The sequence below is a fragment of the Anarhichas minor genome, unplaced genomic scaffold (genome assembly GCF_050575085.1).
Source record: "Anarhichas minor isolate MPS153535 unplaced genomic scaffold, ASM5057508v1 ptg000026l, whole genome shotgun sequence".
In the NCBI taxonomy this organism is placed as follows: Eukaryota; Metazoa; Chordata; class Actinopteri; order Perciformes; family Anarhichadidae; genus Anarhichas; species Anarhichas minor.
In genome coordinates, this window is record NW_027466472.1 from 17,956,847 (window position 1) to 18,101,025 (window position 144,179).

The 144,179-nt window shown below is 44.1% G+C and overlaps 1 protein-coding gene across 1 annotated transcript; it reads left to right on the forward strand.

Moving 5' to 3' along the window:
* The first annotated feature begins 18,641 nt into the window (after nt 1-18,641).
* On the forward strand, nt 18,642-98,091 carry nectin1b (nectin cell adhesion molecule 1b). Its single transcript, XM_076100016.1, has 6 exons — nt 18,642-19,698; nt 70,168-70,539; nt 72,169-72,468; nt 73,396-73,513; nt 77,951-78,105; nt 91,313-98,091. The coding sequence occupies exons 1-6, from the start codon at nt 19,647-19,649 to the stop codon at nt 91,816-91,818; spliced, it is 1,503 nt and encodes a 500-aa protein (XP_075956131.1). The 5' UTR covers nt 18,642-19,646; the 3' UTR covers nt 91,819-98,091.
* Nucleotides 98,092-144,179: the final 46,088 nt, after the last annotated feature.

Genomic DNA, 144,179 nt, shown 5'->3' on the forward strand with positions numbered 1-144,179 from the left:
ACATGTAAGTGTCTAAGTAAAACTAATGATACCAGTTTGTCTCATAGGGCGCGGTGGGTGTCCATCTTTATTCTTTACGTATCTTCCACTCACTGGCGCACATCGGTGACATCATCACAACGTGACGGTTACATGAACCGGAAGTATCCAAGATACTACATTGTCTTCACCAATAAATCATGTTGCTGATCAGAAAATGGTTCAGATTGGAAACGAAGCGCAAAGACCTCCAGTGACCACTCTGGCTGGAGATAATACAGTATATAGTGTGTGTGCACCAAGGATGAGTGTAGCTCGGAGGATCCTGAGAAGCATTACTTATTCAGGCAGTCCTGACATCGCTCGAAAAAAAGGACAATGACACACTTAGTTCAGAGCTACTCCTGAAAACAAGCCACGTCGCGTCTGCATCATTTCATTCACAACAAGCAGCAATCACAATGGCAACGACAACATGCTGATGTGCTAAGAATACAGGTTATAAAGGTAACAATAAGATAATGTGCTTCCTCCAGCTGTGCCGGTGACAAAAAATAACCAACCTAATTCATTTTCTAAATAAAGGATGAAACTCTGCTCGCTGTCAGTTCAATGCACATTTAATGGCGTTGTGTTTTGTAACCTTTCTTCAAACCAGACGAGCTAAATGAGGACGCTAACCTCTTCAGTGCGATGACCCACTGGGGGTAACAGTTGAAGGGAGATGCATCTGCACAGACAGACCCACCGAGCCACACGTACGTATACAACCACACACGTACAGCATACGCACAGTGTGCAATGACAGCCTTATATTCGCTATGACAAGAGATACATTTTGCTGGCTGACGCGCTGTAGCCCCGTATACCCCTTAATCTCGCTCTTTCAGACTTCTTTAATGTCAGGAGACAGGGCTGCAGCTGGCACACTGCGCAGGGCGTACTGAGGAATGAAGCCTTTACTATGAATACAGGAGGAAAATAAACGAGGTTGGGGATTTCTGAGAGCAACGGTGATGCTGCATACACACACAGTCATGCTCACAAGCAAGGTATTGCATACATTATGCCGCTTATATGTTAAAAAGTAGAGCAAATTGGCATTGACCTCCTCAAGAGGAGTCACTTCTGAGCCTCTAGAGGTTCTCTGGCCCAATCTAGCAGCAGCATAACAGAATGTAAAACATGCATGAGTAGCTCGTAGCATCATGGGGGAGTGTTAGCCAAGCCAGCCTTGACATCTCTTATATAATGCTAATAGGGAATGCAACGGCGGGGTCTTTCGCCGTCTCGTGACGATTCCACCGCAGCTATTTCAACAACAAAAAAAAAACGATTCCATTTCCCCTCCCCCGTGAATCTGCCTCGTCTGTAATTCGTTTTATTATTCTTCTTCTTCTCTTTTTTTGCATAAATAAAATGAACGACCCGTGTGCCGCAAATGGACTTAAATGCACCGCCTCGCTCACACCAGATGCACATAGTGCTCATTACTCAGTCAGTCATTTCAAATGTAGAAAATTCATTACACATGCATCATTGATTTTAAGCTGCATTTGCATTGTGCAGAGCCTTGGGTCTGTTGGGGAGAGAACTGTTTTTTTTACTGGCAAACAAAACTCCAGCTAAAGCAGACACTAAGCACTTTGTTTTCTAGCTTCCTTTGTAGGCTCCCATTATAATATCTTTCATGAGTTAATAAAAGCGGGAACAGATGAAAAATGACATTTCACACTACACAGAGGTTTTTAAATTTCTCTGTGCCGGAGATGATTTGGTTTAGCTGCACAGCCGGAACGTTACTGGCACAGAGATTATGATTTCTAAAACTTTAAAGAAACGGAGCAAATCTTTGTCAGCTTCACAAATCAGAGGTCTAACACAGGGTTTTTCTTTTTCAGCACTGCAGTGTCTGTTTGTGTGCATGCGCTGCTGGATCGACGCTGATCACAGCGTCAAGTTGTGGGGTGTAATGCATTCATTTAGATTAAGTCACATGTGGCACAGCCTACAGCAGCACTTCTCAACCTGTCTGGCTGGAGCCCTCCAAAATCAAAGCGACAGGCAGCACTTCGGCGCTGTGGAATGAATTCATTTTCTCCAACCGAACTGCTGCATTGAAAGAACATCAGAGAGGAAAGCTAAGGAGTTGATTTATTTAACAACAACAAAAAGATTTTTTTATCACAGAGGGGTGAGACACACAATTAGAAATGTGTATTAAAAAAAGTGTAGCGCTGTCGGGCTTACCCAGTAGAGCTATTATCATGAGTCCCAGTTTGAAACATTACATTAATCAACACCTGGAAATTAGTTTAAAAATAAGCAATCAAACAACTTCAAATCCAAAAGTTACACTCTGCTCAACGGCTGGAATCAATACGGAACAAGAAGGAGCCTTAAATCATATTTAAAGGGGACACACCGCCGGCAAAAACATTGTTTTTCAGGCACTGGTCATTTTAGATAGTTTGGTCTTTTTTGCTGTCATTACACGTCTTCTTTCAGACTAGTGAGAAAACAACCAAAACACACATTTAGGAGTTTACTTTACTACTTTGTCTATTTGCATCTGTAGATTTCTCTTATTATTTCATCAGACTCTAAGCCAGAAATCTCCACTTTAGTAGCACCTATACGCTATAAACTTTCCAATCGAACATGGATTTGTCATGGCCGTTGACAGTATTCTTTTGATTTATGGAGTGATTCAAAGAGATATCCAAAATTCCCTCATTCCTTCATCCAATGTTCAGATTTCTGCTCTGGAAATCATTTGCATATTTATTAAACATACAATTTCAGAAAACTTGTATAATATATATGTATAATATAAAAAAATGATTCTATTCAGTGATAACTGGGGAGGTTCCATGGTGATCTCTATTAATCTTTTTAGCCTATTCATCTCGTCTGTCTCCCTTGAAGTGTTTTTATTCTGCTGATTGACCCTCTGCTGTTGCTCTCCATTCAGACTGTAGTGCCATTTCTTGATTGCAGCCACATTAGATTTATTTGCATTTTGTTTGCAGCAGGCATTGAAGACGAGACTGCAGTGACCATGACGTTGCCTCCCTGCATATTAGCATGGCAGTAAGTTTGGGAGACATGTCCCTGAAATATTTGGCAGAGGTCACAGCAAGCATGCAAGCTGCTGGAGTGCCCTTGAGCACGACACTGCAGCAGCTCCAGGCATGCTGTTCTGTAAGCGGGAACAACACTGTGACCTCTGTGGAAAAAAAAAACTATTTCTCATTCAGGAATGTGTAGTGTCTCACGCATGAAGGAAACTCAGACTGTAACAGATTTCCTCTTTGAGCACATAAATAAGATACGAAATATCCAGAAAGCTTTGCGACTGAGTTCAATTCATGGAAAAAATAATCTTTTATTTTTTTAAGATAACTGAAGGTTCTCAGAAAGAATTGCACTCGACTGTTGCACTGATTAGTCGAAGCGCTAATCAATGTCAGCCATGATTACTGAATGTTGTAATGTCTGTGGCTTCGTGGCTTGATAAACTGTTTTCCCATCACATTTTATTTTGTCTGTAGCTTTGGAGGACGTAACACAACAAAAACAAAACTGGGCTGTTCCCCACCAGAGGGAGAGGAGGAAGGTTCTCCAGGGACAGTTTGCGACAGACGTGATTATCATCCATCTGTTCAATTAACCGTCCGCTTTCTGAGAAAATGAATGAAAAGGGCGCGAAAAGAAAGCACATTGATAGAGACAGAAGACAAATTGAAACAGTGGTCTCATGCATTTGTAAGCGTGAAATATGAAAAATGGACATATTAAATGCAAACTGGAAGGCTTTGCCTAATTTCCGAGAAGGGGCCTCGCAAAATATGCATACTATCGATATCTTGCCTCTCTGACAAGTGATAAGGATAATGAGCTTTTCTTCCTCCTCTGCCGGGGTTCAAGGAAATCACATTCTCTATGTTACAGATGTAAGTCTCATTATCTGACCTGAGTTCCTTCACTTCAATTCCCACAGTCTTTGCTCACTAAGCGCATCAGGCTGATTAAAGAACTTTTCTAGGAGACTAAGCCTGTTTTATGCGTGGGTCTCGCGTTATCACACCACAAGCACAGCCTTGTGCTTTGGCGGCGAAACAGATAGTGTAGCCTACGCATCCCAAAGCCGGCTTTCACTCAGACAGCAGCACATCACCTTCCTGGATTCCTCAGGTTCCCTCTCTTTTCGAACGGCATCACACACACACACACACACACACAAAGCGTGGTGGCCATCAAAGCGTCCATGCAGTGAACTGTACAGCACTTTTGCAAAGCTATACCAAACAGAATCACCAAGCATCTTTGGGAATCTTTGGGGGACTTTTGCCCATATTTCCATTCTTATATTTAAATATACTCTCCTGAGAAGCAATATGTTTTGTGATGAATCCACAATCGATTTTTCTTTAGTTGATTAACAGAAAATTAACCGTTGACGACAATTGATAATCGATCAGTGATATTATATTGGTTTAAACTTCTCAAATATGAGGATTTTATCACTTAAATGTCATCATAAATGTATTATTTTGGGCTTGTTGGTCAAAACTAAACATAATTGTAATGTTGACAGGGCACTGGGAACTTGTGATGAATGCGTTTCACTATTTAATGGAAAATCCATTAATCAATTTATAATAATAATAATGTGTTGCATTAAACAAATACTGTATACTGGGCTTTACATGCTGGTTATTCTATAAAGTGAGTCCATTCATCACCTCAGGAACATTTACCTCAGAGGTACATTCTGAGGGCATCGATACTGATGCATTTTTAACATTCATTCATCCAATGAATACATTGACAATCTTCATATACTCCCAGCACATGCTGGATGAGTCTTTGAGGCCTTTTTTCACATTATCCTTTATTTATAAGGGGAAGAAAATCTGACTTGTTGATATGCATCTCAAATGTTACCTCAGTGTTCATGCTGGAAACACATGCATTTTCAGTTCAACCACTGCATTATTTAAAGTTTTGCTATGACATGAACACCAACTATATATATATTCTATATATTACTTGTTCAATTATGAACATTAAATAAGTAAAACAATTCATTTGTATAGGATGTTGTGAATAAAAATCAATTAATTGGAGTTATCCAAAAAGTAACAGGATATGGTAAAAGTGTAACACCACCCATGTCCCTTTACAGCGGCCTCTGTGGCTGGAAAGGTCATTATGCAAATGTCAGTCTGACTTCCAAAGAGGACTCTCTGAAACGCTGTTCGAGATCCTGTTTGATCGAGCCAGTGTGATGGCTCCTTCCTACTTCCACGGGGATGGAGAAAATATTGTCAGGTCGGCTTATCATCAAAAAGAGCCTCAGACCATCAGCGTCTGGATGCCTCGTGGGACTGGCCATTTGGCTATGTTTCCATGACAACCAAAATAGTATGAATATTTTACACGTTGTTTAGTTAAGGGTGCCTCGCTTTGTGATCATTTTTTATGTTGCATCTTTCTGTGACATAACTGCCATCGCTTGGTATACAGGCCGCAAAGAGTAATGTTCAGACAACGCATTGATTTCGAGCCCATTAGTTCAGCCAGTTTCAAAGGCTGAGAGTCGTCTGCACTGAAATACCGCCTTTAAAAGTGAAAATGAACTTTTTTGGAACTCAGTTTTATGTGGTAAATCGCATCAGATCTATTCCAATACACGTCATAGTATCTTAAAAGGATACAAAATTGCAATAAATTTCCATCAAAGACAATATGTTCACCTTACTTCCATCAGGAGACCTAGTTATGTGTGTTTACAGCAAAATGACCCAGTTTGCTTTTATCATACCAACACCAGCCATTCACATTTCTTTCCAACAAATTGGGAACACAGCATGATGCTTTGCAAATTATCAAATCGAGGATTGCTGCAGTGGTGGCAGGATGCCTGACAGCCCAAAATCGTTACCGTAGCTCACCACTACAGTGTATGTTTTCTGTCCTTTACAGCCTCTCTAGGGGCTTCAAAGGTTTGAGTCATTCAACTCTGCATCCGTGTACATTGAAAACTGCATATACATACTCTGTTTATCAAGATAATCAACATTACTATTATCTCTTGGCTGGCTGGAACCATAGAGTGACGGAGTCACCGTGACGTCACCCATTGGTTTGTGGTCTACGGTTGTGAAGTCTTGAGTTCGGCATTTCGGCTGTATCTAATTTGTTTTTTTGTCGTCGCCACCTTGGTTTTTCCTACAACCGGAAGTGACATAAGAGGGTGGAGCTAAGTACAACCCAATATTGAATAAGACATTGTTAGGCGACCAAAATGTTACAATTAACTTTCATGAACTGAAAACACACTGTGAAAGGGTTAAAGTTGTCGGACAACAACAACGCCCAAACCAAACAATGCCGTGGTAGCATAACCTGCTTCATCGTGTTTATTATTTCAAATGGGAACATGATGTACAAACTGAACATCAAACTGTATTGAAGAAGACTTAAAACAAGTGATTGAGACAAAAAAACTCAGGTTTACATTGTTTACTGATGGACCTCAATCAGACTTCTTTTTGCAACCAGAGGAGTCGCCCTCTGATGGCCATTAGAAAGAATGCAGGTTTAAGACACTTCCGCTGAAATAGTGTAACTATAGTGCCACTTTTTAAACAACTAATCTCGAAGGACGTTAAAGGGAAATGCTGCTTTATTTCAACCTACAAACACAGCTGTTGTGACTCTACTGGTATGGCTAACTTTGAAGTTTGCAGAGATTTGGGCAAATGACAAACAACATATATCGGGGGGAGCATCCTTCAGGTTTCCAAATAAACAGGATTTTTACATGAATTATTTCAAATGCTCGTCCCTAAATCTGACTGAAAGTCAACACAGAAACTATGTAACCACCTGAAACTGCCTAGGGATCTACATCCTAAACACCCTATGCACGTCTGTGAGGCTGACTTTCACTGTGGTTATACTGTCTTCTAAGAAAAACAAACTAAATGCAATGGTTACGATGGTATCCAATAAACTATTATGACGACTTTACTGAGCCATTTCACTTTAATGTCTCGAGGGCATGATGCTCTGATGTAGTTCTTAGGCCATTCTGTCCAGAGATGCACATCTTAACCTGCAGACACTGCAAGCAGTTTATTTGGATCGGCTGCCAGATCTTGTGAGCCTCGGGGGCTGAGGAGCACCATATGTACCGATCATCACTGGAGTGTATGCTCCTCCTAGGAGGTTAGAAGCCTGGGGGGGACTTGCAGGGAGCAGCAGGGGATCATGCTTCACTTCTTCCACTCCATATATGTCAGACACATGCAAGAAGGGGAATGCAATAGAGGGAAAACATCACCGCTCTCCTGGTCCTGCACCAAAACCTGCAGAGCCCTTTAGCGGCCTCCTCCTGTGATCATAGAACTTGAGTTACGAAAGTGTAACGATCTTGTTTGTTTGCAGCAATTTAAAATGAATGCTGAAAGGCTTGCTGTGATAACTGAGTTTTGTCAACTGGCCCTCAGCTCACATCACGTCCCCAAAAGTGGCCCTTGAACTGAGTTATTTGATTATCACAGATACAGGATGTTATGAGTCAAAAAACATTCCTTTCCACTGTATTGTTCGGCAGATTTTTAGTTAGATCAGCAACATGCACAAGCTGAGGGAAACGGGCTGTAATCAATTTCACCATCCTGAAGTCTTATCAGCTCTGGCAGATCCTCTTTTCTTTATTTATTTCAGCTATCTCCGTATTCCCAAATGTTGCTACCTCTGCTGAAAAAAAAACAACACTTTTTCACAACAACTTCATAAGACAGCTTGTTACCGGGAGGTGAATGCTGATAACCCCCTGGCATGCTCACGGGTATTATTCAAACTCATGCGGGCGGAAAGAAGTCATAGATAGGCTGATGGACTGTGGAGGTTTCAAACGGGAACATGAGACCAACATGACAGGATTTCTATTTTTCTGATTGAGGGCGTGGATTTATTAATGTGTGGCTGTTGACTGGGTTTTATTTTCTGCCAGATGACTTATATTCCTGCAGCATGCTCACCCCTTTGAATCAGATTGCACCTTATCAGAAGAAACAGACTGCGCAGAGCTATCTTAAGATACTGCGGCAGGCTGAGCTCTCGATCCGTGTGTCGCTCGATAGGCACATTAGCCACATCATTATTGCAGGCCCAGTGACACCACCGCTACTTTGAGGTAACCCCCTGTTGTCGGGCTCGCTAAAGATCTAATTGAAAAGCAGATGTTTCTCTCACATAAGCATTAAAGAGGATTGATCTGGAGCTGATTCCGGAGCCCCCACTGTGATAATACGAAAATAAACAAGATACGCTGGAGTACTCCAGATACAAACAGCTTCCCATCTCTCTGTCAAACTGAATTTTTATTCATTTTTTCGAAACTTCTACAAAACCATAAAAATGTGTTACATCTCTCTGCGGTATAACCACAGAAAATAAATGATAATCCCATAAATTCCATGACATATTTTGCAGCCTTAATGAAATATGATGATGGAGCCGGCTGTTGCCCACAGCCAGAACAGACAGAACAGACAGAGTCATTTTGTCTTGTGTGCACCTTCAGAATGGACCCTGTGATGAGCCCTGTGTCACTGCCCACCCATTTGCTGATAGCCCACTGGTCACTCACCAGCTCTCTCATCTCTGCAGGCCTTTGAAGCCCAAGACTGAAATTAAAGATCTCCAGATATAATCCTTTCCTTGCAGCTCTTGGGTCTTCCTTCTCCATCTTGCTCAGCGGTTTAACTCTGCAGACTTTGCTATGCCCAGTAGCATGTGTTTTTTATAAAGTACTATGTCTTTAATTGTATTGTATGAGATACATGGAGATGATGATGATACATGAAGAATGAATCTGCCACACCACATGGTTAATTGTTTTTGAGGGGAACTTTTTTACCTTTTCTCAACCAGCTAAATAGCCTAACGTTTCAAATAAAGAACTTTACACAAGGGCGACAAATAAACCGAAGTTTTAAAACAAAAACGATCACACGGGCGTTTCAGCATCGTTTTCAAAATGATTTCCGTCCAGACTAACACGCCCGAAAACGAATATCACATGACTATTCACGTAAACCGGGCATGCGGGTGCCGGTATAAACAGGAAGTAGATTGGTTGCTTAGTTTAAAAAAATACGACAAATATTAAATAGCAGCCTTACATAATGAAAGGCCACGCTTTATACTTAAGATCTTCCTCTAAAATTTTCCTCTATAAACATAAACAAAGTTTTAGAAGTTTCAGTCTGCAGTCTTGCTCTATCTTTCTCTCTGACACAACTAATTTACTTTTAAATGAACACTTGCAAATCAAAGTTTACTAGATTATGGGTCAATAAATGTGGTTAACACACGTCTCTCACTCGTTTCCTCTCGGTTTGATGTTGTTTGATGTCGTCTGTTCTTACACGCGTAGCTCTGCTGGTGGCTGAAGTCGTCGTACTGGAGAGCACTTACTGCCTTTGTTCCTTTACAGTTTCTGTGTGGACTTCACAATAGTTGAGCAGAACAAAATAAGCGTAAATAAGGAAAGGAAAGTCTTCCGTTTAACGTCTGCTCCGTAGGTCTGATAACGCTGCTGGACACGCCGCTCACTAATCGCTCAAAAACAGCTGCTTCCTTCGCAAAAATGCAGACTTTAACTGCACAACAGCTGCTAGTAAAGGCAACAAGATCAGCAACACCTGTAATCAGTTGTCCTGTAATCAAAGGTAACCCCGGAGTTTTCAAACGTATCCGTTTTCGGTGCTCCAAATGTGTTTTAAAATGGAAACGTAGTAGTGTGGACATGGCCTACGTGCACTTGCTCTATGGGCCCCATGGATGCAGAGTGATTTAATACTCAGAGGTTGAACTTTTCTTTGCTTCATGCACCACTGAGCGACTTTCCCTGCCTTTAGCGCTGTATCAATTCAATTTTCAATTCAATTTATTTATGTGGCGTAAAATCATGACAGAAGTTATCTCGATACACTTTTTATACAGAGATGGTTGAAGCCGTGCTCTATAATTTACAGAGACCCAACATTCCCCGAGCGAGCACTGGGCTGACAGTGGCAATAAAAACAACCCTTTAACGGGTAGAGGGTGTGCTCTTTTTACATTCATGGTCTGTGTTGCTTTCGTCAAGGCTGAAAGAAGAAATAAAGTTTACCGTCTTGGTTCGGACTAAGGAGCCTGTATTTTGTTGTTTAATAATCCTCATAAATATAGGCCTCTGTTCAACTGGCTCCGCACAACGTGATTGGTCAGTGCCTTTGTTGGTGAAAAGCTCAGGAACGTCGTTCAGGAAACAAAATGACGCAGCTTTTTTTGCCCCGCAATATTTGCGTTCTGTGTGAAAGTTCGAAAAAAATGTTTTGACGTGCAAATTAATTGCAACAAAAAAGAAATGCTATATGTGTTTAAAGGCTTTTAAACTTCAAATAATGTAATTGCAATATGAATCATGCTACATATCGTTTTTGCGTTTTAAATGAATACAGGGTGGGCTGACATGTTTTTGTTTTCTATGTTTTTTTACAGGTAGTTTACCTTAAAAGTTACTTCAAGTTACATTCTGATGCCAAAACTTTTTCATGTGCTGAGTTTGTGACCGTCAACTACAGATAATAATTCCACTCAAATGACAGAATAAAACATATCTCCTGCCTGCAGTGCATTAGAGCTTAACATAAGAGCTATTGATTGAATTTGGATGCACATCTGATGGCTTTTATAATTGTTAATATTGATGGCAGTGCAGAACAGCAGAATGAAATTTGCAAGAACACGAGCAGTGAAATCACGTTCCGTCTGCTGCCATGCTGTTAAAAGCATTAAAGTGTATTTATGGAGTGCAGACATTGTCTGTCTTCCTTATTATGTCCATGAACCAGCAGACAGTCTCCTCTAAAAAGTCAAATCGTGTCTTTCTCTAATATTCTACTCTGATTGATTAACCTCTTCCTCCTCTGATTATTGTATTGTTGTAAAATGAGACGAATTGGAGGAGATTGTACTTTGTTCTGATGAGCAGCTATAGGAAATGCTCATCATCAAATGACATCAAATCTAAGTGCAATCCAACTTAATCACATCAACAAACTTTGAACACAAAATGCAGGTAAACAGTGAGTCAGCACTGTGACATCTGTGACTTGATCCCTACTTAATCTTGGAGCATGATGTCAACCAGCTTTAAAGTATATTTTCATATTTGAAGCGCCAGCTTAGTTTACTGTTTTTTTTTTCAATGTGAAACCAAGAGTGGCCTTTCGTGTCACTCCTTCCTGATACATTTATGCTAATATCCCGCCAGTAAGTAAATCATGAAATATAAATAGCAGTTAATATAGGCACCAACAGAAAGCATGTGTCTCTCTGCGAACACTCTTAATGATGTGTTCCTTTGAAATAAAGAAATGCAATCCCCCGCCTCGGGCAGCGGTCTGGAATAGCCTGAGCATGATACAGTCAGCATTTCAACATGTCCAATCGTTCTTATACATTTACTTTGCATTCAGTTACACAGTCCACGGAAAATAGCGTTTCCCATGAATCCATTGCTTTTTCTGTCATCACCCAATTTCTGTTTTGTTTGCCCAATTTCTGTTTTGTTTGCCCCCCCCCCCCCCCCCCCCCCCCCCCCGGTGCAGTGTTCTGGAAACATTCGCTCAACAAGGAGCTGGCTCTAACGATCCCATCGTAGGTGACACAGCGGATGACAGACAATATAATTAGAAACAAGCAATTTGGTTAACTTAATGCTGAGTCATTAAGCATCCCAACTGGAGGGTTGAGACTGATAGGAACGCAGTGGCGGAGCAGCTGCGTCACCTTCAGGTGTCCTCCTTGTATTCTGACAGAAGGAGATTTTTTTTTTCTCGCGTTACTTCTTTGTGGAATTGCTGATGCAGTCTATGTTGACAACATTCTGGGAGCTTCAGAGGTCCAGAGGTGTGGTTTGTGGGCGAAGCTTGTTTTAAAAATGATCCTTGAATACCCCTGTGGTGTCCCGGAGCCGAGGTAACGGAGGGTCTTTATTCTCTACAATGAGCCTTCGCGGCACCACTGGGGGGTTGTTTTTCCCAGCATGCTAAATCCTTGTTGTATGGGACCAGGAAGGATGTCAATTAGAATAGGCGTTTTATCAGACAGGACAGGCCTGCAACATTCTCCACAAATTTGTGAAGCTCAACCGGGGCTTTTCAGCGCCGGCAACAAAAGCTGGATTCAATTCGTTCTCCATTCAGCAATCAATTCCGCAAAGTGGATATTCTTCAAAAATTCAAAACGGTGAAAAGCATTTGGCATTAAAAGGTTGTCATACCGAAACCGGGAGATATCAGAGGGAATACTCGACCATTAGCAAATGAGACAGTTTCTATTTACAATTTGAATTGATTGGATTGAAAGCGAATCAACCCCGGCTGGCACACGTGGACAGCAGTGACAGTAACCTTGCACAGCGTCAGAACGAATGCTAAGCCTCGTCTATTTTTAGCACTGATGTGTGAAATAAATGTGGCTCATTGCCATCAGGAAAGGTACTGTGATTATGGAGCCGGGAGTGATTTAGGGACGGCTGATAGCACCCTCAGAATAATCATTTCTTTTTCAGAGTCTTGTTGCTCCTGCGTGAGAGCGGGAGCATCCACATTCTAACAAGGCAGCCAGTCAAAGTGGAGACAGCCTACAGCACGGCTCTTGGACACTGAAGTGGCTAGTTTTAAAAAACGAGCCACTTGATGGATAGTTATAACCGTGTAACTTAGCAAGTGCTGCCATGCATGTGATCCATCTCATTATCCTCAGAGCGGAGATCTTTATCCTGCTGCAGCTGCAAAAGAGCCTCCGTGCTGAGATGTAGCTGCTGGATCCAAAGCCTGCAAAGATTGCAACCGCAAACACTTCTGCACAGTTTCAACCGGAGGCGCAGAAATCGACGCATTAGAGTGGCTTTAAATACGGGTGAACGTGAACAATCGGACAAGGCGGATTCTGTACAGCGGTGGAAATCCATCGTTAGGTTTTGAATACTAAAGATGAAGCTATTAATTCAGAAACTCCAATCAAAAATAACCATTTTAATCCCAACTTCATTTGTGTGACATAATGTCAAGATATAGGCTACTGTTGTCGAGACGCTTTTCTGTCCACTCAGCATTCTGTCACAATAGCTCTCTCTTTACTAGCACATAATGTTTACTTATTAGCGGCAGCCAGCAAGCAGACAGAGGTCACTTGTGTCCCTGCAGATAGAACGGTGGCAGTATACCGTGAGTTGTTATTCACTCATTTACCAGCTCCCTGGTTAACTTGTCTCCTGAAGAAGGTGAGTAACAGCATGTGACTTTGGCTACTTTATTAGAGATTGATTTCCTCTTTCAGTTGGGAACTGGCATTTTCCTAAATGTTCCCTGAGGGAAGGAATTATCCAAACGTCTGTCTCTCACATTCACGTATGCACGTTAGCTACACACACACAAACACACGCACACGCACACACACACTCACACACGTGCACAAGCAAATCATCCCTCCTTGTCTTGTAAGTGAAACACAAACAAGACTCATACATTAAAGGCTGAATACCTGCTCCGTACACACAGTTTGAAATGCTGCAGGCTACAGAGCGTCACCTGTATTTCCTTGCCTAGCCATCGTTTTTGTTTTTAAAAATAAATAATAAAAACAGAACTGAGCTATGGAGGCATGTTGCATTTGGCTTGACAGAGAAAAATCACCCGGCTTTCTTGCCGTAACAAGGTCTTTTGTTATGATTAGGAGGTATTTTCTTTTTTATTACACAATCTGTTTCCATTCTCATGAAAAAGGATCGAGTATTTTCCATTTTTTTCCTCATTATTAAGCACCTATTTGGATCCTTGTCTTACCCATAAAACATATCTCTGCACATGTCAGATTTAACCCCGTGATTCAGTGAAATCTTTTGATTATCAGTGACTGTGAAAGCAGTAAGTAATCGCTGCTGTTAAAGACCTGAATACAGTCAAATGATCAGTTCTTAAGTTGTATTAGATCTCTGAATTGTTTGAAAACTACAGGCTAATGCAGTGCATTCAGTAGATTCCGGCTTCCTTAGAGGGACTTTAGACAGAAACAGTAGTCCAGTACGTGTGTAAGTATTTGTACCACGTTGACTGCAGTATTTACACTGAAATGTCAAGGATTCATGTGGGAGACCACTGATGCCCTATAAAGATGTTAAATACCAGCTCCACTCTTAAATGCTAACAAACACCAACACACGTTAAAGGTGAAATGTATTTCACTTTATCACAGCATTATTTATAATATATAGAACAGTTCAAAGGGTTCCATCAAATATGCTACACATATAACATATTGTACATTTCCAGATCTTACCATTTGCATATGTGTCCCACTGAATTTCAGGTGTCAAATGCTAGAGTACCACATCGTTGTCCACTATGAGAAACCTCATAAACAATTCATGTTTGGCCACTGAGGTATTTTCCCTTCAATTTGTCCGACACCGAGGCACCAGAGGTGAGAGGAGTTCGGGTGACCTGTTTTCCCTCTTCTCTCGGCTTTTCTCAGAACCTACTGGGAGAATTAAACTCTCTGCGACTTCCTCTTTTCTTCTTCCAGTGATTTCTTGGAGCACATGCTGCTAATGCCGGAGAGACAATTTCTGTCCCTCTATCAATAGAAACACTGTAAAAGGTTGATAAGGCCTGCCTGGTTCGCTCTGATGGAGATTAGCTGCATCAAACGGGGCTTTTTTTTCCTCTTCGACGCTGCGTTTGTGTGTTTTTGGGGAACGTGAACGTGTCACCAAAGATCTTTATGGTGTGCCCATCGTAGTCCTGCAGAAATTATGTCTACAAATTACCTGTAATTATCTGCGTTCCTGTTCATCGACGGCTAAAATAATCACTCGGTAATTCAAGTTTTTGCTTCCACAGGATCGAAGTCTGAGGTGAAACAATTATGTATTAAATGCTGAGGCGAATCACTTAACAGCAGTGTTTGTTGTTTCCAGATGTTTATATTACGAGGTTTGGTAACACACAAGATGTAATGTAAGAATGTGAGAGATCAAATTTTACATTGCAGATCTGTCTTTGTTCAGAACACACAGCACATGGGTTTTCTCTAGCACATGTTTTTTCAGGCGAGGGCTTTTGGATCAAAAGTGTTGTCTGCTCTCCAGGGAGGCAGACTTGGGTTGGGCCCAATGCAGATTTCATGCCATTCTGGACAGCGAAAAAACCTGGATTGTGTCTCGCACATCAGCACCGTGCCAAACTTCTGCCATCACTTTCGAGCTCACAATTGCAAGTTTGTGACAGCTTACTTCAGGTCACCAATGCGACACGCCGTGTTTTATGAATCAGTGTTTGCATCGCTGACAGAGGTGATGACACAATGTGGGACTGAAGCAGATTTAAACTCATACCTGATGTCACAGTTGTTGATATATGACATCGCACAATTCCATTGGGCTGTATTTCATGGCTTTTCTTTAGAAAATGTGCCATTTGAGTTTCATGGGGTTGGAACGAATTAGGTATCAATGTTTCCCCTACGTGGTGAACAGGAAGCCGTAAATCAGCTTTGAGGTCATTTTTTTAAATAATAAGAAATCAACAATTATTAAATAAGATTACAAAGTTCCCAAATCTGATCAAATGATAAATATAATGATATATCACATGATAAATGTGATAATTTTCACAGGTAATACAATGTTGGAAGTCTACAACATGTAGGCTACGACTGTATTTGTTGTGGAACCTCAAATTCAAGTGACGTTTGAATACGTCTACATTTCTTAAGTTACTGTGAGGAACTTTTAACTAGTTTTGAAACAGTCTCAATGTAATACTGACGCCTCTATTTGACCTAAATTAGCAAACGAGACCTCAACGAGGATATTGGCTATTTCTATATGGCTATTCGCAATGTCCGTCATCCCTGTGATATCAGACAAAATGGTTTATGGCACACATGTTCAAAATAAACTCCTTCAGCTCAGATTCCAGCGCCTCCGGAGCACCCGCAAAAGGTGGGGAGCTCTGTGCCGTGCAGCAGCGTCTCCTCCTCCGGCATGGAGCAGAGCTTTGCCTCACTGCTCGGCTGGTCCCCCGCTGGGAGCCAACACCGACATCACGCTGTTGGAGGCCGAGGCCGTATTGCTGGGCCCGCCGGAGGGAAGGGAGGCACGGGGGAACCAGAACCAGGACTGCGCGGGGCGGACTGTCAGACCCTGCTGCAGTAAAATTAGAGGTTCTCTAAAGGGATGCTGGTGCTTGGAGACACGAGCGCTATTGTCCACAGAGACCGCTAAAATCATCACAAAAAGAAAGTTCCTCGTAGTAGCTTTAAATAATACTGTCATCAGCAAAATACTCAATCGTCAATTCCCCCTGCAGTGAGAAGCATCATCACCGTTTATTTGACATTGATGTATTAATCCAAAAACCCTTCATCTGTTACCTTTCTTGAGCCTCCCCCTTTAATTTAGCCATCGCCTCTTTTTCACATGCAACAGTTCCCTAAATCTCCACATTGGCAGAGACCCAGCCCCGAGCTCTTGGCAAAACCTGTAGTTCAGAACGAGTGAATCAGATTTCATCAGCTCGCCTGTAAATCAATCATAACCTCGACCGATCAATGGAGGAGGCATCGGAGTTAATGCACCAAGGCAAGGGGCAAACCCAGAGTATTTTTCACCATTATTCGTCACGGGAAGTTTGGCCGACCATGGAAGATTTCGACTCACTCTCTTGATGTGTGAAACCAGTGCTGACCAGTGAGCTCCTGGAGCAGCTACCGGTAAAAGTGCCTTGCTCAAGGACACATTCAAGGTAGTCGGCGCTGAAGGAAAGGATTTTGTGTTCCCTTGCTCCTGTCTATCTTATCTATTTAGCCTGCTACCCATCGCATATACCTCCAGGCTGCTGCTGCTGCTGCTGCACTGACATTTCAAGGTTTATGAAGTAAAGTGATTATCTTCTGAATGGTACAGCGTGGTGTACAATTGACATTGTTAATTCATACTCTATTCAACCCTGGAAATTCCCCTGCAATATTGCGTGATACCCATGGATTTCCTCCTTCCACGTATCCCTTGTCAATAGACAGTAATACATTTCAGCTGCAATGCATTCAGTTTAAATGATTCCATTTCTCTAAAAACACTACTTTGGAGGAAGCATCCAGAATTTCAAGTGGCAGCCGCTTTGTATTCCCTTTGCGGCTTTGTGTTTCACAAGATGAAATGTCAAGTCCTACGGAGTTTATCTGTATGATCCCAGTACAGACGCACTAGTCTGTTTTTCACTGCGTTTAACAGGATTGTAGGCATGTTGATTAACTGCACAGCCTTTCACATAGAAAAGATACTGTGTGACGCATGCGTTTTTTCCACTTTATCCAGCATGATTTATGTTTCCGTACCCCGAAACGCGACACTGACCATAATACCCAATTGTCCCAGTGCTGTTTTGTCATGCCAGGTAATTTCTCTTGTTGTTCAGCAGATCATTCTGTGGCGCTGATAGTGGATCGTGACCATGGACCGGATTTTGACCACGTGCGAGCCTGCAGACCCCAAAATGCACAATCGACTCTGCGTTATTAAGCATGATGGACTTGGTCTGTTTCAATTATCAGAAGAATACTGTCCACAAGAGGGAAGTGTTATCACATTCACCCTCCCGTACATTTACAGGCCGTACCTTCACAGACCTGATCCTGTTTGGTCGCTTCTGGAGACACAGGATGGACTGCCTCAGGGGTGAGGAGGAAAGAGGGAAGGAAGGAAAAGGGGGGCTGGGGGTACTGTGGGGTAGTGTTTGTCAGTTCCACCACCTCCCATGCACATACATATATAATTAAAGATATAAGGAAAATGTTTCCCATCTAAGATCATCATCCAGTGTTGCTTCCCCTAGTTTTAATCGCCGAAACGTCACCTCACCATAAAACCACATGGGTCATATTTCAGCTTTCACGGCCCCGCCCTGACATGTTTGTTAGACTTGTGGTTCACGTGAGGTTTTGGGGTGCCGCAGGGGTCGTTGACACTTTCTCACTTATTAAACTCATTTAGTGCTGTAATAATCCAAAAAAATGTGTTTTATTATGGGTTTTCTGCCTGAACGGTGGTGCTCAACATGTATGTATCATAGTTCCATTTCATGCTTGTTTAATTTGATTTATTTCATTTTCTATTTGGGTGAAAATGGGTGGTGCGGATGTAATTGAAGAAACATGTAGAATATCAAATCAAAGTGGTTAATGCAGCTCCTCCACATGTTAGGAGGGGGAGGGGGCTCTGCATTTGTTTCATTCCCCTTCCGTCTCAAAGGTTTCGGTGGCTGTGGGATTTCAACACATCAGCGGTAGTCTATTTCACAATGCATTATTTCACTCCGGCATGACTGCACACGCTGCATTAATGTCCTCTTCCCACATCCACACCATGTCTCTTCGATGGATCTCTCTCTATCCTCATGAAATAATATATGTATTGCTTTGCGCACAACTGTATCACCTTCTGCTCTAAACGAGTCACGTCAGAGACCCTGAACGCGCAGGAAAAAGTTTGAGAGTCGCTGCACTTCCTAGGTGGCCACCACCAGGCTGCTGTGAGTGTGCGCGCGCGCGTGTGTGAGAGTGTGTGTGTGTGTGTTTTCCAGGCAATGCATTTGCCTTTTGCAGGACAATCCAGGCTCCTCCCTTTTGCACAACGTCACCCGATCCCGATCTCTCCCAAAGCGTCAGCGGTATCGAGCAGCACACTGTAGTGGCAGATCAGCGGGGCGGTGCGCATAGCTGGACAACGCTACACTGTATTTCATCCACACAAAAAAGAGACAATAAGGAGGAAAGGGTTGGTTACGCATCCCACCATTTCCAGAGTTACAACAACTTCACCGGCCTGGTGTGCTGATCTCTCCGGCTGGCCGTGGGCTGCGGACCGGGAGCATCGGGAACTTAAGGAACTAAAACAGGGACGGTGCCAGCAGATTATATCTGGTAGGTGCTGTGTCCAATTTTTTTGCGAAAAGGTGACATTTCTTCCCGGAGGAACTCTGCGAGTGTTGGAAACTTCCCCAGCGCAGCATCGATCGAAGACCTCCCGCCCACTTTACCTCTGATCCACAACGCTGGAAAAGGAGGGAGCGAGTCCTGCAGCCGCTGCGGTGGATGGAGGGAGCGACAACGGCTAGATGGTTCAACTAGAAGCGCTGTTTTGATACGAACACAACTCTCTGTCTCTCCTCGCCTGCTGTATACCTAACAAGAACAACTGCAAATATACAGCCGCTTGGATCTCTTCTTTTTTTTTTTTTTTTTAAACCCCTGCTTCTACTTCGTGCAAACTCTCCGCCAGCTAAAGGAATCGCCGCAGGCGTAAACATTGATGCTTTGGCACGGAGCAGCGCAACACCGATCCTCTAGTTTTGCGAAAGTCTCCTAAACTGCGCAGCGAGGGAGGAAGACTAGCTCGGGATTTCCGAAGTAGGATTTTGCAGAAGTTGCATGCTCGGTCTTTGTCGTCTCGAGTGAGCCCCCCTCCCTCCCCTCCTCTCCGTTCATCCACTCTCAGGTTATCAGACGAGATCCGGATAGTTTGAGGAGGCGCCATGGCGATGTGTGCGGGGATATGGATACTCCTAGTAGCGCTGCACGTCCAAGGTAAGCCGCAGACTTCATCTGAGACACGACGCACCTTCTTTTGTCATCACCTCCCTGCTCCATAATGTGTGTGTGTGTGTGTGTGTGTGTGAGCGCACGCGTGTGTGTACGTGCTGTGCGGCGTGGTGGGTTTTGCAGTGACACACACTTGGTTGATGCATGCATGGGTGGATCGATATGATGGCGCGGTTTCTGTGTGTGTTTCTGTTTTGCAGCAAGATGTGCAAATGAGTGAAAGAAAACTGGAAAGTGTTTTTTTTTTTTCTTTCTTCTCAATCTTAAAATCAAATCCCCATCGAAGCGGCTGCGGAATACTTATTTGGCTGCAAAATAGCGCAGTTACCCGCGCTGCAGGCAGATGGCGGTGTGTGCAAAAAACTGTATAGGCCAGAAGTTGTCCCAGGGTCTCATTGTAAAGTGCTCCTGGGTGATAATTGAAACCAGCGGCCTGCTAATCCGCATCTCCTGTGTGTTAGTTGAATCTTGTAAATTATTTTAAAAAATCTCAAGGATCCATTAGGTGCAAATCCCTCATATTTTACTGGCCATGAAATGATATTTTCTGAGTGACTCAGTCCGGAAGAGTGATTCAGGATGTGTTGACATTTGTCCTCGATCTCCTGTCCTACTTTGATAAATTGTCCTGAATACTTTATAGATTTTAGCAGAGGGATTGTGTGTGTGTGTGTGTGTGTGTGTGTGTGTGTGTGTGTGTGTGTTTTGAGGCGGAGGATGATGTGTTGAGGGAAGCACTGGTGGTTTGATAAACGCAGGGATTATTTGACATTGATCATCCTGAGCTTCCTCAAGTGGGCCTAATTATTTAAACATTTAAGTCTCTTAATACGAGTGTTTGGCTCTAATCGGAAGGAGCATCATTATTTAGGTTGTATTGACAACCTTTTAATTGGCGAACAAAGCAATGGCAACAATGAGACGTCACGTTATGTGTGTGTGTGTGTGTGTGTGTACGCCTGATTGTGTGTTTGTGTGTGTCTTTGTGATCCATTACCCAGTGGGGGGGCTGTTGTTTTGTTTGAGGCTTAGTTGAAAGTTTGCTGGTTTGTTTACGTGTTGGGCAAGTAAAGTCTGTCTTGCTCCCCTATTTTAAGAAAGGAATGGAAGAGGGTCAAGTGTGGGCAAGAAATGTCAGATCATGTTTTGAATGACAATGGAATCCTCGTTCTCTCCGACAGACTCTCCCGGTCTGAAAATTATTTTCTAGGGCAGATATGTTTCTAAAATCTCTGGTGTTTTTTTGTTTTTTTCACGTCCTTCGAGCTCGAGAAGCACCGAGACGTTGACCTTGCTCGCGGCCAGGCTCCTTGTGGCGTCACGTGTTTTGAGGCCGATTGAATACTTTGATCAAAAGCCCCTGTCTGATTTACATTGAGATGATCCCTTTGCTTGTGGAGAAGATCAGGATTAACTGGTTCCCTTGGGATTCTCGGTGGAAAAGCTTTTGAAGCTGTTCAATCAAGAGGGCGGAACATGTCTCAAAAATTGCACTTAAAAAGCCTCCTGGAAAACGTCTTATTTGAGCAGAAGCGGGAGGTGTTTTTCCCCCCTAAGCCTAATTAGACGTCATGCGAATAACTTTGCTCTTGTTTCTTTCTTTTGTTCATCGCTGTAGTTTATTTGAAACCAAAGTGACGGCACAGTTCGTGGTCTCTACATGCAGGGAAGCGTTTGGAAAAACAGCAGTTTGTTTGGACCCATTTATTTTGACATGCAAAAACAAGGATCTGGTCTTTCACCCCGAGGTTAAAGGGCGTTACCATAAATGCCCACCGTCTTTGATGGCTTAATTGATATACAACGTGTTCCAGACTCTCCCCTCATTACAGAAGCACAAACAAGTGGCAGAATGGCCCTAACAAATGCAAGTAGCAGCAGAGCCTGTTGCAGTCATGCATCGGGGGAAGGCCATTTTGTGCCTGTCACGGTAATAACCATTTGTGGAAAGCACAAATCATTCAAATTCATAAACTGAAAATATTCCGAGCTGCTCGCCAAATAGATTATGAAATAAAAGGAACATTGAGAATAATGGATCTGTGAATAATAATAATAGCAGCTCTGCTCCTGCTTTCTTATATTAGCACTCCGTCTCTCCAGTATTCCAGTCTGATATTTAATTGAGTGTGAACTGAGTTAGCAACCAGGTGGTTGTTTATGGCTTGGCTCCGTCCCCCTGGTCCTGGTGCTGTACGAGCCCATATAGATATCACTCTCAGCGGTGGGATAAAGAGATTTTCCAGCTCTAATTCCTCATCTTAGTTGGATTAAACATTTGGGAAATGAGGGCTGAATGGTGGACGAGCATCTACTTTGAATGTGTTATTATTCAGGAAGGGAAATTGTGTAGTTGTGAATTCTAATCTTTGTAATGACTTGGCAGCTGGATCCTTCTGCTGGAGACCCCTGTTGTTCAGTTCTGTCAGTCATGCCATGCGACTCATTGAATGTTTCCTCCAGAATGTTTGGTAGTAGGGCTGGGCGATTAATCCGATTTTATTCCTAATTAGGATTTTGGCTTCCTGCGATTATGAAAACAAGATAATCGAAACGATTATTGTGCCCCAATCCGTTTCGCGATGTTGCTCTTTGTATATTGTGTTAGGCTGTAAATCGAACGCACCCCTTTCTTTTACAGTAGCCCGGCCGCTGACTGGCCCTCGCCGGGTGCATTTTCTTCCGTGGCGGTGCGCCACAACCGGCTCTGGGCCGGTTAGGAAAGGCCTGGCGTGAAGGTGGCACGCGGCTCCGTCAGTGAGATTTACACCACCCCTCGCCTGGACCTCGCTGCTTCCCATTTTTCCCAGGGAGTGGTGGACTCCCTGGGAAAACTGCTCCCGGCGCCTCCGCCATTCGGGGCGGACTGACCAGTGCATGACGCCGTCTCTTTAACCGTGCTTTGTCGTCACTATTCATATCATTACCACCAATGTGTTTATGATTTCACTGTTTACAAGAACACAAAGTTCTTGATAGATCTAGCCACTTAATCTTGCTCTCAAAGCGCAGCAGATAACTTTAAATTGCACGATGTTTGCAAAGTCGAAGCCATGGCCCTACTTGGTAGGAAGTTTCTCTACTATTATAGCCCCTTTAACTGTCATAGTTTGATTCTGAGAGATGTGAACCACGTGATGTTTCCTGTTGTTCCCTCCTAGTTGTTTGACTCTGCAGGGTTAATTGCGCAGCTAGCCGCCTGATTTCTATGCACAAGCTTTTTGACTCGTGACAACCATTCACGTGTGCTAATGGACCGTGTATTTACTGTTCAGACTCAGTTCAAGCACACCGAAGTCCACCTTTTGTGTGTATGAAATGTGGCGTACTTCAGCTGGATTGATTGATCGATCAGTCGGTGGTGGTCACAAGGACAATTGCAGGCATATTCATGAATAGTGTTGATATGGACGTTTAATGTTGAGCACCGAAACGGGGAAGGGGAATGTTTCCCTCAGACGGCTCGCGGAAGGAACCCCGCCGGAACATTGCAATTAGCATTTTGACTTTTTCTCTTCTGATGCAACGGCTGTGCTGTGGCATTTTACATTTCATTTCGGATGACAGTTTGCGATATCGTGAAACGGAGAGAGAGCCACCACGGGATTGTTGGGGCCTTGATGGTTTGAGTGCGAATGCAAATTGCTCTGATCCCCGTTCCTTTGGAGAGTCTCCCTTTGGTCCCTGCTGAGGTGATGGATGGGAGAGGGAGAGAGAGCGCAGAGTCCTGGGAGACTAGCTTGAGGGGAGCTGACAGGAGATTAAGCTTCCCTGTTCGCCGTAGAAACTAATGGAGGTACTTGGGCCACTCAAACTTCATCTCTTTGAGCTTTTAGCTCATTGTGGTGCAGCTCTTTAGCAAATCCTTCTCCTAACCCTGCGTGAAATGTCTCTGAAGAGCCTTTTTTTCCTTGTGTCTGTTATGATTCTGGAAAATAGAGTTGCCTTTCATCAATTTATTTTCTTCTGCAAAATGTTTGAATTAGCTCGAGTTTTTGTTCTGTACACCAACAGCACATTCTCCGTTGTCTTTGTGAGCTCACGATGCGCATTTCCAGTCCCGGTGGTCTCCGCAGAAAGGCTGCATTTCACAAACTCGATTAATAAAACATGACGATAAGCACTGAACCTAAATAATGGAAAGGTTAGGAGTGTTCTTCGCATGCAGGAGCCTGCACAAATGGCATTAAAGACTGAATAGATGTCGGAGTCCGCCCCTCCATTGTTTGGAGGCTGTAGTTTACGTTCAGGATTTAAGGTAACGACGAGGAGTAAATGCATGCGTCAAGGCCTCGAGTGAGGAGGGCCTCACCGCTCGTCTCTGTGATGGCGAAATTATTTGGATTGCTGAGTGAAGCTGTTTTAGGGCATACGGAAGAATAGTCAAATATCACAAGTATTGTTTGTCCCAGACACTGGCTGTCTAATGTTACCAGACAGCTTGTTCTGTCAGAACACGCAGTTCGGCATCATGTCCCGTGTTTCCTTGTGGTTGTTATTTTGTGGTGTTTAGTGTCGGCTGGGTGTCCTCCCCCTGCTCCATTTGCTTTCTTCACACTAGATAGTCAACCATGTTGGATCAGGATGGAAAACACGTTTATCAGGAAGCCGCAGCTGCAATTCTCTGCTTTAAATCCTTGATATGTGTCTCTGTTTCAACTCAAATCGCAGCATCAGCAACGCATCGAAGACAGGAATCAATAAAGGGGATCAAATCTCGCCCTGAGTTTTTCCTGATTTGGCATTAATCTGTCGAGGCCGTTTTCTTTCTATTCAGCCGATCCTTGTCGAGGGATTAAATGGTTAAATTCCCCGCTCTGCTCTTGAGAATGAGAATGCCATTGACTGACTACTCTTGTACCACATTTTCCTCGCAGTTTGTCAGATGTGTGTTTCCAGCATCTGAGGACAGGCTTATTATGGTTTCCCTGAGTCGATGTAAATCTCCTCCGAAGAAAAAAGTAAATAATCTCACATGTTGGAGGGATTCTCACAATCTGCTCTGTTTTTTTTCTGTGACTGCGCCTCGGCTTGCCAATAAGCTTGTTGAGTTTCTTTGCACTATGTCTCCATTCAGAGCTCACTTACTATAGTTACCACCTGTAATTAGTCATTTCAGTGAGAGGCCAATCATATTTATTTCTTTACAGGAACTGCATTTATGTTTTCTTTTCCGAGCTGCTGTGCGAAGGGAACCCCGCTGTTTAATGCATCAGTTCATTTTTTATTTTTTTTATGCAGTCGTAATGTATTTTCTGCTTCAATAGTTTAAAAACAAGAAGTCTTATGGGAATACCATGCTTTGTGTCCGGGTTTACGACTGGGCCGTTTAGTCACAGGCTGATCTGGGATTGAGGGAGTGGATAATTCCGGGTATTCGGCTGCACATCTTTAAAATAAAGCAGGTCTGATCGGTGCAGCTCCCGCCCCCACCGCCTGAACAAGTCAATTTACAACAGGCAGCTGGGCTGATGGGTCTCCATTAAGGAGCAAAGGATCCTGATAACCAGTCTGTAGCCGGATGTTGGCCTGAAAAACCATGATGTAGTGTTTTCTGTCACCTGATTGGCTCGATTAACGTTTGAGGTTGTGTTAAACTGGCTGCGTGCTCGTCTCGGTCCAAACTTCTGCTTTTCGCATCCCGGCTCTACTTTGTGAACTAGTTTGAAAAAAAAAAAAAAAAGCTTGATGGACCGGTTGTTGTTGCCATGTTTTCTGCTGTTCGACTCTGCTGTTGAATTTTGTGCTGACTTTGCGGTCTGCTGACAAGAGCATGGCTCTTTACCGTCCCGGGTCGGACCGATACATCAGCAGACTCAAGTGCTGGGCCAATAAAGGCTTTCAATTAAATATTCAATCTCCCTGACAACAATGTCGATCTGATGTTGGTCTTTGCCACTATTTTATCATCCGGCTGTTAAGATGAGATATTTATTAAGTATAGCACATTTTTCAAAGTCGATAATATCCCCCAGAGGGTCTTCCCTCTCGCCCTAAGCATTGGAGAGAGCTGTTTCCTACTGGTTTCATCGGAGCTCTCTCGTGCTTTTGACACCCGGCTGCTGAATAAAGTGGCTTTTCCATCCTGCGAAAAACACCAACAGTTTTCTGAATGTGTGACCTCAAAAAAGTTCAACTTATGAGACATTGAATATCTCCACAAACTGCCCTCCAACATCTGACTGAAAACATCCGGCGTTGCCTTCAAGAACCACATCTGTCAATCCCATTACAAGCCTCCCAGCTCACCCACTGCACATGGCATCCACTGCTAAATACCCTCCGGGGCTGAAGCCGGAGCGCAGTATCAGCTTCCAGAGCACATTCGAATGAAAATATCGGGCGTTTCTGAAATTTAGCGGTGGTACCAATCTTTCGACGCGGATAGGTGTGAAATCAAAGTCGAACCGGAATTTCCACCATTGTTACACAAGACTCTGAGCTGATCTCCTGCCAGAACTTTACATTCACCCCCCCCCCCCCGCCCCCTATCTCATCTCCCCTTTCCCTCTCTCTCCTGTCTCCCCGCTCTGCCTTTGAGGACGGTGCTCGCTGAGAGAGTCGACTTGGTTAGCACTTGATACAAAAGGGGGTCTGTTTTCATGAAATGTTTCCCTTTTTAATGAGTGATGGTGTTCGCTCATTTAATATTCCGCACTGATATCTCGCCGGGACCCGGCTGCGCTTCAAAGCAACAGCGTGGTTGTAAATGGGAGTGTGGGTGAAGAGGGGGGTGGTGGTGGTGTTGTTATAAGGTAGGGGGTGAGGCGGGGTGGGGGGGCCAGATTTATTTATTCTCCCTGACATAGAGCTAAGCTGTACTGCAGCTTGGTGCAAAGCTCCTTAGTAACCCCGTCCTGTGCAGACAGACGAGCAGAATATGACTGATAACGGGTCAGCACGGTGCCCGTCATATTTCTCAACCGTGCGCGTCTTCCATTCTGGTCTGCACCTCTCCTTGCTGTGATCGACTCTGAAGATAATTGCCCGATTCAGAGGGATTTCAATTTCTTCTGTGTGAACATTTCTGAGAGTATTTTGGCTATTATTCCTGCGCCCCAACCCTCGGCCACAGCTGACACCCAGTGCTCGTCACAAACTGAGATTGGGGTCAACCATACGTGGGTGGTAGAAATTCTTCTTTTTTGCCCGTTTGTTTGGTTCAAACTTTGCAAAAAGAGATGGAGATAAACACAGCCATGGGCTGCCCTGCCGTTTGGCATTGATCCTTCCATTTTTGCTAGTAGGGTCTATTCCAAAGCAACTAATGTAGTCTGCTATTGATTCTCCAGTTTCAAGCCTGGCTGAATTTGACTTCAATGTTACATTGTTTTCAGAAAGTCAGGTGTGCCAAATGGGTTCCGCCCTCCTTCCTGTATGCCCTGTTTGTTTTTTTTAACTGGCAATTTAAACATGCTAATTATATGTGGCAATCAGTAGATTTCTTGATGTAAATATGTGTAAAACAAAGAGGTGGGTGAGTGACAAATGGAACCACTAGTCCCACCTCCGAGCAGGGAAAGGGGTTGTGTTTATCTCTTTATTCCGAGTCTACTATTTTCACTAATGACTTGTGTGCATAACACAAAGCTGTAGGGTATGGCCGTGCTGTGTTCAACTGTATTTACTCAACTAAATGCAGTAAAAACAAAAAACAGGAAGATGCCTTAAGTTGCAGAATAATATTATATGATGAGTTTCTTTCATGGTATAACATCTGACATTTGTTGCTTTTTTATAAACAAATGACATAAGCAAGCATTTTGGCATCAAATTAGATGAAGTTGTAGTAAAGATATGTATGAATGATACACTTTAGTTATGAATGATGACAGCAAGTATAGTAGATCTTGAACAGTAAAAGGAATTTTTCATGCGCAATAAACTTAAATTACTAAACACGAGGGTCAACTATGAATAAAAATGAATCCCATAAAACTTTATTGCTGTAATTTATCGCACTTCAGTTTCTTATAGTCTGCCAACATACATTATATGGTGACACCATTCATTTGCAGCTGGTTTGCATTTTCCCGATTTATAGTTTTTGGAAAGAAAAGTAATGCCTCCTGGGAAACTTTGTTCACAGGGAATGATAATGTCTTTCAGTTGATGTTGTAGCAGCTCATGGCAACTAAAGCCCAGTGTTTATGTTCGGAGAATGCCATGGTAACCAACGTAGGGTTGAGCTATGCTTAAGTTTAGAAAACAAAAAGTCTTTGCTTAAGGTCATAGAATGATCAAGGTCATATTTGACCTCGACCTGACTTCTAGAGGGCATTGACTTTTTGTCTGTTACTTTTTCCTGTTTCCCCTGGAGGTAGTCCTTTCTCATGCAGAATGGTTGCATATAAAATGCCTGCTGTTCCTCCCCCACCCACCCAACTCTCTCCTCCTCCTCCTCCTCCTCACTTATTCTCGCCTCTTCCAGCTCAATAACTTTGCCAGGGGTTTCCACATGGGAGCTTCCACTCTGGCAGCGCACGTCTTGCTTGGCTGCGGGTTTTCGCAAGTGGAATTAACCAGTCAGGAATCTGGAGAGGGCTTTGATACCAGCAAAGGAATCACGCGGGGCCATTTTGTAGTTCACAGCAATTGTTTGTCGAGCCATGGAGATGCCAAATGTCACCTCAGGCCAGAGAAACAGAAGGCTGGTGGGGTCAAGAGTCCCCCCCCCCCCCCCCTTCTTCTGCCACCCACGTGTCAAACATATGAGCTACAACATTTACATGATGATAAGTTATGCAGATGTAAGTGGCCACAAGAACTCCCACTCACTGAACTTGCGCCCACGTAGCTCATAGCCCAATAGAGCGAGACTGAACAGTGCAGTTCCCTACCTTTATTGATGTTGAATTTCGTCTCGCGCTTCAGCCTTATGGTCAGTTCACGAAGTGTGCGACAATCGCGATCAGTTATGTGGATACGGAGGGGTTGCAATTGTTCCCCGGTACTGTGTACCGTCATTATGGAAATGAAGACAAATGTTGGAATGACAAACTTGATATAGGCCTTTTTATACGGCAGCAAATCCCTTAAAATACCTCCATTCTTCTGGCCAGCAGATCCGTACGTCTCCGGGCGCCACGGTTCATAATGTACTGCAGAGCGGGTTTAAGAATCGTACCTTCCTTCTTTCATTCGCTGAGTCGTGGAAGAGAATTTACAAGGGAAAATAACAGCCTAGATGTAAAGAGAAAGAGGGGGAATGGAGATTTACATGTAGAGCCTGCGGGGGATGGGAGTTTGCAGAGGGTCATGGTGTTGCTGAATGACGCTACGTTCCAAGAGTGATTTTAGTTTGCCTTGAAATAGTGTTCTTGGCTAAAGTTCTTTTAGCCAAGTTAATTAAATTTTTTTCCAGTTCATTAAGCCTTTATTCCAGACGACCCCCCCCCACGCACACACACGCACACACCAACAGCAACCAACATATTCTCCATTAAAGCTATCTTCAAACAAACGCGTTGCCTGTTGCATAATTATACAATTGTTATGACACATAAAACAGTCAATTAAATTAAAAGCTCTAATGTGCTCAAGATCATGATTGTCCTCTGAATTAGCTTAATTAAAGCCTCTCTTCATTTGAGTAATGAGCGATTCAGAAGCTCAATCAGATCTTTCGAAACAAGTGGGTTCAAGTCGAGATTAAATTGGCGCCCCATGTTTCAATAGACTGCTCAATGTGCAATGGAAGCAGTTTGGGGGATGAAACTGATTGGATTTGCTCTGCATCGAGTGTTTCATCCTTGCTGTTTGGGAAATTTTGGTGAAGCTGAAAAAAGAAGAAGAAGAAGAAGAAGAAGAAGAAGAAGAAGAAGCAATTCCTGCCGGGAGTGGGTGGCGCTCCAGCGGAAGTAATCAAAATAACAGGGGGGGGGGGGGGGGGCTGATTCTGTATGTTGTTGTATGATATTTAAAAGGTTAATCCTATTGATTTGGTTGTGGGATTTGCTCCATGGAGTTATGGTGGAAGTTTTTCCCTGACTTCTCAACGTTCCGGCCCCACGTCGCCCTAACACCCCTCTTGTCGAGCTCGCAGTGCTGACGCGTCATGTCCGGCGCGGGGCGGGTGTCTGTTTATCCTGGAAAGACCCGGGAAGGAGTTCACCGAGGCGTGAGCAAACGGGCGCATGCGCGTGGTCGCGGTGGGCTCTTAACGCATACGTGCATACGTGCATACGTGCATACGTGCGCCGGCCCGAGGCAGAGGCAGCTTCACGTTGCCAGGCCCTGCTGCCCCCACCCCCACCCCCCTCCTGATCCTGACCCACTTTCCTTTCCCCCGCTCGGCGCTCCCTCTTTAATTGCCGCGCGGCACACTGAGGCCATCTGCTCGAATGAGGCCCGTCGCCATGGAGATGCTGGGAGGCTTTTCGGATTTGCTGCGGACTGACCAACAGGGAAATAGAGGTCAGGGACTGGGGGTAGGGTGTTGGACACTCGCAGGGGCACCAGAACTGTGTTATGAGATGCCGAAGCTGCAACAGCACACCTGTATGATACATCTGAAGCAGATGCAGACAGGGCCTCTCATGTCTAATGACAAAATCAGCTTTTCAGGGTGTATGATTCAATGGATTCAATGGGGCCTGAGAGGTTAGGGGCACAGCACATGTTAATCCCTCAGTTCAGCCCAGAACATGAAAATAATAACATTTAGAATTACATGGATTTGATCTTTCACCAATAGCAAGTTAGAATGTCACGTGGAACTTTTGTTTACATACAGTTGTAGTTATTATAACTCCACAGGGGGGAAAAAAGAGAATTACAGATGTTCACTTTTGCTGTGAGGAGGGTATTGGGCTATTTGTCTGTGTTAAGATCTCCGTGTCGCCTCGGTCAGATGTGTATTTAGCGTCGTTCTCATCTGCCTGCTCCGATTACATTGAGCTGTGCTCCTCTAACCTCACGAGCGTCTTTGTGTATTTCACAGCTCGTGCTTATTTCCTTTCCAATGACACGCCTCAGCGAGGAAGCAGTTGCACTGTGTTTCCAATTAACACCCAGGAGTATTTCGGTCCTGCAGTCTGCACGGCTAGGTCGCCCCTTGACTCCTCAGACTGTCGGCTGTACTCGCATCGAGCCCGCCCTGTTCAGATATTCCATACCGCTTCCACAGGATCATTTACCCAAAAAAGCTAAATGTGGCATTTTGTTCCAGGAGAATGTGTTTTTACGTAAATGGTTCTAATGGAGTCTCGGTATTGACCTCTGACTCGACGCTGTGCTTTGGGAGACACTCTTTGTATTTACTCCTGTTTTAAAGGTCAATATTGGTAGCTGTCATTTCTGAAGTGCCATTTATAGGTCAATACCTCATTAGTAATCTGGCGGAGTTGGGATCAAATGCAGCTGCTGTCTTGTCTGCAGCCATTTCCACTTTCAAGTTCAGAGCTAAGCCACCGGATTCTGTTAAACTGATGCAAAACCGTTTAATATCATTTAGTTAAGAAATCTCGGCTTATTTTACGCTAGTGCTGGAACTAAAATGTGTTTTCCCTATCTTTATCATAAGACATTGTGTTTATGTTGTATGAGCTATAAAATGGAAGGATATTTTGGGAGATGAGAAGCTGGAAAAAGAACGTTTGATATTTTTTCTTGATGATTGCTAAATTATCCAAATTGTCTATTCATTTTCACTGATCAACTTGGATTAATTTACACAGTGCTCCAGCACTATTTCAACCATTGGTCTACAGCAAGGGGAGACCAAACTTTTCTGTTTGTCAGTTACACCAAAAACACCCAAAAAGTGTGGAGCTGATGTGTAGTTGTATATTGTCTTCTAACATTGTACTCTTATAACTCTTAAAGTTATAGTAAAAAAGCAATTATATTATAATAATAACTTTATGTCTTAACAAAACAGAAAAACAAAAGAATCTTCTGCATTCGCGCATCTTTTCGGTTTCGCCATGTTTGCCTAATCAACTGAGGTAAATGTTTGCTAAGAATAAGTAAGAAGTTTGAACTCGGTGCAATTTCTGAGAAATATGCTCAAAACCAAATACAAATTCATTTCTTTGAAAAATCACCGTGGCCCGCGGGCCGTAGTTTGGCCACCCATGGGCTCCAGGAATGCTGTTCCTGTAGGATACCATAGCTTTGGTAGGCATATGTCTGACCTGTAGTCAGAATGTTATGGCAGACAGACTTAACTATGGAGGCAGGTGTACGCCTCCTCCATGTTTCTACCAGAGTGCTTAACAATAAGTCAGACCTGCGACAGGGCATGTCAGAATCTGCAGACTTTGATGTCGTCACCATCTGCATTGGACGCCTCAGACAGCTTATTTTGCTCCTCCATCACCTGTCAGCGATGGAGTAACACAGGAGGCTGTGACAGCGGAAAAGGGTAGCTCTGTCAATTTCAACCCCAGCAATCTGCTGCGAATGTACAGTCGAAGTGCTCAAGTTAACAAGACAATGTACCCAGTGCCTGTAATTGGACCGTGGGCCCCATGCGTCAGTGGTGGGAAACGATAGAGAGGCCTTCAATCAGCCTGCTCTCTGGCCAAGGTCAAGACGTCGGAGCGCAGGGTATGTTGCATTCACTACCTTGGCCCCTTTGTCCTATCGCAGCTCATCCAACTGCTGATGCTGTGCAGAGTCGGCGGTGAGAACCGCCATGCTCTGTGTGGGCAGCACCCTAGATTATGTGCTTCGGAGAGATTAATCAAATCGTGTGATGTTGTGCCACGAAAGAGTGACCAAGTGAAGTTTCACCCAGCCAGTCTCGCAGTGTCGAATGTTGTTTCTGCTCGTCCGTCCGGCCATTGCCGAAGGGGCGACACATTTATAGCTTGACATGAACTGGTGCAGTGATGGGAAATAAACTGCCTTTCCAAAGGATTATGTCACTGTGTGGATGGACCTAGTTAGCCGGAGTGATTTTCATAGTCCTTGTTGTGCCAAACTCCTGATTGCAGTTTGAATGGAGGCCACACTGAAGGAGGCCCCTAATTAGCCCTCCTCAAGTGCACATGCTGACGACGCAGCGGTGCCTTTTTGATTCGCCTAACAAGGGCCACCTGCCTCCTCTCTCCTTATTTGAACTGAGCTTTTATTGCTGCTTTTAGTATCATCCAACTCAGGAGTCTCCTCTGGAACCGTGTCCATGGCTCTTTCTGCTCCGAAGCTTGTACTAAAAAGAACTGTATTCCCCCTTTTTTTTTTTTATGGACGGCAGGGGGAAGAAAGGTTGCCTGCTATTCAAAATCCACTCCACCACTCAGCCGGATATTTATTTATTTACCCACCCGATGCCATTTTTGGTCTGCAGAATCCCCGGAGAGGGAAAATGCATTAAGCCACTCACTGTATTTACTTGTGTTGGATTGATGCGGATGTGTGAGGGCAGGCCAGAGGATGGAGGATGGGAAATTGATCATCGGCGAATGAGTGTCAGGGGAATCTTGACATCCACAACTGCTTTTCACGCGTCGGCCTTGGAGAATCCATCAGGCAGAAACTCTGTGTCATCTGAGAATACATCTCACCACTTAGATTAAGACATTGCTGCTTGCTCAGGCACACTCGGTGTGCTTTATTTGATTGTACAGGATAATTGACTCACCCTGCTTGTTTGTACCCAGAAAACCCAAACACACACACACACATCCTGGTACATCTGTTTGTGTTTCCTCTCACTTATGAATGATGACGATATATGCAGTGTGAAAAATCAGGCCGTTCCCCAAGTTACACTTCCTTTAAAAGTGTGTCAAATAATTGGATGGATCGCAGACTTACGAGTCCCTCTAGTTGTTTATGGCATTGATTTGGAAGCACAAAGAAATACTGAACACCTCGTAAAATCAGCAGTATTTGCACCAGTCTAAGCATCCTCATGGTTTGCAGCGGTAGCGTTTCCCTCCACGGAAGCTGTCATTTTCATAATTCCTCCGCAGCGCATCAACCGCACATCAACGAAACGTTGGCCTTTTGACTTGCGACCGGCTGTCACTCCTCCATAGGATACACACAAAAAAAAAAAACGTCTTGATATGTTTCAGGAAAAAAAGAACCTGCAGCACAATCTTCGATCACACCATCAAAAATAATCGCAGCATGAGGAACTGGTTAAGTGCAGCTGGCTGTGAAGATGGCCGTGCTGGTAATGTGTTGGAAGGAAAATGGGCTGTTAGATGACTGAAGGCTGGTGGTAAGAAAATGGAGAAATGATGGGCGGATTAGCAGGTTTTGCGCTCTATTGAAAAGGCCTATAGTGGAGGATCTCTCTATTGAGTTTGGGAATGGCAGTCAGGCATTTGAAAAAGGTAATCGCTGGAGCAAAGGTCTGGTTTATTTAACATTTTCCACAAAGAGCTTCTTCAAAACTAAGCACAGCTAAGAGTCTTTATTCTGAATAATGAATGATATCCTTTTTAAAATGCCCTGTGAGATAAACAAAAGCCAGGAATGAAAGGCTTATCTGTGTGCCTTTTGAGGTTTGCCTTCCCACACACCTTGAACATTGTTCCCATCTAACAAATCTCCCTTTTTCTTTTCTTTTTTTTGAAAAGCCTGCAGAAATTTAAAAGGGGAACCAATTAAAACTACCATTAAATACTGTTATATATATTTTTTTTCTTTTTGAATTAAAGGCATTTCAAGGCTGGGTAGGAGGCTCTCCCAGGCAATGAATAAGCCCTTTGTGCTGCTTGTGTAGACTCATTTGTTTAGCGCGTCTCGACGTGGACAGACAGTGCTGATTTTCATGCGGTGGATGAGAGATGAGACTTTATGATTAACGAGAGGATTACAGGCGTTGCCGCTCCGCCGGTAATGCAAGTTTATTTGAATCCACATAATTGTCGATTATCTCTCAACCTTTGCGGGAGTCTAAAAAAACGTGCTCCCGCCCAACATTGCCAGGACGTTATTGCAGGTGAAATGTAGTTCTCAGCTGATTTCCCTGGTTAAACAAAGGTTTGATTAGAAATGAAGTGCTGCACGCTGAATGAATGTACATATTGGGATGCAGCTACTTTCACACAACTTTTAAAGTCTTCTAGACTTCCTGCACTAGTTTATTCAGAGGATTAATTAAACAAAGTCGATTCATATTCTCGACTGGCTATGTCTTCCAGATTATTCACCAGAGTGACTTGAACCTTAGTTTTATGATTAATATTTATAGGGGACTGTCGGTGGCTGTCGGCCTCGTGTGAATCAACAAGGCTTCAGAACTTCAGAGCCAGTTGATGTGCTATAAATCAAAGGTTGAGCGGGGGAGAAATCCCACCGAGATGAATAAAAAAGGAACCATTTCGAAACGTGTAACCTTTCGGCGGAGATACTTACTCTGTGATTTATCGCCACAAAGCCAGTCGCTCCTCCTCCTTCCATCATATGTTTTAAGTATCGGAGGGGATTGAACATGTCCGACGGACTGGATGAGTTCTGGGCGGCGTGACCGCAACTCATGCATTACAATGGGGTTGTGCGTGGGCTTCTTGTGTCATGCAAAGTCGCCTCACACAGCGGTGAGTTACTACTACTATGCTAACCAGATCCCCCAGAGCCTGCATGCATGTGTGGAAGTATTTTTAGCAACATGCTCACGCGGCGGCCTGATCTGTCAGGGCGGCATCATGTTAAAGATTCAGTCAGATAGTCCTTAACGCTTCGCCCGGAGCCCTGCAGAAGGGATGTGTTTGTATCCAGCACTGGAGGAGAGGAGGGGGGAGGAGGGGGGGGGGGGGGGTCACGTGCTGACCTCATTGTGTGCATGAGTAAGTGCGCTCTGCAGCATCAGTGTGCAGCCTCTCCTCCACATAATAAGAAAGCGACTTATTTCTAAAGCTAATAGATTGATTTCCCTGGCACACACACATATCTGAGACAGGAGCATTTCAACTTTTCCTTTTTTTCAACCTCCTCAAGTCGGTGAGAGACGGCGAAAGGCGGCGGTGACAAATGAAAATGGAACCCCGCCTCTGAAAACTGAAGAAGATTTAATATTTTTATCCCTAGAAAGGAACTGACACGCTTTATTACTGTTTGCCTCACCGCCCCGGCCCTTCCCTTCAGAGGGGGCTCTGTACTGCTACGGGGAAGCACTTTGCAGTGGAAATAAAAACGCATTGCTGCTTCCTAAACACGGAGGTTAATGTCTTATTTACCAGCTGTAGACCCCCCCCCCCCCCCCCCCCTGCGGTTGACATGTTGGCGCGAATGTCTCGCTGTCTTTTTTTTTTTTTTTTTTTAAACGCCGTGATCCAAGACAGACGGATCAGTCTTCCGTCGTGCTCCCCCGCAGTTTCCCGGCCTCACGGAAGTCCCGCAACCCACCTTTTCCCCGGACCTTAGAAAATTGCAGCTGGCCCACTTCCTTCATCGGTACATTGGCTCCCGCAGCCTGCGTTGCTTCACTGGAGCAGATGCAGCCCGAAGAAAACAAAGCCGGCAGGCCAGGGGGTTAATCGCACTCATCTAGAGGTCTGCAGCGTTGTTGCCAGGTGTGACGCACTCAAAGTACACTTGGCTTCCCCTCCTGTTGCTGCCCTTTGACCTCTGTCTTTCACACCGAGTGCAGTATGTGTTTGCGAGCACGTAAACAAAAACATATATATTTTCTTACAGCCTACTTGTTTCCAGACCTGTCCTGCAGACTGATCTCAATGAGTCCTGCAGACTGATCTCAATGAGTCCTGCAAACTGATCTCAATGAGTCCTGCAGACTGATCTCAATGAGTCCTGCAGACTGATCTCAATGAGTCCTGCAGACTGATCTCAATGGTGTCGTGCATTTTTTGCCAAAATGATAATCACAATATTTTTGATGAATATGTCTGATTGATTGTGCAGCCCTGCCGCAAAGTACAACAGTGCAGTGGTCAGGAAAGATGATCGTAAGGGTCTACAATTCTGCACAATGCCTCTGAGGCTTTTGCGAGTTGACAACAACAAAATGCCACAGTAACCAAAGCAGAATTTCCAAAACACCTTGAACGTGTTTCATGCATTACTTTGTGGCAAAGACTGCGCTTTTGGGATCATGTTTTCTGTTACAGCTTTGTGGCATCTGATTGTGTACCGGCATGTGATCGTTCTATCTTTCTTGGATTGCCACAATACACCAGGGCTGCCGACATGAAAACACTTCTTCCTTCTCCTTCATTGATTTGTCACGTTCCCATTGTAGCTCAGATGGCGTTGCTTGTGACAGATTGCATTCAAGTAAGGCCAGAGTTGTACATCAATATGCCAGTGAGATTTTCTATCATGTCGGCTCTTGGCAGCATATTGACTTTGTTTGCATTTGTAACCAGCAGGGAAAAGACTTATTTCTTTAAGAGGGAGTCGTCAACAACTAGTTCTGGCATCACCAACTCATTTGAGAACGAGGTTGATACCTTGTGAAGAACATCAAGGTTGTCTCTTGGCCTTGCATTGTCACAAAACATAATGTGGAATCTTCCCCGGCTGGTGTTGCCGCAGTTAAATTCCTGTTAAGTCTGTTACATGCTTATCGTTCCTCTCGGTTCCCAGCGATGCATTTGTGTGGTAAAATGCCAGTTCCCTCTTTTGAACGCCTCTCCCTAAGACACAGCTGCCTACTTAGATAGCTAATGGCTGTGTTTTTGTGCCGCGCGGCGCTGCGAGCCGAGTGTGGCGTGATGGCATTTGTCCTGACCGCCCGAGGCCCGGTCTGTCACGGTGTATCAGGCCAGACCAGTGGCCGTGACTCACACATGAACCCTCCGGGTGCCGAAAGCTCGCCGAAGAGACACGGGAGTTTAATGTTCAGCACCCGGAAATGCATTTGTCGGTGTTTGGTGGAGGCGACGGGCGGCCGATGACGGCGAGGAGGTGTTGGTGAATATTTTCTCCTCTCAGCAGCTGGGCCTGCAGAGGTATTTTCACAGTGCTAAAGGTGCTATTTTTTTTTTTTTAATTTACTTGGCATCTTGTTCTCAGCAAAACCGTCATGATTTTCGCGGTGCATTCACCAGAGATCCCTCTGCGAGCCAACAGCGTGTCCAGCTCTGTGGCATCTGCTTCCTTGGATTTTCTGTTGATTTAGTTGATCTGTTTAGGCATTGGCCTTTTCTTCCTCTGCTCAGTCACAGTGCTGCTTGTGCTAAACACCCCCCTCCCTCCCTCCTTCTCTCTCTCTCTCTCTCTCTCTCTCTCTCTCTCTCTCTCTCTCTCTCTCTCTCTCTCTCTCTCTCTCTCTCTCTCTCTCTCTCCCCAGCTCTATTGTTTATCTCCAACCGACTATTGTTTCCTGCTTTTGCAAACTCCAACCACGTCACTTTTTCTTCTTTCTTCTTCTGGCATCCAGCACAGCAAATGTAAAAGCCGTCACAACCCGGGGTTCACTCTCTCTTTTTTTGTGTGTGTGTTTTTCATGAACTAATGACAGCAAATCAAACATTTAAAGAAATGAAAATGCCACAGGTAATTACTTTAACCTATAGGTCCCTCAGAAGAACCTGAGACGCTGACATGTCTCAGGTTTCCCGTTTTCACTCCTCGTTCGTCCGCCTCTCTGCTTCCTCTGATGGCTTCATCTGACACGCTGACGCATTTTCAGAATCATATCCATCAGTGGATGTCAGGGAGGCAACCCCCCCCCCCCCCCCCCCCCCCGTTCACTCACAAAAACAGTGGCCGTTGTATAACATCATCTATCATCCTGAGGCCTTTGTTCAGCATCCTGTCTCATACGGGGGCTAGCAGCCAGCGCGAGGGTGGCATTCTATTTGACAGGCCAGTGCAGATGCTAAATGACAGTGACACAAAGAGGGGGCCCACCACGCAGGTCCTGACAGGGCTGTTTTCCATAGACAAGAGGCTTGCCTTGACTTAAAGGCCCAACCCTAAAATCAGATCACAGTCCCCGGCTCCTGAAACCTCTTTGGCCTTTTTCTGATGTTTGTAATTTCCCTTGATGGGAAACACTTTTCGTGTCAGATTGAAATGTACTTTGAAGCTCTGCTTAGTGGTTTCTTTGCCTCCGTGTTGCATGAAAATTATATTCATCAAGTGTCTTTGTGTACAGGTACGATTGAAATGGGTTAATAGAAATGTCACTCCAGTTTGTTTTTGAGGTTGAACCATTAGCCTGACACGATTCCACTACAACTTATCCAACATGTAACGCCAAACCGTGCGTCCTGGAGCTAGAAACCGAACCATTGTCTGCTCTCTTTTTGTGCTCAACCTGGATTAGAGCATTTGCTAAACTGCCTCAAGAGTAGAAGTGATGATTATAGTCGTTGCGCTGTTTCAGTTTACCTCGTATCCATTTTCTCTGATGCCCCCGCGGGAGAAGTGCCGCTCCGAAAACCTTTTGTGAAAATGCAGAATGTGAAGTGTGTCCGTATCTGCAGTCGCATCTGTTGTTGGGATATGGATACACAATATCCCCACTGTAGTCAGATTACACACTCTTCGCATTCGCAAAGTTGTCTCTCTTGCTTTGTCAAGAGATGTTGCGATACCATTTTTGTCATTCCCAATACAGAGTCTGATACCTGAACTTGCGTATCGCTCGATACTAGTGCGTTAGAGACATAAATACATTTATTTACATTTACATTATTAACCCTTTATGGATGTACTATGGTTGTCACGATTGGGCAGGATGTACGGATCAGGTGGCAGATGAAACGTGTTGTTGTTATAGTTCTTGTGTAGTGTAAATTAACTGATAAATTATATGATAACGTGATATCGGATATGTGCATAGATTTTAGACTGTACCGTAGGCATTTCAGATACTGGTATCGGTATCGAGGCAGGTTTTGTCTGTTTTTGGCCAATAACTATCAGTTTAAGGCTGTAATCTTGTAGGAATGGTGTCTTGTAAAAGCTTAATGTCTCCTGTACTGCCATTTTCACTGTAGATGTCATGTGACAATGGCTCCCATGTCTAAAAAAAATCGAATGCAAAATACCCCAATTTGGACAAAGCTACGAGGCCTTGTGTCATACAGCAGCAGAAACCAACAGTCGAGTCAGGCTCTCAAATTGAGGAACTGTAACTGAAAGATCTTCTAAATAACCACAATTCAAATACATATAGAAAAATCCCCTTTAAAAAAAATCCCTTTTATTTGTGGCCTTGTTTGCACGTCGTGTGATTTCTGTCCTGTTTTACTGAGAAGTGACCTAGCTCTGGAGAAAAAGGGGGTTAAACCAGCTCGAATGAATTGTCCACCTGTTTAGTCCACGAGTGACAACTTTTATGATGCACAGTGACAAAATCCATTTGTAAAGAACGGTGCTAAACAGACAGAAGATAGGCATTGATGGCTCATACAGCTGTCATTGTCTAAAGGGTTAAAAGTACACCATGAGGAAGGGGAGGGGTCTCCATTCACCAAATATGTAGTCTCTGCACAGATAGGACACCTTTTTATGTAGTTTTGAGTGGGTTTACCTAAGTCTTAAAAGGCAGACTCGCTCGTGGGTTGGTGGAATATCGGACTACTTTGTCTGTCTTCTCTCCGTTAAATATAAAAGTCTGCCCTATTTAACGGCAGCGTTTCAGACACCGCCTATGGGTATGACACAGCTACATTTCTTTTATTTTTTTGACATAAAAGGTGAAATGAAGAAGAATTTGTTCAGATGATCAAAAATGTACAGATTTGAGCATCCCAATGTGTCGCAAACATGTGTCCAGCACCAGAAGAAGGAACATGATGTTAATGGCCTCATTTCTATGCTCGCAACTTTGATGTCAGTCTCATTGTGTGGGATCCATTAGAGGGGAAGGAGAGCTTGCGTTGGTTTGCCTCTGGTGAAATGAATGAAATGTAAATGCAGGGCATTAATAGATGTGAGGTGGCTCTGCGAGGATGGGCCTCTTTGAATCCAACAGTGACGAGAATGCAGATGAAAGCAAAGGACATGCCGCGTTACACGCTCACAGGTGACTGATTGTCCACCTGGAACCAACAGGTTGACACATGCGGGAGACTCATAGTGGGTTGTAAATCATGTTCGTGGTCCGCAGGCCGTCTGCAGAGATGAGGTCACTTTGTTTTTACATTTCGAAATGCAGTTAAAATGGTTAGATCATAGGCTAAGAAGTAATTGTTGGTTTTTGGGTGCTGATCCGAATCCAGGGATAAAAAAAAAAAGGATTAAACACTACGAGGTGGTGTTTTATTTTTAACTTTTCCATTAGAAATTCTGCTTGATGAAAGTATCGATACAAGACGGATTGTGCAGCTTTGGTGGAGGTATGCGCTCCCGGAGTGCTCTCTATAAAGGAGCATTAGGTAATCTGTGACCTTCATTCACTGTAAACAGGTTTCCTGACCTGAATTACATCTATACGAGGCATTGTGTCTTGTCTGGAAATTCCCCCACTTCACTCTCACATCTCCTTCACTGAAACCAACAGTCAAATCACGCTCTTAAATTGAGGAACTGCAACAGAGACACGTGCCAAGTTACCATCATTCAAATACACGTAGGAAAATCCCCTTTATTTGTGCCTTTATTTGCAAGGAATGGAATTCTTGTCCTGTTTTACTGAGAAGTGACCTAGCTCTGGAGGAAAGGGGGTTAAACCTGCTCCAATTAATTGTCCACCTGTTTAGTCCACGAGTGACAGCTTTTATGATTTTATGAAGGGTCACTGATGGCTCATGAAGCTGTCATTGTCTAAAGGGTTAAAAGGACACCATGAGGAAGGGGAGGGGTCTCCATTCACCAAATATGTTGTTTTAACTGCACAGATAGGACACCTTTTTATGTAGTTTTGAATGGGTCTTAAAAGGCAGACTCGCTCGTGGGTTGGTGGAATATCAGACTACTTTGTCTGTCTTCTCTCCGTTAAATATAAAAGTCTGCCCTATTTAACGGCAGCGTTTCAGACACCGTCTATGGGTATGACACAGCTACATTTCTTTTCAAAAGGGTACTTCACACTTGCCATTAGGAGAAGATATGGATTTAGTGTGCAGCCTAGCGATTCGCTATCGAGGGAGGGAAAGAGAGAGCCTCGGTATCTCCAGAGAAGTGCAGGAATTGCAAGTGTCAGCTTTAGCTTTTCGTAGACTAAATGCCTGACATCTGCTTTTGGCATGAGCCCCTTCCACCGCCGTTTCAATGCACGGGTTTGAGCCCCCCCCCCCCCCCGGCGGCGTGGAAGGGGGGGGGGGGGACAGGAGAACAACAAAAAAAAAAATGTCTCTAGTGTATATGTACTCTTTTCTTCACTACTGGCTTATAATGATTATTAGACTCAAACAATTTAACTGCGCTCATAGCGATTGTTGATGCATTCGTGAACTTACTATTGAAGTAAACTCCGTTCGTATCCTGCCCACTACACAGGAGGCTGACTCATCACAAAAGGGCTCAGTTTTCTCTTTGGGGCAGAAGTTAACAATTTTTGCTCGTCCGGCCTTCTGACGTTTATATTTATAGCAGTAACCCGGGGAGACTTTGTATTCCAGCTTCGTGTCGGCCCGCATCACTTGATCCTCAAACTGTAACAGCATCCCTCCACACACCTCGCCATTATTTGCTGTAGAGCTGAAATTCCACCCTGCGTTCTCTCCGAGAGCTCGCTGCTGCTATCGTTTTCTTCATATGCCCCCGCACACTTTTGTCATTTACATAAATAAGACGCTGAGCAGGAAGTACATTGTGCTTTAGGAACACGACTATAGCTGACTACACAGGCATCTTCAGATCAAATGCTAACAAGCTGGTGTTTTTTTTGTTTTTGTTTCAAGAAACGAGGGTTTTGTAAATTCCTGTCACCGTGCTCTAATAGGCGACAGGTGAGCAGCGTCTGAAAAGCCTGCTGCCAAATGCAGGCTGTTTCCTGTGACAGCTTCATCTGTGAAACCATATTCTCCAAGGGCTCAAAGCCTGCCCAGGGATCACTGAGACCGTTTAAGATTACATGTCTGCTGGCAGGGAGCAGCGAGATAGGTGAAAATAATTGGCTTCGTCACCGTCCGCCCCCCCGCCTCCCCCTCCACCCTTTCCACTTCTCGCGGTGACGGCAAATGGAGTGACACGGCGAGGAGCCCAGCACCCACCTGAGCTAGTCTGCACCGACGCCGTTGCCCCGGCTCCTGTGGCATATAATCAGGAAGGGGAAGCCGTCTGCCCCCCGCTGATTGGGTGTAAAAGAGGTTGCAGACCCAGTTTCATGCAATTAGTGGAGGGATGCCAGACGCTAATGGAACACAGAAGTGTTGGCAAAGCATAAAGATGGGATTGTTGGGGCCACGGGAAGTGTAAGAAGAAAAAAAAAAAAAGGGCATTTGCCCAGAGGAAGAGTTGCAGTGTACAACAAACAATAAACTGAAAAGGACGTGGGGGAAATTATCCACACACAGCATGCTTTTTGGGGGGGTTTATTAAGGAGGGGCATTGTGGGAAAGTATAACACGGAAAACATTATTGAAGTAATGCAGATGGTTGGGTGCAGGGGGAGCACTCTTGAGGGAAACAATAGTGAATGGGTATTTATGTAGTAATTAAGCACTAATTTGTGTTGACGGCGAATCCGCCGGCGATGCTTTCGCGGGAGCTCTCCGCCAAACCTGATTGCCGTCAGCAGAGAGGAGGAGACCCTTTTGTGTTGACACGAAGCCTCTCAGAGGGGGAAACGAGCACAACGTCAGAAGTTGTGTCACGTTTTTTGCAATATGCATCACGAAAGTAGTGATGCTTAAGATGGGCTGTACGCTAACGGCGCACTTTAGGCCGAGGAGTCCTAACGAGACCTGGCAGGTGTCCAGGTTGTGTAGATTAAGTTCTGAAATACTCATGTGCAAGTCATTACGCTTTCCTATGCACTTAAGCATTAACGAGGCTCCCTGTCGGGCCTGTTGGGCAATCATTTTGCTATAAGTCAGAGTTACCTTTCAAGTTGATTTGAAAGGATGAAAACAATGGCTGCAACAAAGGGACATTTTCATCATTGATTCATATGTCAACAGTCGGTTTACAGTGATAGAAAACATGAAATGCAGCAAATTTACACACATTTGCGAAGCTAGAACCAGCAAATGTTTGGCATTTTTGCTTGACTTAAATGATAAATTGATAATCAGAAATATTTGCAATTAACGTTCTGTCAATATGCTAATAGCTTCAGCACTTACATAAACCTCGAGATACTCATGGGGGGGGGGGTTTCAGAAGCAGACAAAAAAAAAAAAGAAATATTTCAGTTTGATTGTATAAAGTGTGAATCATCTTTAAGGTTTATGTCATGTCTATCAACAAGGAGTCATGCAGTGAGCAGGCGTTGCAGAAATAAAGCTGCGCCATGGGACTGAAGTGGAACACTGCTAGTTCAGCAGCAGTCTGGTCGAGGAATGCGTCCCCGTTAGCCGACCAATTAGAAGACACGATATTTCTGTAAGTGCAGCAGATGCTCCGAGTTAGAGGGGATTGTATGTAATGTCGCCGACTCTTGTGTGAGTTTTGCAGCTATAGGGAGATCTGAACAACTTCTCCAGCACTCTCCCGGGTATTCTCTTCTTTGTTTGCCCCCCCCCTTTTTTTAGAACGCTGCACTGCCAAACGTGTCACCGAGGGTCCTAAATAAATAATCACAATATGCACTTATCAGATGACAGCTCTGCATTCTCTGCAGCAGCACTGCTCGTCTCCTGGAAGTTCAGGTTTGATCAGTGACGGGAGGGACAAGTCCCTGCCTGCACCCACAATGCCAAACCAACCGTCTCTATCGAAACAATTACTCATAATGCCGGGGGCTCGACCCAGTGAATAGGGCTGTTGTTCTGCTGTTGCCATGTGAACGTTCCCCACACGAATCATTTCTTGATATTTCCGAAACCTGCACAGCTTACACGGACCTTGGTTTCATATTGAAGGTGTTATTTGACAAAATGGTCACCTTGTGGTCGGCCTGACGAAAATATAGATTTGCTCAGAAAAAAAGGACCAAACGGGCTTCATTATTGCCTGAGCTGTTCCCCTCCAGGGGCAGAGTGTCCCTTGCTACACATGTTGGGATTTCATGTGTGGTTAGGGCTTTTAACATTTTTTTCGTCATAGCTCTCCATGCACACTGCTCCGTGTGGACAATGGCAAACGTATGGCTGTCAGACCCTGAAGCCTGTTTGCACAAAGTAGAGACCGAGGAGCGTTTGACTGGCGGCGGCGGCGACGCTCGCTGGGGTTTTTCAAGCGTCTCACATTGGCCGTGTCGCGGTTAGTGAAATGTGTAGAAATTATACGTGTGACTCTGGCCAGAGAGTAAGCTGCGGTAGAGGCCGGCCACACCCGGGCTCGCCCACACGTCTGCGCCAAAGCGGAAAAAAGAAAAAAGAAGCAGCATGGGTTACGTCAGCTGTGGACCGGGCCGTTTAACCGGTCTGTGGACGGGAGACGTAATCTAGAAGAAAAAAAAGCCGTTCAACTCACCCTCAGGTGGTTTTGGACTGGTGTGTGTTTGTGTCTGCTTGTTGAAGAGGGAGTGTTTGAATAGTGTGTAATTCCATTAGGGATGTTTGAGTTTGGGAGAAGAGTATGGAATGTGTTATTTAGACACTGCAAAAGCTGTGGGATTAGCGTGGTGGAGTTTGCACAAGTGGGCCCTGCCATTGTTAAATAGGGTTGCATACATGGTTTTATGGAAGGGCAGTGATACGTCTGTGTTTCTGATTGACTTCAGTAAGTTCAGTCAGTATGTTCTTGAGATCACCTCAGTTGGATAATGTGGAAGAGAAGCCTTTTCTTGTTTTTTATACCATGGTTAAAGCCTCCTTCCCGTTGCACATAGGCAGTGAGGTGCTGTAGAAGTGGCTGCTACGTGTAACCCAGAGGTCTAAAAATGGCTCACTTTCAACCAGATTTTAGCGGAGTTTTAACCCAGACATCTAGTCATCTTTTGACCTGCCAATCATCGTGGATCTCTGGGTTTCCTCTCGCTCCCGTTTGGATGTGCCAAGCTGTGCTGTGCAGCTTTGATTAAAATAGAAAGGCAACCCATTTGCCCTATTTAAGAAGAAGTCAATTTGTGATTTTATATTTCTCGCATGCTGCGTGACACTGATGACAATGCTTTTTATTTTTCTTTCTCAAGCTTGCAGTGCTGTGTCAATGCCAGACTGACTAGTTTGAACAATGTCTTAATATGGGAGCGAGACGAGCAGAAAGACTGGATTTGTAACAGAGCCGTTGAAATCGAGCCAAAAGCAACATGGGCACATTTGTTGTTTTCATTATATCCACTCGCACTGCTGATGTGTTTACCTGAAACATTCATTTGGAAAGAAAACGCAATGAATTCCCTTCCGAAGGGTATTCACGTCAGGATTGAATCCATCTATTTATTTTTTAAAGCTAGAGTAATATAGATAGGGGTGTGTGTGTGTGTGTGTGTGTGTGTGTGTGTGTGTGTGTGTGTGTGTGTGTGTGTGTGTGTGTGTGTGTGTGTGTGTGTGTGTGTGTGTGTGTGTGTGTGTGTGTGTGTGTGTGTGTGTGTGTGTGTGTGTGTGTGTGTGTGTGTGTGTTTTATGAGGCGTGGACATCATGTGGGGACAATCCAGACAATCTATCAAACATAGGTCTCCATCATCCCCCCCCCCCCACCCCCCCACAGGAGTTCCTCTCCCGAGGAGAGCAAAGGGAAGAGAGGAGGAAAACCGGGCCTGATGCACAGCTGAGACGTGCTGTCTGAGTCCTGTTAAGTTACTGCTGATGGAAGCCCAATATTTCCTGATTTGGCTGCTTCAAAATAAAAGCTTTTAAATGACAAAAAAAAAATAACAAGACTTTTGTTGTGGAAAATGTGTTCATCACAGAATTGGCAGAACTTTGATAGCGGCCATTCTTCAACAAAACAAGTCTACTGTGCAGGGAGGAAGAGTAGGAAGCAAAAAACAACTTTTATTCTGAAGAATTTATAGGACATAAAAAGTGTTTATCCACCGTTTTACAGCCGCTCCTTTTGACCACAAAACACCACCGATCACTTTCCGATCAGGCAGGCCGCGTTGAAGTGTGGACGCACATATGCGCACACATTTGAGTTGCCATCCGGCGCGTCCAATCACGAAGGCGAGGTAACCACTGCCTCCAATGCTTCCTCTTCACAGATGTTCAAAATGACACAGACAAGAATTTGGCGCTTAATGACAATTTCACTCCGAAGATCGTGTGACTTTTGAAAGCGGGATCGGTTCTGACACAATTACCTTACCATTCTGAGATTTCACAATTTCACACCACGGACCATGAAACAGCCTCATCACACCAACCAACCCTCGCGGCCTGCTGCCGTTAGGTGTGCGCGGCCCCCTCCTGTAACATTCATAGCTGTTTTTTTTTATTTCTACCTCAAATGTATTAAGCTTAATAGTAGCTCTTTACATTTGATGCATCATCTTTTCTACACGGTATGCCCTTTGTTCTCGCCCTATAGCCTCTTCCACCGTTGAGAAGCCCGCGGTGTATTGCTTTATTGACCTACACTGAACCAAAGGCTGCTTCGCCTCGAGGTATTGAACAAGGAGAGAAGAAGAAGGAGAAAAAAAAGGGGGTGGACGTGCCTCCTTGTTGTTTTTTTCACTGCTTGTTCACACATTTTATTGGGCGCACTTATCTCGCAGCCTGTCTACAATTTAAGAAAAATGTGCTTTTGCTACTGTGAATATTGTAATCCGGTGGGCTGTTTACTCATTCTTTTCACACCCACATTACTGAGCGCTATGACTTCTCAATGGCACATCTGCTAATGCATCTGTGGAGCGGGTGCCAAGGCTGGAAACCAGGTGTGCTGCCGAAAACAAGACCCGAGTGTTACGACACAGAGACTCCTCGTTTCTCAGGCAGGAGCCACTGTTGACTCTCTGACGTGCACTGCAATCTGGAAATGCTCTGCCAGGTTCACATGTTATGTGTATATATGTATTTTGTAGGATCAATGTTTCAACATTTTGTTTTTATTTGACACGGCTGTCATTATCGAACTCCAGCGAAGACAGCATCGTCAAAAACGTCTGACTCTTAAAATGTCAGTTAAGCCTTCTACCTCTTTGTTTGTTTCGCATTAGTTGCCTGTGAGTGCCCCTTTCACCAGGTGAGTTTTCACATTTTCTTTTCGTTTGAAAAGGAACCTGCAACATTTTCTACATGCCTCAAGTGTAAATGAAAGCAGCCAAAAGGCCACGGATAACAATGTTCTCGGTAGACTTTTTGTGGACGAGCCACACTGTTTATGAAAAAAAGAAGAGGCTGAAGCTCACTGCGGTAAACTCGCCTCGTACATTATACAGCGTCTGGCCTCGCGTGCCAGATTTCTTAATAACGTGCGAGCATCGTGGCTCTATATGGAGCAGTTACCCATGTGTGAAGACCAAAAGCTATTACCTTCACAGGTAGTGGATGGACACAGCTGTGTGTGAAGTAAATAAGAAAAACAAATACATGTGTGTATATATATATATATATATATATTTATATATTTATTTATTTTTTTTTTTTTCTGTCATGAACATTGCAAATATACTTTTGTTTTTTCTGAACATACCCAGGACCACACAGCTGTGAATACAGGCTCTGTTTACCATCAACACTCGTCCTGACATGATCATGTTGCCAATAATCATCATGGAGACATTCCTGCCCGTATTTACTCAACATGGACGTATAAGCAACATAATAATAATGCTGGAATAAGAATTTCACTTGAAACTGTGCTTGAGCGTATTGATTTGTACTTTGCTCGGCCATTGTTAATATCTGCATGTAGTGAAGTGAAGGCAATGCAGGTGTAGATTGGAGTAGAACGTGGCACATTCCAGAATAAATGCACACGCATTACAATATAGATATAAATGTTTGCTTTATGGCCCTCCACTCTCCTTCAATTAGCTTAATGAAATCATTCGACTGTGTTCTTGTGGTCTATAAATAAGCCACATTTTTATTCAGCTGTTCCTCAAGGATATTTTCTGCTGCTTTGGTTCCATAATGCAGTTCTAAGCTGTGCACTGATGCTCACATGAAAATTTGATGCACGACACGCTCGGATCTCCCCCATCGCTGCACAGGGGCAAAACAAGCCGCTCCCTCTCTCATCCCCATTTGATCCGGGCGCCCCAGCTGTTTCTCTGCTCTCGGTTCTTCTTCCTCTTTTTTTTTTTTTTTTTCTTCGCACTCCTCGTCTCTTCAAATGTGTGAAAATCGAAACAAAAAGACGCTCCGGGGCGTGCCTCTGTAACGTCGGTGAGCTACTTTCCAGAGTTCGAAGCCTGTGTCTCCCCTTCATGAAAAATTCAGTGACCTTGGCTGACCCCTTTAGGTGTCGAGAATCGTAGAAGTGCAGGAACATCGTTTCTGGGTGCTTTTAAGAAACCACCTGGGGAAAGCTGCAGCCGCAGCAGCACTGTCCTGAAACGCGCTTAGCACGGGGGTTTGGTCACTTTCTGGGACGATGTTATTTTCACATTAACCATTGATTTCAAAGCAAAATAAAAAAAAAAATGTCATCAAAAAAGAGTGAAACAAATCATTTTGCTGTCCTTATGATGTAAAGCACACTCCTAATTACCCTGTTAATCCGTCGCCGATGTGTCTTAGAAAGGACTTTGTCGGCGTTCCCTGCAATAGTCATTCCCTCTGCCAAACGCCGATCCCTTCAGCTGGAACTTCATTGTTTACAGTGTGGGCGTTTCTCGCTCACAAGGTAGAGTGCTAAACACATGAAAAGAGACAAAGGAGACACATGGCAAACAGACGCGTCGCCTGATAAAATGAATCTCCGAGGAATGAAAGGGCTCATCTCTGTCTTTCCCCTTTCTCATCTATTTTTGTGTCTCCTCCTGCCTCTCAGTTATAACTACTGCCTTCTTTCATCGCGAAAGTACTGTATAATGGCGGTAGGGTGCTCTAAACCCTTGGATGTGACGGTGTTTGGGACATGTGAATGAATGTTATGACACATCTTCAGTTTTGGGTGTTTTGCTGCTGCGGATGGCCTTTTTTTCGTGGGGTTTGTCAGTCGTTTTCTGTGCTCGCTGGTTCTCCTGGGAGTTGATCTGCTACATGGCTCTGAGCTACACGGAGCGGGCCATATAGTCAGTGTAAACAATGTCATAGCCGCGTCTCAGGGTGATAGCCCAAACAAGGAGAGTCAAGGACAGCGCGTCCCGAGGAGAGGACACAACACACACACACACACACACACACACCATGCGATAATGCTGAACCGCTCTTTTTATTCACAGTCTCACCAGGTTGAACATATTGAATATTTAGACAAGATGGAATTTAAATGTATCCCCCGACGTTGTTGTTATTCATTAGATGCTGAAGGTTTAGAAGCAGGCCATTTCAGGTCAATCAATTCCAAACAGACTAGAAACTTCTCCCCCCCCCCCCCCCCCCCTGCTTTTAATCCTGTCTGTAGGTGTTTGAATCTAAATTACTCTCTCTCCGAATCATGAACTGCATGTAAAACATTCGACTCGTAATTTCTGAATTAGGACGCGGTTAATCTGCAACAGCGCTGAGAGTAGTTCCTGTAATCTCTGTTCTTGAATTAATGTTATCTCAGGCGTCGGGCTGGTTCAAGGGCATCTCTGCCAGATCTTGGAAGACGAACTGCAACAATTCTCCCAAGAGAGAATAGAAGCAATAATCGGTTCTCAGTTCCTGGCACGGTGTCGTGATAAGGTGGAAATACGGGCAAGGGTTAAAAGTGTCAAGCAGGTGACAGCGACGTGTCTGATGGCTTTAACCGTCAGCGCGGCTAAAATAGAAATGTCAGCTCTGTCTGTGTCAAACTGTTATATAGTTCAACGCACTACAATTATATAGTACAACGTTTTACAATTTCTTATTTCTTATTGTGACACCTATTGGACTAAACAGAGCGCACTGCCGCAACCGCACGACCCACACTGTTAAACTGCTCCAGTTCTCATGCTCGAAAACTGGTCCGACCTGCCTCACTAGCTCAGGATTCCCAGCAGTTGAGTGTCATAATTATTTGTTGGCATTGTAATCACCGGTATAGCATTTAATATGGGGAGCTTTCATACTTCATGAGTTAGAAATGATATTCTCGTGAGTTCATTTATCTCTCTGGCAATTTAGAGACTGTAGAAAACGTAGATACCATAGATTGCAGGAATAGTTGGCTTTTTCGAAATAAATGCGCTCATTTGGGCGATTTTATTACCCAAATTATTTCAGTGTGCCTGTCTCCTTCAACAACATATTACCATTTTATGTTTCCCTTGGATTTTGTAATGATGCAGTCGAACTTTTCGAAGGGCGGCTACACATTACATCTATGTATCACTCATTTGCATATTGCAAAACTGTAAGTCAGATCTTTCAAACGTCACTCGCTGACGCCTGATATTTCTTTAATGACATGCCGCTCTGTTACAGGCTTGTCACATCAATGCAATGCAACGGTTGTGTTGCACCCAAGCCACAAGCAGAATGCAACTCACAGCAGCTGAGATTGACAACGCTGCATGGGAAGTGGGATCTTTTTTTGATTCCAAAATGAAGGTCAATGAGATTTAATGCTTTCTCTTGCACTTTGCAATGCCGTCTAGCCACAGGTGTGTGCACATACATTTACCACAAACTGCCTGGTGTTGTAAAATACATTTGACTCTTGTGCAGGAATTTTGTACGGGAAGGCGCTACTCAACTCCCAGTGTTAAAGCGAGACTACATAATTGTGAATGATGAAAGCTGTAGCCGCGAGGGACAATTACGGGATTATGGTAAAAGGTAAATGTAGTGTAAAAGTTGCAAGTGGAGAAGAGTCATAAAGCCGGCGAACCGACTCAACAAGAGTACAATTGGCATTTTAAGGCGACCGAAATGTTACAATTAACTTTCATGAGCTTGAAAACACACTGAAAAGTGGTAGCGTCCTGTCAATCAGAAGGTAGCCCCGCCCTAAAACATACCCTGCTTTATGGTCTTATTTACTCTAAATGGACTATAATTTACTAAATGGACATCATGTTGTGTTGAAGAAGACTTGGAACTGGCGATTGAGAATATAAACTCATGTTCACAATGTTTTCTGAGGTAATAAATCAAGTAAGGTCATTTTCTCATAGACTTCGATACTATGACTTATTTTTGCCACCAGAGGAGTCGCTCGCTGCTGGCCATTAGAAAGAATGCAGGTTTAAGGCGCTTTTCAGAACCAGAAGTTGCTGCCTGGTTTTCACAGCAATATAGTCTGATGTTTGCTAACAATAGCCATCTTTCCAAAGGTACACATTCCCACTTTAACAAGCTCAAGAGCAGTTTCCTTAATTGGTCCCACAGTTTATCGATTTTTTTGCATCAGTCAAAACAATCGAAATGTATTTATTTCACCGGTTGTTACCTTAATTTACAACCACTTTACCATTGTCAGACACTTCTATTACCACACAAATGAACAAGCTCCTTTTTTTTTTTTTTTTGTTTTTTTTAACTACACAGATAGCAGCCGTCCAACTGTTATCCAATCCAATTATACTGCCATCCACCCTACGGCTGATCAAACTTTTAATTCTCTCATGGTGCCTCATTCTGTAATTGGTTTATGTAGTGAAACCAACAAACAGCGCACATCTAGACTGGTAATCCCCTGACGGCCACACACGCTGAGTCTGCTAAATTAGCTCTTAAGAAATACACAAAACAAAAAAAAAACTTCAGAAAAGTTTAAGGAAATCCGACCCTTGTTGGCTGGATGTAGGAGACCAGCAGAGACCTGTCATGGAGTTATTTAGAGAGGGGTTAACGGTAACGCTGAGGGATGAAGTTCTAAGCCGGAAAAGCGATTATACAGTAAAATGGTAGATTGCTAAATAATTGCTTTACTCTGTGCTTTCCTTTCTGTCTGTCCGCCTGGATTGATTTGAACAACCCCACCATCACAGATAAATAAGTCATGTTCTTTGTTTTGAAGCGAAGACGCTGTAATGTCAGTTATTTTCCTCTTTCTTTCATTCTTCAACATGAACGGCTGTCTCTTGTAATCACTTGGCTTAGCTGCAGTAGTGTGCCGAACTTGAACGTGTGAAAGCAAACAACTTGCCTCCAGCAAAAGTCTCCATGGACGTCGGCTCCTGAAAGATTCGCAGCCGGGTCCTGTTTTGAGACGGGCCCCAGTGGTCGGCTTTTGTGCAGGTCACCCGTTGTGCTAAATTGCGGTAATGACACAGTGGGTGTGTTAACAAGGTCTTGAATGTAACTGCTAAGTGTGTTATTCCTGTGAAAAGCATGATTTTTTTGACTTGTCATGATGCAGCGCCTGAAAAGAATTCGACAGAAATATGTTCTCCGTGCCGTAACATGAACAAGGATTCATCTTGTGGGAGTTCATCGCACAGTTTTAAGAGGGCTCTTTGTATAATAGGCACGCAGAGGTTTCGGCTGACTCTCCCACTTTGGGATTTTGTCAAGCTCTGCGTAAAACAAAAAAGAAATAATTAACAACGGCCTTATAGATTGCTCTCATTGCGGCGAGGTTAGCATTGATGGTGCTGTTGAATTCTCTTTCAGCAAACGTGTAGTGTAGTGTCACCAGGGTATTGTTTGTTTCTGAGAGTTGAAAGAGTGCCACAAAATAGGCAACCTAACACCTTTTTCTCTGACGCGAGGTGAGAATTATCACAAAACTAGCAGCGGGAAGCTCTACAGTGTGCTTTGAGACTCATGAATGATGCCCATAGGCTCTTTAGCTGACGTAGAAATGGCCTGTATGGAAGTGATCAGATTAATTATCTTAAAAGAAGAGCAATCTCTCCACGCACACTTCGCTTGCATTGACTTGTGAGGCGAGTTCCCTGGAGTTTGAGTCACAGGGCCTGACTCATTGTTGAAGTTGTGCAAGGTAAATCGTGTCTGGGCAGGTTTCGGGCCGTTGTTTATGCTCTTCTTCTTGGATGGAAACAGTAGCAGCTGGTTTGTGCGACGTGCAACTCTTACATCCTGACAGCGGGGATCCTTCAGGTGATCACCGGAGCGTGTCGCGGGATGCGGCCGAGCCAGCCGATACGAAGGTTGAGAGCCATCAGCGGAGATCAACAATGTTTCACACTCCCAGTTCTGAACGGCTTGCCTGGTGAAAGAGAAAAAAAAGGGGAGGGGGGAGGGGGGAGGGCAAACAACCTTGGAGCCGTGTCCCGTCACAGTTCATCAGCAAAGCAAAGTCAAGCTGGCTGAGCTGTGGGAAAGAGGGGAGTGTCACCTCAGCCTGCCCGGGCCTGCTCACCCTGCAGGGGAGTGGCAGCGCATTAATAAAAGCACTTTGGCCTCCTGCAACGAAGAGCCGTGGCAGCCGGGGGTCCGTCCTTCACCCACCTAATCAGCCAAGGAGCAGGATACCGAACCTGGCTGCCCCGCCTCCCCCTCGCTAACAAACCGTCGATGACGACCCCCACGCAAAATATCATGCTCGATGTGGCCCCTTCCACTCGGCTAGTCCCGGGGCGAGAGAGAGAGAGGGAGGCCGAGCGCAGCTTTGTCATGTGGCATTCTTCTAACTAGGTCACAACAAGTTTCCTTTTAGAGCAGCCGAGCGAGGTCTGCTCGTAGCTAGAACATGGATGTATAAATATTAAACAGTTTTGTTGTTGTTTTTTCTCCTCTCTCCCTACAATGACATGAAAAAAAGAGAGGGCGCAGGATATTTGTATTCATAAAGTAAAATGCATTTCAAAACTATAGCAAAATGATGGTGTGCATGATAATTGCTAAATAACTAACTGTTTGGGGAATAGGAATACAGCGCACAGTAAATTGCTGTGCACCACCGATGTTCCCACCTCCCAGGAAACTAATGTCTTTGATCATTGCCGGAATTAAAAAAAAAATAAAGATGTGCGGTTAAATGTGTTTGCTATTAATGCTATTTTGTTTGTTTATCCACTTTCATTAGGAACAATAGGCTCTGACATAATAATAACATGCTGAGTCATGGTTTGTAGATGTGCATTTGTGGGATGATTTTACAACACATTACACACGCAAATGTTCGATTTTAACAGCTACTGTTTAAAAACAACAACAACAACATATTTACTCCCCAACCCTAATTCACATAAACAAGCGAGAGACGATTCAAACCAATCAGATGCAGCACCGGCAGTATTTCTGTTTCAAACGTTGGCCGATGCAAAGTGGCGCCACGGTCAGCCGCCACATTAGCGTGATGAATGAGAGGCTGCTGATTAGTATAAAACATTGGAAAAGAAATGCCTCTCGCCCGTAGCCTCTAGCTTCTGCGGCTCCACGGACACCAACACATCTATTATGTATGAAGGGTCGGCAGTGTCACTGTACAGCGTGTGAGCGTGCGCTGCAGCCAGGCTGGAACAGATAAAAGCAGCTTTAAGAGCCCAGCCTCTGTTGAAAACCCTTCAGCCCACCGCTGGCCTTCATCAGTCAGCGAGTTATTGGATTTTTATTCCGAGACGGTGACCGCGTGTGACGGGTTGGTGCGTATTTTACAGTGCAATCCCTGTATTAACAGGGCCTCGTGTATTTTAGCTTGAAATAACAAAGCTACACTCCAGTCAGTTGCATTGCGTCTTAGTAGTCGTCAGAGCTGTATGATTCCGCATAGCTGTCACAAATGGCTCCAGTCGACCCAAAGACAAAATGATTAATGTGATTATTTGTCCTGTTTTCTTTCCCAATCCTGAACAAATCCATCATTCTGAAGTTAATGCTAGCTGTAATTACCAACCTGGCATGCATGGCAGGTTAATGTGAAACACAGTCTAAAATTATAAATATCTTCAAACGAGATTAAACAAAAGATTATGCCCACAAGTCACACGGCCCGCCGGGCTTTATTTCATTTTACCCTGGCCTGTATTGGCCTGTATGTCGAGGCTTATTGCAGCATCCGTTCACAGCGCTTCAGTACAGCGTGCACATCTATAACTAGTATAGAATAGAATTTACAAATGCAGTTTTGTCAATTATGAAGACACCAGGCTCATTTCTGCTCAAACACTTTCTACCAGCTCTGCAAGGCAAGTGAGTCGCAATCCGGGAAGGGCACAGAAGACGAGACATCTTCACCCGAGCTGCTCTCATCTGTAGGCAACAGAAAGTCTCATGGGCTGTGGCTGAAAACACTGGCATTTATATATCTCGGTGGGAGTAAGTGTTCGCCGGGTTTCTATGGAAATACCCAGACCGCATCTAAATCTCCTTCTAATTGTCACTGGTAGTCAATATTTACGCTTACAGCGTAAATACATGGTTAGTCAAAAACACACAGTTGGTCAGTACACAGCACACATTTTCTTACATTCGTACCTTTTTTTTGCTTCACACATTGATGTGAAATATCTAAATTGCCCAACAGGAAATCACTTGCTGTTCATGACAGAATAATTAGAAAAATTGTACTTGAATTTGCTTAAGTCTCAAGGCCTTGAGTATTTTTTTGCTGCGTAATTACACAAAAATATACAAACTTTTGGTGGACACACTTTTGGTGTGCAAAAGCCTTGATTCTGGATGTCATTTAACTGTCAATTTATTGAGTTTCATTACCAATATATCTTGTTTTGAGGAATATAAACTTCCTTCAAACCCCTTTCATCTGGCTAACAAAGGACACATTTGTGGCTTAAATCCGCAAATATCTGAATAAAGAAAGACCAAGCAGCACTTCAAATCGGGCCAGGAATGCAATGCCATTATGCAATAACTAATGCCACACACTTCGCCACCATACAATTTGGGGGGTGGGGGGGTCTGATACCCAGTCATAAATAAGACAAATATGTCCCATAATGTCTTCGACAGTTCCCACAAATTCCACAGATTTTATGAGTCCGACCCAGTTTAGCCTCGGGGCACTGCACCACATACTCCCTCCATGTCCTTCTGACCTTGTTTGAAACCAAAAGACAAAAAAGAAAAGAAAACGCATAGTCGAGATGTGGAGATGTGACCTAGCGCTTCATCACTTCAGCACTTTCACCTTTTCCTCCCGCAAAGCCAGTTTCACACCTGCTTGAAGACACCAGCGGAGCAGTGTGAACTCGCTTCTTTCGCCTTGCGGTTGTGCTACATCTCCATCGGGGATCTAAATGTGGAAGCACAAGGTGATGAAGCACGTTTTCCCCAGATTAGTAGTATATTGTGACTGCTTATTCGGTGTAAAAAGTCATTAACCAGTTCATAACCCGAAGCAGCAAGGCCTCTTTGTAGTCTACCTTTTGCAAACACTGAAGCGATTGCATTTGATCCATTCTAATCGAATGAACAAACAGTTTTCTATCAATCTTTTGCGCTCATTAGTGGAACTATAATCACGACATAAAATTGTAAGAGTGGTTCTCTTTAGCGGGACAGAAGAGACGTGTGAGGTCTGATGCTGTTTGACAGTGCCTTAAAAAGTGCAAGTGACTTCAGTCAGCTACTTTATTTTCTTGCTGCAAACGGTAACGAGATGGCAAACCATATTAATTAAAAGTACAGTGCAGCACAATACGCCTCTGTGCTCAGCCACTGAATCATATCAAGACAGACCAGCTCGGTGACTGTGGGGGAGGGATCCAGAAACCTGTGAAACTGGAAGTACTCTGGAGATGAAAGTAGCGATGAGTGGCGAGTGGGACACGCTTCGAGACACCTTTTGGTGAAAGTCGGCCATCTCTTGAAGTCTTATCCCGTGGCTAAAGCCCCGGTATTAGGTTTCATTTCATAGATTATTTAGAGATACAATGTCAAGAGAAGAACATTCTCTCCTCTGTGGAGCTCTGAATGGAAAGGCATCAAAGCCTACCAGAGGGGGGGTGAAATTGGTTTGGTGTCCAGAGGAGCAGGTATCTCAACTCTCTATCGTCCAAACTCAGGCCCAAGTAAATTGAAATGTCCATTTCTGGATTATGACTCAAGAGAGCATGACCGGCTTGAGACCGGTCGGAGAGAGAGAGAGAGAGAGAGAGAGAGAGAGAGAGAGAGAGAGAGAGAGAGAGAGAGAGAGAGAGAGAGAGAGAGAGAGAGAGAGAGAGAGAGAGAGAGAGAGAGAGAGAGAGAGAGAGAGAGAGAGAGAGAGAGAGAGAGAGAGAGAGAGAGAGAGTCAGAGAGTCAGAGAGTCAGAGTGAGTCCTGTGATTCGGGTAACTTATTTGGAGAGACTTCAAGTGAACTTCAAACATCTCTTTAATGATCTATAATCCTTTGGCAAATCTTCAGTGGGCAGCCGGGCTTTCACAGTTATTTTTACCAGGATGTGGAAATCCATGATGAATGAAGATCTGAAGCTGGAAACAAGACAAGTGAATATTTCGCAGTGAGTGCTTGTCGCTCTGCATTTTATTCTTTATTGTTTTTAAACGGAAGCAAAGGCCAGCCGATGCCCTTGCTTCTACAAAAGCATGGTCCCACTTTCCCTTTTTGTTATGACGAAAAGCAGAGGGAAGTAAAAAGAGGAAGGTGAAAGGTTCTTCGCAAGCCAAAGCAGTGCTGTCAGAAGAAAAAAAAAAAAGAAACGTTGGGTCTTAATGGAGCCATTGATCCTGCGCCAATGGAGGACACACCCAGTAGGGGACTGGCTCACAGCGAGCAGACAGGTGTTTCGCTCGATATCTGTCCCACTTCTCTGACCTTAAAGCTTTTAATCAGCTCTGCCAGGGAGCTTGTCAATCCTGTCAAACAATGAGCCGGCCCACGGTGTAGACACACGTAAAGGGAGGGCAATGCGAGGGTAAGAGCTCCAAATAATACTCCTGCAGCCCGGAGGTAAACAAACAACAACAAAAAAAAGCCTATACATGCAGTATGCAGCTATTTTGTCGGGGAGCTCCCAACGGACAGGCCCCGGTGTGTTTTGAGTCGGCTGCAGCGGTAGTCTCGAACCGTGTCAGCAGATCTTAAAGGCTGTTAATGTCACAAGCGTGGGCGTTCACGTGAGCGATTTCATCTGGGATGCTGTTCTGTTTGCGGCTACAAGCAGCTACTTCCACACCATCACTTAGAGAGGCTCCAAGTCTCGTGGGTGACGGCTCCCTTCGCCCCGGCTCGCAACTAGCATGTTAATCGGACTCCTTTTCCCTCCAATAAAACAGTGCGTCGCTGCATTGGTTGGAGTGAGTGACAAGGATTTCAATGTGGCCAAATTGAGCCGTTGAGTCTCCCTGTGACTGCCTGCTTCACTTTCCTTGCTTCTGATCAATAGTAATACACTATCAGGATTTGTCAGCTATGCTTTTTTTCCTATCTTCTTCTTCGTTTCATCAAAGCCCTGCGAGCCAGAAGCCCCCTTCCATGCTCACAGGCTCATGTCACTGCAATCCCTCTGCATTTCGAGTCCGAGTTGGCACGCTGTGAAGTTTAACTACGGAATATCTCTTTAACACGAAGGGTAATTACGCCGCTGGTTTGATTGCAGTTGATAGCGCAAGCAGACCCACGGTTACTGTTTGGCCACGCTGAAATTGCGTTGAACCGCACAATTATCTGCAGTCACTGGCAGCTCTCTCTCTCTCTCTCTTCGCCATTGTTCATTTTTATCTAGATGCTCCTACTTATCAAGTTTTTCAAAGTTAGACGTTGAGATTAGTAGCGAGCGACTGTTGATCCCACTGCTCGTAGTCTGGGTTCAGCTTTTATTCAACACTCACTGGGGCTTAAACGCGTCGGATCCCACTCCTTAATTTTTAACAGCTACACTTTAAAAAAAAAAAAAAAACGCTATGAGTTCATTTCCTGACATTTCTTTTTCTTTTTCTGCCCCCTAGCCCACAGCCCACAGCCCACAGCCCACAGCCCACAGCCCACCCACTGCGGTGTTTTCAGACCAAACTGAGAGCACCGTTGTGTGATTTCTAATTCCTATGATTGACCCGCTCTTTCTCTTTCCAGTCACATCCTAGAAGTGTCCTGTCCTGTTTCTCTGGCCTTGTTCATCGTTTAGAGTGCAGCCGGTGCTTCTCTGTGTCCTGAGTCTCTGTGTCAATACACAATGTTAGACATCCGACGACCAGTGGAGACTGGAGTAACTCATACTGCCCCGGCTCAGCTTCCAGGCTGTGCCTTTCCCCTTGCTGTGGCTTTGTGGTTCTCCAACTGATGTCTCCGTGCCAGTTGCTTTTTTTCTCGAAAGGCCAGCTCCCTGAAATGTGCAGACATTTAAGTGCTGTTATTGCATATGTTCTTTTTGAACCTCTCTCCATCAAAAACAATGTCACAATACGAAGAAAGACATTGCTTCGTTAAATATTAGCTCGATTTGCCAATACTGTTTATTCTGTCCAAGCTGACGAGTAGGCACGGACGAGAAATGGATGTGGTGTCAGAATGAGGTATAAGCAGAGATGCGAGATATTTCATAATGCACCGTATGGAAACACACTGAGCTGTGAGAAAGTAGTGTATATGGTGAAGGCTCGGAGACGGGTGGGAAAGACAACACTCCATCACAGCTGGAAAGCACATGCAGCAGAATATGAACACGGTCCTGAGATGTGGTGAGCATTCCAACGCTTGCATGTATGTGGAACATGGAGCCCCACTCGCCTTGGAAAGACCGGGCCGTGGTCGTGGTTTAGGAAATGGTTCAGTCCCGGGTCTCTAGAGTCCTGCCGAGAACCGCTGGATTTCGTAGAGGTTTATGATCAAAGCGCACACGAGAAAACGGGGAATTTGGCAAATGTCAGAAGCCAAGAGTCAACGCTGAAACGCTGCGCGTTCCCATGCGGCCATCTCAGCCACATTTAGTTAGCGTCAATCTCTGTTTACATGTCACAGTCACTGTTGATGCTTCTACTGTAACTTCTGTGTCAAACTCAGAGAATTCTGCCCGAAATGATCCCGAGCAAAAAGATAAAAGCCTGGCGACCGCCCAACGAATGTCTCCGATAAACTCCAGCAAGGAACGCCTGTTAGAATATGTACATGTGAAAAAAAATGATTTCAATAACAAGATAACATGTTCAGGGATGGAATAAGTAGCAGCATGTCTAACTTTATCAGCTTAAGGAGCTGTGCACATAAATTCCTCCAGTGGTGAGAACAGGATAGTAATCCAAGCCTAAATGATGTGACTGCGGGGCAAAAATTCATAATCGTGTTTGTGCTTAATTCCTTCTACACGTGTACAGAGACGACTGGCTCGTTCCAGTATTAGGTCGATGATACTGGTGGGATGATTTTTATTGCTTTTGGTTTGCATGAGATGTTGTTTTTTCGTGTGATAATCGGCTAAAGATTTGTCATCGTGACGACACTTGTTTTTGAGCGAATGCGTGGCATTTGCCGGAGTCCCATGGTGATCATGACTCAGGCACATACTAAGTGTGCTTGTTAATTGATAGAGGACTGGGGCTTCAGCCCAGTGCCCCCCCCCTTCCCCCTTCCCCCTTCCCCCTTCCTCCAGCTGGAGTGTGAATTCCCTCTGCTATATGTTAATGGTTCGGGTGTATAAATGGCCCGCGCCAGCAGTGCTGGGGAAAAATAGCTCGGTGAAAACGAGCGGGAGCCGTGTGCACACTGCCCATGCTGTCCTGTTTACGTCCCAATCACAATTAGCGATGCACTTTGATGACAGCCACGCACACATCTTTAAAAATGTATGACATGCACAGCATTCAAGAAATCTTCGGAGGCCGCTCCTACCAGAGTGGGGGAAAAAAAATAAAAAATAATAATATCACAAGTGACTCAAATCAAATATTGATAGTGCGGTCTCTTTTCTTGGTTTAATAAGCCGCTGGTCGCGCCACAGTGCTCCTCACCACGCGCACACTGGACCTATGCTGTTGGCCTCCCGAAAGCTTTCTCCCTCCTGCAAGCCTGCACGATATCAGCTGGCCTTTGTCAGAGAAAAGGCATAAAAACTCCACCAGCAAAGGTCGACACAGGTCAGATGCCAAAAACGATATTCTGTGCTCTCGCTGAGCACTTCTAAAGGTCACCTTCCATGGGGCGTATGGATTTACACCCATCTGATGTGTTTTGACCGAGCATGCAGAAGGTCTCCACAACACGCCCCCCCCCCTCTCACGAACAGCCGATAATAGATCGAACAGTTTCAGCTGAATAGTTAGATTTTTTTGAAATCTTAATGTTTAGTAATGTATCCAACGCGAGCACTTGCCATCATCACATGGACGTATTCAGCGTGTGTGCTCTATGCAAGACTTATCTTTACTTGTGGACAATGGAACAGATGGTGTGAGAGAAGGATTTGTCATGCATGGTTGTCCGGGGCCAGACTCTTTCTCAGCACTTTTTTTTTTTTTTTTGGCAGGACTTTATATGCGTTTCATGCTGCATTCGCTGAGTGCTTAACGGAGGTATAGGGTACCGCTGTGGTGCCGGCTCACACCGAGCCGCCCCCATCCTATACGTCCCACTCCAAAACCATTCTTACACGTAATCCTTCATTGTCCGATGCACATCCAGTGAAGATGTTTGCGGTTCATAGTTTGATAAACAGCGTCAATACTGACTCATGCAAGGGATCTGAGCAACCACCACAACCAGCAGGAACTGGGGCAGCAAACAAATGATTATTTTCATTGTCAATAATTCTGCCATGTACTTTTCATATGAGGTTTTTTTATTTTTATATGTATGTTCAAAAATAGTCCCACGGTGCAAGGGGATGTATTCAAACAGCTTGTTTTATCCAATGTTTGGCACTTTTGTTCACAGGTGTCTTAAATGATAAATTATTGGTTGACCGTTTCACGAGTTGTTCCGATATAGTCTAAAATGCTTGATTGGGTATCGGCGGGTATGCCAGTCTATGCACCGATCCGATACCACGAACTTGGGACCCGATCCGTACCGAGTATGTGCAACTCTCAACAGAGATCAGAAAGATTGGCTCACTTGCCGCTACTTCCATCATCGGTTTCGGACGCAGCGATGGCTTTGTTTTCCCGGAAGCTTTACTTATCTACACTTTAAAACCACTCCTTTTGGGTGACATGTCAGGTGAGCTTAAGGGAACCTTTTTCAACTGCTCCATTAGGAAGAATTTCCGTCTGATCCTCCCCGACCTTTCCCGCGAGGGGTCGCATCCTAACCTCAGGGCCCCGAGGAGAAGCATGCCCCTCCAGCAGTCCTGTTTTTGTAGAGGTATGTCAACCGCCTTCGAAAGAAGTGCGCACACGTAGCCTCCGTGTCACCCTGTGCTAATACTTCCAGATTTCCACGGGAGGTCTGTTGCCTGCGGCATCGTCTACACTCTCCGCTTTAATATCCTGAGTGCTATAATCTGGTCGCCACGTCTGACCCGCTGCGTGTCACTCTCGCCGCTTACCCTCCCCCGTAACTCCCCGAAATCCTCTACATCACATTTATGCAATCCCCAACCCACCCCTTAACCCCTACCGCGCTTTCCAGCCCGTGCCTGCTGCCGCCGAGGCCCTATTGATCGGCTCTGTCCTGTGAGGACGGCCGACAGCTGCCCCCGTTTGAGAGCCCATGAAATACTTACTGCGTTATTGTAAAATAACCAGCGCTCATCATCGTGTGCACTGAGCCCATCCTGGGGGCGAGGTGCTTTGTTGACTAATTGTCTGGTCTGCGTAAGTGCTCCCCAGTGTCTTAGCTTGAGATCTGTCTCATAAAGCATGTTATTATCTAGCTGTTATTGCTCTCCCCACCGCAGCGTTTCGTTTCTGATCCCACACTTTGACACTCTTAGCACCTGGATCTATGCCATGTTTCTATGCCCCCCCCCCCCCCCCCCCCAGGCAGTTTCAGTCAAACTGTAATGCTTACAGTCACTCATTTACCAGTTAGGGGGACTCCTCTCCCTCCCGTTCACTCATGCCTGGACCTTTTGTTTACTGACAGTTGCTTGCTATCTGGTATCAGTGGGTGATGTCATCTCGCCACCATTTGGTCAGGTAACGTCAGGGCTGTTTATTTTGTGTCGTAGAACCGAAACCGTGGTGGCCTTGTTTAGTTAAGCTGCAGGAGGGGAGGGATGAGGGTCAGAGCTCTCTAATACTGTGTTTACTCTCTCTCTCCCTCTCTTTCTCTCTCTCTCTCTCTCTCTCTCTCTAGGGCAAAAGCCTTTTTTTATTTTCAGGCCAGCTTCATTTGTCATTGCCGCATTCAAAGACAACTAAAATCCCAGATTACTGCCAGCATATTTCTCATTCGATCAGAATACTGTTTATATATATATTTATATTTTTAAAAAGCATTAATTACAGGAAATCCTGAGGCATTGTTGCTCGCTACGTATATTAAATTCAAATATCATATTAAGAGACGGTTAAAAAAAAAAGACAACATTATCCACCGTGTCATCTGTGTTTGCTACTTTGAAATAGTCTGATAACAAAATGGAGAAGCTGCGTTTTTTCCCAGTGTTTCATTCATGGATGAATCATTTCCACGCTGCAATAAGATGAGAAGCTTCGTTGCAGGCAAACTGATGCATCCCCTTGACATTTGAAATGCCTTGATGCTGCTCGAGAGGCGTGTGTGTGTGTGTGTGTGTGTGGCCACTTGTGCTGCGAACCCCGTGTTGCCTCACAAAGGTGATGGATGCAGCCACATTAGGTGAGAATCGGTGCATGCGGTTGACTGGCCGATGCTACGCACCGCCAACCCGAAAGTTTGGATTTTTCTAACCCACATGGAAAACACACTGCTACCGTGCGGCAGCGCTCGGTCAATACAAACGGCCAGTGGGAACATAAAAAAAAAAAAAAAAAAAAAACGCACGGCCCCTTTCATGGAGCAATCCCAGATTGGGAAATTGCCCAGCATAATAAATATTCCCGATAATCATTAACATTTACAGCTCAGCAGATGTTACATTGTCCTCAATGAACGGGTGGGTTGTACAAAACACTGTTTCAAATTTGAAGCAGATAGTGGCAAATTAGGAGCAGGTCTACTATCCATCTGTTCCAGCGAGGCTTTTCGCCCGCTTCTGCAGTTGCAATGTTTGCTCGGGGAGACGGAGGGTAGAGAGAGCCGGTTTGGCAGGTACACCACTGTTTACCCAAGAGACCCAGCTGACGCACCATCAAATAGTGTCTGAGTGTAGATTAAAGCAAATTGCCTGACACATGCTGCTCCGTCTCAAAACAAAACACAAAAAAAAACCAGCCGAATGGCCACGCTCAACTAAAAAGCAACATTAAACGTAGACTATGGCTGCTCCTGCTAAATGAAGTGCCCTGTCTGGATTTGTAAAAGCCTCCGGTGAGATGGCGCCCAGTTATCCATTTATTTCATTATGGATTTCTGTTGTTAACACCAGCAAAATGCCACCGGTTGAGCTCCAAAACTCCGAGTGAAAGTGTGTTCCGCCAGGGGAATAAACAAACAACTAAACCCGCCCCACCCCCCCCCCCTTTGAACACCCCATGTGTGGTCATGAATAGGGGAGCACAGAAGCCCGTACCATAGCCGTGGGAACTGGGACTGCATTAAACAGTAATTATCCCCAGTGGCTCAAGCCGTGTTTTATCCAACCACAGCATCCCACTTAAGTAACAATGGAGTAACCAAAGCACACCGAGCACTGAGAGATGATGCGTCTTCATGTGATAAGCTTTTAATCTGCGTTTGGCAAAGACGTTTATACCAAAATACTGTCGATTTATCTGCCTGAATCTCTAAGTGGAGCTGCAGTAGGAGAGACTGTTGCATCTCTGCAAACTGAGATGTCACAGATGGTATGACCTATTTGCCTGAATTACATTTTAGTGTCGCGGTTGGATAGGAGCAGGAAATATTTCCCGTCAACTGAAAGCAGACGACATTTAGGTCCAAGAAGGGTGCAGTGTAATGACATCGCATCACGCATTTTCTGGGTTTTCTGAAGTCTTCAAACGTCAAACGGCGAACATCTCACTGCCATTTGGGACTGACAGCGTGCTAAGTTGCCTGGTGCGGCTTTAAATCGAAGACAGCAATGAGTGCCTCTTTTAAAATATGCATTAGAGTCCTATTTAATCTTGGCCTTTCTTCACATCGCAGCAGCCAGAGGTGAATTATTCTGAACTTTGGTTGACTCGGGCACAAATGGATTTCTCTTGGATGAGCTTGGCCCATGGTAAATGAGCCAACAATTGTCTTTTGAAATATTGTTGGTTGTGGGCCAGTTCAGCTAAGAAAAAAGGAAAGAAAGACAATAGTGTTAAATATATATCCATTGCGAGATGAGCTGCCAAGAAGCAGCTTTTTTCAAAATATAAATTAAGCTTCCGAGGCTTTAGGGGAGATGCCCTGGTTTTCATTTTAGGGCTTTATGGTTTTGTTATTGTTTTAAATGTAGAGCAAGGTCTGCTTTTACATCGTACTGAGGAATATCTGGGATAAAACAGATGGATGAATGTAGTATATTCAGTGTTGAAACTTTAATTTGATAATTCTTTTTTCCCTCTGCAGCAGAGACAAAAAGCAAATCTGAAATGTTAATGTTAATGTTTCTCATTCATTTTTGATTTGTTACAGAAAGGGAATCAAGCTTGTTTTTCATATCCGTGTTTGTTTTCCCACATGGGTGTCAACATCTCTGATTGATTTAAAGTGACTAAAGCAACTCCTCTGACTGCAACAAGAAGTCTGATTGTATAGAAGTCTGTGAGAAAATGACTCTACTTCTCTCTTGATTTGTTACCTCAGTAAACATTGTAATCATGAGTTTATGGTCTCAATCACGAGATTCAAGTCTTCTTCAATACAGCATGATGTTCATTTAGTAAATTATGGTTTTCATTTAGAGTAAAATGGACCATAAAGCAGGGTATGCTTTAGGGCGGGGCTACCTTGGGATTGACAGGTCACTACCACAGCGTTGTCCGGTCTGGGAGTCTTAGAGTTTCTGTTTTACAACTTTAACCCCTTCACAGTGTGTTTTCAGTTCATGGAAGTTAATGGTAACTTTGTAAATTGTAAAGTTGTTTGATTGTGCTTAACTCCACCCTATGTCCACAAAAACAAGATGCCGACAAACTCCAAAGCTTCAAAACCGTCCACTTCTTATATACAGACTAGGATTTTATACACATTCACCCCTCAGCTTTTCTGATCAGAACTCTGCAGTGAGGATTGCATTTCCTTGGCTATCGCCCACGCACCGTCGGAGGCCCATTTGACCAAAGGCTGTTATTTGGTGCAGGACATTGTCCAATGTGCCATATGCAAAACAACACAAAGCACATGCTTTTGCTTGCTGCCTGACAGGCCAGATCTTATTACATCTGAATGTTCTGTGCACAGCTCCGTGCCGCGGCCTTGGGAGTCTCTTGCTATCAGCGCAGGGCCAGACGGTACAGCAGCTGTTTGAATAGTGCCCCTTATGTCCCCCTTGATCCAAATCAGCTCACCTGGTGTGAATCAAACCACTCTTTTTATTTTATATATATATATATATATATATATATATATATATATATATATATATATATATGCTGCCGGCTTAGGCACACTTTGTTTGTCCCATTGTTTTTCCTTTCAGAAATAGGGCTCCTCTCTCAAGGCCGGCGTGTAGCCTCAGGTGTGTTAGAGCATGACTGTCCCCCCCGGTCACTCTTTCGTCAGTATTGGAACAAATCAGCACAAGAAGCGACAACGCCAGCCGGCCTGTAAACCCCGCAGCACACCTACAAATCTCCACTACTTTACATTATCTTTTTTTTTTCCTCCCTCCTCGGTTTCTGCACCACTGGCTCTCATAACCCTCACAGAAATCTCCCCTCCTAATGCCTCTCGCATGCGTGTGGCTCTGCTCCTCTATGGCTTTGCCGCACAGTGGTGTAGTCTGTAATTACAGCTCTAGTGTGCTTAGCCGAGGACTCCTCCAGTCCTTGAGTGAAAGGGGTCCCCGCGGGCGCCCCCGGCCCCTTCACGGAGGGGGGATTTGGGTTCTGTGGCTGTGTAATTACGCCTATTCCTCTGGTTTCCATTTGCATGAGCCGCTGTTTATTTGGTTCAGTCTGAGTGGGGAGCGTCGGACTCGAAGGAGGAAGAGCAGAGCGAGGGAGGGAGGGGCTGCAGCTTTTCACACAGCCAGTCCCTGCCAGTATTGTTTTAGCAGTCAAGCGGGTGAGGTCTGGCCAGGTACATATTTATGAGTTTTTACAGCCCTCCCGCACAACCCCCCCCCCCCTCACCCCCCACATCGCTCCAATTTAAGATTAAACTTTAACTGGTGTTGTCACACAGTAAATTGTGTTTGCTTTTTCAAAAAAAAAAAAAAAATCATACTAGAGCCGCCACAACTGGTAATCTAAGCTGTGATAAAATGGAGTAAAGTATTGCCCCCGAGGTGCACAAGGACACAGGTGTTTCTCAAGGTGCAGATGACAGGGTTGTCAGTCCTCCCTGTCAAACCGTATTAGCAAATCAATCTGTCATCGTCAAACTCCCCCAAGTTTAAATCTCCACAGAGAGGGCCCGGCTGATGCGGTCAGAAGGAAATGAAAGATGATGTGCACTCAGTAACTTCAAAAGGTTGTCACTTAGTTTTTTCTTATTCTATATTATATATGATTCGATGTCGGCAGCGGAGGCTGTACTCAAGCGAAGGGACGCAACAATGGATAGAAATTGCCTTTCTCTCGTGATGCGCTGCTTCTCCAGGCGCGAGCCGTTCAACCCGCCCCGCCGTGAAAAGATGGAAAGAAAATACATTGTTCGTCTTAATGGTCTTCCAGCCAGAGTCTGAGCCAAATGTTTCCTCACATCGCACGTGCATCGGGCCTCTGTGTCCTTCGGCTGACTACCTACAGTTTTTATAAGAGGAGCAGCCGCTGCTTGGACAGTTTGACAGCCTGCACAAACAGCTCCCCCTCCACTCTGCTGCGGATTCATGTACAGCTGAAGATAGACTACATCAGATATTGTATTCAGTGGGTGTATACATAAACCGATCCCTCTCTCACATATTCTTCCACATTTAAAAGCCCCCTGTGGAAGCTTTATCTCCGAACGCAGCGATTATCCGTCATTGTGATGCGGTTACTCAGCGCTAAGGAGCCGCACCGTTTTGTGTGGCGTGTGTGCGGGGCCCCCGGTCCTCCACTTTAAGGCAACAACATATTTCCTCTCTATTTTATGACTTCATTCACCGGTGGCTTTATGAGTCCAGCGTGATTAACGGAGGGGTTTCAGTGTTTCTTCCTGTGGGTGTTCGTCCATCCATGGGAGATAATTATAGCTGCGGCTGGTTGTAAATAGGAAGCCCAACCAGGGGGTTGTCGGACCAGGAAACGGGACATCTCCAGACTTCACCTGGAAAAGGAACATAAATTAGAGCCTGAGATAACAAAGATGTGTGGAAGACAACAGTATGCTGCAGCCCTGCGGCACTTCAGGGACACGTCTGTTTCAGACCCCAGACCAGGTGTGAGTGAAAGTTGTTTTCTTTCGAGACTCACATTGAAGGAACAAAGAATGACAAGAGAAGAAAGAGGAGATGCAAACATGATTTCCAATTTGGATTCATCTTTTTTTTGGTGTGATTTATCAATTTAATTATTTCCATGAAAGAAAGCAAAACCCGAAGATATTTAGTGCACCATGATACAAAACAGAAAAAAAAACAGCAAATGAAGTTGCAAAGTTTTGCCATATTTGTACAACAAAGGACTTGAGTGATGACTTGATCAATAAAAAGTGTTGCCAGTTACTTTTCTCCGGCAATCACTTAATCGTTCGTGCACCAGATAAAAGCAGGCCGGCCGAAAGGGACAGCCGATGCCAGGATGTTGACACACGATGCATCAAGTAAAGAGCCAGGGGGCACGAGAAAGAGGGGAGGTTTACACTTGAGTTTAGTAAGAGGTCATCTTATGCATGAAAGAAGAAACCACAGGCCAGTTTACAGATGACCGTCCTTGCTAATTGACCTTTTATTTACATTTTTTTTTCACCATCAAACTCCCCGCAGGCTTAGACAGCAGGGGAGAAAACCGTAAGTGCTGTTTTTTTTTATATAGATAATGTGTGTGTTCCCGTTGTTTGTGGTGCTTACACAGGACTCCACATTGTGTCTTTTAATAGGAGCTCCAGGCAATCATTGAAGTATTTGTGTGTAAAAAGTAATTAAAATTACAATGGGCCAGCCAGTGTGTTGCTGGGTAGGTGGGGGGGGCAGCAGCAGACGATGACTTGGCTCCACCTCACTGCCCTTGTGCTCATTCATTAGTGATGCATTGGTCCTCGCTCGCTCCTTCAGAAGCAGTACCCTCGTGGACAAAGACGGGGTCGTGTAGATGTGCCCATTTTGTTAATGTCTTGCCCAGCTTTTACACGCTAACACCATGTAGAGACTCTTGACAGCGATGTATGGGGAGCAGACGTCGCCTCCGCGGCGTTTGGCGAGTGCGTGGACTGTGAGTGTTGTGCGTGCCAGTACTACCTAGGAGGCTGAATCGACTCTTTGACTCTCAGTGCATGTACTTGCTATTGACTGGAGTGCTTTGCTTGGCCTTGGATGCATTTTAATCGTAATTACATGTTTTTTTTCTTCTTCTCCTCTGTTTGTTACTTCTAGCTGGCAACGGGCAGATGGTGCAGATGGACTCCAGCAAGTCCGGCTTTGTGGGCTCACGAGCGGAGCTGCGCTGCATCTTCATCAACAGCAACCCGCCGGTTAAGATCTCCCAAGTCACCTGGCAGAAGCTCTTCAACGGCACCAAGCAGAACGTGGCCATAGCCAACCCGGCCCTCGGCGTGTCCGTCCTGCCGCCCTTCAAGGAGCGCGTGAGCTTCAAGCAGCAGGCGGTCCGCCTTCGCACACCCTCGCTGGAGGACACCACCATCGTGTTCTCCAGCCTGCAGCTGTCTGACGAGGCTGCCTACATCTGCGAGTACACCACGTTTCCCGCGGGAAACCGCGAGAACATGGTCAACCTCACTGTATTTGGTAAGAACTTAGTGAAATAGTGAAATGTTACAATTTTGGAGATTATCAATCTTTTTTTTTTTTTTTCAGATGAAATCGGCAACCGCTGTAATTTATAAAGTAAAACTGGCAAAAAAAACAGAGCCCCCTTATATCTAAGAAATCTAATCTAAGCTCTTTTTGGTAATATGTTTTATTCTTTATCTAGATCGGATTTGTCTCCACAGACGCAATATATTTAGAATGTATTTTTGGCCCAAATATAAATGTCTGCTTTGTCAAATAGGGAAGTTACAAACTCTAAAGGCTTTCCAAGTTGTTTCGTTGATGAGATTTATGGTCCCAAAAATGTGGCTTGCCTGTCAAAAGCATGTATCATCAGCTCCCTCCGGCATTTTATTGCTGGCCTGAAGAGAAGTCACAGGGACTTTAAACCTGTTACCTAAATTTGGTTTCTCTTCGACCCCGAGGCAGCAAAAAAATGAACTTTTTTTTTTCTGAATCAGATAACACGGTAAAACTGACATCTTCCTTTTTAGCAAAAGGCCAAACGAAAGCCCTTTTACAGCTCAATGTTACATCGCCACAGGCTTCCTGGTTAAGTAGGTCGAATGCCTTTGGAACACCTCAGTCCAGGTGCTGTTCCTCTGTTTGCTAAAGCCGCTGCTACAATCCTGTTGTTTACCATTAAACCTCCCGGTCCTGTGATTGGGCGAACAGCACCGTCAACCATCACCATCACCATCACGGTTGAGTCATTCCATTGAGGACCCTGTTGTGTATACAATGTGCAGTGTTGAGGGGTGACGTGTCGTCTAACACCACTCCCAGATCGGCCCATGTGGTTTAAAAAAATAAAAATAGGAAACCGCTGCAGAGAACAGTCAATAAAAATGGCAGGTGAGACGGAAATCAATAAGGCCACTTCAGAGTGTGTAATTTGGCTTGAATAATGTCATCTTGTGGGGAGAGGAAAAGGAGTGCCTGAGACACAGTTTATTTTGGACGAGAGGCAGCTTTGAAAAGGTTGCGCGCTCACTCTGATTTAGACATCTAATTAGAAATTAAGTGTTGGTGTGTTTTCCATTAAGTCCCAGTAAGAGAAAAAAGCACTTGGCTTAAGTAGTCCCTGTTGCCAGGGCTTTCTTGTCAGCTCTGAGACCCCATTTTGTGTCACCGAGCCTCCCATGTCTTTTTCTAAGGCTTCCGCCGGCTCAGTGAATGTTTGGAACCTGCGTGCAGATAACCACGCGGCGGCGTTTCAAAGAGGCCTCTTCACGGCCTATCTCTTTCAGCTGTGCATTCGCTCAAGCCTGCCTTTTGATGTGCTGGAAGTAGATGGCTAATTGGCAACTCACAAAGGATTCAAATTAGATGACATTTGGGTAGGCAAGTGGGTTGTACATCGGTGAGAGCTTTGACAGCGGCTTTGACTTTAAGGAAGGAAAGAAGCAAAACTTTGGATGGTTTGAGGTAGAACCCTGATTTTATCTCATCCCCCTTAGTTTTATTTACCTCGAATATCTGACTAAAGGTGAAGTAGACGCTATAATCTGAGGGAAACTGAAAGAAAATACACAATATATCTGTTTAATGAGCTTTAATTACATTTCAAGTAACTTGATTTGCTTCGTCCTCTCCCCTCCACAGCTCGGCCTATGACTCGTATGACCTTGACAACGCCCACGATTGTGGCCAGGGCCTCGAAACGCAAGATGACCGTTGCCACTTGCGTGTCGGCCAACGGGAAGCCCCCTAGCGTGATCAAATGGGAAACCAGGTTGAAGGGCGAAGCCACTTTCCAGGAGACGCGCAACCAAAACGGGACGGTGACGGTACGGAGCAACTACGTGGTGGCGCCGAGCCGCGAGACCCACAAGCAGAAGCTCACGTGCATCGTGACGTACCAGGGGGAAAAGATCAAAGAAAGCGTGGTGCTCAACGTGCAGTGTAAGAATCTGCTCTCTTAAATAAAGGAGACACAATATGATATCTACGCTTTTGCAAATACATTTGGGTATTTAGAGTGCCTACTAACCCAAAAACTGTTAAATACGACGACACAGTCAGTTTTCTGGGGGGCTACCTACATCAGAAAACATGTGATTCAACAATATACAGTATTTTTCTCACAAGCCAATCAGAGCAGACAAGCGCTAAAACAGAGTGTTTCATACAGAGGGTGAATACAAGTATATTCAGACAGACAGTATGAGAAAAATAAATGTTTTTTGAACATTGAGTTATGTAAACATGTTCTGGTATAAACCCAAAATACAAGTATGAACCTGAAAACTAGCATTATATGAAAAAAATGTTTGTTTCCTGCTTTTAGAGTAAACAGATCACCACAGTTTACAGTAAACAAAGGTCCTCTGGCGAACACAGTTTTTCCAGTTGAACAGAGTTAAGAGCAAATAAACAAATGAGCTGCTGAGTGCGCACCAGACTCCCAAATAAGAAAATGTTAAAAAAAAAAAAAAATGTTTTCCTGATTTTTCAATTTGTTTGGAATAATTCACAAAATTCACATCTTTAAAGCATATCTTTAAAAAAAAATAACAACACTGAAACATAACCTCTGTACTGTACTGAAAGTATGAAGGAGTTCACTGCTTTTTTGTTAGATTGAATTCTCCCATCCACTCGTATTCCAGGTGTGTGCTAGATTAGAATTGGATACTTAACTCAACAGTATTTACCCCTGACTACAGGAATGTAAAAACAAGCCGTAAAGTGTTAAAAGTGTGGGGAAATGGTTGAAAAGTTTTTAGCAATAGCTAAGTTGCTTCCACAGAGGTAGAGTGAAGTGATTCGGGAGTGTTTTCTGATGATGTCGTGAAGCGATGAACTGACTCCGGTGTGCCTCCCTTGCAGACGAACCTGATGTGAAGATCGAGGGCTTTGATGGAAACTGGTACCTGAACCGTCCCAATGTTCAGCTGACCTGCAGGGCTGATGCCAACCCCCCTGTCACCATCTACCAGTGGAAACTGTGAGTCTGACTGAGCCCTAACAAAACCCATTGCAACGTGTTGTTTCTCTCACCTTAGGTTCCTGACTGGAACAAAAAAGAAAGTGGAGGAATTACTAAAGCTATTTTACAGAACGGCCTTGTTCAATGCAGTCTGTTCTTTTCCAACATTTGTTTCAAGTCATATATACACAAGAAAGTAATCTGCAAAGATAAAAACACACCAACTCCCTTCATCCTCTCCAGAAAAGTGTCTCCGTTTATTTGTTTGTTTATGAAACGTGTAATGAAGATAAGACCTGGGCCCGAGGCAGAGCACAACGGTCCTATTACACACGCCCCTATCTGCACTGATGGTCACAGATACTGGGTGATAGATGCAAACAGAACGCGCTTCGCTTTGCTTTTGGGGTTTCGCTTTTGAAGCAACGAGGACCGGCATGCAGGTAGAGAGGGGCAAGAAAAGCGCCATTGTTAGTGCCGTTGTGTTCTCTGGAGGGCACAGAAGGCCAAGGCTTGTCTCTGACACACGAGGGGAGGGGTGAAGCTGAACGCTGGAGTAGGAGCCGAGGATTAGGCCGGCATACCGCGGGGCTGACATCACTGTTTTCTTGCCTCGGAGACTCTCGCTGCAAATGCATGAGCAAGAAGAGATGCAAACATGTTTCTAAGGCCTCGGGGGAATCGCCAAATGACCCCGGGTTTGATCTGCTCTGAGTAATTGCATGAAAGGTTGGTCTTGTGGAAATGATGTGGTTTGCATACAAGCACTGAGACAGCTAGAATGCAACCAGAGCGTTTGCTGTAATTTACACTGATCGAACTCGGATGCAAAATAGAATTTTAGAAAAACAGCAAAAAGTCTGTTCAGCTCTCTGAATACAAAGCAACTTTTGTGAGCGTATCACTGTTCTAAATGAAAGTATTATGCGGTAAAATTGAGAGATAAATGTGGCAATTTGTCGTGTAATTGCTCGGTGAAGGCGGGGTTGAGAAATATGTCATTGGACTTGAGTGGATGTGGATTAATAGACCATTGTGTCCTCATTGTATCTACTCTACGGGCCACTGTTGGATTTTAATGAGGCACGGGGAGGTTTTTTTCCTTCTTGTGCATAGATTTATCTCTGAGGGCAGAAACACTGACACACACACACACAGAACAGCAAAATAAAAAAGACAAGATAGAGAAGATTTGACCTGCTCGCTTTTTTTCCCTCTTTTTTTTTTTTCTTTTATCAGAGGCAAAGGGAGATTTAGGGAGATAGCGGAAGATAGGGAGAGAAGAGGAGGAGGGTAAAGAGATGTGATCTAGAAAGACGAGGGCACTGTGCTGACAGATAGGAGGGGACGGCCATTGCTGCACTGAAAATGAGATGCCAAATCTGTTGTGAAGGTTCCCCTGGGCTCCACTGTGGAGGTCAGCACAAGGCTGTGACGGAAGGATCCGGAACAGGCCGGCAGGATTGCGTCACACTCAACCACCTACACACACACACCTACACACACACGAGAGGTGCAGCCAAATCCAATGAATACGAATGCCTCCGATACAGATCCACATTATTCCCATAGAGAATATAGTGTATAGTATCTATCTATTTCAATGAGATCATAAGTTTGTATCTTTTTTTTTTTTTTTTTCTAATTCACTTGGCTTATTGTATAATATTGTATTATCTGCATTCACTTTTCACACTTTCTTGTGTGTGTCCCCCAGCATGGTGTGGAGTGTGCAGAAAGCCTCGGCATACACTACTACAATCCTTTAAAAAAGAGAATCTGTGCATCTTTGATTTTATTTTTCCTAGAGCACAAAGCCAGAGCGATTTCTCAAAATGGGGTAATGGGGAGCTGCATTCAAGGACCCAGTTTGAACTTCATTGTTTGTTTTTGAAATGTTTGTTTGTAGGGCATGCTCATTTGCTGAGTCTGTTTTAAGTGCGTACCGCAGTCTTCAGTGGGCACAGGAATACTAAGTGGAGGAAGGGAGGGCCAAAGAGCTGTTTATGATCACAAATAACTCAATTACTTACGTGCTAAGATTTCAGATGAAATATTATTTTTTTCTCTTTCCCTGAAAAGCAATATTGGAGCTCACACATCCTCTCCCTCCACGGTGCGTCGTCAGTTGCTCAGAGATGTGAGGTTGTGTTGTCGGTGAAGCGGTGTTGTCATTGCTGCACTTTGTAGCGGGATCACCTCAAATGCCACGCTAATTAGCTAGCTCACTTATCTCTATCTGGAAAATGTGATTATACTATTAACGTCGATTAAAGGCCAACGTAAGGAACTGTTGGTTCACTTCACCAGTAGCTTGTGCGTAAGACTCACAGATTGCCGGATGCCCCTTTTAAATTATATTTGAGTCAGGTTTATTGCCCCTTTTACTTAACATAAGCAGTTAGTAAATATTATCTGCGGCGCCTCAAAGACAATGAAAGCTTGCATTAAGCATTAAACGGGAAAGTAAGGACACTTTCAGGCCAACTAAACAGATGGCTGATGGATTGAAGACGCCATCCTTTCATGCTACTTGTATGTTAGTTTGAAGCACAGAAACCACTCCGTTTCTTACTTTAATGAATATTGTAATCTCTTCTAATCCTTTGCCCGTTGCCAATGTGAATTGTCTTATTAGACCTGATAACGAATAACATTGATATTTCAAATTCAGGCCTGCACCCACAGTTTTTTTTTTTTTTTTTTTTTTTTGCATTCAAGTTTAAAGCCGCCGACACACGGTTGTGCAGTTTACAGTGGGACGGCGGGTTGACGGATATAGTGTCCTTGTTTCCCCGCCTCCCGTCCCGTCATCAAAGAATCTGCATCCCTCTCGAGCTGTTTTTCAGCCTTTCATTTAGCTGCACCTCAGGCTCCACACACACACGCACATTCAGATGTCTCATACAAATGCACTGGATCTGTGGTGAATCACAGCCAGCCTTTCATTTCGGCAGTAAATCAATTGGGCTTTGCAGAACTCAGCATTTGATAGAGGCTCACAAGGTAACTGGTTACTGAATCGTGACGTTCTGTATTGAGGGTTGTTTGCAGCTCCATTGCAAAACACATCGCCAGGGTGGCAGAGGGAAAACAACTCGGCCATATCTCTTTCTGTTACTTCTGTCCTGTGCTGCGGACGCTCTGTTGCTGAGAGAGAAAAAACAAAAAAACAACAACTATGCTTTTGACTCTGACTTGTCCTGAAAGTTCGCGCCATAATTTGGATTATAACACACGTATGGATCAGCAGTTTCTAATCGGCAATTCACGAAAAAGATGAATTAACAAATAGCCCGTCGCTGCGTATACTTCCCCCTGTCATCAAGGAGCCTTCTGGAAAGCCTGCTTAGCCCAGCCCAAGTGCTTGGCGTGAGACCTCATTTCGTCATCTCCCCTCAGAGTCTTTTTGTTTTCCTCTGGCTGCAATAAATGGAGCATCACATTGTTTTTAATGTTCCCGCACACCAGCGGTTCTCAAAGTGTCTCTCCGACGTGGAGAGCAGGCCCGGGAGTGAAGGAAGGGAGGCCTTTGCAGCATCTTTATTGTTCAAAGAACCCAATGTCACCCCGTGCACACAGCAGCAGCAGCTCACCGTGATCACACCGGAGCGCCGCTCAATACCATCACAGTCGCGTTTGTAACTCTACTTAAATCCATTCAGAGCAGCCGATGAAGCTGATCGAAGGGGAGGTCGACAGGAAACATCTAATTGTCGCGAAATTTGATACCTCCCCCCCCCCCCCCCACCCCGCAGCCTCCGGGCTCCATGACATGCGCGGAGGGGTGCTCGTGCTCTGCGCCCTCAGAAGTGTGCTGACCTGATCAAAGGACACAAGTCTGAGCGCGCCGTGTAGAGATACAGCGGACCATGAAGACAAACACCTCGGGCGGGAGAGAGACTGGGCTCCAGTTCTCATTGACAGCTCGGCATTTTTCGGTGGATTCTGCATTTATCGCTTGATCAGCTGCCTCTGCTGACGGCTCCCCCGAGCTTTGAGTCCAGCCGTGTGAGCTGTGCTGTGCCGTGGGTAGAGGAAAGAAGCCCCCCCTCCCTCCCTCCCTCCCTCCCTCCTCCTACAACTGTCTGTTTTGTATCCCACATGCCAAAAAAGAAAAAGGCCTGTGTCCTCAGGCATCAACTATGTCTTACCTGTTTGGACCTGCTGGGATTCCCTGTCCTCACAATTTTGTTTGGACTTGATGGATGATGGCTGAAATAAAGCACTGTCAAATATTTCTGGTATTTATCTCAGCCTCACACACTCACATCCAGGTTTGTTTGGCACTAGAGACTCTATTTTTCATGCGCCTTGAATTGCTTTGCCGCTCCTGGGAGAGGGATTTCATTTATTATTTTATTTTCCTACCGTGGACTATTGTAATTCTGCCTTTTTTTATGGTGTCTGCATTATTGCCTCTCTCTCTGTCTCTCTCTCTCTCTTTTACCACAGCTTGAACGGCTCCCTGCCCAGCAGCAATGTGGAGATCAAGAACAACACCCTGTTCTTCAAGGCGCCAGTGACCTACGACCTGGCCGGCACGTACGTCTGCGACGCGACCAACGGCATCGGGACTCGCACCGGCAGCGTGGACGTCAACATCACAGGTAGTTCGATGAAGCCGTTCGCTTCCGTTCTCTTGTCTCTTCCGTAACTCCGGCATGGCTTGCATCAATACAGTACCCCCTCTTAAAAAACAACAACTTTTGAACACAAAAATGACGCTGTTCTTCCCAACTGCGCTGGCTCTGTGGCTCCCTGCTGCGAATGTGTGGCAGGTTAGATGAACCCTCCCCCCCCCCCAAAAAAAAGCCTCTGTGTTTGTGTATCCGAGCTCCACACACACACTGTGAGAACACAACAGCCGCCCACTTCCACCCTGCCCTGTTACGCACCCAGGTGCATGTGTGGGAGCGACACAAAGCAGGTCTCTTATTGGTGCCTAAGATAACATCAAGGAAATAGGCGGGGGGGGGGGCTAGTTTCTCCAAACGGCCCCTGTGCCTCTTCTTTGAGGCGAGTTCATTCTATGTGTCTCTTCTGTCTTCTGCACTGCACTGCGGTTCTTCCATAGGAGACGATATTTTCCACTCAAAGACTTTGCTACAATATATACCAGATCTGAGATTGGCTTTACGTTCTACTATTGTGGGAATCTATTGGTACCGTGTGTGTGTGTGTGTGTGTGTGTGTGTGTGTGTGTGTGTGTGTGTGTGTGTGTGTGTGTGTGTGTGTGTGTGTGTGTGTGTGTGTGTGTGTGTGTGTGTGTGTGTGTGTGTGTGTGTGTGTGTGTGGTATTGGGAGACTCACAGTTTTGCTCTGGTCGGACTGGAAAGGCTTTTTTTTTTTTTTCTTTACTCTTTGTGCTGCTTGGTTTCTGGGAAGCGGGGGTGTTCTAACTCGCATTGCTTTGCATGTTGACTCATGTTGCGTCTCTGGGAACGCTGCGCTCGGTGTGAAGTGAACAGCTGTGCCTTACAGTGTCATTGCATTTCTTTTTTCCCCCTGTTCCCTCTCTCTCTCTCAGTGTCTTATTCTCCGCTGGTTAAAAGGGGAACGCCAGAACAAAGCCGCTGTGTTAGGATGTGATGTCATTACCTGCCTTGTGAGAAGTTGCCTGTCCAGAGTAGGCAAGTTTGTAGTGTGATAATAGAAATCTCAAAGGAGCATGAGCAGCCCTTACTTATCAAGCAGGAAAGTGAGGAAGTAATCTAGTGTCAGGAAATCAAGCAGTGCCAGCTTGTATTGAGTAATTGTGTTCCAAAGAGATTGCACTGTTTTGGCATAAAGTACTGTATCCCTTTTGGAACGGCAAAACAAAGCCACCAAAGTCATTTTCTATTTCTGCTTTTTCATTGATTGCTTAAATGAACAAACCCCATTGCTATTGTCCCCGCAGTCTTTCTGTTTACTCTCATCATTTGTCCGTATAATTTTATCGAGTCAGTGAGGTGAACAATGCGTGGGTACAATAATCTGAGCACATTCACTCTCAATTGAGTCTGAATGCAAAATTTGAATCCGTCTTTTTTTATCCATTGTTTTCTTTAAGCCATGCAAAGGTTTGCAGGTTGTTCTGCAGCAGGTTAAAGGATACGTAGTGATTTTATTTGAAGCTGTGAAAACAGTCTTGGGTCTCAGCGGGAGGTAGGCTAAACGTTGCCTCCCATCGCTCTGCATGTTTACTGTAATTAACACACTTAGTTATTTCATGTCATTCAAAGACCTGGAATTTTGCAACAAAGAAAAGTGTTCACTCTTTCTACTTGACAACTTGATTATCACTTTTCCTTCCGATGAAAGAACTCCATCCTTGATATCTGGAGTTCAAGTACCGTCATGCCCACACATACACCGAATATTAAATGTCACAAGGCACTTGGTTGTCTCTTTGTACCCTCTGAAATAAGCTGGCTGGGTGCTGCTCTCTTAAATAAAGGTGCTAGCTAGAACCATACAGGGTTCTTCGGCCTTGTTTCCTGATATCAGCTTTCATAAATCTTCCACCTGGAACATATTCAGAGGGCTCCACTTAGAACCCAACATAAAGGGTTATACTATGAGAGAACCCTTCTATGTTGTAATGGTTTCACCCAGAACCTTTCGACCTTCTAAGGGTACCAACAAAAATCCATCCATAGGTTCCTACTGAGAACCCTTTTTATATTCCAAGGGCTTCATAAAGAACACACACAGGGTGTCACAGTCAGTTTCTGGGGGTGGAGATTTTAGGGACTACCCATAACACCCTCACCGCCCTAGCCCTGGATTTACTTGTGTGCCTTCTGCCATGCGATCCATATCCTTAGGCTTTGAGAGGCTCTTTAAAGGGCCAGGCTGATGTTGTCCAGCGCAAACCACAACACTCATGGTTCCTTACCACAGTTTGTAGGGCAGAGATTTCATGACACAGCCTTTGCCAATTCAGTGGTGCAGTGTATTTCAATTCTGTCCGGCTGTTCAGTTCCATAACACAATGAAATTAGGATGCCTCCTGGTTGTCTAAGTCAAAGGTCCTCAGAGAAGTCTCAAACTAAAATTTGAACTTTCATCAATCAAGGTTCACAATCAGTCTTTGGGGGCGCTTGGGCTTGGAGGACCCATGATATCAACAATCTTTGAAAAACTCTTTCTTCCAAAAAAGGGTTTTTCAGATAAAAGGGGTTCTTAAGGTTCTTTAATAAAGAGTTCTTTATAAGCAAAGGGTTCTGGGTAGGAGCTCAGCTCTCAAGGAAGAACGCTTTTGGAAACCTTATTTCTGTGTAGCTGCAGGTGGTGTTATGTACTGTTAAATGGCAAAAGTCCAGCCTTTCTGTTGAGGATGCACTCCCAAAGGGTCCCATGCAAGCCTTAAAAGCATGTTGCCAGTTCCCATAGTAACCGTGACAAGTTCAATTGAGAAGAGCCAGCCTCCCTTTCCTGAATCGCCCCACAGAGCCTCAGCTCCAAAATGGCGCCCAGTCAAATTGCAGAAGCTCACAAACCGCTATAGTTGAGTGTCACACATTAGTATGGTTTGGTGCTTTAGGCTGCAGAGAGGAGTTCAGCATCAGCAGCAGCAGGCAGAAACGGGGGCAGAGCTGTCCTGCCCTTTGTGTCTCACTCACGTCCAACATGGATACGTTACAGTGGGATCATGCAACGCTTGTGCTCTTTGCTGATGTTGTGAAATGCAAGCCTAGTCCTGTCTTAAGCAGGCCTGTCAGCATATTGTCCTGCACCGCCACGGAACATCATCGAGCTCCGAGGATATGTGCGAGAAGAGGAAGTGTGTCCGTTTGGAAGGCATTTCTGTGAAAGTGCATCAGCTTGTGGTGGACTTGGTTTCAGTTATGAAGACGTGAATAAAAAGACCGTCAGAGGTGAACTTGAGGGTGGGCACGGCTTCCCCCCCCCCCCCCCCCTCTCATTGTTTCAAGTGCTCTGTGCAGCCTTGACATTGGCGGCGTGTAATGACCCAGTGGTAGAGGTAAAGAAATATGCTGATGCTTCATTAACTTCAAAGAGCATCTTTGTGCCTCCCAACAGCCGCAGACAGGCCCCGGCTGAGACGAGGCAGGTGAGAGAGCCCCGCTGCTGTTCAAGGCTGCAGCACAGGCCCTCGGTAATGCTAGCTAAGTGTTCTCTGCAGAGAGGGAAGGTGACCAAGGCGACAGCTGCAGCGCGTTTTGTCCACCGGTTTACAGAACAACCAGAGCTGACCATTTCTGGACTTGTGCTGAACGTGAAATGTTTTTTTTCTTTCCCACGTTGGAGGGCACATTTAAATGGTTTTGGATCGAGAGGCAGTCCGGAGAGCTCTGTGTTTCTAGAGTCAATGACGCTGGCCTTTTATAGCCAGCAGTAAGCTGCACTGACAAACCCGCGCTGCTCTATCACTATGAAGACCTAGAATGTATCGGAATGCACTGCTGCTAGTTGCATTATGCATGGGTTTGGTAGTAGCGTGTTTTGTTTTCATTTTGAAGTTCATCTTTAGATTGACACAGCAATATACACCTGCCAGGGAGACCGACACCGCTTCCCAGTGTCGGGAAGATAAAATATCCGTGACAACTTGTTTGTATCGCAGAAAAAAAAGAAGCTATTTTCTCACACTGGGAAGCAACACTGATGGAGCACTTAAGGAAGGCGCATCTTAATCAAGCCCCTCAGTTTTGCGTGCACAGATTTGTGGGAGCTGCGTAACTGTCACCTCGGCAGATAGCGGGGGCCACGGGGCACCTTGTTTCAATTAGTTTGGGGGATGGTGTTTGCTGCGGAGATGGCAACGACTACGGTAAGTCACATGGGCCGAGACGGCTTTCTCCAAGGACATGTGTTCTGCAGATATGGTGTCGCTTGTCAGAATCTAATGAACCACTCTCCTGTTTTAATCAATCCTCAGTCTTGGAGAAAAAAAAGAGAGGTGAAAGAGGAAGTCTGAGGGAAAGAATAAGAAAGAGAAGAGAGGGAGAAGGAGGAGGTATCTATGGCGAGAGAGCCTTATGTGATGGCGGTCCTCCTGGCGAACACCTCTCTCACTCACATTCAGTTCAGAAATCTCCTGAGGGAAAGTTGACAAGTCTCGGATCTGATTAATCAGCCGATTACTAGCGGGCATCGGAGGCCATGTAAAAAAAAATTAAACAGCCTCGCAATGAAAGTTATTTTTGACGATTCGTTCTCCCTAACCCAGCTTTTAACCGTCAGTCGAAACAGTGAAATATTGTAGCTGAGGAGGCCTCAAAGATCCTCCCCAACTTAAAGGGAGCAAAAATCTCTTTCATTAAGATAATCAGCTTTTCCACCATCACGCTCCAAACCAATCGATGCTGCCATCTTAAATGTCTTTCCAGCGCGTAATAAGACGTGATGAATGGCCGTTTTGTCAGAATGGCCTTACAATTATGTCGTTATCACCCCTGAGAAAGGACACGTGTGTGTGTGTGTGTGTGTGTGTGTGTGTTTTCTCTCTCAACAGAACACAGTTATGTGCCTTGCGGGAACAAATTTGTTTACACACTTGAATAATCTTTTCAACTTGATTCGATATTTTTTAACCTTGACTCCCCCCCCCCCCCCCCCCCCCCACACACACACACGCACACACACACACACACACACACAAACAGCGCTAATCTTTGTGAGATGGAGATGGGGGGCCGGACCGAGTGAAAGACAATGCATAATTCCCGCCGCATTAGCGGGATCAGCTGTGAAGGATAATATCGGAGTAGCTCAGGGTCAGGCCAGTGTGTGCGAACCTTTTTTTTTTTTTCTTCTTCTTCTGTGAATCCACTCGCGTTGGCTCCCACGACTTTAATCGCCGTTCGTCGCAGCTGAGGCACCGAGTTGCTTCAGAGAGCCGAGGTGAAGTCGGCTTTGCTACAGGGCTCCACCACTCGGGTTAAACTGGATGGAGTGAGAGCGTTCTCATCAATTTAGCAAGGAAGCGCGAGGATGGATCCTTCTTTGAGCGCGGGCGACCGGCGCCGACATCTGTTCACGCTCGCCTGAACAAGCAATAGTTCGCTCCCGTGTGAGCAAATGAAGTTGATAGAGAAGAGTTTGGGGGGGAATATCTTACCCGCACGGGGAAAATGAGATGAATAAAACATAGGCAGTCCAATGGAAATATAAATAAATAAAGGTATCCATGTGACCGAAGGAGATGCTTCAGTGGGTCTGATTTTTTGTTTTTTGGGGGGGGGACTTAGTTGAAGAGGTAAAGAGGATTCCAGAAACGGGCTCCCAGGAAAACAGCAGAAGCTGGGAGCGGTGCGGTGGCAGGGAGAGGGGGGGGGGGGCAGGTTTCGGTTTACATGGCTCTGTGTAACAGCCGGTGTCAACTCCTGGTGTTCACTGCTTGTCACGTCTTCCTCTGTCCTCCAAAAGTCCCGTGTTACAATAACGAGCAAAGACAGTGAGACGCGCAGCAGGCGAGAGGGGCTGATGTTCTTTAAAAAAAAAAAAAGTACCTACCTGGACTTTTTCACAGTTTATTCCCCAATTGAAATTTAGTTTGGCTCCACATGTGCAACGGAAACAAACGAGGCCATTGCCTAGAACATTAGCTGTGTCTATATAATGATTCCAAATGCTTGCCGCCAGGTTGGCAGGAAAGCAGCAGCGAGTTGTTGGCAGAGGGAGCTTTTCTCAGCATAAATTAAAATGACTGAGCAGGATATGTTACATTAGATGTTATATATTGTCTGGAAAACAACAACGTATTGCGACTTCAGCTGGATGTATAACACACATTATAGATTTGAATTAAATGTCTGTAGCTACAATTAGATATTTCTTAGACATGTATTGTTTATTAGACATTTATTGGCCTCGTTAGTCTTCATTTTACAAGATACTCTTTCTAAAAAACACTCTCTGGTTTTCCTCTCTTTTCCAAAGAAGTGACATAGATGGTTTGAGGATTAGCCCGCCCTGTCAAATTAAACCTGCTGTCAATGCTCAACTTACTCCGATACTTACGAATGGTTCCTCGCTGTCTAAATGCATTACATTAAAGATGTGATGGTACCATTTCACGGGACTTGAAGGGAGACTTTGTAGCTGTCGCGGCAAAAAAAAAAAAATTTCAACTAGAAATTCTTACAGCACGGCTGCCGAACCCCCAAAACGCTCCCAAACTGTCCGTGGCGGCTCTAAAAACAAAAAAGCGGCAAACTGCAAAGAACAGTAGGTGTTGATGGCACGGCTCATTGTTATCAGGTGAGAAACAGACGCCCACTCCATCACTGCGAGGGTCCGTCGTTTTCTTCTCTCCGCGGAATTGCTCCGTGCGATAAAACGTGCGAGACGGGAGCACCCTTGAATGAAACGACTGCCCGCGCCATAAGTTGCTGACATCTAACAGCGGCGCCGCTCCACGCAGCCATTTGTCTCCTTTCTCTCCTCTTGACAGAGACAAGAGACATTATGATGTCAGCTTTGCAGTGGCTCCCCCAGCAATGTGAAATTTGTTTGTCTTCGCCTGTCACGCTGGAGTCTGTCTCAATCTGCGCGCTATACCACATTTTGCAGTGTCGCCGTCTCACATTGCTGCCTGCATTATTCATAGATCCAAAGGCCACGCGCGTATATATATCATGTGCATATCGTGTTTATCATTTGCGGCCCTCACTCCTAGTACAAGCGTGCTCGCAGGGCGGGTTGGGGAACTCATTCGGCGTCGTGGTCCCCCCGGTCGCTTCTCATCGCCCTTGAGCTTCTCAATCAGGCGTCTACAAACCCCAGAAGGATTTGGGTCTGCGGGCTGATGGAGGGACTAGCCCCCCACCCCACCTCCCGTCCTCACTACGGGAGGGTCCGCTCCATGCTCTGATCCTGCCAAGAATACACCTCATTATCCAAATGAGACATTAGCCTGAGCCGCTCCTTTGCTTGCGCACCGTAGGCCGCCCCATAAAGCCTCTGCTGCGCTGCGCTGTGCCCGGGAGAGCACTGAGGGGGGAGAGACATTGTGGCTGCATTTCGCATAAAATGGGAGGAGGAGGAAGGGGATGCTCACTGTGTAAAGGGGACTTCTTTTCTTTTTTATTTGGAGAAGGAGACATAGCCCGGCTGTGGGAGCAAAATGGAAATGTCACCAGGGGAGGGCATGTGAGAGCGGCGCAGCCGAGATCGCGGTGATTTATCTCAAGGTTTGTTTCTGCACGGCTTGCTGTTTCGGCTCTCCGGAGGATATCCAGAGGAGAGGGATGTGGCGGACAGATGGGGGTGGGGTGGGGGGGTTGGCTCAGCCCCTTTCGGCCCATCTCTGCTCCTCCATCCTCCTCCTCCTCCTCGCTGTCCACCCAGTGTGGTGTTGGATCTGTCACGCCTCCCTGAGAGCCTGATGAAGTAGGTCAGACGCTGTCCCAGGGCCTGACCACTGGCTCCAGAGTGCTGTGTGGTGATTCACTCATTACACACACACAGCTCCAAAATAACAACAAGGAGACGGAGGAAAAATATGACAACGAGGAAAGGACAGGGGAGAAGCTGAGGGTGGGATGGCGCGGTCAACAAACATTGCCGCGACCACTCCTTCCCTGGCTTAACGCCTTCCAAAGGTGCCGATTAGTTTGCTGCGTGTCCGCTGATCCAATAAGTCATCCTTACAGCGCTTCCACTTAGCACCACGGCCCCATGCGGGCTAGCAGGGAAATGTAGGGATGCATTAATAATGGTACCTCATGTGCAAACATGATTCTTAAAAGAGCATTGGTGTTTAGATGCCGGTGTAAATATTCATTGCTCATTAAAGGCGTATTAAGAGTGATTATCACAACCCGCGTAGCACAAAATGAGCATATTACATCAACATCGCACACAACACGCTTTCCCCAAGTCTTTTGGAACACAACTAGTTTCCGGCGCTTAACAACATCGATGTGGTCTAACTTGTCATCTTGGTCGCGCTTCTTGTTGTGGAGACTTTAGTTGTTTATTTCAACTATGAACCGCCCCAGACGTAGTTCAGAGACTGTAGATGTCGGGGAATCCTCGGTCACCAGCTGGAGAAAAGAGTCGGGGACGACATGCTGCTTCTGCTCCAGAGGGACGTAAACATGCGGCCGTCGATGTTGCTCGGACGGGATCGGGATTTGAATTACCGAGGTTGTAAATGCCACCTGATAGAGTGTGTGTGTGTGTGTAACTGTGGCATTTACCTACACGTGAGGAAAGCTCGGGCCTCTGTACAGCCAGTGATCGCGGCAAGAGAATCCGTTGACGAAACGGTGAAGAAAGCGGTAGATATTCGGGAGGCGAGTGGTGAAGAAGGGCTTCGCCTCGGCTCCCCGACAGCATATTAAATTCCCGTCAGTGATGAGCTTTCATTCGTTGTGGCAGCATTACATTTCCATGACTTCACGACCACTGGCACATTCAGACAGGGGGAGTAATGAGGATCGTTGGAATCACTGAACTAATGCGTCTTCCCCGTCCTCACCCATTCATTATGCCATTCTCTGTTTGCCGTTGTCACTCCCCAAAGCCTCTCTAAGGCCCTCACTCCATCTTCTTTTCTCTTCTTTTCCCCTTCCTTGTTGCCGCTGCTCAAACTGAGTAGCCCTCTGTTTTCTTTTCATCCTCTGTTGTCTGCAGCTTGTTCCTCATTTAGTCACATTAAAGCACCACTCCCCGTACCGCTCTTTGAAATCCCCTCTCATTTTCCCAGCCGCTGTCATAACACCTTGTCCGAGTGATTGCGCTAAGGCTCAGGAATGTTTGTACCTGCCTCTCTCCTTCTCTTTGTCGTGTGCAGACTTGACTGGAGCACACCCAGAGACGGTACCTGCAGGACAGACTTGTGATACAGTTTTCTCTACCTTGTTGGTCGTTTTTTTTTTTTTTAAAGCCCCTTTCTGCTTCAGACGTTCCCCTCCTTCAGTCTTTGAATGTTTGCTGCTGCTGGTTGTTTTGTACTGTCGCTTACACTGAAATGCAAAAAAAAAAAAACGCTCAGAATGCGTGTGTTGTTTTTCTGAAGCCACAAATCTGGCACTCGCCTGATGTGTCATTCCCACAAAAAGGTGTCGGGCTTTCTTTTTTTTTCTTACTCTCGTGTGCCGCATTTGTTTACGGTTTGCTTTTATTAAAGACCCACTCCTGTTAAACACAAACGAGAACACTCATTGAGTTGTAGAATGTTCAGGATGTAGTAAATCATCCACTCGATCGAGTCAAAATGTGAGCGTTTCAAAATAGTGTGATTAATGTGAAACGAAACGGCATGGGTTTGCAGCGTTCAAATAGCTGCGGTATTTCACGGTATCCGCTGCCTGTGTAAATCTATCACGCCTTTGCTTTGAATTATAGCACATCTTGGCACCTATTAATCTCAATAGTTCATTTTAGTCATTGCAACTCAAGGTTATTCCGCTATCTGCATATTTCCAGCGTGGCGTTAATAGACGCTGCCTTTTGTTTGCCCGGAACAGTATCAGGGCTGTTGTGCTGCTTTGAGGTCTTTTTTTATCTATCTGTTGGCAGGTGTTGCCGGTAGCGACGGCGGCGCTGGTATAACGCCTCCTCCCCTCCCCCGTGCTGTCAAACGCCCCTGCGCAACCCGGCCATCTCAAAAAATGTGTCTTATTATTAGTGTTTTTGTTAATGTGATTAGTTTGCACCATGGCCACTCTAATTTCACATACTCGGAGTACACGGAGGAGACAAAAGCCGCCGCACTGGAGAGATCTCTTGCCGTTCTTGTTATCTCTGTGTGTGTGTGTATTGTGTGTGTGTGTATTGTGTGTGTGTGTGTGTGTGTGTGTGTGTGTGTGTGTGTGTGTGTGTGTGTGTGTGTGTGTGTGTGTGTGTGTGTGTGTGTGTGTGTGTGTGTGTGTGTGTGTGTGTGTGTGTGTGTGTGTGTGTGTGTGTGTGTGTGTGTGTGTGTGTGTGTGTGTGTGCATGAAGGCCAGTGAGCTGAATGGGAGGGTGGTGCGTTGTTGTGACCTTGTGGAGGGGTGAGCGCGGGAGTAGAAATGCGCCGGGTAACGTCACGAGAGTAGAACACTCCTCTTCGCAAATGCACGCCTCTTTGGGTTTCAAAATAAAAGCCGTGTGTTCCTCTGGAGTGATCCGATGGGCGTCTTATGGCGTCTTTGAGCTCCTATTCTGCTTTTAAAGTAGCGCGGAGGTATAGCCACCCGCTCCTCCCTTCCATCCCTCCAGTTAAACATCTTAAAACACCTTCATAAAATTCTTCCTTTTCGTCTTACGTCAGCTTCGTCTGAGGTGGACGTGCCGGCCAAAGAGCCACAAAAATACCTGAATGTTAACAACTACTTTCATGTTTGCAGTTTATACGAACCATAACACGGTCTTAAATCGTTAACACTCACATTCTTCAAATATGGGTGTCAAGAGGTGGTGTCACCTGATCCCTTACAGAAAAATGGAGGTGATGGAGAGTGCCTTTGAAGGCTCGCCGCATGTTCTTTTACCGCCACTCGTTCTGTAGTTTTAATGCTCTGGCCTTGTGTTTTCTCTCTAAGTGGTAAATATCGAGTCTTGGCAACCTCAGAAAATGCAAGGCAAAGGGCCGCCTAATTAAGATTGAATAAAGGGACCGATGTGAGGGAAGACGCATCCGAGCAGAGGAAGACAGTTAATGGTAGAGGAGAGGATTACAGCAGGACGTTTTTCCCTTTTTCTCTCTCCACTTCCCTCAATCCTCTGGATTTTCTCCCCTTCTTCGTTGGGAGGATGTGTTTTCTCGAGGCCGGGGGTGACCTGGCTGTGCTCTCTCATTCATGTGTGTAATGAAGGCCTGTGTCTGAATAATCCCATTAGGTGTTCAGATTAAAACCTGAGCTGATATTTGAGACTGTGCCCGGCACCGCTTTAGAAATTGGAGAGCTTTGCTGCCTGGGTCCTGGGAGAGCGGGCGAGGAGGAAGAGCAGACTGTGTTTGGGAGGTCTCTGCTTTGGACTGATAGAGTGCCATTGTAATTAAAGGAGAGGGGAAGGCTTCGGCGTCTCCTCTGCCGAGCCCAATGCCTTCCTCTTTCTGCAAGTTATGCGGAGAGTTATCGTTTCCACTGAAATAATAAAAAAACTGTTCTAATCGAATGTAATGGTTTTGATTCAACTGTGGAGGGCAATCATTTACAAAAATAATTTTCTGCTCATGTGGGATATTTTGCAAAGAGAATTTAATATCTCCTCGAAACATTTCAGATTGCTCCAGATAAACCTTCATTTTGGCTCGATTCTGATTAGTCTCCACTCTCAGACAATCTCCCAAATCCAAATCATGTACATGGAATATAATAGTATCCCATAAACGGTGTAAAATGTGTTGCATTTAAGGTGTTAAAGTTCAATAAATCTAACCGATTTGCTCAGATCCTGACTGATGTTCCCTCTGAGAAGACAGCTGATGGGCAGCGTTAAGATCTACGCTCGCTAGATTGTGACGTGTCATAACAGGATGGTCATAACTCAGTACAGCAGCAGGCAGAAACAGTATCAAAAGCAGTAAATCTTTTTCTGTGCCTCGTGCGCATGCCTCGCCTCGTCGAGTGTGTGGTTTGTCTGGCGTGAACGTGGACGCTTCCCTCTTTTCTTCCTCACCGCTTCGCTCTCCTACTTTCAGTCCTCTCTCCCACACCATTTGTTTAGGAGATAGATGGTTTAACTCCTTGTTGTACCCCCCCTCCCCACCACCACCTCTCTGTTGGGGATTCAGCGTTGCGCCATTGAAGTTAACGTGCCTCTGCTCTGCAGGTTTAGACAAGCGCTACCTGCGCACCTCGAGCCTTTGATCACGTTTCACAGTAGACGTCTGTTTCCATCTCTGCGCTTCAAGGAGCTTTGCACGTTTTTGCATTATTTTTTTTTTTCAGCGAGGCGTGTGTAAGAGACACGGTTTTCCAACACTCTGAATTTACCATAAGCAACAACTGTGCTCGTCACAAGCGTCGTCGCCTCCCCGTGAGGAGGCTGCGTGCTCTCTAAAAAAAATGGTGTAATGGATGGGATGTTTCAGCTGAGCTCCACATCGTGGCAGTTTTGAATTTAAAACAAGGCTAAAAACCCAGCCTCTCTCCTCTTAGTTATTGTTTGTCTCTAGCGGGCCGTTAGTCATTGTCACTCTAGATTAGAGCACACCTTTGACTCATCTGAGACGTTTCTCTTTACTGAGCGGTACGCCTTTTTATTACATTTTTTCTTCTCTGCTGTGTGCTCTGCTGCCTGAATGGAGGAGCTTCGTGCTTATCAGATCCCTTGATGCATGATGATGTTAATGCTCGGCTGCTGTTTAATCATCTCTGGCAGTGCTCTTTCATTTCATTACCGCTACACCGATGATGAAGTCGGCTACATGTCATGTTGCACTATTTTAATGCTGGACTGTGCTACAGTGTGTCATCCAATGTGCTTACTTTGATCTTGTGTGAATACCCCCAAGGAGTTGAAAGAGTTAACTGAAAGGCCACGATCATGAATGAATTCTTTCACAGCTCTGTTGATTAAACTGTCTCACTTTCTTCTGCCTTCCAAACAAAGAAGAAATGATGGCTAATGCACACTGACAAACATCCTTCACTTTCAATCTCTCCAGCCGTTTTACTCTCTGATGGTGTTGTGTTGTTCCATGTCTGAAACTGCATGCGACTGTTAATGAGCCGAGCCTTGCCACGCTCGGTGAGGGCTCCTCTGGGGTTGGGGGTGGGGGCCGGGGGTCCTTCCTTTTCCCTTTGCTTTTCCGTCCTTGTCTCCCTTACTTCATCTCTCCTAAAAAAAAAATCTGCACCTGCACAAATGCACCTCCTCCCACCAGAGCACTGACACACTCCCTTCCATCTGTCTTTTCCTACCCAGAATTCCCTAACAACTCGCGCTCTGATGGCGAAGAGATTCATCAGGAGGTGCACAATACAGGTGCCGCCATCGGGGGCGCTGTGGGGGGAGTGGCCCTGTTGGGCGTGGCGGCCATACTGCTCTTCGTATTCCTGCGCCGCCGCCAGCGCACCTTCAAGGGGGACTACAGCACCAAGAAACACGTCTTCGGTAACGGGTACAGCAAGGCCGGCGGCCTGCCCGCTCACCCGCCCATCCCCAAGAACCTCCAATACCCAGACGACTCGGACGACGAGAAGAAGCCCGCCCAGATCAGCGGCCCCGGGGGGTTCGAGGCGAGCGAGCGTGATTTTGACGGAGAGCAAGAGGACCTGAAGAGGCCCTATTTCACTGTGGACGAGGGCGAGAGCCGAGATTATGACGAGCGGACTCTGGCTTTCCAGTATGACCCTGAACCTGAGATAGCCGACGATATGATCTCTCAAACCGACGGCTCTGTCATTTCTAAGAAAGAGTGGTACGTGTAGTGGCATGCAGCAACCAAACCAAACCCTTCGACCCCCCCCCTCCCCCCATATCTGCATTCCACTGCACCGTTCACCCCCGTCATGACTCCCCGCCCTCCCATTCGTCAAACTGCACCCTTCACAGTCCCGTTCCTCTTTTGCTCTACCTAGTACCCCCCCTTCCCTTCCCGACTCCTCCACCCCACCCCCCACCACCGCTCCTCACCCCCCACCACCACATCATCCAACTAATCTCAATTAGAAAAATCAAGCGTCTATTTAAAGTGCGAGCGACATCAACTTCTTAACATGACAGCATTGGTATCAGTTCCATCAGGAGAATGGGCAAAGAGTACGAACTAAGGTATGTACGTGGACTCGTCGTAACAGACGCGCGGGTCCAGGGAAGTGACTGAGGTCCATCAGTACTGGTGTAATATTATTTTTTTGTGTATTTCCTCATGTTATAAATGTATTAAATGTGTAAAAAGAGAATGCAGGTTGAGGTTTTTGCCGAGCACACTTGTGAAAGTCCTACACTGGATATGCGATCTGTTTTTCTTTTTTTTAATGACCATTGCCATTTTTGTTATTTTTTTATAATGTCTTTTTGTATGATTTTTAAGTGACCAGAGAATTGAGAGTTAAATGTTTGACATGATCACAGGTGGAGTTGTAAGTGTTTGTAATTTTGTGGTCAGATGTATCGGAGAAAGAAAAAAAAAAAAAACACCACACATCACCTGTACCATTTCCCCCGTTTCGCACTGGGGTTAGCGTCCATGAAATGACTAATTTTTGTATATTCACAGCATCAAAAGCAGATGTGTTATTGCTGTTTTCCAAAGACACGCTTAGTCCTTCTTAACCCCCCCCCCCCCACACACACACACACACACACACACACCCTTGTAGGCTTGTTTTGTTTGTTTACTGAGAGCAAGTCGGTCTACTGAGTGTTTTAAATATTGTCCCCAAATTTCAATCACGTTGAATTAGTTTCCACATCATTGAATCAGAATAACGGGGGGAGAGAAGGGCTGCAACAGTTTCTACTTTTTTTCAGTAGTGCATCACAGTCGCGTCCGAAAGAGGGTTTTGGTGAGTCTCCGCAGAAAACCTTCAATAATGCTCTGAAATGTCATGATTATCATTTGACTTGAACAGGTTGACCTTTGTACACAAACTCTCCATCTTACCACTATAATGAAATGTCTGTTCTTTGTGTGTGTGTGTGTGTGTGTGTTGAGTTGATAATTATGTTTGGTTCTGACCCTGCTTTTATCAAATGGATGTCGGAGAAACGTGTCTCTGTAGTTTCCCAATAATGACTCTGTCTCTCCTTTATAATTGTGTGACTGTACTGAAGAATTGGTTCAAGCCCCCCCCCCCCCCCCCCCCCCACGCTTACACCAACAGCATTTCTACGAGGAGTCGTCCATGGAAACACAAAGGACACGGATGGGAGGGAAACGGATGCTTTTATTTGCATCTATGAAAAAAAAACATGTAAAGGGAATTAAGAACATGAAGGTGGCCATGCTGGAGTATAATAAGTCACCTGCTGCTTCCATTAGTTTTTCCATCTATTATTTTTTTTTTCTTTTAAAATTAACTTCAGTTTTCATCTGAATCTCGGGCTGTCGGACGGCAGAAAGGTCCATTACACAATGATCAGCGAAAAGCATTTGCTTCGAGCAACAACAAAAAGAAGTTAAATGTGAAATGTCAGATAAAACAGAAAGCAAAGGACTAATTCCGTGGATACAAACGATATAAATACTATATCAAGCCTTATTTTATGCATGTTTTATTTTTTTGTGTCGCTGTGGAGGTGCGTACGTCGCTATTCTTTCTGTATCGATTCCAGTGTGTTTGTCCTCTTTTGCAGCTCTAAAGACGACACTTTGTCAGTGTTGTCAGTATTGACAGAGGAATGGTTTTATGGGCATGCAATACCCAGGAACAATATTGCAGTTAAGACATCGAAAAAGTATATAAATATATATATATATAAATAAAAATGGATAAATAACATCTCTCTGAGATCAGATCTCGCCGTCGGCTAGAGATGTGAATGTTTTACAATCCATGCTTGTCTACTGTATCTTTTTAGATGAGCATGTTAATCACGAGCCTCAATTTAAATTGTACTTTCAACACAAATGGACATCGCAATAATGGGAAATATCAAGTTCTGATTTTAAAAAAAAGTCTGTTGGTTTCAGTTTAGGTTAGTTTCATTTCCTACTGCCTTATTTGGGTTTTTTTTGGTTCAGTGTATCCACGACAGTTTGACAACATCCATGAGGTTAGCAACAGAAAACAGAGTGGGAAAACTCAACCACAGTCGCAGGGTTGCTTCGTGCAAATCACAACTTGATTGCCTTTTAGTTTATTATTTACCTATAGGTGAACCGATCAGCTGTAACTTGTTGGATTCCACATAGTTTGCATGTGGCAGCATAATAGAGACGAGCGTTTTTATCTTTTCTTCTTGCATTCAGTGCCTATCGAAGTCAGAAATCGTAACAGTTGCTGCTGCTTAAGGTATTCGTGCCGTAGAATGACGTCATCGAGTAATATTGACATATGACATGGACTGCAAAATCAGACAAATGATGGTTCTTTACTTGCAGCGAGTTGTAGTTGGTATAGTGGGGCTCCAGCACAATGCTAACAAGGTGTCTGTACTTGATCTTTAAATCAATTGATCTCTTAAAAGCTGCATTCATTAACATTTTAAAGTTTAATGATGGCTTAATGGTGACACAGCACTTCCCCACCCCCGCCAGTCAATACTGGATAGTTTAAGTCTTAAAGAGATCAAACTTTCGCCACTTAGTCGCACATCGCTGACCTTTCTAAGCACAACAATTGAAACACTAACGGAGTGAAAAGAGATTTGAATATAATAAAAAAGTGGCCCAAAGGACAGATCAACTTGACCCCCTTTTCAAAGCACAAGTTTAAGGTTTCATCGTACGCTTTTCCTGCATCCATTATGAAACCACTGCCGCACTTGCTTCTGAGACATGTTGGAGGAAGAGAAACCTTTCAGACCGGGGTCGACATTCTGTATACTGGTAGATGTGAACGTTGTCTTCATGTTGTCGGGGTGTTATGAGTTCCTATTTTGTAATACTGACTGTAACTCCATTCCATCCTAATCTACTTTTTGTATTCAGTATGTTCAACATTCCACTGTAAATACTGTACATACGGTTGAGATAATAGTTGGGATTTATTTAGGGGACAACTGCGTAGGGGCCCTGTTCATGTAAAATACACCTATTTTGACTGCAAGCCTAGAGACTCGATGATGGATAGATGAATCCGATAGCTTATTTCCAAAGTCCCACCTAGAAATGCTCCTCCGGTACGTTTTTGATATGCCACTAGCGGCTTTGCTGTCATACAAAAGGGGTGACGCACACACGGTTGTCGGTTTAATGTTATTGAGAGAAAATCTAAAACGGAGAAATTATCTGTATGCAGCCATGTGAATGTATATTTCTGAGGGTGTTACAAATATGAAAAAAAAAAAAAAACTCTCCTGTTCAATTGTGATGACCCAGTGAAGTAACTTGTATTTGTTTTAAGCATTAAATGAGTTCAATAGTCAACGATGTGCTGTCCCAGTTCACTGATTGGATAGATGGGTGTTACCTGATTGAATATTTGGTTCACGTCTGCAACGCATTTCTTGTCTTGTTAGTCGCAGCTCTTTCCCAATATCTTTGATCGGTAATGTTTACCCGTCGCCTCATGCAGGTGCTTACTCGGTTTTATTTTTCAGCCTCATAGCTTCCTGTGACAACATGTTCTCGCTCCCAACTCGTCAAATACCGACGCTTAGTCCTAAGTTTCACGCTTGGCCCTAAGCTTCAAACTGTGATGCTCTAGGTACCCCTCTAGAGTTTTAGATGTTTTAAGGGACGGCATGTCAGTTTTTACTTGTTACAGCAGTGTCTTTTCAAAATAGACTTCCGTCTTCAGAGGAAGTAAGGGTTTAGGCAACAAAACAAAAGAGCGTGGTTGTAGTAACTGGACTGACTAGCCAACTTGACAAACGATACTAGCAACTCAAGTGAGTAGCATTTGCCAAAACAGTTATGTGACAAGCGACTTCTGCAAGTCACATAATGCACGACATTAGCGACTCAAGTGATCAGCGAGTGCCTAGCCAGTCACATGACTAGCGAGGAGTGTCAAACATGTCACGTGACTAATGACACTAACGACTCACGTGATCAGCAAGTGCCAAACGTGCCAAACGACACTGGAGACGACGATTTGCGAGTTCCAAACGTGTCGCATGACTTACGTGAGTCACTTGTCTTTTAGTTTGCACGGGACACAAACCTGGACGAAAGTCCTGTTTGTTCGACCCATCCACCACATTCATTTGACGAGTTTAGAGTGAGGCAGACAATATCTAAATCCAGATGTTGCTTTTCTCCCATCCAGCCATTAGACAGAGCCACATTTTTTCCGACTGAGCCACGTTGCAGCATCCAGTATTTAAGCTCTCCATTGCCGTTCCAGTTTTGAGAATCGACAGGGTACATAGGCGGCTGCAGTGCTAACGCAGGATGAATATCTCTTACGCTCCCCTCCATTGTTGGCTCATGATAGAAATGAAGGCAACACAATCAGACATGGTGAGGAAATGTCTTCCAACTTCGACACAGTCTGTTTTACAGGTGTGGACGGTTTTAACCACCATAACATGTTGCCAAAACAGCTTCCGTCAGTGAGAAAAGGGTCACGCTATTGATAATCATTTCCCGTGAGGCAAACACAAGATAGATATAGTGATGCACACACAGTATATAACACATGTCTGCAGTGGTTATTACTGTACCTTTTGAGTGTGCTTTTTTTTTTCTTTTAATTGGAGAGCAAAAACTGTCAGGCAGATGTTGGTGTTGAGTTCAGTGCTTAATGAAGCTACAGTGATATGATGAGAGCGGCCCAGTGTAGAGCCAGACGGATCTGTCTCAGACTGTGGGACTCGAGTGCAGACATCTGCACCGTGCACATTAAGAACAGCCCACAGTTTGCAGCTGTTGCCATCCATTTGCTAAAAGAGCCCTTTGTTGCCCATGGGGCTTTTGATGGCACATAGGCTTTTAACATGCATGGCCATCAGTTTTTTCCCATCCCAACTGAGCCGTGAGTGGAATTCTAGAACATCTCCTCTATCAAAGTACTCTGAGGGTGAAATATGGCTTTTTTTTTTTTTTTGCTTCTTTTGGCCGTAAATTCAAAAGCAAGGTTGTTAAAGCACCTCATATGTGAGGCCAATCCATTCAATGCAGCCTCAAATCAGAGGATACAAATTAAAGCTCTGCAGCATTCAAGACTAAAATCACTGTGGAGAAAAATTTAAAAAAAATGATCTGACTGTGCCTGTAAACGATTTCATGTAGATCAATATGTTTTCGTGCTTATAATTCTCATATTTTAGAGTGCCACTGCTATTAAGTCCGGACGAGCATTGTATTTGAAGTTGAATAAGTCTCCAATAGTTACAATGCAGCCCCATAAGTTGATGAGTTTCTGAATGCTTTCCTTATGAATCACGTTGCTATTCAAATACTAGTTTCTTTGGGCAGTCAGTTTGGTTTTATCGGCCACACTGTTCAATAAACTTGGTGAAGAAAGAAATGGCATCTTGAGTTGGAACAAAACTCTTTGCTGCCGCGAATTGTTGGGATGTCGATGAGCTAAGAATTGGGATAACGTATCAATCCAAAATGGCTCCAGGAAAGCACACTGACGGCCAATACCACGAGTCGTTAAACTACAGTGATTAAATGGTTAATGACCGCACTGGTTATGCATGAGCAATTCATTGGGCTGGATACAGGAGGAGAGTTTTACTCATTGATCGGCGAGGCGGCTTTTAGCTGCACTAGTTTGTAGCTGTGTATACGGATCCACGTACTGATATAAAAGAGGGAAAATATATCTGATTTCTTCAAGTGTTTCATTTTAAGATATATATTTGGTGGAATCTCCTGTGTGAGTAATAAAATGTTCTCTCAGTACGTATTGTTGCTGTTTCGCAACCTAACCTGTGTCACAACCTGCAGAAAACTAAAAAGTGCTTTTTTTTGTCACCATGGTATGTTTATGCATAGTTATTTCTAATAACCTTTTCTTTTTGGATAAACTGATTGTTCATGGCTTTTAGAAATATGTTTTTTTTTGCTCTTGTTTTCTATCTGTTATGTGTACAAATTTGAGGTCACAAGGTTGTCCATAATAAAAACGTGTTACTGTAAATGATGTCCTTACTCGTATGTGAAACATTCTCAAAGGCCTTGTGGCAGGGATTTAGATGGTAGGCCTTCACTCCCACAGCTCTCAGCCTCGCAGAGTGTGAAAGATGCTCAGGTTAATCAAGCACACCACCAGGAAGATGTTTTAATAAAGGTTCCTAATAACAACGAGGAGAGACTTCATTCTGAATCAACACATATTTTAATTGACATGTGCACAAAAGGAGAAATGCGAGTAGTCTTTGGTGACTAGACCCCGTCGTAACGTCATGTATCTTGAGGGGGTGTTGAAGCCGTAAGTAGAATAGGAAACGCTCCTCTCGACGTTGATGGTGGTGGACTTCTGATCAGCTCAACCTGTGTCAGTGACCTAAGGTAGTTGCTCCTGTTCTTATCTCTTGTCTTTTCTTACTGCCAGTCTTGACCATAGACTATCGCCATCCGCTATCTTTGCAGTGACGTCATAGCGTAACTGGGCAGAGAGGTGGATCTTATGTGGAGCTGAGGTGGGCCTGGGTGACGCAGCAGCAAGAGACAGCTGGCAGCTAGTGACCTGTCACCCAGAGTGGCTTCACCCCCTAAATTATGCAAAACTTTAAGCCTTAATATAGTTTAAATAGTCAACCTTCATTTGTCAGCACCAGAGGTTGCCGCTTGGTCTTGACAGATGTTGCGGCTAAATTACAGTAGCCACTGTACATGGTACGGTTTCGTCACATGATCAAATAGAGATTTGATATTGGACAACATCAACATACATTCTGTGTTACCTAGTGATCATCATTGCTGTCTGTATATGACAAAAAAAAATACCAAAGAAAGGAGCCCTTTGGGCCCTCATCACGTTGTTGGAGGGCCTGCTCTCTCTGTGGGAGGGCTGCAATTATGCTGACAGCTGCAGAGTGGAGAACAGATTTAAAGTTTGACAGCAGCAACATGATTGGCTAATGAACGTGACAAAATCTGGTTGGTTTAACTAAACAAATAAAACGCCCATAATCAGCTGATTGAGGAGAGAGAGAGAGAGAGAGAGAGAGAGAGAGAGAGAGAGAGAGAGAGAGAGAGAGAGAGAGAATTGGGAATAAATGAAGCATTAAGATAGTCTTCCTAATTGGACTTACGCTGAGCTTCATTTTTAACAAGTGGTCTCAAAGTTAATGTACTGTAGATCTGTTAAAAGATAATATATAGGGTTTTTTCAGGAATAAGATCAAAGATAATGTGCCCCAAGGTGTCTTGTTAATTAACAAGATTAAGAGTCAGTCATGTTAGTGGCTCTGTATTGAGGCACAGCTGTATTCATATGAACTTTCTCACTAATATCAGTTCATTTTGGACGCTTATTATTTACTAGTCTAGTCAGGACACATCATCGTCCTTTCACTTGGAGAGTGTAATGCCAGCTACTCCATACTGCTACGTCCACATAAAACTGTAGCGTCATGATAATAATCAGGAAAGAGCCTGCTTACTTGAGCTGCAGATATTGTCTCCCCCCTCACTTGTGGTATTTTCATTGGTCGTCTGATCAAAGATGTCCTGAAACTTTCTGCATCTTTGACAGTTTTGTTGTTCACGTCTTCTCCGATTTTATCTGAGGCGAACGAGTGGTGTGACTACAGTTGACACATGTTTTACTTGGAGCGCCATCTGAAACGCGTTTGGACAGAATATCACTGCCATGACCAAACCAGTGGAATGAACTGAGGACATTCAGGCTGAGATCTGTTCTCACATCCCCTGCTCTCAACAATGAGCTGTTTTTTTGCACAGTGAAGCTGCAGCTGACTGAATGTTCACAATGAAACAAGCAGTATTGCAAATGAATAGATCACAAGTGTTGTCGAAACACTAACACTGACACCTGGCCGAGTGTTCAGAGCTGATTAGGTGCTCTCCATCCATTTAGGCCTTTTATCAATGCCTGTGTGTGTGCTGTACTGTGAATACAGCTGTGCACACCTGAGCCTGCTCAGAAAAAATGAATGAAATTACGCACACACTTTTAGTTGCAAGCATAATCCTCTCTCTCTTTTTTTGCTGACCCTGTATTGGCCTTGTGGAGGATCTATACGACTCTGATGTTCATGTATTTTCACAGGAGAGCGTGATGCATATGGAAATTCATACAATCTGAATGGACCTACCAGAGGGCTTGTTTAGCAATATCATCCCGCTCCCTCCTCCTCCTCCTCCTCCTCCTCCTCCTCATCTAGAGACGCCACTGCTGGGGCTTAAGGGTGGCAAAAATATCACATCACAATATTTTTCAAGCAGGATCACAATCCACAATCTTATCACGGCTCTTTTTCATGTTGGTTTTTAAGACTATTTTGTAAGAGACAGAAAAGCACAACCAAACTAGTTTCCTTATAAAGAAATACACCCCCACAAAGTAACAAAACACCTCACCAAATTACAATCTCAAATAAAGGTTTCTTTAAATATCTATCTGTTAGTCCACCACTCTTCTCATCGGCATGAATTACATTCACCGCACAGCACTTATTGAAAAAGAAAATAGCTTATCTCTCCTGTTACCCCTTTATACCCTTCCTCCAAAACAGTGGTGAAGAACACCAGGAGCAAATTCCAGGAGTTAAGTTTTCATTAAACAAAATGATGACTGGTGTGTTAACTGCATACCAAATTAATCAGAGGACACAAGGTCAAATTGCCTCCTAAGTTACCATATGACCAGTTTCTGAATAACAATGGAACAATTAAAAGGCTGTTTTTTTTTTTTTCAAAAGGAGTCTGGCTCACTCAACGTAAAATGCAGCGGGGCTACATCACTTCCAGAACACGGAATCCTTCGGCCTGTTGGTTTGTAACCTGTACAGACAACATTATCTATAGCCTAAATGTCTGGGGGTGTTCCATCTATAATCCTCACTCGTCCCCTACTCTGGCCGCTTCAAGTAGAGATAGCGAGTTTGTTGCGTTTGGGAATATTTTCACATAGCATCAACGCTAATTATTTAGCAGCTGCGCTAATCATGCAGGAGAGACACTGGAGCCAGGAGAACTGGCAGCTGACAGAAAGTGCACTGTAGCACAATACTAACAGTCTCTCTGTAAAGGCGGATTGTGGAAACATTTTAATCGTTCACAATTTAATAGTCATATCACACACCTCCACTGAGACTTAACCCAGGTCCCAGGAGTGTTTAACCTCTGGGGTCTCCACAGTGGTGCACCATCCCTTGGAGCTCAAAATAAGAGTGCAGGAAGCTTTTAAACCACCACCAGACTTGAAACAAAAACTGAATCAAAGGCTGGTAAAAAAAAAAAGATCTTTAATGTTTGAATGAATATCCAGTGGGCATTAACTTTTAATATGCATTACTCTCTCTCTGTTTGGGATGTAGCCAGTAACCAACTCCACTATCACAATGACTGACCCGGTACAAACCTGAAAGAAATTACTGATTTCAAAACTATTCACAGTTTCACATCAACACAACCACCATGTCTATTTCTGTATTGAGTGTAAGCCCGTTTTTTTTTTTTATGGATCTGCAACAGTAGGGATATGAAATGCATCATTGTTTCCAATGAAAATTGCCCTAAACATACAAGCTTTTCATCACAAATCATTTTGGACATGTAAGATGGAAAGTTCTAGCCAAACGGTATCCATGATCGGCACATAATCTTTGTATTTCAAAACTTTTCTCCGATTGTGGCTAAGTGGAGAGCAGGGCCGTCCTTCAATCAGAGGATCGGCAGTTCGATCCCCGGCTCCGGCTCCGCTAGTCGCATGTCGATGTGTCCTTGAGCAAGACACTTAACCCAAAAATTGCTCCCGTAGCTGTGCCTACGGTGTGATAGAATGTGATAGAATCTGAATTGTAAGTCGCTTTGGATAAAAGCGTCCGCTAAATGACTAATGATTATACAATAAAGGCAATGCATATAAAGAGTCAGCTAACATAAACATAGATCAATTAACTGCTTTGAATCTGTCGGAACCAAGCACATCCTGAAGTCCATAAAATAGTGAAAACAGTCATAAAGCACAGATCTAAGACTCATCAGACTCCATTGATCATCTACAAACTGAAAGGCGGTTGCTAATGGAAACAAACCACAAATGCTTTGTTGATGTTGTATATCAACTCGTCCTGGCGCACCGTTATTTATACCATCTTAATTCTTCTGAGGCTTCTGTCTGCATTTAAATATGAAACAATCATGCAGTGAAGTAGTTACACGTTTTCCAATTTGTTTTCCATTGTGCCGAATATTTTCTGACATTGTTCGCTGCAGTTTTGCCTTTGGTTTCCACAATAACCCGATCGATTGGGCATGCAGTTTATACCCCACTGACAGACAGAACAAGCCAATTCTATTTCCAGAAAATGTGGAATTATAATGAATTGGCAATTATTTGGATTAACCCAGGATCAATCTGCTGAAATTATTATTGCCTATTATTTTGTAAATGAGACGGCTCATAAACAAACTGCTCGGATCCCATGAATAATTTTGTTGGCATCTTGAGGGATGCCTGCAGTGGCTGCTGTAGACGCGCGCACACACACACATTCACACACACACCCACCAGCTCTGCTTTCACGCCCTCCCATTTTCAGAGGCAGTCATGGCATGAGCAGCTCTGCTATCCAGCTGCGCATTAGCGTTCTCCAATTAAACTCAGCCATCCCAGAGCAGAACGAAAGGCCTAAACCCTCTGGTGAGAAAAGTGCTGACAACCCTCATCTACAAAGTCCTGCTGGGAATACTCTGTCCCTGTGACCATTTACCCAGCGTCAAAGAAGTTGTGTGTATATGTGTGTGTGTGTGTGTGTGTGTGTGTGTGTGAATGTGGGTTTAAGAGGGGCAGAGAGGGAGTTAGTGTGCATACCCTTCATCCCTTTGTTGATCGATGCTTTTTTCTGCACTGTGACCTCAGACACACAGTAACTCGTGAATTACAGTATTACCGCACATTTTCGATGCCAGAGAGGATGCGCGTGAAGGAATCGGTGGTATTTGCTGAGCATATTAGGCGCTACATGGCTGCTGAGGATTGTTTGTCGAAGGCAAACTCCTGTCTTGTCGTTGGCTAAAATTAAAATCTCTTTGAATATTAATTCCTGAAGGAGCGGGATGATAAAACAGATTGTGACTGACAGTCTTACATGGAAACAAGGCGTGGCTGCAGGAACAGAAAGAGGGATTTCAAGGACATGATTTTAACCTTCTGAATTGTGTGATGCTAATGCATACAATCACATTATACATCACTTGCATAGTCGTAATAATATCCGGGTACAAATTGTTTCTTTTTTATATTTTTGCCACCATTTCTTGTGCAATTTCAGTGCATGGTTTAAATGTATCTTCCTAATTCCCTGTGGTGATGTATGTAATTATCCTTATCATATGTTTTACATTTACATGTATTTATTGATTTAATTTGACTTCACTTAAATATTGATTGTGGTGAAATAGGAAGCCATACCTCAAAGACAGACATGTGGGTTGCAGTGTGACGCAGATTGGAAAGATGATCTTGAGGAATAACATATCGACATGCTCTTCATCACCAGAACACAGAGCAGATTCATTTTTTTTTAATTTGAGAATTTTATAAATGAACAAAACCACTTTTTTCCTTCAACAGAAGGACCCAATTAGGTGTCTCCATGGTCTGTATCGACATGTTTCTAGATAGAAATGCTGTCCTCGGGCTAAACCCACATCTTAGTGTCCTTGGTGATCATCAGCAGCTCCAACTGGGAGAAAAGAAATAATGCATCACAGAGTGAATCAAATCTCGCTCAGCATCGTTATGTCAGATGAAATTAAAATGTCCCTGGCCCCCAGACATTAAAGGAATACTTAACCTCCAAAATGACCATTTGTACATCAATTACTCGCCCTGTGTTGCCTTGAAATCCGCGGTGAACGGAGAATCAAAAAACAGACTAAAGTCTTGATGAATTGAAGCCCATTTAACAGCAAATCTATATCAAAATATCCGTTTACAAACTCTCACAAAACTCGCGCAGTACAATCCAAATCTCGTTTATCCAGTCGTATGCTTAGCACTTCCCAAACACCAGCATCTTTGCTAAAACATTTCTTTTTTAAACGCTTCCGCATGAACACCGTTCACTCGGACGTGCGAGTGTGAGCTCATTCCCTTCAATTCATCAAGAATTTTCTCCATTTTTGGATTCTCTGTTCTGCGAGAAAAGCTTTTCTTTACGAGTTCGAGATAACAGGAAATGAGTTATTGATATACGAATGATTATTTTGGTGGTGAAGTATTCCTTAAAGCTCGCCATGAAATGAACCTCTTAAGAAACCCTGAATGAGAGCTCTCACGTCCCCGTTCACAAGATCCAGCGCCTGACAAATGGGACAAATGGGGTAAATTAAGAATCCGCCGTCTCCCATCCCCACACTCTCTTCCCAGACTATTGACTCTCACAGCTTTATCAGTGTACATTAGCGTCAGTGCCATTCTACATTTAGAGCAACAGTGCCAGAGGAGGCAGCCCATCAGCACATACAGGCATGTCTGTCATCATGCAGAGCCAATGACCCTTTGTCAGAAGCAATCCTCATCAGCAGAGCCACCAGGACGAGGCGGTGCTGGCCAGTCGTTACAGCCTCGAAACTGTCCTCAACTCAAAACAAATGAAGCTAGAGGGTAGTATATAAACTACTGCTGTAAACCTGCACAGTCTAAATGCGCCTGCCTTATTGGTCCAATTCATAGAAAAGTCTCCCAAACTGAGATGCCAGAGAATCAAATTCGCCCAAATCAAATTGGTCATTAGGGAGAAATATTCGACCGGGCGAGATTAATCAAAACCATTGAGTAAAACGAAAGAATTTAAATGATATTCTTAATTTCAGATGTATGAAAAAACTGGACACATCGTTAGATCTCTTCTCAGTTGAATGTTTGGTATTCTTTGTCATAATGCACCACACAAGGCTGTGTGCACTTCACACAAAGGTGTCTCAACTTTCATGTTTGCAAAATTCACTTGGTCACCTCTGACTGCCAGCGTTTCACACTGCAGGCTATACCCAGCCAAAGAATGTGAGCGGTGCTCATTAGAATTTAAATGTGATTAGTTGTTGAAAGAGCAGAAGTTTTTAGAATGGATCACCCCCCCCTGCAGTTTGAAATGAAACAGGCAGACAGAGATGTGGATTCAGTCGAGAAGAGGAAGCAGTGGAATCTGATTATACGCCAGGAGGGACACACGCAGGTAGCTGCAGCAGAGGCTGACTTAACCACTCAATTATCTTTGGGCACCAGAGGTCACCAGAGAATATTTAATTGAGTCCAAAGTTCTACGTCTTACACCGCTTCATGTCTCGGGGAATCTGTAGCTGTGGACTTCTGGGCTTTAACCTCCCAATCTCTGGTCTGTGAAGGTTCAGCATTACTGCTAACAAAAATAAATCTCCTAATCGGCTACAAATGCACATGCGGAGCCAGCCATTGATTAGATTACACCGCTATTTGCAACTCCATCCTTGAAGAGCTGATCCATGCAAAAATGCAAACAAACTATCTGATCCTCACAACACAGCCACTCGGGACTAATTCCCCTGAAGTCTCATGGCCGGTTGCCATGACTAGTTGTAACCAATTAGTTGCCTCAGGAGGATTGTCTTCCTCCAGCAGCAGGTTTCAATACCCAAACCTGAGGTCGGTCACAGAGCCCTCATCAGCAGAGCTGATATTGCTTTGTGCTGTGAGTGTGTCTGTGGTATTTAATGCTCCATTTGAGTGAGTAGGCCTGGGCTGGATCTACTTTAGGTGTTGGAAAGATGCATTTCTTCATAAAACATCATATTTTTTTTAAATATTTTGATCAAATATCTTCAGAGTCGTTTCGCAGTCAGTGCAGGTAGTCCTACCTTATTGACAAATCAGCCATTTTGTCCTTATCTTCCAAAACAACCCATACCTGTATTACCTGGTTAAGGTCTATTTTAGTTCAGGCAACACAAATTACAGAGTTAGGCAGCCTGTTCTCACTCCAAAGGTGTCAAATACCGATGCTTGCGCAGTGGCCTGCAGTGTCTAGATATTGACCACAGAGAGGTGGTGGATGGGTCAAAGAAACATAGGACTTTAACTCAGGGGACCGGTGTTTGTGGCCCATGTGAAACTGAATGTTATGTTACGTAAGGCTATGCGACTGAGTGACATGACAGTGGTTTTGTTGCCTAAACCCTAACTGCTAACGTTCCACTACGTTCCACTACGTTACCCAGCTGATATAACGTTGATTGTTGCCGTCTCACTACCGTTACGACGTCAGCTTATGCCCAAGCGAAAAATATGACGCGTAGGGATGAGATCACGTTGGTCCTGGTAAAAATAAACTACTGTTTTATTAAAAAAATCATTTAAATCCCGATAGAAACATCTGGCGGGCCAAATGCGCCCATATCACGGGGCATCATACAGTGCTATCACAGAAAGAGCTAACTTTTTGAATTCTGCCATTACCTTTGAGCAATGTATGATTTCTTAACTTCATCCCCCATGTTGCCTGAGTTGTGCTACTGAATCGTTGCTGTGAAGAGGAGAAGTCATTTTAGAAAATATGAATAATTACCAGGCACACATTATTGCTAAAGTAAATTCATGTTTTCTGGTTGATGTGCCATGAGATTTTAACATATTTTTGAGCTTTAATTTGCTAATCAAAGTTGGAAATGTATTAGCATAATTTAATGCTCGTTATGACTGATGACATGTTTATTTATGTCTGTCTCACCCTGAAGATGAAGTCGTACAAGCTGATAATCACTCGGGCCCTTTTTTCTAAAGAGCTTTGTCATCTTGTTTTGCTGAGAAGTTGGCAGAAGCTGTGGCCTTCAGAGGCATTTCTGATTACTTTTACTACTTGTTGATCTTAATCATTCGTTAGAATTGGCATATTGTGGTGTGTGCTTTGCTCTCTGAACTCAATCATCAAAATACTTTTAATGCTGTTGTGCTTTGCCATGACATGAACATTTTTACACAATCAGGATGCTTAAGGTTTGAATTTGTTGCCATAAAGTCGACTAATTTAAATCTGTGAGTAGTTTATCCAACACTTTCTTGCAAGACTTGTGTTCCACCACTTTTATTGTTTACATCTGTGGAATGACATATGTCAGCTACTGTTGAGCGAACAGCTCAACAGTAGTACAAACAGTCATTTCTCAAGAGAAAATCCAGTCGCCGGAAAGAGTGTGTGCATTGTACATTAAATCATGACATTTGAACCAAAAATACTTACGCAATATGTTTCATATCAGCCTTCCAGAAATCATGATTGCAGAAATGCACAATGCCACGTGGTAAGTGTTAGTGGGGTTAAGATGAGAAAAAAATATGATTTGTGTTAAAATAATAACCTAACAATGTAACATAACAACTGTAAGAAGGTAAATGTCATAAATAAATAACAACCGCCCTTAGTGGACTTTCTCATGTGACGTAAGAAGTGTAAAGTCAACGTTTACTTTTGGTTTTACAAGGGACACGAGCAGCGGTTGCCTGCAAAAACGTACACATCCATGGTTTGCAGAAAGGTCCAGCGCCAACATGTTTTCCTGGTGAATAGGCTGCTGTAGAAACAATGTTTGGAAACATCTTACGTGATCCCTTACACATCCGTCTCGGGGCCCTGATGGGCTAACTCAGGACAAAAAGCGAGGGACTTCCTGCCATGAAGCATCTTGTCAAAAGGAAACATGATACACATGTGTTTATTCAACAGGTTTCTTTTCTTCCAATGAATTGCCTTCCTGTTTGAGGAGAAGGTATTCAGCGACGGCAAGACTGATTGCTTCATGAGTATGTCTCGGCATTGTGTGGCACTCGACAAGAAAATACATGAGAACACAAAGCTGCACTTTAAAGCTCCAATTAAACAGCACCGCCACAAAGCTTAACACGCATTCAGGAGATTTGGCTGCTTTATTTTTATAAAAAGTAATAAATACGATATTATTTTGAAGAAAAGATTCCTCAGCTCATACCCTCACTGTCAAGATGTCTTTCTATTTGTGGCCTTCAGTTATTCAAAAAAAAGCTGAGTGCTGTTTTTACCATTTCAATGACAGACTTGAAGGATGTTTTCTTGTGAGTGACCCTGAGGCCTCAAACTGCAGCACTTCGTGTGCTCATGCCATTGGAAAAAGCTAAAGTACAGCCCCAACAAAACCCATCTATCAGCCTGCTGCAGTGTATGAGAAGTATGTTGAAAGACAATTCACGTGGCCTTGAATTTATTTTTTTTCATGTCAGAATCACAGTTGAATGATGACCAACGCGACCACTCACGGAGAGCTGTCGTCAGAGGACATCTCTGTAAACACAGCGTTTTATCTGGAGGGACGGGCGCTGTTACACATTGTGGCTGGTGGGCTATTGTGCATCACCACAGTGATACGATAAAACACAAGCAAATATGATCCAAGTAAAAATCTGTTTTGGCTAAGTTTGGTTAAAAACTGATTGCTCCCATCCGTCAAACTATTCCTTTAAACCTATTTATTTATTCCATCGCCGATATGTTCAAGGTGCCACTCAATATACAGTATATTAGATGAATAAGAGTGAAGCGGTCTACATTGCAACTCCCAGTAAATAGCGAAAAAGAGTTGAGTTCAATAAACTTTCTTTATCCCCACAGGCACAAAAACAACCCATGCTACAGTATACAAAGCTGCATCAGCTGTACACACCATCCACCGGATACTGATCCATAAAAGCTATACCCTCCAGTGCAGCAATAAGCACAGTGCTGTTTGGATGTAAAGAAATATAGTTCAGTTACATTTATTGTTGTTAAATGGAGTTTCAGCACTTGGGAGTGATGTTATATTATAATACATGAAGCAAAGTTTCTTTTTAGTGCTGCGGTTAAATGCTAGGTCTGATCAAATGCTGCTGTATTATATGTTGTAGTGCAGAAAAACAAGAGAAGTGGTATTGGTTTTCTACCTTTATATTCGACGACACATTTCAACTGGAGTACTGGAGTTGTGAAAGTGCTGTTTTTGTGTGTGCTTCTGCTTTGAAGAACCTTTGAAGTTCTAAAAATTTGTTGCGCAATTAAAAAGCAGATTTCACTCCTTATTAACAACTTTTTTTCTCAAGGGGATTTATGTTGGCATTATTTTGACAGCAAATTACATTTTTTAAGACCTTCCAGGTATACCACAGACGGGCCTGGAACCATTGAAAATCCTGCTGTTTTGACTCATCATCGCCGGTCATGTTTGACAGAAGTCAAACCAATCCTCCGACCTGCATACTTAGCCTTGTTCTTCTAAATACTTCCCAAGCTTTCAACTGGCTTAAAGGCTAAACAATTTAACCAAGGAGCTTCACTTCAGAATGTCTTGCCCTTGAGTAACCAGAAGGTCAATTAACCAGAGCAAAGAGCTGTGAAACAACAGAATGATTTACCAGGACGAGTAACACGACAGCAGCTCCGTAGTGGCTGCAGAATAGGTTTTAGTAATATTCTGAAGAGAATCAGGTCAAATATAATCAACTTTGAGACCATGAACACCAATAGTTATGTATATAAATTATTATTGTGTGCCAGTTTTATTCTCTTAAGCCCTAGCACAAGGAAAGTACATCTAAGATAACATACCAGAATGAATAATAAATACCACAAGGCTTATGGCTCTATTATCAGTAAACATACGGCTATGCCATGCCTGAGTAAATGGAGATGCAGTAAAGGGAAAAATAAGAATTCCTCCCTTCTACATAATCTAAATGTTAAAGGCAATATCACCATTATTTCCAAGAACCAATTGATAATGAAGCAACTGAATATATTATCCTACTTTACTGCAACTGTGACTGTAAATTTGATGAAGACGCACTAAAATACCCCATTTATGATATACATTTTAAACTATACTCTCAGTGTTTTGGTCCTGTTTATGTGTATTGCCATATTGTCACGTTACAAATAACATAGTAAATATCCCAAATACATTGACATAATAAACACAATGAATAGTGTTCATATATGACAGAAGAGCTCCATACAGGCAGAATGTCAGGCCCCGCAGCGGTTTATGAGGTTTATGAGACAACTTATAGGATATATTTGTATGGCTTTACTGTTAAAGTAATCTGTAATAGGACACAGTTTGGACAACATACAGCTGTTTTTTTGGATTGTGAAAGATGAAGTCCCCATGTTTTCAAAACAGTAGCCTATGGATATCTTCTATATATAGACAATCTTCCATCGCAACTTTCTGTACCTACGCCACAGGGTAGTCTGTTCCCTCATGGAACACTGTTTCCCTGCTGTTAAAATGATAGTGTTTCCCTTGGTGGTTAGGTTTAGGGATAAGTGTTTGTTCTGGTTTAGGTACCGGGGAACACATATCGACAGGGAAACAGTATTCAACACAACACTGGATCCTTTGGGCTCAAGAGTTTAAAAGCTATATTGCCGGACTCTACCCGACCACAGAGCGGCTAATTTAGTCCTCAATACTTGTTTCTAACAGGAGCTTGTGAACTCTATTTACTAAAGCCTGGCTGACGTGCTTTAATTAATATAAAAATCACCCTGCTTTATTCAGTTTATAAAATAATGACACCACCAAGCGACAGTGACAGCTCATGAAGAGAGCTGCAGGGCAGGCTGAAAATACCTGCAGGGCTCACAAAGAAGAGCTCCACAAGAGAGATGAATGAGGAACAAAAACAACTGGATGAAAAGAAATAAGAGAGGGGAACAAAGAATGAGCATTCACACACACATACACACACTTATGTTAGATATGATGTCAGGGGCAAATTTCCTTATTCAATCCGGTAGGTGATTTTTTTTAATACACTGCTCCAGTTTTTGGTTTTGAAATGAACTCTGGTCTTGGCATCCTCTCAGGAAAGTGACATCAGTCTCATAAGTGGCTCTTGTGTCCGAGCTGTGAATGTGATCATTGGGAATGAACAGATCATCGTAAACTGGGCGGGGGGAAAAGGGCGAATTTCAAAGCGGCAGACAATGTCATGATATAATGGCAAGAAAGCGCTATTAAAGAAAAATACGTTAATGGTTTCTATTTTTAAATTTCTAATTTAATGTGTTTTCTGCTGATGCCCAGAAGCAGTCATTTTCCACCAAGCAAAAATGTGATTTTGTTGAAAATGAATTAACAATATGTACAAAGCCTAATTAAGAAAAGGTGAGAACAAGAACTGAATGCAGCTGAATCAACACCTCTGACACAGTCTCTCAACAACATTAAACTTATTGAGCTTCATATGCTGTAGTGGTATGCAATCATATTGTATCATATGCAGAATTTTGTACATTTGCTCATGATATTGTGTCCACCCTCACTAATGATATGCTGTTGTTAATCTGAATGACAAAGATTTACACCATAGCAGATGTGCCCATTAGATGACGACAGCTCTCAGAATGTTTCTGAGCAACTGCATTGTAGAGGAGCTTGATATGATTTTGGGCATCTCATAATCAAGTGGCTGTTCATCCATCAGGTGATGTCTTTTATGTTTGTGTGGTTGAGCTGCAGTTCGTGTGGTAGCAGTCCTTTCCTGTCATCTATTTTCAGGCCAGAATGAATCAGCCTCTCCTCCCTTTTTTGTTCATTTTGACACCCGACAAAACTCATCGCCTCTAAGGGAATTGGAGGAGAGGGTCTTGTTTTGTTCTGGCAGTTCTTTCAGGAATGGCCATCAATCAGGTGATCTATTGTGTTAGCGAGGGACCTTTCTCTATTGAATTCATCACTTGCTGCAAAAAGCAGATGCTACAAAGGTATTGAAAGTGTGCAGGGTACATTATGAGCTGACGTGAAAGAGCCACGGTGAAGGACGAGGGGCAGTGCTTCATAATGATTTCACTGCAAGTTCATATGTCAGGGCGATGTGACCCCATTGGACGGTGGCTCGGCTTTGACAGACTTTGTATTACATTGATATTCTCTCATGATTATCCTCAGCCGACCATGTTCTGGTACAGTGATTCCCACAAAACAAAAGGAGCAGCTCATATTATTTAGAATTTTCCAATTACTGAAAATATAGCCAACATTATGATGAAGCCCCACAAACTTGAACTTTTTTTATAATTGTCTATTCGAAAAAAAAAAAAACCCGCACAGTAATCTTTTTGATTGCAGCCGTTTAATCAGCCCGTCATTTACGTTTGTTTCATGACAGATTGTTTAAAAATGAGCAATCTTTTCCATGCAGCAACCAAATGTTGAAAGATTTGGTAGAATGTCAGCAGGCTGGAATGAAAGAGAGAAAACAAAGAGTTGGTTTGGATTTGTACATTTGGCCTGACGCTCCGGCTGATCGATGAGAGGCTCCATGGTGAGCTATCGTGAACACATTTACTTCTTGTTTCAAAGAGTGCAGAGTAACTGGGGATGGAGTACTTTATGTCTTAATTTGCTGGTATTGTCAGTCAATGCCTGTGTTCTGGAGGCTGGAAGTGCCCAGACGAAGGATAAACAAAGTGTAGGCTCTGTTTAGAGAGCCACGGATGGTAGAGAACCAGAAACAAATCAAGTATCCTGGTGAAAGTCTGACTGTGTGCAGCATTTCTGCGGATGAGGAGTTTGGGAACAATGCATGTTTGTTATGGTTTAAGAGAGAAATATGAGATTTATTCTGACGAATCTCTAGGTTAGTGATTCCCAAAACCATATGTCAAAGCTTGCTTTGCAGCATTTCTCATCATTTGCAGCAGTATTTCAGGACCCAGCAGAACTAACGCTACCTTTTCAGACACTCATACAGAAATGTTTATCTCAAACTTGCAAATGCCCACAGCAACAGCAACAGCAACTACATTTCTATTTATTATGGATCCAAACACAGAGAATGAACTTCGTGAACTACTTTCCTCTGATCTCAACCTTCTACCTTTTCATTTGTCTTTGATCAGCTGGTGCAACTATATGCACAATTTTGCTTTAAGAGTGGTTTATTGTCATGTTTGCAGATTTAATAGCAGTAACACAAGGTTTTCATTTGCAAGTATGCCTTTCAAATAGATGTTTCAGTCGCATGTGTCCCTTGGGGTGCCAGTAATAAACACTCCAAATAGCACTTTACAGAATATATTGTCTTGTTGTGTGAATTAATCATCTTTCTCACATGAAGCTATTGATTTTTCACTCTGCATTTTTCTTCCAGATATCCGTTTTATCAACCACATGCTTTTCTCTTTCTCAGGTCTTCTTTTTATTAAAATTCCATTCGGGTTCTCCGCCTCGTGGTTTTCACTCTGCACTGTAATTATCCCTGGCCCTCATAATGACGGCGGTCTGTGACTCCGGTGCCGGGTGCATGTTAGGCTGACATTCAAATTTGGTTCAGGTTCAGTCTTTCTCAAAAACTAGCCTTCAATTGTAGCTGTGTGAAGGTAAAAAAAATCCCCGCCCTCTGCCAGCCCGGACCAACATGGCTCCCACACAGTGCTGTGGAACAGTTTTGTCAGCTGTGTGGTGGAGGAGTTGGTAATGACATGCTTACTACAAATGTCTCCATTGACTCATGCCAGGCAAACATTGGAACCCAGCGGTAATTATTCATTTAACTGGACAAGGTTTGATTTGAATAGTTGTACCCTGGGTCACATGGTCAACTGCATTCAAAGAATAATAATAGAAGAGAATGGTGCTTGTACCTGCAGAGTGATCACCGCGACACCATATTGTGTAACACGTAAAGAAAGGCTGCAACCCCTTTGATGTGACTTTACAATCACACAGTAAATATATGGTCACCTCCTACTGTATTTCCTTTTGGAAGCTGTCACAGACACAGTCATAACCAAACTATGTGAAACAAAGCACATTACTGAAACATGATTAGACTTCTCAGGTTTCTCTTGAAGGTCCAAACATATGTCATGAATTTATTTGCAATCTGTAAAATACTGCAAACAATAACTTTTAAGTATCAAACAAAAGCTTGCAACCCCGCTACTCAACAGATTGATGATACTAGGTGATTATGCAGAACCCTGCATACATTCAATGTTGAGGTTTTGCAACACTTAAAGTAATATTTTAACATTTTTGGACAGAAGGATGTTACTATCTTTTTACATTGTTGATCACCAATACAAGGAGACATCGTCAACCTGACCGTAGTAATTATGACGGGAGCAAAGGAGGAAGTCATAACCATTGATAACGGCCATTCACTCGGCTGACAACTTCAAAATGCGTGTCTCCAGTCAGTTGTTGGTTAGCTTACCTTAGCACAAAGAATAGAAACAGAGGGAAACTGCTAGGACGTGATAATTCCCATTCATAATGTGTGTCTCGTTGCTGAATCTCATTGGTGTGATATTAAGGCTTGAAAAGAAATATGAATATTAAATTGAACCTTTAAAGCATTTTTTTCAGAGACACTACTTCCGTGCTTTTCTATAGTCGGGGGGAAAGTACTTGACGGACTGAAAAGAAGAAGATTTGTCGCCACCATTATAATGCCCTATACTCTTTGAATCCAGAGTGAGATGAAGGGAAATGTTCTCCTTTGACTTGTGAGATAAAGAGTTCGTCACTCCCAATGGCCCCGAGAGACTCTGCAGAGATGATTAGATTCATGTGCCACTCAATTATCTGTTCCCTTAAAGCATTATCTTTGAGGGTGCAATTATACAGGATGGATGTGAATGAGAATGTTGGACATTGTGATGTGGGGCTGGCCACTGGTGGAGATTTAAATTTGGTCGGCTTAATAGATCACACATGTCTTGGCAGTGTTTCTATTTTCATTCTCTAGACAAGAGTCATATTCTTTATGGGGGGGGGGAAAATGGGGGGAAAAAGAGGGAACAGCATGCAGAGAGAATGACGTTTCTCTTTCCCATCTGTTTAATTAATTTGCCATGAAAAGTGCTCCCGATGCTTTTTATGAACTTTCAGTGTTTTTCTGCCACTTTCCCGTGATTCGATGCCACCGACCAAAAGCAAGTCGGACACTGTTGTTTTTTCGGTTAAAATGATCATGATGGTGTCGTTACGGCCGGACTCCTGGGTCTTTGTGGAGAGGTTTAACCGTACGCTGCCTGCCTCGCCAGATCAGGTTTCTACCGTTCCCCCACTGAATCTCCCTCAGGCCCAGCTGCCTGGCAAAGCATTCATGATTAAATGTGAGACACGAGCCATGCTGCCAAGAGAAAGCTGGAGGAGGGGCTGCTGGCTTTGGACGACCACAGTTAGGAATTTCTTCGCTGTTTGTCATACACACAGAGAAAAATGAAAGCAGATGTAGAAGCAAGAGGGAGAGGGGAGAGGAAGGGAGAGAAGCAATCATCAAAGACAAGAGGTCTCCCAGGCAATATATACTGTAGGAATACATCTAAAGCAATATTTGTAGTAGAGAGAACAGTTAGCCAAGTGGGGTTTTAATTATGCAAACAAAAATCTCATTGGGCAGAGCAGAAGAACCACAGTTTTTTTCTGGCTAACATGCTAAGATACATTAAAGCTCCACTAATAACATAATTATATGGGAAGGAGAAGAACATATCTTTTATATTTTAGCAATGAATGACATGACTGTGTGAGGAGGATGTCTTGCGTTACGATCCCACAGAGGATAATCTGTCAATGTTGCAGCACTTTGGAACTTTTTTGCATCTTTTAGCTCATTGCTTTGGTTTTACTCTCTCACAAATCCCATTTCCAGCACCAGGTACACCTCCTTCCCAGCAGACTGTTAGCGTTCTAAGCTAGTTGGTGAAGAAAAGTCAAATATGTTGATATTTATTTATGCAGACTTAATCAGGCAGTGAAACACAACTCCCCCCCAAAGACCATTATGCTGTATCTCTATAGAAGAAAGAGAGCTCAGACCAGGTAATATTATCCTCTTGCTAGTTGCTACTTCCTGAAAAAAAGAAACCCCAGCTGCTTCTTCAAACTGTGCATACTAAACTACAGTAGTGTTCTAATTTAGCCAGTCCATTCCAAAACAATCAATGCAGATGTCTTCAATAAATGTAAATAAAAAGAGGTCATTTATATTTAATTCACTCTCTTTAGCTCCTCCCACTGTGGTTTAGGTCAAAAGATTGTATTTCCCCTACCCCCAGAGCTGTCTCTGATATATGTATAGGTCTTAATTAAGAAACAGCTGCGCTAACTAACACCTGCAGGAGCCTGGAGGGTGCAGTTGAGGGTCATTTGGGAATATTGGTCTCACCTGGTTGGGCTTCCTTACTGTTTAAACCTGTGTCAGTTAGCCACTCTCTCCCCCCCCCCCCCCCCATGTCTTTTACTGTTTGTCTGCTTTCATTTGGTCTCCTTTTCTGCACCGACAACTGGAAATGCAGCCACACAGGGATCACAACTTAAACTACAGTCACTATATCCTCAATATTTCCTTTACTTGTGAGACAACTATCACATGAAAGTACTTTTGGAGAAGTTTGCTCTAGCTTTGTCCCAATTAGCATAAATCAGCTGCAGCTGTGTTGGCTCATTCACTGTGTAAACAAGCAGAGACAGAAAACAGTTCATTTGATAAGCGGTATGAAGTTAAATCTAAAGGGATGCGCCGGGTTGATCACTTTTATCCCAAACTGAAAATGGGAGCAGGGTATAGTTGGAATGTTGAATGAAAGGTGGGAGAAGTTATGTAGGAGCAACACTCATCCATTTTTAATTTGTTGCTGTATGATGGGCAATGTACAATGTGCTGTCAAGGTTTTAGAGTAATAACAGGGATTTATCTTCCATAATGTTCACCTTTTAAGGTTCTCTATACATATGCTTATGTATTCGGAGCATTAATATAGCAGCAAACAACTATTTGCTATTAACTATTTGTCGTTGTGTACATGTAGCGCCCATTCTCAAGGGTCCATTGACTTAAACACTGTTAGCCCCGTCAGCACAGCTGTCATTGTTTACACAGTTAGCGACGTTAGCACTGTTAGCTGCGAGCCACCAGCTCAGCCGTCACCATGTTGAGAGCCGTGTGGAGGCAATAGAAATGCTCTGAATTTAGAATTTAGCACCTTTAATGCAATTATTTTCAACCTCTATATTAAGTCTCATGTTCAGGTTGAAGTCACAGGTTGGATTGGTTACATGTTATTTTGTTTAACCAAGAGGTTGATTTAGGAAGAAAAATAGGTATAATTTATGCGAACATCTTTAGACTCTAATAATTAACTGCAGAGCTGCTGGAATATTACATTTTGTTAATTTTAATTACAGATTATTTAATCCCTGTTAAAACATTGCAGGTATGAACTCAAACTTTGATGTTCTGATGTTGAAATAAAATGCTATCCGTTGCTTCCTTTTTTGTCGCTGTTATCAAGGAACGGTGGAAGAGAACGACTGAGAGGGGAGAGGATTGTGAGAAAGACAAAGAGAGCGAACGAGAGCACACGCTGTGTCTGATTGAGGTGTTTGATCCAGGTCACGCTGCGGTCTAATCATTGGAGCTGTGGCTAGCCACTGTTGGTGGGGTGTTTTATAAAAGAGAGATGGTTGTGCGGGCCTTCTCTCTAGGACCTAATTCAATTGAAGAATAAATGAGTTCTGTTGGTAATTTGGAGATAACCTGTGCAGTGGCCGAGCTTAAAGGGAGATAAGAACCGTCACAGAAATGAAGACAAGAAAAACGAGACCATTTTTCAGCCTGCCTTTGCTAAATTCAACTTTTCCTAGTCCTCCTCAAACTTTAATTAAAACACACACTTGCATGCACATTGCGCACACAGGTTCACACAGTCGTGCACATGCGGTCGCACATCCGCCAGATAATCCAACAGGAGCAATCAAGTGGTTTGAAAGAGGTCAGTAGACAGTGAGCGGTGAGCCGAACTGGAACATACTGAAGCTTCTCTATCGGTCCCTCTGTTAAGATTAATCAGCGAGGTACACTCTGAAAGTCAATGGTCCTTTGAGTCGTAAAACATTGTTGTTGTAGTGGGGATTTTGAAAGGGTCAGTTCACCCGAAACACAAAAAAACATCTCATTTACTGCTACTGGCATCTTTTCAAGAAGATAATGTTGGTTTTGTTTGTGCAGAAATCTTTTGGGGATGACTGCTACTAACCCAATACAATGGATGTGAATATAAGCTTTCAATGGTTTACAACCTAATTAATTAATTAAGAAAAAGTCCACTGTGATGTCACTAGAGTAAACAGATCATTGTTTTGAGAAAGACACAAGTCTTTTGTAATATTTTATTTTTTTGATTATTTTAGCATAATTTACCAAGACTTAGTATAGTAACTGCATGGCTAATTATAAAAGTGGTGTCTATTTGTGAAGATTATCTTGCTGAACAAAATGTGTGTATATCATAAACTTGTGAAATACGTCATCGCTTCAGCACTATTTAGCGGTAGAGACCCATCCTTGTGAGTATAGGGTTAACTCAAGTGATTATCCCGATGTTGTTTGACTGTACTTCATTACCAAAGTGAGATAAGAAGAAATAGAGGGGAGGCGGGACATAATTAACAGAAAGAACCCATTCATGGTGAGTTTTGAGGTCAGCTTGAGCTCAATGCAAGTACTGTACTGTTGCTACATTAGCTGTTTTTGAGAGGAAAACGCAGACTCCAAAAATACTGTCGTGGTCAAATTGGCACAAATGATAAGGGGCAACAATACGCAATCAGACCCCTTGAGAAAATATGTTTTTGTGATTTGATTGAGCTAAAGTCTTTTTAAATGTCTAACACTGACTAACATTAATTGTCAACTATCCACAACAACAAGATCAACAACTCAAACCACAGCTATTGCAAATACCACACACTCACATATAACAGCCAGTCGGCCATGAGTAACACCTCATGGCTGTTTGGTGTGGCGCTACGTGATTTTGATTGGTTTGGAATTGTTTTGATGTAATAGAGGCATTGTTGCATCTCTGCCCTGCTTCCACCAGGTCAATACGACATACACTCTCTGCCTGTTAAACCTGGTGAAAAGGCAATCAAGGAATCCATAGTAAAATTGAGAGAAAAAACTCAATTTCACAAAGCAAATACTCATCTAGACTGAATGGATCATCTGTGCATCTTGTGTTCGAAACAAGTTGCCCACTGGGGTCTCGCTCTCCTTGAAATTACACTGTTGCTGCTCCACTGAAACTGAACAAAGAAACATGTGGTTGCAAATGGCGCCGCGAACCTCCACATGGTAGCATTTTGTGGACGAGACCATTTAGCGACTTGTCTCCAGAGCAGCTCACCCTCGATTCCCACACGATTTACCAGCCAAAGACCGACTTTGCACTTTGTGTTTATCATCTTCTCTCACTGTAGCGTGGTGGTTGGCGGCAACGCCGCAATCAAATGCAATGTCCGGGCATAACAAGCTGTGAGACGTGTACAAGCCAGCGCACAGAGCAGGGCTTCTTCACTCCGTGTCAGCTTTGGGTTCAGCCTTTGTCTTCAGTCTCTGAGGTGTTTCATTGCATTTACGTTTTCAAGTTGGACTCACCATTGTTTGCAGCTGTCACGCACTGTGGCCATTGTTGTGACTTGAAACACGGCATGAATTTAGATTCCAGACAGTCACGATACATACAGCAACATCTCACATGGCACATTTTTTCAATCTGCCCAAGCAGTAGGAAAGAAAAAGAAAAAATACTTTTTCCATGAAATGAAATACGAAGCTGTGCTGTGAGGGATCATCTTCATTCAGTCTTGATGGACTTAACTGAACTGTGTCGCTGCTGTCAAGGTAGGGTTAAGGTTAGCTGTATTTGCTTTGGATTCTGGGAAGCGCTATGTGTGTTTGCTTGGCTCTCGGAGAATAATAAAGAATGTTTTTGCTGAGCCGTCTTGACATTTTTTTCTTCTCTTTCTTTTTCTTTGGCCACAACTGAGCGGTTTCCAAAAGTAACAAACTGAGCCCAAAGAAGGCAAGTGTGTAAATGTTTAAACCTGGTGGTGTTTCAGTGTCCCGTACAACCGAAGAGATTTTTTTTAAACTCTGTATGTGCATGTTTGGGCCTATTTTGTGTACTGGTATCAAAACAAGGACAAATCCATCTGATGTAGAAAAAAAAAACAGCATTTTTCTTCGACTGCACCGATTTTGCTTCCAGGGACTTGCACAGCCTTAATTTCTTTGCAGGGTCGTTTTTCTCTCTCCTTCTTCCCCCCGTGCACCTTCCCCTCACAGATTTCCCACCACAGATAATTTCCAGTGACAGAGTCTTGAGATTCCCTGGCAGTATTTAGTGGTGGAAGTAAGTAGCTTCAGCAGCTCGATGAAACGCCTTTGAAACTCCGGTGTCTGTCTGAGCATCGTTTGCTCGGAGTGGCGCTGCACTCGGCCGGGGTGAGGGGGTGATGGTATGCGTGCAGAATCACAATAGTCACCCCTGTTACGTGGTCTGAAGCAGATCTGAGTTCTTCTATGTGAGTGAGACTAGACTAGACTTCAGAGGGCAGGTCAGGTATGTATTCGCCCACCGCTCTTGAAAAATCCGTCTTGTCAGTGGAAAATACTCATCGCATACCAGTGCATAATGTAAATCAGAGTGAAGTAGAAGAAAATATTCTTCAACACTCGACATCGTGGACTCGTCTTTCTTTTAAATACCATCTCAATTCCAGTGTGAATACACAGTCTTAAATCCTCCGTTGAGATTGCTCAAGCATTTCTTTGGCTGACCTTCATGGCAGAAATCTCAAATAGCTCTCCTCCACATTGACTGTAATAGCCTTACAATTGTGGTTTGGGGTGGTGGGTCGTATGTCCCGGCGGTCATTCTATGCTGGGTCAGCACAGTCCTAAATTACTCGAACCCACTCGGCTCGAGCCTTGTGTTCCTTTTTCTCAAATCAGAAGAACAGATTTCAGCTTTGTGTGAGGATTCGATTTTTTGAGACAATAACAGCTCGGCGACACCTATACAGTATATACTTAGCAGTGGAGGTGGGGATTGTTGAGATCCAGAGAATCCCCCGTGTGAATTTTAAGGGGTTTATTTCCATCTGGGACATTCAGTATGCACCCATACTGTGTTATTCTCTTTTCCTCCCTAGTCTGTGGGAGCAAGGAATACAGGTCGAAAGCATTTCATCCACCCAATTGCTCCCTCCACCGTGAGTGCCGCATCATGTTTTTCACTGAAGTGTTTGCCTGAAATCTCAAGCACTGTGGAAACAGTCAATTGTGGAGTTCTTCTAGCAACCTGGCTTTCCATAAACCACAGTGAACTGCACATTAGTGCCAGTGTGTGGTATCTGCATTCCAGTCGAGCAGCAGGCAGAGTGTGCCTACCAGTGGAATTGTTGTGGCTCACTTACAGCTGTTATAGTCACTGCATTTGACACTGATTGCTTTTTTTCCATGTACAGGTCTATATGAAATTAAATAGGAGGTTTCTATTTTTGCAGCAGGCGAAGTGGCATGTTTTCCTTAGCAGTTATTCTGATAAGTGCACAGTTTATGAGCATGAAGACGTCTCCCCTGCAAATGCAAACAGGATACTCCAACATGTGGTGTCATCTACCAGCCTGGTGGGAGTCAGGAACATGTTGATTTTATTGGCGGACAACACATGTTGAGATGTTCTTACCTTAGAGCATCGGTCGTCTGATTCAGTATTTTTGTCTTGTAATCGATTTGTAGTTTGGAATCACAACAAAGTGACTTACATAATGGGTCATTTTAGTCAGATGTTAATTGTAAAATCCTGTGTCATTGTCGTTGAATTATTTTTTCAGTGCCATGAAGCTCCTTTTCTTCTTATGTCACATCCTGTCCAATTCCATTTTAGAATGGCAAATACATTTATTTATCTTTTATTTTATTTTGTTTTAATCCATTACTATTCACATGCGACTGGGACAATCTATACATTATTTATTTGCATTCACGACATTCTATTTATTATTTCGGTTGCGGCCCAAACAGCACAGATCTACATGGTACCAGGATGGGGTAAATATCACGTGCATCCACTGTGCGTGGCCTCTGAGATCGGCACTATTACGCACATGCGCAGTCAGCAACACAGCTGGGATAGCTCTCGGTAGACTAGCTCACGGCTAACGACAACAACAACAACTCCTTTCAACACGAACACGTGGCTATAACCACAGAAGACGTTATTCGTTGGTTTTATAAAGTCTCTAAAATACTTCTGAAAGGAATATGACTGCGCCGTTTGACATAGTGTTCGAGAGGCATTCTGAAAATAGCATATATGGTATAGTTGTGTCGTGGACGACATTGCCATGCCGTCATAGTACGACTCCGAGTAACTTTTCTTGTTCAATGGCTAGCTAAGCAGCAGTTAAACCACCAACCTACATACAATCACTAGAGCCACTTCAACTGTTAACTCTAATGAATATGCTAGTGCACCATGTCCTCTGAGAGACTTTCTGCACTATTCTTGAATCTGAATTGAAATGAGCTTCTGAAGAGACAACAGATCATTTTAAATTATAAATTCATATATATTTATATATACATGGGGTGAAGTAAGGGTTATTCCTTCACAACATAATTAATATGTTAGATAGCAGCCGGCCTATGAATCATTTCACTTGTGCAGTTTCCAGAGCCATTATTAGTTTTTGAAGATGCTATTTTTGTTCTTAAATTGGAGACGAGACACAGCCGTTGAGCTGGGGGAAGGACATCATTTCAGAAAAACATGAATGGTTCACAGTTACATAATGCTTTACTTTTATGCATTTATGGCCAAAGATTTTCATATATTGTTAAAGATGTTCTACCTTCCAAACCGAACTTGGAAAAGCATCAGCAGACAGGTCTTGCCATGTTGGAGGACATGATTGTTTCTTTTGTCTCTGCTCTAAACTGATGGGGACAGACGAGATGGTTATCTCTGAGATGGTCATCTCTTGAGTCTTTTTTCCAAGGAGCTTTGTCTGTCTTCTCTTACTTTCCTAAAAAGTCGGAAAAGATCATGTCCCTAGGACATGTTTTGTTGTTGCTTTGCAATAATCAGTCCAAGGGTTAATTATGGATGCCATTTAGTACCTCTTTTTTGAGTGTTGGATCATCTCTCGGGTTGCTTTCTCTGGAAGTGCTAATGTTGCATTACATATGGCGTACACAGCACTGCAGATGGAATTGCACAGATAATAATAATAACAGCAGTTAACAGCTTTAAGATGACAACATGAAAGTCGTATTGACATTAAATTATAGAAGGCTGTAATGAAAATTAATCTCACCTTTGGCGACATTCATTATCCGCGCTAAGTAGTTATATGATCAATCTAAAAATACCAAACGCAGCAGAGACGTTCTCCGACTGCTAACCAGCTGTTGCTTCACATCGGGAGAAAATTGGGGTTCAATATTTTGCCTTAGGACACTTCAACATGTAGTGAGGGGGCCAGGGATCGAACCTCCGACCCTCTGATTGTTGGACGACCACTCCATCTCCTGAGCCACAGCCGCCTCATCAATCACAACATTTAGGTGATTTGTAATCAGGGGCGTTTGTAGGATTGAAAGAAAGGGGGGGCTTAGCCCCAAGGGGAGCGGCATGTTTGCGCGCATAGTGCGCGGCAATTTTTTTTGGGGCCCGTTTGGGGCCGTGGATATCCATTGTTTCAGACAGTTCATAGACTGGTTCAATCAGAGAGAGTGTGATTTTGCTCTGTAGTTTTGCTTGCATTCAGTATATGATAACACATGAGACAGAATTTGAGGGTCATAGTGAAATTTGACAACACAAATATGAACTTTTCTCAAATAAAGAGAGAGAAATAATTTTCCTGCTTGTAAAGGAAAGACGGATAAACTAGCTTTCATATCCGCATCACTCCCAAATCCTAATTCTTAAAGGGACCGCACACAATGGATGGAGAATGGACCTGACAGTGTCAACTTTATATCGTTAAGTATGATGATAGGCTATTGGATTGTAATTTGAAGGGGGAAAAAACATACAAACCAGAACGCACGCACATATGTAGCATGTTAGAGTTATAAATAACTTGTCCATGTGAGAAACAATAGTTTAATTAAATGACATCACCAAAAAATGACATTTTTTTTTTAATCCAATAATGCCAAATTATTTGGGGGGGCTGAAGAACATTTGAGGGGGGCTTCAGTCTAAAAACACTACTACTTAAAGCAGGCTTTGGTTGAATGCAGGTAAACAGGCAGAAAGCATTGGCCATAATGCTTTGTCCGGACCCACCGGCTATTGTCTGACGCCGATTTCGCTTTTTATGGGTTCAAAATGAACTTGTAAACTGGCTCCGTGTCAAACAAGCCGCACGTGAACGGCTTCTCTCAACGCCAACTCCAGTCTCGGATCTGAAGTTGGTAATCGGAGTGTAAATAATCAGCAGTGCACCGAAAAGGAAGTCATCTCCTGAATTTCCGCTGGGTAGACCGGAACTCCAGAAATACAGCTCCTCTGCCCCCAGAGGATTATCCGCCGTCGTACCGATAACCGATGGTTTCTGAGATAGGTTGGGTAAATCAAAAAGCTCTGTAAAAAAACCATCGCACAAAAGCACACAATAAAGTATAAAAAGGTAAACAGCACAGCTGATGACTTATACCTTGGGACAAAGACTGTGGAGGAGAAATATATTCGTAGTCCAAATGTCAGACAGGGGAGAGGCGCTTTGCAAATTAATATTGAAGAGTGATTTCTTATGCTGCGGGTGTGCATGCAGAAAACAATGGTAATTTTCCCAGAGAGAACACAAGCGGTCCAGTCCAGGAATATAAATATATATTCTATTTCAGATCTAGCACTCAACCACGCAGAGGTTATTTCTACATTTGAGTGTGTACGCTCCTCGAGATGACACACTTGCTTAGCAGCGGGGGCAGCAAAAGGGGGTCGGCCTCCAGGATGGGATCTGCCGACTCGCCAGCCCCCGAGTGTTGCTAAATTGAAAAGCTGCTCTCGAACACATCCAGACTGACTGGGTCCGTTACTCTGTCAGCTTTTAACCAGGCAAAGGAAATTACAGCCGTGACCTCGTGGCACTTGCCGGGTAGAGACACTGAGAAGTAATTTTGCTTACACGGAGAAGAATGTATAGAGGGGGGGGCAAGGTGGAGGCGAGGGTTGCAGATCTGTATAAGCACCGCAGTCCCTCCAGTTTAGAGCTGGGAGCAGGCAATAAATTAACATTCAACACATAGAGGAGTTCAGCTGGGGCATGAAAGGGCTCGAGAGCGAGAGAGTGAGCAGACAGGGAGCCCTATCACCGACGCTGCATGGCCAGCTATTTGTTTTTATACACAGGGCCGAAACCAGTTTTCAGATTAATGGTGACACACGGCAGAGGAAACCGGCAGCAGAGTTACTGTACACTTCAAATCTCCCCCGTCATAAAATAGAAAAGCAGCCTCCTATTTGGGCAATCTGCTGTATATATGTTTTCTAATTAAAGTGCCGGAGTGAACGAGCCAGTGGGCAGAACGGATGGAAAGTTATGTAGCCTAGCTCTTAAAGCAAGCTATTACACTTTGACAGCAGCTACCGGCTTCCTGAAGTTAATAAATGAGCGCAATTCACTTCCTGAAGCGATGCTGCAGCTTATTCCCCCATTAGGAGGCAGTGGCCCACCCATTCCAATCATCCTTTAATTAGACCTGTTGTTATTTAGGCTGTCACAGGAGGTAATACCTCATGACAGCGTCAGGATCGGCTTGGCAGCCCGCAATCTCGCATCCATTGACAGGGGCTCCGGCGCCGCTTGTCGCCCGCTTCATCTTCCCTCCGCCGGACCCAGCAGGGCGCGCCAGGCGCTTCCAGCCGATGCCTGCGTGGTCACACGGAGACTCTCCGGCTCGCCGTCGCTGACGTTGAGCGTCGCCTGTTGAAGCGCGGAAACATGCAAAGTGTTTTTCTTCGTTGTTATTATTGAAGGCTCTTGATTACTTCCCCAGATTGCTTAAACGTGGCATTGAGTCACAAAATGTTTACACAGAACAGGGAGAGGCTGTAAAGTGGAACAGAATGGCTCAGCAGGCTTTTATTCAGCCAGCGGAATCCATCCATTAGTCTGGCCCTTAAAATGCAAGTGGCTGTCTGAGAAAATAAAAGTAAATTAAACCAAATGATAAATCTGATAAAACAAAAATCAAAACTGCCGTTACGGCGTTGTGTCATACATTGGCCTCAGGTGTTTCTCATGGGGGCCCAGCAGGGCCAGAGACAGTTAAGTTCATAATGGGCCTGGTTTCATCTTAATAAACACGTCCCATGTGTTCACAATTTGCGTTTAATGAAGTGCCGCCCTCTGCGGAGCGAGACAGAACAGCCTGCCGCAGACCATCACGACCCCCCTCCTCCCGCTGCCTCGCGGCCCCCCTATCTCCGGTTTGATGCATCGGTGTCTGGGAGGGGGGTGCAGAGGACGGACCATCACTGTGAATCTAGGCGAAATGGGACGGAGAAGAGGATGACATCAGGAACCCCCGGCTCCCAGAGGAGACGGTTCTGGAAACATTGGACTTTAACGAGATTTCCAACTTGGGAGGGGGGGGACAAAACAGCATGTGCCGCTTGGAGTTGGCAGCATGAAATACAGATTTATGAACTCCATTACACCACATTTCTTTCTCTTTATTGGGGCCCGCAGCGTTTACCCAATGTGGGGGAAGAAAAAAAAAGGGTAGAAAAAAAATCTCCTCTAGATAAATTACGAACAGCCTGGGCATTTACTTCCACATAAGGTAGCTGTACTACTCATGAATAGAGAAATAAAAAGCAACCAGACACCTTGACTGTTTCACTCTGCTGCTCGGCCGGTTACTCGTGCAGGCCGAGCTAGAACAACAACGAAAAAAAAGCAGCCACTGTGGTCTTTGGAGCAGGTGGTCATCTCAGACTGGCATCGGTGGGGTGGAGCTGGCGTGGGTTTGTAGCCAGACTCTCAATCTGTCCACTTGAAACCTCCCCAGTATTGCTGGAAAGTATTACAGCCCCTGTGGAGGAGATGGCAATTACAATGTCTGATGGGAGACAGAGAGGGAGAGCGGCAGGAGCTGCATCCATTCTTGGAATATGATCAGACCTGCGACTGGAACATTTTTATACAAAGCGCCACCACACAAATGTCCTCTTAACGCCATCTGTGTGTGTGATGCCTTATCATTTTCAGGCTCTCAATAGCCTGCACTTCCTTCTTCTTTTTTTGTACTGTCATATTGCCAGGGGTGACTGTACATTTAAAGACATTAAGCTGTGAATAGTCTTCCCAATGCCAGTGTTTGATGAACCACACCAGACCTCAGCAGGTACATGGCAGCGATCTGCTGTAAAACAGAAAAAAAGAGAAAAAGTTGCTTCCATTTAAATCCTGCATTCTGTGACGGATTGGATTCGGAGAGGGCACAGCCTGCTCCAGCTGGAGAATGCTCGCCCTTTGGCCTCTCACCTGAACTCTCCCTGCTCCGGTATGTGTGACTAACATGTTCTATGGGAGACGGGTAACACGAGAGCCCACATGTTTTGGCTATCGGGTGCAGCTGGTGCTTGAGATTAAACCTTTTTTCACACATTTGGGCGGCGCAGGCGCTCCATTGCCATATCACTCTGCATGTGGGTCACATTTAATCAAAAAACAGAGGGCCAACGAGCCGCAGTGAGGAAGTAATCAATTTTCAGGCCACAGCTTCAGCTGATCAACTGCCTTTTTTTTGCTCCATAAAAATATTGCCAGATCTTTCTCTAAGTAGCTACCACCCCCCTGTTGGGAGCGTGCATAGAAATCTGTAGGCTCTGCCTGAGGAACGAATATGTAATAATCACATGCAAAGCACTTATTCACCATGTCCCCCGAATCCCACGAGACCTCGGGCAGGCTGAACGTCTGAACTCTGCGGCAAACAGAAGAACCTGCTGGGTAGAAGTTACACTCAACCAATGATGCCCTTCTTGATGGATTGCCAGGGAAATATGATTCTCTTCAGGCTACCAGCTGACATAAACGTAATGCCACAAAGCCCATCAAAGCCGACGGAGGACTGTGTGCAGGCCTGTACTCTGTGTTTGGATGTGCAGCAGAGAAAAACAAAAGCTCATACATCTGGTGCAGTTCAGTGATCTCGGGGGGGGGGGGGTGTGTGTGACTAGACTGAAGATTGCCGCCACCTCAGAGGGACCTGCAGCCACAGAAGCACCAAGGTCAAGTCCAGTCGGCTCAAATGTGCCACGGCGGTGGAGCGACGGCCCAGAGGGAGCCGCCGCATGGATGGGTGCATTACACTTATTGAAAATCAATAGCAATCTTTCAGTGGCGGCCACAAGACATATTTGAACAACAGCCTTTACTCAATAGAGTTTGGTCCAATTTCATGCCGGTTTTCCACTGGTGAAAAACCACAAGGTGAAAAGGGTTTTATACATTACAGGTTTTCTTTAAGTTGTTTTGGTTTGGGTGACGTCTTTATGATAAGAGCTCATGTTTTGCGACAATGCTCTTTACTTTTGAAGGATTTTTTTGAGGGATGTTTGTCATCAGGTTGTTTTCTTGTTTCCGTGCCCCCTTGTGGCCCAAACAGATAAATTAAATTTACATAAGCAATACCATACTTTATAAATACACAAGTAGAGATGTACTTCTGTAAAATGCATAAGTAGGCTATTAACAGCAACATGTTCCAAAATATCAAAATCAAACGTTTTGCATTATTCTCTCTGGAATGTAGTGTTGTAGAAGTAAGTATACAACTGAAATACTACAGCAAAGTACAAGCACAGAAAATGATATTAAAAATAAACTGCAGTTGCTGCTTTCGCCAACAGAAAAAAGCATCGTTACGTTGGCCGAGGGTGCAATGTTTTTGGTCCGGTTTGTTGGTTTGATTGTTTGTCTGTCTGTCAGCAGGATTGCCGAAAAACCGCTGGTCTCATTTTCATAAAACTTGGTTGAATGGTGTAGCATGGGCCAAGGAAGAACACATTACATTTTGGAGTGTATTGGCCTTGGCGGAGATCTGCCCTCTCAGAGTGCCCTTCTTTGTTCGTGGTGGAACAGGAGATTTTTCCTGGAAAAGAGCAGAGCCTACTCCATCCAACATTCAGCTTTACCACATGTAAAATCACTGCACATCTGGTATTTCATTTAACATTTGTGGTTTATTGTTTTTAGAGGTAAAGGCAAAGCCCAACTGGTTTTAAAGATCATTTTAAATTGATATAATTCTGGATTAATGCATGGTATAAAAGTCCTTGGTTGCTGCTGTTATTCATCATTATTCTAGAATTTAATATAACTGCTCTCACCATGAATGATATGGATTATATCCGACAGAATTCGTTTGAGAGGACGCATTTTTTTGCACCCTGTGTGAGTTATTCTTTCACCATCTTTCTGAGAAGATTACTTAACATGAAAGAAGCATGACAACACGGTAAAATAGGGCAACTATAGCTACCCAAACTGGCAGCAGGTTGAGCAGTACAACAGTAAGGTGCAGGCATGTGCTCAGAAAGAAGATCAAATTACTACAGATAGCCGAGGTGTTTCATGATATGGAAATTGTGGTTTATGGTTTTAAAATGACATGTTTTGCACCTTGCAGTGAGTTGAGAGACTTAATCTTCCTCCGACCTGCAAACAGCACAGTGTTCATTTTTCCTCTGTTTTCCTGCTTGAAGGTGTTGATAATGATGGTGTGGGTACTGGCACTGGTGGAGGTTGTGAAAGCAGGAAGCAGCATGTACAGTATCTCAGTCCCCATGCCCATTGCTATTGCCAATCCACTGTTTATTCTACAACAAGGACAAAGGAAAGCCCTCTTCATGCAGCACCGCCTGTTGTGTGCAACGAGGGCGGATTTCCAAACGGTAGCTTTTACGGGACGAAGTCATCAGGCATCAGCGAATACTAAGTGAATGCTGGGTCTCTGCGAATGATTAGAGCCACAGTCACGAGTATTTGTCAGTGACTCATTCAACTGTCTTGTTCTCCAGATCGCTTATTTTTTCTTTTTACTCTTGTTGCACCTGGACAGCTGAACTCCAAATTCTCACTCTTGTCTTCACATTTTTTTATTGCTCCTGTCCTTGAGTGGCTTTGGCAGGAACCCAGGTTTACTCTAAAGAACAGGGTTTTTTTTAATGTTTATTTAAAAAAATAACTCGGGGTTAAGATGTGATGTTAAGAACCGGAATATTTTTATTTAATAGAGTTGGACTTTGTAGTCATCCAGCATGTTTCCAAATTCTCAGCAAGTCATGTCCTTGAAAATTCATTGAGGATCCAGTTAGCTGGTACAGTTGCACTATCCTACTTGATTTTGACGGTGTGTTGTTCGCTGGACATACTGCAGATGGGTTTGACTCACAGACTGTATAAGGACGTCACCCATTGGTTTGTGGACTGGGGTTTGAAGCGCGTAGTTCGGCGTTTCAGCCTCCGCCATATTGGATTTTTGCCGTTGCCATCTTGTTGTTTTTTTTCAACCATTGAGCGGAAGTGCCTATGTTTGGACCGTGGAGGAGTGACATAGAGACAAGGGTCCGTTTACGGCTCTGGTTTGCCTTCTGCATAATCTGTGCACTTTTTACACTAGCGGCTGTAACATTTTGCTGAAACGTTTTGCCAAAACAATGCACACGTGCGAATCTTGCTTGCGATTGGGATGCTTTAATGTAAAACTGGTGTGCTGAAAAAATGAAAGGCTTTAATTTTTGATGCTGATTCTGCAGCTGTATAAGAATCACACAAAGCACTCAGACCGCGAGCCAGATGGCTCACCCTACCTTTATGAAGGAGGTGACAGTCTAAATCCTGTGTGTGCAGAGTGCCTAAGGCTCCACAACAGGGAAATTGCATTCTGATCCAGTCCACTCCTCTGCGTGTTAGTGTTATACAACAGACTATTGTGTCTGGCATTTGCATTAGGGCCATGAAATTCAGCCCATTGGCTTTCACTATGTGGCGCGATGAGACAACAGTAGGAGTTCCGGCTTATCTGTTGCCATGCTACGGCAAGATCAAACTCACGCCCGCTCTTCAAAGCTGCTCCGCGGCCTGTGTTTTGTATTTAAATGCATCACAAGAAAGAAGTGCATGTGGGTTTCGAGGAAAACCAATTTACCTTAATTTGCCGTGTGGATTTGACACGACGTGACCTAGACCAGACAACGGAAAAATCTAAGCGACAGCAGGAACTTCAGCGAGACACGACAACCTGATGGACACGATATGAGGACGCTTACTTTGAGGCAGCCGGTGTCGGGTACAAGGTGCGCCTGCCATTGTGTGGCCGCGTGTGAAGTAGTCCTCTGTGTATCCGTCATTACGGGCAGTGAATCAAGCGAGCAGGCAGGGGCTGTTGAGAAGAGGCCCCCGGGGAGCGGGGCCTTGTCCAGTCACTACCGGGAGGGACGGCCAGATAATAATGGAGACATCATGAGGGCGAGAGATAGGCTTTCCTTTTCAAAGTGGGAGACGGGGAGAATCTGCAGCGTCCCGTCACAACAGGCTCACAGCCATTGATTGGTCCCTGGCCTGTCTTAAAAAGGACAGCTCGAACCGCTTTTTGTCGACGAAAACAGATGCCAGGGCTGTTTGCCTTTAGAACAAGACAAAGAAAAAAGCTCCATTATGAAAGGAGACGACTGTCCTATTTCAGTAATACCTGACATCAGTTGGGACACGGTAGAAGAGGTTCACATGGGACCTGCGGTAATTCATCTTTTCAACTACGCGACAACAGACGAATTACAGTTTGATGTATTCTGATCTGGTACAGGACGATTCCTTGTCGATGTCAAATGTAAAAGTGTAAAACCAGCAGGCCCCTAAGCGAAGATGTGGCAGCGATTTCAAAGCATGCCCCATTTCTCGCAATGTATCGAGCCGAGACAATTATACGCTGGCCGCAGATGATCACAGCCCGGTGCAGCTCTTAAAAGAAATGGCTTACAACAAAGTCTTGAATTTTATCTTTCCACTGCTATTTACTGTGCCTTTTTCTATTTTAAAGTTAATAGCCTTGGCTTTATCAACAGAGCGCTGACTGGAATATTGAGCACGGAGCAGAGAGGGCAACATCAACAATCTGAAATGTTCACTGGGTCTTGCCGACTTGTCATTCCAGCTGACAGTTGTAGACTAACTGTCCCATGTTTTGCTCTCAACAGAATTAGGTAAATTGTTTTTACTTTGCAAACCGCACACAGTCTGTCCTTCTCTGCAATGCTTGCAATGTATTTTGCATTCATTACCCCCTGCTGGCAAGGACTTTTAAAATATAATAGCTTCTCCGTGCTCTTAAGAGTGCATTCGGGTTCGCTGTCAAATCCAAGCCAATTTGGGCTCCTTCTGAACATTTGACAGAGTGCACATTAGAAATGCAGCCGCAGATGCCGAGTGACCACAACTGTGTGGTATTCATGCAGTGCCAGGGTGAGCTGGACAATGGCCTCATCCTCAAATATGTCTCCCAAAATAGTGTGTTTTATGACAGAAAGCCTCAAGCCTGACAAATACCGTGTCGAATGGCAATGTCTTTGATTTCATGTTTAATGTTGTTTTTTTTACCAATTGCTTAAGTATGTCCAGAATTTTTTGTGATTTATTGCAAGGCCTTTTCCTGCCATAGACGTGTCATGGAGATGTAAGATTTGTGTTTCTTTGTGCTCACTGCTTTTTTTTTTTTTCGCTTTTTTTCTTACCGAAGTTCAACCCAGCAGCATCAATTACCCAGGGAGCACCTGTCTTGACACTGTTATTTCTCCTCCTGTCTGCAGAGAAGCCAATGGCGCAGGGTCCCCCGGGTGGCGTTATCGGGATCCTTGGAGGTGTCGTTGCCATCGGACTCATCGTCGGCGTGGCTGTTACTGTTTTCATGGTCCATCGGCGGCAGCAGAAGACCCGCACTGAGACAGATAATGACCTGTGAGTACCGAGCCTCTGCCAGAGAGTATTGCAGGGAGCTGGACAGGTGGTAAGATTAGGTGTGCACTATACGGTCGGCTCACAAGAGAGAAAACACTTTGAAAAAGACAAAACACATTTTTTTCCCGGAGAGTTCAGAGACAGAACTCCAAACACGTCGAAAATCTCCTTCCCTCACTTTACGACTAACTGACTTTAAAAAGCAAGTTCATTTTTGTTTACTATTGCGGAGATACATTCGATGATTGTCACTGAAGCGGCACTTATTAAGTAGTTGCTTGATTGCAATGTGGGCTGAAGTGAAGCCCATTTCCCATTAAAACACCATTGTTTTAATCAGGACTGATTGCAGGAGCATTTGATGGTGTCTCTCCTTAAGGAAAGCTTCACCTCTGTCGGATTTGTTTGTTTCCGATATCATCAGGAAGTGAAGTGAGATTTTCCGGGAGATTCTCGAGCACGCAGTAGGTCCATAGGGTCGTGCTGTCTCTAAATGCTGTTCGGGGAAACAATTGTGGAATTATGCAAATTGCTTTTATTAGGAACTGTTACTAGCGGATCGAAGATTTGATGATAAGCGTTTGGAGACATGCAGGCCTAAAATCTCTTGCAGTTCAGCATGCAGGAATAACACAAATCTTGATTCAAATATTGATTTACTTATATCAAATCTGAGGTATTTTATAGTCTGAACCTTGCAAAGGCAATGTCATGTAAATTTAATTTAGAATGAATAGAAGTTCTTCCGTTGCATCAATTAAGCCACTCGGACTGCTGTTGGAGATAGATTTAAGGACCCTGTATCTGTCCTGCTTTAGTTACTCCTGCCGCCCCTCCTCCAGCCAACCAGGTCATTTTGAACCAGGGGCCGTGACAATTTTGAACATTGCCAGCTGCTGCCCGTACACAGTGTGTGTGTGGGGGGGACAACAAGCAACAGAGCTTTGTGAATCCAAAATATCTTAATGTGTTCTTCCAAAGGTGATATAAGTCTCTGCCATCTGTTGGGGAAGAATTGTAAGAACTCTGTTTTCAACAAAGGAGGAATTGCTAATTTGGCTTTGTCTTAAACACCTGGTTGCCACAGCTTCCAGGATGCCATTGGCAATACTGGGTATGCAAGATGCAAACCACATCCTCATGGGAATGATGTTGTTGTGTGCAGGGGCTGGCTATGTTCCTCCCTGGGAATATTACCAAAACAACTGAGGTCGGGGGTGTGCAGAATCTGGCTGAGGGTGTACATGAGCCTTCAATCAACTCACATGATGAGATTATAGTGGTTATTTTAGAGCGCCCTCTCCCTCCAGAATCTCGTAATTGATTTGATATTCAAAGCAGCAGCGCTGCAGGTTTTTTTGGCCCCGGCGAACTCCTCCCGCCGCCCGTCTCGGCAGCAGAGCACAGCCGGGGACCCCGAGCCACCTCTGTCTCTCACCGATGCTTTTCAAGACAAATGAAGCACACAGACTCTTACCTCTCCCATTGCTTTCTGTCTCCTCCTCCCTCCCTGCTAATCTATCTTTCTCTCTCATTCTTGATGCTAAAGTTTAACTGCTCTCTGTTTCCCACTCCCCTCCCTCAGCATTGCTGTTGCTGCTGTGGCTGATAGTTGTGTGACACAGGCTCCAGAGAAGCCAGAGTCTCCCACAAGGAAAGTAGAGGCACCTGACCCCAGTCTGTCCCCCGCTGAACCCTGTCCTCCCGGATCCTCTATTCTGTTGCCCGCATGCAATGGTGGCCTGCAAGTGACTTACTTGAGCACACCGCTGTGAGCGCTGAGAGCGGTCCATCGACACGATTCACTCGCCAGACATTCGCACCGGACTTGACGCCTGAAAAGAAATGTCCACGTTTCTTTTGACAACGCCCGACAAATGGAGACGTTTGAAGTGAAATTCAAACGTCTCCATTTGGTGCGTGACCAACAAACAAATCTAGCTCAATAAACAAGTATGAGTGAGAATTAAACTCCATGAAAACAGTGCCAAGATGAATCCAACTCAATTACGTCTTCCGATCAAACATCCAGCTCCACTCAGACGTTATCAGATCGGGTGGAGCGTGGACAGAACAGAACCCTTTTTTTGACTTTTGAGATTGAAGAAAGAGTACATATCAAATTGCCATTCAGAGGGAAATCTGTAAGCTCATTGCGTCTTTGTTTCACATAAGCTGAAACTCACTGATAATGTCAGCAGACCACATTGTGCGACCTCCCTCCTCCTCCCTCTCTCCCCCCTCCCTTTTGTGTGCATGATTGTCGTCAACTACGCATGACAAGAGTTCTAATCGTGTCAGTGCTGTGTAACTGTTGTCATTGCCCCCCCCCATATACTCGTAGCTCGGCATGTAGCGAGATGTGATTTAAAGCTCCAGATGAATATCTGTGTCCATCTTCTTGTGGCATGTCGTCAAAACATGTTCAGTGTCTTCTGGAGAAACTGTAATCTTTAAATGTGTGATTATGCCAATGCAGATAAGTTGCGGGCGAATGTGTGGGGGTGTTGTTTAAACGTGGAGCACCACTGCGAGGGATTCATAGTTTTATAAGAGTGTCAGGGTAAAAGGGGAAGCATTTAGCTAGACTGTTTAATTCTGCATGTTGATGAGCCCGTTAATCAAGCCTGGCCATTTGATAACATGCCTGACTGCACCGCCAGTCACGCCTCTGTTTGCCCACGCAAAGCAGCACATGATGTGACTCGAAATTGGTCAATCCTAATAAATCACCGGCCCTTCAGAGGCTGCACTGGCACAATAGTCGGCTGATTATCAAAATAGATGGGGCATTGTCAAAAGCGATGTTCTCGGAATAATATGTTCATCGCTCTGTCTTTTGCCCGAGCGTGATGTATGACCTCCAAAATGCCGGAAAAGCGCTGCCAATTGTAGCGCGCGTCCCCTGTACCCCCCCCCCCCCCCTGGCAAAAATGAATTCACTTGCGAGTGTTTCCTGACGTGCAGCTGGTGTTGGCACAGTTGCAAATTCATCGCCAGCATCAATCTGTTGGATACCAACCTCCCCGGCCCACATTTACTACAATAACTGAAAAGAATCACATGCAGAATGTTAAAAGGTGGCGATGCATTAATGAGCGGGCCGTCATTGTCACCAAACAACATCAACTCTGTTTTCTCAACGTAGGTGCAAATTCTTCCACCTTCGGGGGCTGGAAATGGTCTCCCAAGGACTGAAATGTAGCGCCATTGTGATTTTTGGACACTTGACATTACTGATAGACTCTCCAGTGAAGTCGAAGTGAAGACATGGGATCGTTGAAGTCATACAAATAGATTATTAGCTCAATTTGACGACACTGGGTGAAGCGATTGGTAGCGGTATTACTTCTACTTGTGTACCCTTTGATTTATAAACCGGTCACCTTTGCTGTGTGTGGAGACCTTTTTAAAATGTGATAAATGGTAACTCATTGTTGGACACCTTCTAGCTTTAAGCTGTAACCAAAGTAGGATTGTCTTTCTTGTCTTTGTGAGTCACTCACCGTGGACGTGATGTACCGGGTGTGAATTTGAATCATTCACTGTTGTTTGTGAGTAAAAATAGAGCTTGGTTTTTTCTCTGTACAGAATGTGATACATGCAGTGCAACTGTCTAGAACAATCCCCTTGATTTTCATGTGCTTTTGTATAGCAGTGTATGTAATCTAGCATCAATGCCTGAGGTGTTGGGAAAGGTTTGGAAACTGGCCGTGTGTGTGTGTGATTGTAAAGTTAAATGTTCTAAAAAAAACAAAACCCCTTCCTCCAGCAACAGAAATCATTTTTGATAAACTTGTCAAAGAACGAAAACAGAAGTCATTTTGTTTCATTCTTGTTTTGTTCTTTCTTCTCTTGTGAGAAAAGGAAAAAGAAAAAAAGGAAAAAGCCGAGTTCGGCGGGGTAATTGTTGTCCGCCTTTTGAGAAGATCGGAGCGAGACAAAGCATGAAAGTAATTGCCTCCTAAAGATCAAATCACATTTATCCCGTCTTGCAATTAAAAGTATCATTAGCATTTAAATTGCCAAATAAGATTGTGATCAACAGAAATCAATGAGAGCACAGAGGATCAGCTCGAACACTTCACATTGTTTTCCACGAGCCCGGCTGTGGTCATACGGCGTCTTTTTAATCCAAGCGCTTCTGGGGATGCGACACTTCACTTTCTTTCACATGCAGCGGACAGCAACAGTGTTTCTTCTCACTGTCGCACCGCGGAACGTCTCGACTCCCCGATTATCTGCGGCTCAGAAACCGCCTCGATGCTGCAGAGGCTCCTAACAGAAAGGTCACTTTTTTTTAGCGAGTGCATCGTGAAAGTAATTTTCTTTGCTGTAAATCTTCCCTCACAGATTACTCTTCTCAGTTTAAGGATTAGTTATGTTTTCTCCACGCTATCCCCCTTTAAATCTCCCCTTAAGCTGCCCTGAGCCTTTTGTGGCCAACAAAGCGAGGAGGAGCGAGGTCTTCAAGGTGGATGTCTGACTAGGGAACAGTGCAAACTTGAATGTAGCTTATGGTTCCCTGCCCCGGTGCTTACTGCGCTCCCCACAGGCTCGCGGTGCTTGTCAGCTCTCATTAGTGTCTGTGTCTCACAAAGCCAACGCCCACATGCTGCCTGCGTCGCGCTCAGCTCAGAGGAAGCCTGCGTGTAATCGCACAGCTGAGATGCACACGAGGTGGTCAAGCTGAGATGTGCATCACCGTGCTGCATCTGACTAATGACGGATTGAGCAAACATGTGGTACAGTGCACACTGCAGAATTAGTGCAATGCCTAGGGGGGGACAAACAAAAGGTTACATCTCCACAGTTATATGCTCAGAAATGTTGACAGGCTGCATATACAGTATTAATCAACACCATTCACAAGATTGTATATATATATCTTATTTAGCTTCAAAGCAAGCTTTGGATGGGAAAGGAGTCCTTTAATTACTTAGCCGGAGTGAAGAAAAATGCATTCACCTGTGAAGCAAACATTCTCTGAGTGACTCCTCAGATGACACTGTGAATCTATATACAAATTGCACCATTTTAATCCAGCTCCATTTGGTTTGACACGTGCATTTGAGTTTATTCTTTATAACTAGATTCTCAAATTGTAGCCATAGACCGTATGTAAGAAGTAGTCACTGTGACCTCATGCATTGGTTTGTGGACTATGGTCCACCTTGGATTTTGGCAGTCGCCATCTTGTTTTTTTTGCAACCAGAAGTGAAGTACAACCGAACGCTGAAGTAGATATATTTGGGAAACCAAAATTGTTACAATTAACTTTCATGAACTGGAAACACTCCGTGAAACAGTGAACGTTTTAAGAGGAAAACATTGACAACTCCCAGACCATACAACGACGTGGTAGCAACCTGTCAATCACAACGATTAAAGAAGACTTGCAATTAAAGAAACTAGTGAAGGAGACCATCAACTCATGTTTACAATGTTTACTGAGGTAATAAATCAAGTGAGAAGTAGGGTCGTTTTCTCATTGACTTCTATACAATCAGACTTATTTTTGCAACCAAAGGAGTTGCCCCCTGATGGCTGTTAGAAAGAATGCAAGTTTGAGACACTTCCACATAACATGTGCAACGCTTCTCCGACGCTGTCAGCCAGGAATACCGTTCGTACAAATCCTTTTCCTGGCTGTGTCAGGGCTGCTAGCGGTGGGGTTGGCCGACCCTTTCTTACGATGTCTATTTTTTCCTGAAATGTCCTTCTCCAGAAAGGCGTTTATCCTCTTTCAGCCATTGAGTGTTAAAAAAAAAAAAGCTAGGTAAAAAAAAAAAAGAATCTACACCAAGCAAAACACTAAAAATGTCATGTCAATGTCATAACGTCTTACATATCTTTCAACTTGAACTGTTACTACTAATACTAACTTCTGCTAGCTAGCTTCAGCGTCACAACAGTCACGCTAGCCCACTGGCCAATCACGTCGCACGTTGTTGGTGAGCCAGCCGCACGTTAATGCTGACTTACTTGTAGACTACCTCGGTAGCTCTGGCACGTCAAAGAATACGCCCAACATGTCAAATCTCATTGGTTGATGACTATGCCAATTAACAATATCGTCTCCATTTACTTTAATCTGCAAAGGCTACCTAGAGGGCCTCGGGCCTCTCTTCTTACCTAGAGACACAGAGGTGAAATCTGATTGGATAAAAGCTCTACTTAAAACAAGCTGCACTGGAAGCAGAGCAACTGAGGAAGACAGTAGCTGTGCAATGAGAACATAAGATAATGGGAAAAATATTTTTATAAATTATAATACATGTAGTCTATTTAAGAAATATTATTAAATTATAAAATAGATATAGCTTTGTGATTCTGTTTAGACGGCCCACCACTGATGTACAGTGTATGTGTATATGCGTACTACGGAATTGTTTAGTACTCTGTCAATGGAGATTTTTTTTCCCACAATGCACTGCACAGGAAATGTAGGAGCTTCTCACAGTTGTAAAAAAAAGAAAGAATTAGGACAATGTTCAGATAGTTTTAGGTACATCTTGACAAACAACAAATCCAATATTAAATCTCTGAGACGAACTGCCTTCGGTCTGTTTTTCATAGTTTTATCCATCCTTATCTGTTATAATTCTCACCTAGTTTTCTGCTGAGATCTGACAATGTGGTGACATAACTGAAAAATAAGATGGGGCAAGAAACACAAGCAGACAGACAATCACACAAGGTTTGAAAAAAGAAGAGGAGCTGTCCGTTGTACACATTGATCACAGTTAATAGACCAACTTCCTGGCTCACTTTCAGATATTGCAATATTATGGGTGATTCCACTTCCAGCACGACCTCCTAATAAAGGGGTTTTGATAATCCGGCTGAATCGTTAAATTGAAGTCTGGTCACCTGACACATTGTACTTGTAGTGACGCTACTTTGTTAGCAGATCTCAGCAGTTACATTGATGAGGTCATCAGTATCAAAACTGAGCTGCTAAAAAAAAAGAAAATCAGAGTTAGTTAGTTGGAATAAACTACAATTATTCTTTTGATACACTCAAAGATGTCAGCATGTCATATTTAAATGAAAGAAAGAAATTAACACAATTTGTGAATCCAGTTACAGGATCATCTCCGAAAACAAAAACACCAAGTATTCAATCTTTAAGCATTTAGGGTTCCCTTTTTTTCAATCGTTGTTCTTCACTTGTTACTTCCTGCCAGTGACGGACAGGAAAGTACATTAATGTCCTTCATGCTGTCAGAAACAGTGTTATAAAGATGAGTAGTCTGTAATATTGGAGGAATCGGAACACAGCTTGAGTAGCTGAACGCACACATAGTGTGTTTGTCTTGGCAGGGCTTGGCCGTACTGTATGTTTGTGCGCTCGGCACAGACGCCACTTCATTAAACACCGATGGCGCTTTTCGCTCTGTTTTGGTGCCAGTGTGTCAAGTGACGGCATGTACACTGACGGTCTCCCGAGGCCGCTGTTTGTGCGTAACCAGATTCCGAATGTAGCCCAATTGAATCAAGAAAGGGAGGTATGACCGGGAGGAAGTAGCTGTTGCTGGGTGGCCGTCATGAGACGAGGGAGTTCCTTCGTGTTTGGTCAGGTTTAATAAACCCACTCTGCATACGGGACCCCAAACAAACCGCCTATTTGAACAGGCTCCTTCGCATAATGTGCACTGACATGCAATCAACAGTGTGGGGGGGGGGGGGGGAGTCCCACGGGATCAAATGGAAGTTGAAAAATGCCGCGGGATCTGAATGCAAATGCTGCACCTGACATAAACACGGCACGATGAGTAATTCCAGCATGAAGATGTGCAACTGTATGAAATCTCGGATAATACCGCATTTCTTTTTTGATAAAATGGCAATTAGGTCGGTGCACGAGGTAGGCCTACACATCGGCTTTTTGTTTCAGCTGATTGAAGAAATTTCACGATTCGGTGACTCAGAGTACACACAGGGCAGGCAGAGGTTGACAATTGCATTTCCCTTCGTACATTTCTTGAAAGCAGATGATCTTGTCGGCTGTCACAGCTTTTTTTTTTTCTTTATCGCTCTCACCTGTATCAGAATCCAGTCAGTCACAAGCAACGGATTACAATACTTTATAATGAGCACGCCGCTGTTCCACAAGACTCGTAATTATCTGTCTCAGGGAAAAATGGATGCCTCTCTCCTCAGGAAAGGCTCAGCGAAGGAAGAGGCTTCTGTAGACAAGGGGGGGCTGAAGAGGGTGCCACATGAATCTGGCAGTGGCACGGCAGCCCTGTCTGGAGACAAGGTGATACGGACTGGAAATAATGAGCGTGAAAGAAAGAGTTAAGGGGTGCACTCATGCACAAATTTTCTGCACATTAAAACGCCAGCTTGGCCTTGCGGAAAGGTCATGTTATTCAATAAGGACGTGAACCAGTGCGAATGGGAGGCGGGAGGAGCCGGAGATAATGCGTGTAGGTACACAGCTCAGTGTCTGTGCTCCACTTCATTATCTTTGATCACCCCTGATATCGTGTCAGAGTGGGACAGATGACATCTGACTGCCAGCGTGTTTGAGGGAGGGGGTTTCTCTTTGTAGCAATATCCATAGCAACAACCCCTCCGCTTCCTTGTCTGAAATAATTATCGGGATGCACTTCAAACAGTTTTCAACATCAAGCGTTTCAATTATAGCTGTCCGTCCTGCTCACGATTAAGTTTTCCTTTTCATTATCAAGTGTCGGGGTGACTTCTGTCTCTGGTGGGAACTTCATTGTCGATTTGAAGGAAAATAGTTGTTAACTGCCCTGTTAATGGTGGCATGTAAACGAGTTCAGGTGTTCAGTTGTCGAGGCTTTGTTCTTCCCCAGGTGTGTCAGCAGAAAGGGTGGGGTGAGTGCCTCGGGGGGGCTAGATGGGGTATCAGTGCCAGGGATCCAGGGGAAGGTGGGGAGCAGGAGCCGCCTGCTGAGCTCGCTGAGTTGCAGCAACGGGGGACGACGTGTCAAACAAACAGTCTCTGCACAGCGGGCAGGGTGTTTGTCCGAGCGGCGCCGTAGATGAGGCTCGATCCACCCTGAGGACTTGACTCACACATGCCCTTCTCCCTGCCCCCCTATACTCCCTCCATCCCCATCTCCTCACCTCAGTGTCCAATTACAGCCCACTCTCATTAGCACAGTGTCTCTCCAGCGAGAGCCTTTGAAAGGGCAGGGGGGAAAGGCTGCTGCCGCCGCAACAAAGCCGCCAACACGAGATCTATCAAAATCCGAGGAGAGAGTGGAAAAAGGCAAGTGCAGGCAGGACTTCTCATTATAGAGTGCTGTGGACGGTGAGGGACGGAAGGAGTGGCGATCCCCGTCTGTGCTGAGTGTCATGTTATCTTTTCGCTCTTTCAACAGGACCGACCTCCCACCCGCCCACAAGCCAGCCCCGCCTCCGCCCAAAAAGAAGAACAGCGACATGAAGGGACACTTGACATCCGATGACATCCAGGTAAGACTTCCTCCTCCTCTTCCTCCTCTTCTTCTCTTACTCGTGTTCTCTCTGGCTGATCTGACACAAAGTTTGAGAACTTTTTTCTCTCTCAAATCTCAGCCACATTTTTTGAGTGAAACGTTGCCAATTAAAAAATAAATATATATTAATAAGTGCACAAAAACCAAGTTAAAACATGCACAATTATGTTCATAACTTTTTTATCATAATATTTATAGCAGAGTTTTACTCTATATCACGTCATGGTTGGTGTTCGAAAAGTATTTTGGGGAATCCGGGGAAATGCTTTTTTTCATATGTTGTAAACTATTTCTCATCTCACAAAGCTGGCGCTTGTCACAGAGTTCCTTCGACAATCCGGTTGCAGTTAAATTAGCTCAGAGTGCTCCAATATCTAAATATGAGAAGGCCCCCTTATCTGAGTCAAGCCAGTTACATGTAATCTAATTACCAAACTAACAGTAATTCATTTCCCTGTTGAAAAGTAGAGTAATGGTAAGTGGGTCATCTTTGACACATAAATACTGACCTTTGTTCTGCATTGAACGTGTGCAGGTGACATTATTTCAGTCGGCCCCTGTGGTTCCTATTGAGTATATGCAGCATATGTCTGATATGAGACATGATCACTTCACGCTATATATTGTTATTTCATTCTATTGTATTTGGCCCTTATTAGATGAGTGGTATAGCTCATTAAGTACCACTCAAGTCTGATAAACAGCTTCATTTCACCGCAGTGTTTGTTTAGTTTTTATTTTTAATCTCCGAGATATGGATATTGGATATGAATGAGCAATTTTATTATTAGTCAGAGACAAACTGAAATGTCAACATCGGGTGGATTAGTGAGGAGAATCTACTCATATTAACTGTTTTCTCAGAACACTGATCCGCGGCAAAACACTCCACCACTGCAGAGACCCGTGTTCAATCCTCTGCAGTGCTTTGATGCACAGACACGCAGATAATAAAGCAATTGCTAGAGTTCTGTCCTGGAGGGTTACATGAAGCAGGCATCACTGTCGCCTTGTCCAAAAGTCCTGATACTACACATTCATTCTGGTTTGTAGTGTGTTCACAGCGGAATAGTGACAGAAATGAGTTTACCTGAAGCAGACACCATCTGTACTAAAAATACTGATATTTAAGAGTGTGCTCACTGCTTGTAAACATTCTAATTATTTGTGGAAGGTGTTGAAACAACTCTGGGAACACCTATGAATATTTAGAATAATTTAAATTAAATCATTGTAAAGTCACAGTTTGATTGCCTTTGCATGGCGGGTGTAGTAAATCATTTCCTGTTAGTGTTAAACACTAAAGTGTGTTGATTTCTTCCAAACTGCAAAAAGGAATGCTAATAAATATTACGTTTGTATAATCTACACAATTAATACGTAGCATGGGACTCAGTTCATACTACCATACTATTTAGTATGTCATAAAAGAGTTGTATTATCTCCCAATACATAGTGTGTCAAATGCAGTATGTCAAAAATACCAGGATGTGCTACTGCATCCGGTCGCATTTTTGCAGAATGCAAGCCAGCATGCTTTTCTGGCTATTCTGAGTTTAAAGCAGGCGCATTGCTTTTTGCACCCGTCTACCTGCGTGCGCCACCACAGTGACTGAAGTGCAGCTTAAGCTGATGCACGCCTCTTGAATTGGGTCAAAAATATATTACCAAGCCCTTCTCTCGAAATTTGAAACATCACTTCGATGGTCGTACCAACTCTGGC

Coding starts and splice junctions, on each gene's coding strand:
- nectin1b (XM_076100016.1), top strand. CDS start 19,647: ATGGCGATGTGTGCGGGGATATGGATACTCCTAGTAGCGCTGCACGTC. Junction 19,699..70,167: donor AGTAGCGCTGCACGTCCAAG/GTAAGCCGCAGA, acceptor TGTTACTTCTAG/CTGGCAACGGGCAGATGGTG. Junction 73,514..77,950: donor ACCATCTACCAGTGGAAACT/GTGAGTCTGACT, acceptor CTTTTACCACAG/CTTGAACGGCTCCCTGCCCA.